At 40.9% G+C, this 106,803-nt stretch overlaps 3 protein-coding genes across 9 annotated transcripts in view; 2 read left to right on the top strand and 1 right to left on the bottom strand.

The window, feature by feature from the left end:
* LOC109911073 (ubiquitin carboxyl-terminal hydrolase 47-like) overlaps nucleotides 1-9,420 on the top strand; it is a 33,936-nt gene extending 24,516 nt beyond the window's left edge. For 2 of the 5 annotated variants that reach the window (XM_048604580.1, XM_048604578.1), the window contains 3 exons: nucleotides 1,034-1,059; nucleotides 2,259-2,299; nucleotides 8,626-9,420. In XM_048604580.1, coding sequence (XP_048460537.1) covers nucleotides 1,034-1,059; nucleotides 2,259-2,299; nucleotides 8,626-8,636 — 78 coding nt within the window. In that variant the 3' untranslated portion in view covers nucleotides 8,637-9,420. Of the gene's footprint in view, nucleotides 1-1,033; nucleotides 1,060-2,258; nucleotides 2,305-8,625 lie in introns of all 5 variants that reach the window. The other 3 variants (XM_020510326.2, XM_048604577.1, XM_048604579.1) reach the window with 2 other exon arrangements.
* Nucleotides 9,421-15,029: 5,609 nt separating this feature from the next.
* On the top strand, nucleotides 15,030-23,785 carry LOC109911076 (uncharacterized protein DDB_G0292642-like). Of its 3 annotated transcripts, none has more exons than XM_048604804.1 (4): nucleotides 15,030-15,310; nucleotides 17,716-17,813; nucleotides 18,644-18,793; nucleotides 22,605-23,766. In XM_048604804.1, exons 1-4 carry the CDS (start codon nucleotides 15,235-15,237, stop codon nucleotides 23,115-23,117), a joined length of 837 nt encoding a protein of 278 aa, XP_048460761.1. In that variant the 5' UTR covers nucleotides 15,030-15,234; the 3' UTR covers nucleotides 23,118-23,766. The 3 variants fall into 3 exon arrangements, with proteins under 3 accessions (XP_048460761.1, XP_020365918.2, XP_048460762.1); XM_020510329.2 differs by having other exon boundaries at nucleotides 15,031-15,310; nucleotides 18,644-18,817; nucleotides 22,605-23,781; XM_048604805.1 differs by having other exon boundaries at nucleotides 15,034-15,310; nucleotides 18,644-18,803; nucleotides 22,605-23,785.
* A 4,983-nt stretch (nucleotides 23,786-28,768) lies between these two features.
* On the bottom strand, nucleotides 28,769-84,458 carry LOC109911080 (golgin subfamily A member 6-like protein 22). The gene is made up of 17 exons (XM_048604123.1): nucleotides 84,295-84,458; nucleotides 84,089-84,162; nucleotides 78,834-78,930; nucleotides 78,510-78,646; nucleotides 73,419-73,507; nucleotides 72,349-72,486; nucleotides 68,566-68,661; nucleotides 65,485-65,619; nucleotides 61,355-61,396; nucleotides 48,394-48,510; nucleotides 46,437-46,694; nucleotides 43,203-43,334; nucleotides 41,405-41,472; nucleotides 41,203-41,258; nucleotides 33,320-33,571; nucleotides 31,421-31,669; nucleotides 28,769-30,166 (listed from the first exon to the last, which is right to left on the bottom strand). The coding sequence occupies exons 1-17, from the start codon at nucleotides 84,456-84,458 to the stop codon at nucleotides 29,856-29,858; spliced, it is 2,415 nt and encodes an 804-aa protein (XP_048460080.1). The 3' UTR covers nucleotides 28,769-29,855.
* Between the last annotated feature and the right edge of the window lie 22,345 nt (nucleotides 84,459-106,803).

The following is a 106,803-nucleotide window of genomic DNA, read 5'->3' as shown; positions in this document are numbered from 1 at the left end:
TTGTGAGTGGAAAAAGCAGGTTTTTTTAGAAATGGAAATGACCACAAGAATCTAAAGCCTTTCTGGAGAATTTCTGCCATAGATATGGCACAAGTCTTTTTGCTCACAGGACATGAGCATCACTAGCAAGGCCATCATGTATTGTCCATCTCTAACTGTCCTTGAGAAGGTGCTATTGAACCAACTACTTGAACTGTTGCATTCTGTGTGATGTAAGGGAGTGCTGTTTGGAAGGGAGTCACAGGAATTCAACATGACAATGAAGGAATGATGAAAATATTTGAAGTTAGAACAGTTGAAGGAATTTGTAAATAGCAATGTTCCTATGTGTCGAATACGATTACAAAATGACTTGATGGTACTTAACTGGCATAAATAACAAATATTTTGTTCATTCAGCTGTGGAATGCAATATTTATTTGAAGTTGTCGTCTAATGTTTTATGAGGTTTGTTTCAGATTCCTGTATGTAAGGTTCCTGTTGTGTTGCTCGATGAAAACATATTGTGACCCAGTCTGTCTCCAGATCTACCAACAAGCCCCAATTACACCCCACACTTAAATATCATTCTACTTTTATGCAGCTTTGTTAGTAGCATTAACAACTCAACTCTGTGAACATCCCTGTTTTAACAGAAGTCCTAGTGAAAATTAAAGATGTAAAATATATGCACATATTTGCCAATTTTGTTATTCTTAATTTGGGGATAATGGATGTTTATAAACAATGGAAATGTTAATGTTTAGAAACTTGAATGAAAGATATCTAATATGCATTGAAATAGACAAATAAATACCTTATTAACTCATAAGTTAACTCTTAACTTATTTTTGCTAGTTTTATTATAATGTTGTGTTTATCAAAATGGAAGTGTTTATGTACCCAGTGTACTCTATACAGTCTAAATCTACTATTGATTAACTTTCAGTTTTAGGTATTATAATAATAGTTTTGATGCTTCCAATTCTTGAACTCCTGTATTTTAATTTTGTTTTTGTCTCCCTTTGTGTGGCTCCTGTGAATGTCTTTTTAGAAACAGAAGAAGGAAAATCCTTTGAGGTAGATATCAAATTGATTGATATTCAATCCAAACTGCGAGCATATGTTTGACTTGACAAAAGTAAGGTTACAAGTGACTTCAATAAGCTACTTAAAAATCTTTTAGATGCGAAATAGGATAGCCCCAAATTAGTGTTCAGGATCATTATGGCCGATTAAACTCTGCCCCATAGCAAACAAATTTTCCGCCCCTTGATAATTATATAGATTTGGGAATGCAGCCGAGTGCTCAACACATTGCTGAATGGCTGCATGCCACGGTGGAGGTGTTAGATTTGAGTGAAGCTAGTGCCGCTTAAAGCTAATTTATAGTACTTAAAATTGGCCTGCCCCAGTTAAAGGGGAGATGCCTTCTGGGTAAAATGTTTTAAATAAGGGTGAAAAACCGTGGTTCTGTTTTTCTGAGGGCAGCAGTCACTACTGTCGCTTTGCTGTCTTTGCACCTACTTGTTTTCTCCTGCAAAACCGAGGACTCCGAAATGTGCAGTATATCTTTAACCCAGCTGAATCCTTATAGTAAAGGGCAGCTAGGGGAAGCCATGCAATGCCTCCGTTTTACAGCACTTTTGCCTACCAACTGCACTATCATCATATCCTTCCACTCACTTCTCATGTGCAACACAAAATCCCGTAAACATTTATCAAAAGATCCTCCAAACACCAAATAATTCCAAAAACTCAGCATAAAACTTGTATAAAGTAATAACCAACCTTTAAATAGAGCCAGTGGGGACTTACTAGTGCTACTGAATGTCCGTGTTTAAAAGAGGCTGTAAACTATTATGAGAGGCCAAAAATAGCAGGCCACTTGTCAAATCAATATTAGCTGTTGACTGGCATCACAATCTGCCATGTCTGCCACTTCTTGTCCATTCACATTGACCCGTGCTAATGTTCTCACCAAGCTGTTGGATGAAAGTAGCGCAGATACTTTCTTACAACTATACGGTCACCTAAACTGAATTTTGTAGCCACAAAGTTGTGCAGTAGATATATTGAGAAGAAATTGTTCATGATGTGAACAGATATTCCACTTGGGGAAATTATAAACTACTTAAATTAGCTTTGAAAAATTATGTTGATAGGCTAAGACATTAGAACTCTCCAGAATTTTGTGAACAATGCAAAGTCATGCGTATTAGTGCAAATCATAAGACATGTTGTTTTCTGTATTGAGTAAATTGTTTAATATTTTGTAGGTCAGAAACCGCCTACCTGATTATGTACAGAAGAAAAAATGGTGAGGTACAGGAGTTTGTACAATTAAAATGAGTAATCTTAATAAATGGTTAAATAATAAAATTCCCCATTGCACTGTATTTAAGAGATAACATTTATATTCTTTGTGTTTTGTAACATCGAAATTTTCTGTACTGACCCACCTCATGTTGGCCTGCTCTTCTAGGTGGTAGAGGTCACAGGTTTTGATGGTTTTGTCACCAGGAGCTTGGGTGATTGTCTGCAGTGCATCTTGAAGATAGATGGTATGCATTGCTGTGGAGGGAGTGAATGTTGAAGGTGATGAATAGATGTCAACTGGGTAGGCTGAATGGTATCAACATTCTTGAGTGTTGTTGAGGCAAGTGGAGAATGTCTTACCACAGTCCTGACTCATGCCTTGTGGATGGTGGACAAGCTGAGGAGTCAGGAGGGGTTATCATAAAATTCCCAGTATCTACCTGTTCTTGTACCAAAAATATTTATAGGACTGGTCTAGTTCAGTTTGCCATTAATGATAATCCCCAAGCTCTTGATAGTGGGGATTTAAACAATTAAAATGCCATTGAATATCAAATGCTGATGGGTAGATTCTGCCTTGTTGGAGATGGCCATTGCTTGACATGAATGCTACTTATCAGTCCGAGCCCGAATGATGTCTACCTCTTCTGCATGTGGACATGGCCTGCTTAAGTATCTGAGGAGTCATGAATAGGGCAGAGGGCAAACATCAGCAGACGTCCCACTTATGACTTTATGGTGGAGAGAATACCATTGAAGCAGCTGAAGACGTTTGGTTCCAGAACATTACCCTGAAGAAGTCTTGCAAGCATATTCTGGGACTGAGATGATTGAACTTCAACAACCAAAATGATCTGCCTTTGTGTTTGTTTGTGTAGTGACTGTAACAAGGTCAGCCAGCTAGACCTCAGAGAATATGAGTTCCCTGATTGGGGCTGTTAATCTGGTCCAATCAGGGAGCCATAGCTGACAGATAAAAAGGGGAGTTTCAGAGATTCTGGCACTCTGATAGCTGACTCTGAAGAGGCAGTACTGAAGTCAAGGCCTGTTGGTGTGTAACTAAAGAATAACTTGGTGATGGGGTACCAGCTTCTGTGGAGTTATTTTAGTTTGATGCAGTGGAAAGGTTTCCTCCTTATTCTAGTTTCCTTAAGTCTTATAGGGGTCATTGTTGCTATGTTCAGTCAAATGCTGCATGATATCAAGGCCTCACCTGGTGAGCTCACCTCTTTCTTTTTTTCTACGTATTGACCATGTAATGAAGTGACAAGCTGAGTGGTTCTGATGGATTCCAAACTGAGTGTCAGTGAGCAGGTTATTGCTGGTACATGCTGCTTGATAGCACTGTTAACATGCCCTGCCATCACTTTAACAATGATTGAGATAAACTGATAGTAACTGATAGGATAGTAATTGTCTGGGTTGGACTTTCCCTTTTTGGGGACATGACAAATCTGGGAAGGTTCCACATGTTTGATAGATATCTGTGTTATGGCTGTACTGGAATAGCTTGTCAAGAGTGTGGCTGGGTCTGGAGCATGAATCTTCAGTACCATTGTCAAAACATTGTCTGAGCTGTACGCTTTACAGTATTCAGTGCCTTCATCGATCTGTTGATTTTCCCTTGGAATGAGTTGAATTGGTTGAAAACTGGCATCAGTGATGCTGAGGAACTCTGAAGGAGGCTGAGATTGGTTTTCCACTTGCCACTTCTTGACAAAGATGTTTGCAAATGCTTCTGCCTTGTCTTTGCACTGATGTATCGGGCTTTAAAAATGGAGATTTTTGTGTATTCCCCTCTCCCTGTTAATTGTTTAAATGTCCACCACCATCCAAGACATCTATCATATGTTACTCCAATGCTTGGCATGTGAGTAGTCCTGTGTTACAGCTTCACTGAGTCAACACCTCATTTTCTGTCTCCTGCACTCTTCTTTGAGCCAGGATTGATCTCACGACTTGATTGAAATGGACATGTTAGGCCATCAGTTTACATAAGGATTGAATACAATTCTATTGCTGCTGAAGGTCCATAGTGTCTCATCAATGCACAATTTTGAGCTGATGAATCAGTTCAAAATCTATTCCAATTAGCATAGTGGTAATGCCACACAACATGGTCATGGGTATCTTCATTATGCAGACAGAACTTAATCTTCACTAGGCCTGTAGGCTACGCACTCCTACCAAGTCTGTGATGGACAGATAGATTGCTGAGATTGAGTGTCAGATGCATTTTTCCCTCCTGTTGGTTCCCTCACCACCTACTGCAGACCCAGTCCTTCAGTTATGACCTTCAGTATATAGCCAGCCCAATCAGTTATGGCCCTACCAGCCACTCTTCATGATGGACACTGAAGTCCACATTCACGGTATAGTCTGTGTCCTTGTATTCATCAGTGCCTCTTCTGATTAGAGTTCAACATGAAGGGCTACTGATACATCAGCAGAGGGAGAGAAGTAGGTGGTAATTAACAAGAGTTGTTCATACAATGTTTACAACTAGATACGTGCAAGATTCCCCAATTTATGACTCCAGATGGAATACATCAAATTACTGGGTGAGGATAGATGAACCATCTCTCCTCCTTTATTCACTTATCCCCTTAGTTGATTTCAACAAGATTAATTTAAAAAAGGATTCCTTCCCTTTTGGATATCTTTCTCCGAGAGCCATATGAACTGATTTTTTAAAAAAGAGACAATTTAACAAGGTTTTCTTCATTAACAATGTGAGTTTATTAATTACTAAACATGAGAAGGATTAGTAACACAACACACACGTATACAGATTACAAGTAGAGTTGGGTTCAAAATGATAAATGTTTTAAAAATACAGATATTCAGATGAGTCTGTGAATTGTTCATGAGGGTGAAGAGTTGCAATGGAGGCTATTGGTAGTGTTGATGTTGGTAGTTGAACAGTTAGTTTCACAATCCTTAGTTTTTCAGATTGATTTAGATTCTGTGGTTCTGATACCTTTTGACCAGGATTGAATTCCAGAATTCAGGATGAGAGAGGTTTCATTTAGTATCCTATTTTCTTTTACTGGTTTGCAGTACTTGGAGTGATAGACAATCTTTCCTTGAAGCATGTGATAACTTCTTTGACTGTGATCATCACAACATGCTAAAGTTTGAATCCAGGCTGGTACACATGAAAGCATTCAGTCACACTACTACCCTCCAGTAGAGTTGAAACTGGCATTTAAACCCCTCTTCTTGCATAATCTTCATTATGTCTGTAGTTTGGGACACAATCCAAAAAGTGCTTTCTGTTGAGTATGGGGCCTTCATTATCTTCGTCATCGCACACCTCCTAATTCAGTATTTTTGAAACTACCTCTTCCCTTTTGTGGTGTTCTCCCTTCCTATCCATTGATGTGAAATTCTGTGTGTCTGTCTCTCTAGAAGGCCAATTAATTTAAACCTGCAACCATTTTTGGCTGATCAGCATCTTTTAAAAAAGTGATAGGCCTGGAGTCAATGTTGAGGTTTATGACTGTGCTGCTGCCTCTGTCCTACTGATGGAACAGGACTGGCTTTTAATTCTAGATTTATATATTAATTGAATTTTATTTCCACCAGTTGTCATGGTGGAATTTGAATGCCACTTAAAGGGCATTAGTCTGGGTCTGTAGAGTATCTGAACAGTAACTTTACCACAATGCCACCAACGTCTCAATGACTCCAAGCTGTGGTACAGAATAGACTGAGTTAACTTCATAAATTGCGGTTGGAATTGGTGTTAATAACCCTTTGTAAGCTGAATTTACTACCTGAAGAATGGTGAAAATTTGTGGAGTATATACACTAAGAAATTCTAAAAATCGATTGGAGGCCTTAGTAGAAGAGATTTGCTAATGCAGTTGGGGAAGGGTTGAATTAGATTGCCAGTGGGATGGATCCCTGAGACGGAGCTCAGATTTAAGGGAAGAAAACCTAAGGGGGTGTGATTTGTACCCATGGAGCATACCCTGAGATGTTGCTGTTTGGTATCCAACATAGAATCATAAAGATGTACAGCACCCAAACTGACCCTTTGGTCCAACTCATCGACCAGATATCCTAAATTAATCTAATCCTATTTGCCAGCATTTGGTCCTGATCCCTCTAAACCCTTCCTATTATTTACCTATCCAGATGCCTTTTAAATGTTGTAATTGTACCACACTCCAGCACTTCCTCTGACAGTTCATTTCATACACGCACCACCCTCTGTGTGAAAAAGTTGCCCCTCAGGTCCTTTTAAATCTTGCCCCCTCTCACCTTAAGCCTATGCCCTTCATTTTGAACTCCCCTACCCTGGGGAAAAAGACCTTGACTATTCACCCTATCCATGCCCCTCATGACTTATTAAACCTTGATAATGTTCCTTCCTCCAGGGAAAACAGCCCCAGCCTATTCAACCTCTCCCTATAGCTCAAACCCTCCGACCCTGGCAATATCTTTGTGAATCTTTTCTGAACCCTTTCAATTTTAACAAGATCTTTCCTATGGCAAGGAGACCAGAATTGAATGCAGTATTACAAAAGTGGCCTAACCAATGTCCTGTACAGCCACAGCATGACCTCCCAACTCCAATGTTCAATAAAGGTTAGCATACCAAATGCCTTGTTTCACTGCCCTGTCCACCTGCAACTCTATGTTCAAGGAACTATGATCCTGCACTCCAAAGTCTCTTTATTCAGCAACACTCCCCAGGACCTTATCATTAAGTATATAAGTTCTGCCCTGATTTGCCCAACCAAAATGTAGTACCTCGCATTTATGCAGATAAAAATCCATCTGCCACTCCTTCAACATGGCGGATCTTCAGATCCGGCGATGAGCTGAAGTCACCAGGTACACAGTCTAAATTCTGAGTTGAATTTTCAGCATCCAGTTTGCTGATCGCAGGTGGTGATGGAATAGGAAGTTGCAAATAATTTTGGCAAGATCTGCAGTTATTAAATTCACTACCAAGCAATGATCTCCCTTAATAGGTCACTCGCTACTGCTGAGACAGAATCCCCTCAATACTGGGGTTTAAAAATACTAAGTTGCATCTGACATTGAGAAAAACCTCATTGGACTTCTAATGTGATTCTGCCACATTTCTTGGCGTAGCCCATGTCATTCAGACCTGGAAAAGATTCTGCACAATCAATTACATTGTGGTCACATCAGTAAATGTACTTAAAAGCAAAATTATTAATTCACCCCTTTCATGACATAATATTACATCCAAAATAGCCTATCCTGCAGCTGGCACCTCAACATGCTGCTGTAGCAAACCTTTGCTCAGGTAATTCAGAAACTTATCGTCCACAGTTAGTGCTTAATCTCTTTAACCAGTTTATATGCAGACTGAAGTCACCATGATTACTGTGTTGCCCAGGCTACATGTTTCTCTCATCTCCTGATTATACCATGCCTCCAAACTACCACTATTATTTGGTGGCCTATAAATAATTCCAACTAATGTCTGCTGCTTCTGGCAAACAGGTTCCACATACTGTTCTTCCAGTCTGTGGATCTTCACCTAATATCCTGATCCCATCTTGTTCTAAGAGTTCTACTCTATCCCTTTTTCCCTCTTGTTTATCCTCCCTAATTGTCAAATATCCTTGGATATTCAGTTCCAGCCTAGTCACCGTGTGGCCATGTTTCTGTAATGGAAATTATATCATAACCATTTACCCCTATTTGTGACTTCAGATCATCTGTCTTGATGGGTGAGAGGAGGTTTGTTTGGGCCATAAATGTGGAGAACCATTTGGAACAATTTCCCATTGGCTGAATGGCCTGTTTCTGCACCATAATTTCTTTGTAATACAATCTCCGCAAAGTATCTATTTTCGTCTGTGACCAAAAACCAAGATGTTATAGTATTAGCTGGTTATACTTCCACTGGTACCTTTCAGATGATTACAGCCTTTACTGTTCCACAAAGCTTTGAGAATCCAAACTCCAGTTTGTTTCAAATGTCTTTGGCAAAAGCAAGGGAATTCTCAAAGTATATTGTTGTTGTTGAGGACTGGTACTTGTTCATATTGCAAAGAAAGATGTTGTGCTCCTGCTGCCCCTGTTCATAACTCCTTCCGTTTGTTCCCAACTAACCTACTATTGCTTGACAGAATTGAAAATTATCTCCAATGACTGTTCTTTCAATAGAATTAAAAATAGTTCCACATTTTAGAATGACGTTTTCCATATAGCTCAAAAGCTGACCTTGCCATGGACTGCAAGTCAACTCTTTTATAGTTCTTATGAAAATTTTGCCTGTAAAATGAATTAGATGAAACATTTACTTAGCAATGATCTATGTTGCTTTTATTTCCTGAGGAGCAAGATAATAGTTCTCAGAACTATTGAAGTATTTTGGGGACAGACACTGCTTATCATCGTCAGAATATAAACCAGTACTGTTTGGAGAGCTAAATCGATACACCCAGCAATCATATCCAAAATGTTGGAAGCAGCCAAGGTTCACAGAAGAAAACATTCACATTTTAGCAATCATAGTCTGAAACCCCTCTGTGATGGCATGCTGAAACTTTGAGTTGTAATGCAATATTGTGTGTGCCTTGTGTATGGCAGCTGTTGTAATTCAGTTTATAAATAGGTGGTTGTACTCACTTGTTATCATGTAATATATCTGCTGTCATCAGCCCAATTTAACCGCTTTAATAATGTCCATTAACTGTTCTGCAGTGTCCCAGCTGTTAATACAAAATGAAGGTATTTCTGTGGGACATTGATAGTAATGTACAGTTTAAGGCTACTTTCAAAGTAACATATTGATTATATGAAAAGGTTTTATTTTACGCAAAACAAGTAACCAGTTCAGTTTTTGTTTATTATTTTCATTATTCCATAATTGTGTAGTACTTATTATATTTTTCACATTTTGATTCAGGTTACTGTTTACATTTCCTGATTCATATTTCGTCTTAAAATGTATGAATAGCTTTTATGCTACACCCACCAACAAAAAGCAACCATGAAATAAATTTGTAACAGTGCCAATTATGTGAAGATTACGACTGTCCTCCAGATTTGTGTATTTTTTTTTCAGTTTGCCTTTTTATAAAAGCTGTAATTGAAACGTCTAATAAAAATATCAAGTGTGAAGACTAATTAGTAGTCAATAACTTCTGAGTTATTTAGAGCTACAGAAGAAATATCACTCTCTGGAAAAGCTTAAATTTGCATACATTTAACAGGGTCTCCATCTTTGACAGTCTGCTTGAAAAACTATTCAATTTACATTGTTATGTTGCAATACTCAAAAGGGGTGATGATAGATCAGTATATGTGTGGATTTATGTTTAGAGATCATGACTTACAGCTCAAAACCTGATACGGTTGATCCAAATGCTGATATGCACCTGATGGGTTCCTCTAGCTCCACACTGTGTTATCTCTAACTGATTATGTTGTTATGGTAAAAGAGATCACATTCAGTAGGTTCATAGGGCAGTTTAAACTAATTACCTCTGTTGAAAGACCAAACACCTTGGTGAGACCAACGAAGGCAATATACAGTGGTTTCCTTCGCTCAGATCATTTCTCTTTTAGATCCTGGACTGAAAAGATCATGCCAAATATACACCTTGTGGTACTGGCGCCACACTGGCAGTCAGGATAGCTGCATTCAGCCAAGCTCTGCAGTCTAACACAGGAAATCCACTTGTTGTAAGTACAACCATAATGCTACCAACAATTTGTGGCGAGATTTCTGAACCATATTCAGGGATTGTGGAGGATGTGGGATAGTTCAACACTCAAGAACGGAGGATTCATCACAATGAAGCCTACACCTTGCTCATGTGTTTCCCCTGAAATCTTCGCCTGCCAGATGAGCTCTCTGTTGACTGGAGTCATGCCTGGCACGAAGGAAGATGGCAGAGGTTGTTGATACTCAGTCGTCTCAGCCAGAGGGCATTATTGCAGGAGTTCCTCAAAGTAGTGTCCTAGGCTGAACCATCTTCAACTGCTTCATAAATGACCATCCCTCTATGATGAGGAAGGTTACTCAAATATGACCTCATTATATTCAGCACCATTTATGAATCTGCAGCTACTGAAACCACTTGTGTTCATTGCAGGAAGAACTGGGCAATCTCCAGGCATTTGCAGATAAGCAGCACATAACGCCCATGCCACAGATGTGCCAGGCAATGAGCATCTCCAACAAGAGAAAATCTAACAATTGCCTCTTGACATTAAGTGGTTTTACCATCACTGAATTCTCCACTATCGATAACTTCTGGTTATCATTGACCAGAAACTGAACCAGACCAGCCACAGAAGGGAGGTGACAACTGAGTAGTATTATCGGTGCACTGTTAATCCAGAGATGCAGCTAATGTTCTGAGGTCCCAGGTTCAAATCCCACCACAGCAGATGGTGCAATTCAGATTCAATTTTTAACAAATAATGACCATGAATCTGTTGTTGATTTTTGGAAAAACCGATCTGTTTCACTAATGACTTCTAGGGAAGGAAACTGCTGTCCTTACTTGATCCGGCCTACATGTGACTCCAGACCCTCTGGGCAATTACGGATAGGCAATAAATGCTAGCCTAGCCAGCAATGTCCTAATGCCTTTAATTAATAACAAAACAAATACTGTAGGTCAGAAACTGGGCATTATGTGAGGAATAAACCATCTCCTGAACTTTCAAGGCAATCAAAATGTTTTACTTTTTGTGGATAGGAGTGCTGTTCTCAACAAAGTATGGTCTACTTAATTAGACTACTTATTGTGATCTTCTATTGTAGACTATAATAAAGTATAGTCTACTTAAAATTAGATGTGTTGACATGTTAGAATGGGTAAAGGATGACAGGTGGAAATGGGCCTTACGTTAGCATATGAAGTACGATGGGTCATGGGGGATTGGTAGATGGGGCATAGAGTGATGTGGAAGGAATAAGTTGCCATACTGAATGTGTGAGCAGTGAGGGCTGGATGGGGTGTTTTTGATTTCATGTTTTTTTTATTGATTTTCAAAACATTGCCAGAAGTAGGCACGTGCCCAATTCACAGCCCTCAGCCTCCACTGTTACTCTGCAGTTGTCTGCTCCATCCTCCATGGATCCCCACCACTCCAGAAAGAAAATCCAGCAATCCAGGGCACTTTTAGCTGGTTCAGTTTGTGGAGCCAGGAAAAGTCCCATTTCCACACTTCTAACCTGGGGACAAAAATCTAGGCCATAATGTTTTCCTTTTGCTGATCTATTCTCTTTAACGACATAATACAGCAAGGCTTCCAAAAATGGAATTGAGCTGAAATGTTGAGGTTACAAGGGAACAATAGTCAATTTGAAATTCCAAGTGAATTCAGACAGATATACTCGCATTCTAACACTTGCCATTTTCCAAACCTCCCTCCCCATCCCTGCTTTTACAAATCTCTCTCCTGCCTCCATTTTCTCAAACGTTTTGCCCTCCACAAATGGCCCCCAAATCACCACCACCTTACAGTTCTCATTGAGTTTTCAAAGACTTGAAATAAGGTTGCTATGTTAAAAAAATGGGAGGCAGCGCACTTGAAGCAACACATGGACCTGTCGGTCTCACATAAAGCATTTGAACTTTGTTTAGCTATATCTCTACTGTTCCATGTCTAACATATTTGCTCTTCTAATGATCTCCATCCTTGGGCCAACATCAAATTTTCAATATATTTGAGGCAATCATGGACTGCAATGATTCAAGAAGGCAGCTCATCACCATCTTCTCAAGGGCAACTAGGGACAGACAATAAATGCTGGCCCAGCCAATGAGAAACATGTCATACCAGTGAATTTAAAGAAAAACTGGATGGAGATAATTTTTTTTAAAACCTTTGACTGCAAACACTGTATCTAAAGCATATATACAGTAAGAAAAGAAAGACTTGCATTTATACAGTACCTATTTTTACCTTGGTCTGGTTACTCTGGGGAGCAGGATCCAAGGGCTGAATGGCCTACATCTGCTCATATTTTCGATACATTTTTTTTACCCCAGGCCCAGAGCAATCTCTTTTAGCTGACTGGATAACTGCACACATTTAAAATTATAACATGAAACAAATATCTTGCAAACCCTTAGTTTTGATGTGTCTGGAAAAGTTTACTTGCTTTGTAGTTGGTCCCAGAAATATCAATAGTAATCATCAATGGAGAGTAATGAAGGTGGTGGTGAAGGTTCGTATTTGGGACATCATAAATACAATTCCCATCCACATAGGCAATCTGAGATACGAGTTTAATGGAACGACTAAAAATTTGTTAGAAAACTTTTAGCGAATCTGCCAGGGACTTAGAGCATCGTATCAGCATTCAGATCAAAAAGCAAATTGTTTCAGTACTTATATGCCTTTTCTTAAATGAGATGAATATGTTGCCTTTTCAACATGCCAGAGAAGAAAAGATGCCAATGTTGTTGCTGACCACTACCTGGAGGATCCAGATAAACCAGTTGATAAACAGATTAAAAATGAATGGACCATCTTGGTCGATGGAGGAGAAAAACTACTGACAGTGGAAATAGCGGACACTACAGGTCCCAGAACAGCAACCAGTGACAATGACATTTTTAATACGAAATATGGACTACACACTGTTGACATCTGAAATATTACTAACATGGAGAGAGAGAGTTTGGGAACTATTTGTACAATCGGTGCAAAAAAAATTAACTGGGATTAACTTTTTTGTAATTTTTGTATATTTTAAACAAGTATATATAAATGATAGATATTGTTCTTCTAATTTTTTATTCCTCCATATATATGTGTGATTACCTTGTCAACTGTACAAGAGGTCTCCAGACTGGGTCTCGTAAAATTCTATCTGCAATGTGTTTTGCATATACTTGTGGAACAAACTGCTAATGTTATTCAATGAACAAATATTTCATGTAGGAACCACAGAGTGAACATGGAACCACAGATCCACTGATAGTAGTTGTGAAGCCTCATGTTTGTTAGCACACACTCAGCTGAGACCTGGTCAAAGTTCGTAGGGTCTTTGGAAGTCCCTTGATTTGCAGGGAAATATTTATCGCCTGTTACTTCAAGATAATGCACTATGACAAGATTTTTCCTCAAAAGGTAGAAGTTCCTTTCATCACCCTCTGGAATACAGGGTGTTGGACAGCAAATATGTTTTTAAAAACATGCTAAAATCTTTGAGGGTCCACAAACCTGAACCCCTAACACATTTCACCTCCCAACTGGCAACCTGGTATTTGATTTGATTGATTTTAATCTGCCGGTACAGGCAGATCACAGCAAGCAAAGGATATACAGATCAAAAAGACTTAGAGGCGTACAGGTTACATTGCAGGTTACATTATTTGAGGCGAGAGTCCATTCAACAGTTTGATAACAGCCTGAAAGATGCTGTTCCTGGACCTGCTTGTGCATGTGTTCAGGCTTTTGCCTCTTTTGCCTGATGGATGAGGTTGTAGGAAAGCATTATCAGGGTGTGATGGGTCTTTGATGATATTGGCAGCCTTTCTGTGGCAGCAAGCCTTGTAAATAAAGTCCATGGACAGAAGGTTGACTTCCTTGATGATCTGAGCTGTGCACACCACCTTCTGTAGTTTCTTACAGTCCTGGGCAGAGCAGTTGCCATTCCAGGCCGTTATGTACCCAGACAGTATGCTTTCAATGGTGCATCTGTAGAAGTTGGTGAGGGACCTTATGGCGATGGCAAATTTCCTGAGCCACCTGAGGAAGAAGAGGCGTTGTTGTGCCTTCTTGACTGTCGCATTTACGTGTGAAGTCCAGGACAATCATTTCAACTCCCCCTCCACTCCTTGGATGACACGTCCATCCTGGGCCTCCTCCAGTGCCACAACGATGCCACCCGAATGTTGCAGGAACAGCACCTCATATTTCGCTTGGGAACCCTGCAGCCCTATGATATCAATGTGGACTTCACAAGCTTCAAAATCTCCCCTCCCTCGACCACATCCCAAAACCAGCCCAGCTCGTCCCCACCTCCCTAACCTGTCCGTCCACTCCTTCCACCTCAAGCCCCACCCCCACCTCCTACCTACCAGCCTCATCGCGCCTCCTTGACCTGTCTGTCCTCCCTGGACTGACCTATCCCCTCCCTAACTCCCCACCTACACTCAACTTTACTGGCTCCATCCCCACCTCTTTGACCTGTCTGTCTCCTCTCCACGTATCTGCTCCTTTATCCATCTTCCATCCGCCTCCCCCTCTCTCCCTATTTATTTCAGAATCCTCTTCCCCTCCCCCATTTCTGATGAAGGGTCCAGACCCGAAACGTCAGCCTTTCTGCTCCTCTGATGCTGCTTGGCCTGCTGTGTTCATCCAGCTCTACACCTTGTTATCTCGAGATGTTCTAGTTGTTTTGGAACTGATAGAATCATAACTACGCTAATCCACAAAGAAACTGGGAGAGGTGGGCACAGAGTTGGCCAACTACGCGTAAAGATGAGTGTCGAGTTCGAAAACGATGGTAAAACGTGGGCAGAGAGTTGGACTCAAGAGTCACAAAGCCACTGGGGACACCTGTTGAGAAACAGCAAAACTTTCCGTGTCAAAAGATGTGCTTCGAAGGATATTTAAGACAGGAACGACAGCAAAGGTTAGGAATTGCACAGTAAAAGCGCCGGGGGGGGCGGGGTTTCCAATAGCCGACACTTCCAGGAAATCATTGAGAGCAGAAGAAACCGAAACACCACAGAACAACAGATGCACCTGACTGATAACTCATTGGTTTGTTTTCTTTTAAACAGCCAATGAAATAGCTGACAAAACAGAGTCTGAAGGGTTGTTGCGTTCGGTCTGTGAGGTAACTAATTTTATTGATTTTGTTCAGTTACATTTGGACATTTCTTTGCAGAGCTCCGGAGTGTTGACCTGAGCTGTCCGCTGAGCTTTTCGCCACGTCATTTGAGACTGAAGCAGTGAAATAGGATTATGGAAGATGTTCCAAAGAGTTATGATCCCAGCGACAGCACTTTGAAATTTGTGAACAGAAAGGACGAGATCACAGGTAAAATACTCATGAACAATTATTAGCGTTACAACTTGAAAAATAAAGACAGAGATTTTATTTGAAGCAATTACAGCATTAATGAACAGCACTTTCGAATCATGTAGCATCTTGAACAAAATGTAACATTTAACCCAAAACAAACTCACGCGGCACTTTAAGGCACCGAGCCAGTCACGTAAGGAGAATTGAGTTAGACTGTCAAAAGCTTTGTCAAAAAGTTTTAACGTGCGCCTTAAGTGGAGGACAAAAAAGCTTTAGAGAGAGGCTCAAGTATTAGGGAGTATAGACCTTCGAGCCTGGCCAATTGAAACAATTAAAACTAGACTGAACAAGAGGCCAGAATGAGAGGACAGGTATTTCGGGGTAATACTGAAGGAGACTAAATAAAAACCGAAAGAACTGCGGACACTGTAAATCAGAAACAAAAATAGAAGTTGCTGGAAAAGTTTTGCAGGTCTGGCAGCATCTGTGCAGAGAAATCGTTTCGGGTCCGGTGACTCTGCCTCAGACCTGCTGAACTTTTTCAGTAGTTTCTGTTTTTGTTTTTGTTTAATGCTGGAGGAGGTTAGCGAAGCCACAGAGGTGTTTTGTAAATGAGGATATGAATTTTAAAATCAAATTCAAGCGCTCTGTTTCTCCAGTCAACGTTTGGATTGCAAATGTTAATAGTTACTCAAATTTAGCAAAATAATCTGAAATAAAAACAGGAAGTCAAGCCGAAATTCTGGTGAAGAAGTCATTATCAGAGTTGAAACGTTAACTCTTGTTTCTCTTTCTACAGATGCTGCGGACCTGCTAAGTTTCTCCAGTTTTTGTGTTTTCTCCTGTAATAGTTATGCATCTGCTATGCTGATGCACTGGTTTTCTTTTCAATAGCAAAATAACATATTTGTAAATGACAAAAAGATTATGGGTTACAATTATATTTTAGGTGATGATATTTTAAAGTGGTATTGCTTTCATGTAAAATATTTGGCAGTTTTTGGTAGGATATGATAGAGTGCGTTCATCATGATGATAACAGTTGCAGACGCACCTAGACAGACTCGAGTTACATTATGTGTTTGTAAGTAATAAGAGAAAAGGAATGGTCAGGCATGCTGTAATTGAAAATAATGTTCCTTTAATCACCATAATTTATGACGATAAGGGAAGACACGGTAGCTCAGTGGTTAGCACTGCTGCCTCACAGCGCTAGCGACGCAGGTTCGACTCCAGGGACTTTGCACTTCTGTGTGAGGTTTCCTACCACTGTCCAAAGATATGCAGGTTAGGTGGATTGGTTCTGCTAAATTGCCCATGGTGGGTAGGCTAGGTGGATTAGTCATGAGATGGGGGAACGGGGTTTGGCGTGGGTGGGATGCTCTTTCGAGAGTTGGTGAGGGCTGAATTGATTGCTTCCCCATTGCAGGCATTCTACGACTATTTTCTGCCTCATTTAGATCAAGTTTGCAGCATTCCAGGCTTTAGTTTGGTTTTTTTAAAGTAGACTTTTAAAGAAATTCTGGGCAGTATTTACTTTGGTCCGTATTTTTCAGTGGGAAATCGCAGGAAGTCTAAAATAAAAAGAGGAAGTGCTGGAAACACGCCGCCGAAAGAGTCATATCAGAGTTGAAACATTAACTCTTCTTTCTTACTTAAGTCATCATTCCTCCAGTCAAAGCAGCATTAATTTATAGAATCCACAGATGCTTACAATTCATGAAGCAATTCAGAAGATGCTATCAGTGACTGTATGCTTCTCCGGAGGTTATCTGCAGTTACACTCCACTAGCAGTAGACTAACAATATTTGGAAATTACTTAAATTAACAAGAACTTTTACATTGTTGGTCTTTCTATGTCACAAGCTTTGAAAAAGGTCACTCCTTCTTAAAAGAGGGATAATGAGTTTTCAGCTATGCAGTAAGTTAATTATTACTTCTAAACCATTTTACTAACCCTGAGAGACTAATTTTATATTTATAAAATGTGAAATTTCCCATCATGACAAGGAAATCCACATTTAAAATCTTTTTCAGGATGTCTGCTTACTTAATTTTAGCTTCTATTGTAATCCAAGTATGATCATTGGTTAGATTATCTGAAGATATGAATTAAAAGTGAACAATAGTAAGTGCTTTTTATTTTCTGCTCTGAATAAATATTTTAACATGATTGTACACTTACCTGCTTGCTGACAACACTGCTGCTGCATTCCAAGGCATTAACTCTATCTGGCTCAAGATTAAACTTGCTCTCTGCAAAGAGGAAAATCAAGTGACAGATAATACTAGGTCTTTGTGGAAAGCTTTCTTTATGGTTAACAGTAAATGTCCGTGTTTGGCAATTGACAGCAGAACTGGTCTTCTTTCAACTTTAGTCTTTATTGGTCAGAATTCTAATCAAAGTTTTCCATTTCAGGAGATGACACCCCAGATGTTCTGAGAGTAGAAATGTCCTGTGGACATGCTGTGGACCCTAATTCACTTACTGGATGGTGCCGGAGCCTGATGGACCAGGTCAGCACCTCAGACACTTCATTTGTACATATTTACATGGACTATTTTCTAAATGGGGAGTAAGTTCATAAATCTGAAGTGCAAAGGGACTTGGGAGCCCTAGACCAGGTTTCTGTTAAGGTAAATTTGCAGCTTAAGTCGGTTGTTAAGGGGGCAAATACAATCTTGGCATTTATCTCAAGAGGACTAGAATATAAAAGCAGGGATGTACTTCAGAGGCTTTATAAAGTTCTGGTCAGACCACATTTAGAATATTGTGGGCAATTTTGGTCCCCAAACCTCAGGAAGGATGTACTGCCCCTGGAGCGGGTCCAGGGGACGTTCACAAGAATAATCCCAGGAATGAGAAGCTTAAGATATGAGGAACGTTTGAGGACTCTGGGTCTATAGTCAATGGAATTTAGAAGGATGAGGGGGATCTAATTGAAACTTACAGAATACTGAATGGCCTGGACAGAGTGGACATTGGGAAGATGTTTCCATTGGTAGAAGAGACTAGGACTCTATGGCACAGCCTTAGAGTAAAGGGAAGACCCTTTAGAACAGAGAGTGGTGAATCATGGAATTCACTGCCACAGAAGGCTGTGGGGGCCAGGTTGTCGTGTATATTTAAGACAGAGATAGATAGGTTTCTTGATTGTCAAGACGATCAAGGGTTATGGGGAGAAAGCGAGAGAATGGGGTTGAGAAACATATCAGCCATGATTGAATGGCAGAGCAGACTCGATGGGGCAAATGGCCTAACTTCTGCTCCTATATCTTATGGTCTTATTTTCTGTTTTATTTCACTTCTTGTTTGCTTTATTTAACATTTTCAATCCCTCCTGTAGGGTCATTTCATATTTTACTGTCCTGCTGTAAACGAAGGCACTGAAGAGAAATGTGACAAGCAATGGTCTTATGTGGAGGTTCGCAGACATGCACTGCTGACTGATGAAGAACAGCAATATTTTGAAAAGAAAATTGCCACACTTGCTGCCGTACAGTATTGTGAATACAAATCAGTAATTAAAATTCATACTTAGTATTTAATATGGAATATTACAGGAATGGAGAATATTCTAAAGAAGGGACCAACTTTTTTTTCTTGAACGCCTGTCATATGGGCAAACTAGATTTGAAAGAATTAATGGTCACTCCTCCATTAACTCTTAACTTCTTAGACACTCACATTATGTAAATTGACACAAGACAACAGGGATAAGTTAACAATAAACTTTTTTCAAAATACCCAACACACACTTTTACACACAAAAAAAACCCCTAAACACACCTTCCATGGACTAGTGATGTTCCAGCTGATGGGATTGCATCATATACGAACAAAGCAGGAAGACTTATGCAAGATAGTTGACACCATTTTTACTCAATGTTAATCGCAGATTTAAATTAAACAATTTATCTTACATTGATTTTGATCAACATCAATTGCTTTTTGAAGAACAGTGTTTCAACCTTCTACCACTCTTTGTGTAGAAGATTTTCCTAATTTCTCACTTGAAAGATTGGATTCTAATTTTTAGATTATGCTCTGTTGTCTTAGACTCCCTTCACTTAATTGATCATTTACTTCATTACATTCATTTAATGTCATTGCAATATCACTACACTTCCAAAGTATTCCGTTGATTGTAACGTACTTTGGGAAGTCTTGAGGTTATAGAAAGCGGTAGAAAAATGCAAACTGTTAGTAAGTTGGAGGCTGAGTTAGTGAAATTATAGAGGTTTATAAAATTATGAGGGGCATGGATTGGGTAAATAGGCAAGGTCTTTTCCCAGGGTAGCGGAGTTCAAAACTAGAGGGCATAGATTTGAGGTGAGAGGAGAAAGATTTAAAAGGGACCTAAGGGGCAACTTTCTTATGCAGCAGGTGGTGCGTGTATGGAATGAGCTGACAGAGGAAGTGGTGGAAGCTGGTACAATTACAACATTTAAAAGGCATCTGGATGGATATGTGAATAGGAAGGGTTTAGAGGGATATGGTCCAAATGCTGGCAAATGGGACTAGATTTATTTAGGATAGCTGGTTGGCAGGATGAGTTGGACCGAAGCATCTGTTTCAATGCTGTATATCTCTATGACTTTATGACTAAACTGTTCATTACTGTTTGGGATCTTATTAAAATAGTTATGTTTGCCTCAAACACAGTCACTACACCACATAATTCAAAGTGCATGAAATGCTTTGATACCACAAATGCAAATCTTTCTCGTGAAATGAAACTGCTCAGTATTAAGTTATCCAATTAGCACAGTATTCATTACAATAGCATCTCAATACATTGTCCTCCATTTAGCAGCCCCTGAATTTATACAGCCTTAAGATAGAGATTCCAAATTAATTTCTAAGCAATTTGTTATTTTAAAGACATAAAGGTTTCTTGGCTCCCAGTTACCTACGTATTCCTCTGGTGACAGGTTAAAAAACTGTTCTCTCCCTTTTGCAGCCTCCCTCTCCCATTTTCAGTTTCTCACTTACCACCCAACATATACTGATTCCCCCATCCCAAGATAAATGTGCACTCACTTCCTCTCCTGGCTTGGCAGAGACTTGATTCACCCTGGCCTTTCCAGCCTTCCTCATTGCCATCACTCACCTTCCACAGTCTATTGTTCCACATGGGAGAGAAACAGCCAGTGATTGCTGGAGCAGATTCGGTCAGTCCCCATACAGGCAGTGAGGTTGGCGGGGCGGGGGGGGGATTTAGGCGGCAACCTTTTTCTGATTGGTAGCTCTCATGATTTCATTTTCCAGTTGGTTTGAGGTGTTTGAAAGCAAAATCACCTGCCGCCTCTGTGTATTTTGAATACTGTTCCGAAGTCAGAATGGGGTGTGAAAATGGAACAGTAAGACAATCAGAATTAAAAACAAAACAGAGAACTGTGAATGCTGAAGAACATAAATAAAAACAAATTGTTGGAGAAACTCAGTAGGTATGGCAGCATGCCCTGTGGGGAGAAAGCAGAATTAATATTTTGAGTTCATAATTGTACCGAAGAAGGGTCGCTGGATTCCAAATGGTTTCTCTCCACAGATGCTGCCAGACCTCTGAGTTTCTGCAGCAATTTCTGTTCTTATTTAAGGCAATTAGCAATATTGATTCAATCATGATAGCAGCATTGTCTGTTTTTAAGGATAGTTAATTTTTTAAAGGCAAAGGTCTTAGCTTTATGCCCTTAAACCTTCATGTCAAAAAATTTGATGCTTAGCTCTTCTAACATGGCCTTCACCTCTATGCTCATTTACTTGGCAAGGAATCCTCTTCTTGATCAGCAGACTCTTTCAGCTGATCCCCAATATTCTCCTTCCGCCTAGATCTTTTTTATTCACTTGTGGGATTTGGGCACTGCTGCTGGCCTGTATTTATTGCCCATCCTGAGTTGCCCTTGCCAAAATGGTGAGCTGCCTTCTTGAGCCAGTGCAGTCAATATGCTGTAGGTAGAACCACATTAGCATTATGGAAGGAATTCAGGATTTGATGCAGCAACAATGAAGGAATGGCAATATATTTCCAAGTCAGGGTGGTGAATGGCTTGGAGGGGAACTTGTAGGTGGTGATGATCCCATGTGTCTGTTGCCCTTGTCCTTCTCGATAGAATCAGTCGTGGGTTTGGAAGGTGTTGTCTAAGGATCTTTAGTAAATTCCTGCAGTGCACCTTGTAGATGGAATACACTGCTGCCACTGAGCATTGGTGGTGAAGGGAATGGACACTTGGGAATATAGTGTTGGGGAATATAGGGCTGCATTGTCCTGGATGGTGTCAAGCTTGTTGAGTGGTGTTGAAACTACACCCATCCAAACAAGGGGGAAGTATTCCACCACACTTTTGACTTATGATTTGTAGATGGTGCACAGGTTTTGGGGAGTCAGCAGGTGAGTTAATCACTGCAGTATTCCTAGTCCTTGATCTATTGTTAGCCTATTGTGTTGATGTGATGAGTCCAGTTGAGTTTCTGGTCAATGGTAACCACAAGGATGTGATGATGGGGATTCAGTGATGGTTACACTATTTAATATCAAAGATGGTAGATGGACTGTCATTTATTGGAGACAGTCATTGCCTGGCACTTGTGCGGCACAAATGTTATTTGCCACTTGTCAGCCCAAGCCTAGATATTGTCCAGACCTGATTGCATTTGAACGTGGACTGCTTGAGTATCTCGTGCTGAACATTGTGCAATCATTGGCAAACATCCCCACTTCTAATCTTATGATGTAGTGAAGGCTATTGATTTCTGATGTACCCGAATGTCAGAGCAACAGTTTTCTGAACAATCTACAGCTTGTCTTTCTTTTTCCATGTAGTATTAAAACTATTGGACAACGTGTTCCTTTGCCAAAGTGAATATGTGTGCGTGTTTGTTTGTATGGGTAATCAGTTATATTTTCAAACTTTCAAAACCAGTATTGCAATTCCATCGAACAAATTTTTTAAATAAAAAAATCAATAATTTTGAGTTTATTAAAGAAGTCTAGTCAATGTATCTTTTCATTTTAAGCCTTAGAGAAAGTGTATAATTAGCCACGTCAGGAACTGGACAAAACATTTAACTTTATGTTGTGTCTCATGGAGTAGTGAAACAGAGAAAGACAATGCACACCTCCTATCTCAACCATAATATGAATACAAAGATGTTTGTGATATCAAAGAATATTTACAGCAGTATACTTGTTTAAGTGTTCCTTTCATTATTTGTCTTTCTTTAGTGTTCTAGATGTAAAAGTTACATATTTTCAACACTTTCTGTCTCAAAATTCATGTAATTATTTTTGTATTTTGTTTCTAAAGTGCCCTGGATGTGGAAGTTGCGTCGAAAGAAACAATCTAACAAACCTGTGTGTTTTTTGTCCAATCTGTATGAGAGAGAATGGAAAATCTTATCAATTCTGCTGGCAATGTATGAAAGAGTGGAAGGGATGCGCACCACGCTCTGATCGATGTGACAATGTAGGTTGCACCAACGTCCAGCTGGATACCCTGCAAAACTGTGGCACCAAGACTTTACCCTACAGCAATATTCCAAATTGTCCCGAAATTCGTGCCTGTCCTACATGTGGGCTTCTCATAGAGCATAAAGAACGGTGCAAATATGTCATTTGTACCAGATGTCATATAGAATTTTGTTTTGCTTGCCTGCAGGCTAAAAAAATTTGCAGCAAGTCATCTGGATATTCTCAGGCTTGTGCTGTTTGTCCAAGACAAACAAGGATTCCCGTGTGGAAACGTAGCTCAGATTCAGAACAATCAGACTCATCAAATTCTTCAAGTACTGATGCATCTTCCCAGTGCATAATCATTTAAATAAATAATCAGAGTCTAAGATTGCGTGAAATATGAAAATGATAGTAAGTACATCAGTCACTGTCACAGTGCTTGCCACTTACTTTTGCTGATCAATGTAATTATATTCTACAAATTACCATGGTTAGGGGTATGATTAGGATGTCTAAGTGTGTGACCGACATCAACCCCAGGCTTTTTGTGCTGTTCTTCATTTATAAATATAAATAGATGTGGTTATAGCTTTATAGTTGTTTGACACCATTACATATGCAATTGAGGTATGTTTTTCAATTATTGCCTAGTTCTTATATGAAAGCTTAATGTGTTTTTGTTACATCACTGTAAGTGATTCTTAATGTTTATTTAAAATAAACAATTCATTTTACAAACAATAAGATGTACATTAAGCAACTGAAGACCAGTTACTGTACAACTATGTCTGAATAGGTTGCTGATGTGCTTATCTATAAAAGGGATCACAACATATATCAGTGGCTATCAATGTATTTGAAGACTAAAAAAAATCACTGTTTTGTATTAACTTCTACACATTGTTTTAGTATTCATGAAATATCTAAGCTGTTAAACATTTATCATTATATTGTTCTGACTTTTGTTCAATAATTTTTTGAAGTTTGATTTCTTGAAATAAAATATATTAGAGGAAGACATTTGATTCAAATATGCTAAATATTTTATATCAGCATTTCCTATACTATAGATGGAGAGCTTCCTTCCTTCTGGGAAAAATTGTGAATGTTAAGAGGAGACAGCCCGGTCTGTTGGCAGCAGAGACTTGGGATCAGTGTAGACAAACAGTAACTACTGGACAGTGATCCTAAAGTGCTGTTTAACCTCACCTCAGAATACACGTGTTTGGTAGCAAGTGCTGAGTGAGCCCAGAACTGTTATATGCCAACTTCGTGCAGGCATAACCTGGCAAACACAACCTTGATTGAGAGTAAAACCGAGCTATGATAGAAAGGTGAGTGGCAGTTTCAAAATTTACAGTGGGCAAAGTTTTCCAAAAATGTGGCTAAGTATCAATTTCAGGAAGTTTCATGAACACAAACAGACCTTCTCACTCAATTTTATGCTGCTCATGTCTCTATTATTACACCTCATCGGGGTAGCTCACTGGAAATCAAGCCTTACTTTTCCCAAAGTCATCACGAAAGTTAAAGACTTTATCAACATCAGCAAAATTCCCCAATTCATCTGGCATTTCTGAACCAGGTTGAAAGAGCATATAGCAGGTTTCTGTAATTAACAAGCACTACAATTTGTTAGAAATAAATAGATTCTAGCTCCAGGCCAACTATTGGCAGGTAATTCTATTTTTTAAATTTCTAACTACTTTATAAAACTCCCCTTACATACACACACAGAGTGACACAGACAAATAAGAAAAAAAATTGGTGTTGCAGATGGAGGGAAATACTGTGCACAGTGCTCACTGAGATGATCCTCATTGCTTGCCAGGATTTGCTATTCTGCGATCTCTCACTTCCTCGAGTTCTTAAACTGCAAGAAGCACACAGTAACTGGTTCACAAGTTATAAAGTCTCTGACTTGTTGGTTAAAAACAATAGCTTACAGCAACTGGTGAGGGAAAATAAACTTACTTTCTTCAGACTTTAGGTTTTTTTTAATTCAGAGACAAAGACAGCACGTTCCACTCTGGAGATGCAGAAGACTTTTGCCATCTTGTTCACACTCACAAGCTATTCAGCTACCTCAGAGCCAATCATATAATTGTTGGCAGGCAGCAGGCCTTTGTCATCATCCCACAAAGCAGAGAAGATGAGCAAACATGATAGAGGGAGGAGAAAAAAGAAATGTAGTTGTGATCAGGGATAGTATACTTAGGGGAAAGACGCTGTTCTCTGTGATTAAAGAGGTAATGTGTGGCTCAAAGATTGGTGTGGGAGAAACAGGTTCAAATTCATGGGGTATTGGCACATCTACTAGAGAAGGAGTGTGCTATTCCAATGTAATTCAGGTGGAGCCCATCACAAAGGGACCACGGTCCTGGCAAGTCGACCAAATGGGGCTGTGCATAGTGCTTTGAACTAAATTTTTGAGGGGCTGGGGTGAGATTGGGTATGCCTAGAGCTGCTCCTGGTATGCCTTCCTGCATTCTCTAGTGAACTACAGTTGAACCCCTGGTTTGATGGTAATGGTCAAGTGGGGGATGTGCCAGGCCATGAGGTTGCAGATTATACTGGAGTAAAATCCTGCTGCTGTTGATGGCCCACTGCACCTCATGGATGTCCAGTGTTGAGTTGCTAGATCTGTTTGAAGTCTGTCCCATTTAGCACAGCGATAGTACCACCCAACCCAAATGAAGTTATTCTCAATGTGAGGGCAGGACCACTTCTCCACAAGGACACTGCGGTGGTCCCACTGACATTGTCATGGACAGCTGGCAGATTGGTAAGGAGGAGGTCAAGTATGTTTTTTCCTCTTGTTGGTTCCCTCACAATCAGCTGATAGACTGGGTCTACAGCAATGTCCTTTAGGACTCGACGAGCTCAATCAGTAGTGCTGCTGCTGAGTCACTCTTGGTGGAGGAATTTGAACTCTCCTACCCAGAGTACATTTTGTGCCATTACCATTCTCAGCGCTTCCTCTAAGTGTTGTTCAAGATGGAGGAGTACCGATTCATCAGTAGGGACGATAGTATGTGGTAATCAGCAAGAGGTTTCCTTACTCATGTTTAACCTGAAGCCAAAAGATTTCATGGGGTCCAGAGTCAACATTGAGGACTGCCAGGGCAACACCCTCCAGACTGTACACCACCTCTGCTGGGTCTGTCCTGCCGATGGGACAGGACATATCCAGGGATGGTGATGGTGGTGTCTGGGCCATTATTGGTAAGGTATGATTCCGTGGGAATGACTATACAAGGTTGTTGTTTGAGTAGCCTGACAGACAGCTCTCCAAATTTGGCACTAGCTCTCAGATATTAGTAACATGGACTTTGCAGAGTCAACAGGGCTGTTACTGCTATTATCTTTTCCAGTGACTGCGCTAATGCCAGGTGATCTGTCTGGTTTAATTTCTTTATTGAGACTTTTTAGCAATTGAATACAACTGAGTGGCTTGCTAGGACATTTCAGACGGCAGTTGAGAGCCTTGGATGTGGAGTCAGATGTGAGGATGGCAGATTTCCTACCCTTAAGGGTATTAGTGAGCCTAATGAGTTGGTACCACATCCACAAGCATTCACTCCAGCTACCACCAATGTTCAGTAGCAACATGTGCCATCTACAGATATAGATGCAGAATTTCACCAAAGATCCTTAGACAGCATCTTCCAAACATGCAACCACCACCATTTAAAAGGACAAGGGCAGCAGATACATGAGAACACCACCACCTCCAAGTCTCCTCCAATCCATTCACCATTCTCACTTAGAAATATTTTGTCATTTGTTCACTGTGACTGGGTCACACTATCCTGGAATTTCTTCCCTAATGGCATTGTCAGTCTACCTACAACAAATGGACTGTAATGCTTCAAAGGTCACCAGCACCAGTTCACCACCACCTTCTCAAGGCCAACTAAAACAGGCCAGAAATGCTGGCCCAGCCACCAATGACCAGTTCCCATGAGTGAATAAAGTGACACTTCTTACACATATCATCGGTATACTCACATGATACTGTATGGGAGACCCTACTGCTCCAAGAAGTACCATCAATTTACAACACTCTGATTATTGGTTTGGCTTTGCATCCTATGCACTTTGTCAGGCTGTGAAAGGTCAATGAAGTACTTCCTTCAATGGACCCAAGTACAGTTCACCACAACAACAAAAACAAAGTTGCTGGAAAAGCTCAGCAGGTCTGGCAGCATCTGTGAAGGAGAAAACAGAGTTAACCTTTCGGGTCCGGTGACCCTTCCTCAGACCCTTCCAGTTCACCACTCTAGGGCTGCAGGCACCTTCAATGACCTCCAACGATGCTTTCATTGTTTGCCTGGTAGGCCTTACCATTCTCATTTCCAGAAAGAAAAATATTCATCTTGGCTTGGATTGCATTAATATGGCTTAATATGGGAGGCATAGCCGAATTTAGGAGTTGCACTACCCACAACCAATTGCCATGTTAAAACTGAAAATCTGCTCTCTGAGAATCACACTGTCTGATCGTATCTGCTTTGAAAGCTTTTTAAACAGAGCTGTTCAGTTCTTTCCCTCATTGGTGGACAGAATCCGCTAATTGGTTTCCTCCTACAAATGTTGACATGGTTCACACTCCAACCTCCAGCATGATGAGGTGCTGGAAGTGGTCCCAAAAACACATTGCCAACAATCTCAGGAAAGTCCAGCCTCTTCATAGATCTGGAATTAAAACTCTTCTCTACTCTGCTGATAAATTTGATTGCTATATGATTGCATGCCAAGTGAGAAAAGATGTTTTTATATTTGATTTTCTTCCAGGAAATTTGTGATCCCTTCCAAGGCAATCCAATTTTGTATCGGGACAGCTGACACACAAAGTTCAGTTCCATGCCCACGTGCCGATTTCTAAATAACAGTGCGACAATTCCATAGAGCTAAAACTTTTGTGGTTCAGTATCTAAATTTGTTTGGTAATGCTCCTGCAACGTGCCTTACAACATTTTATTATTCTTATGACTGGGTGAGGAAGAATGAATCAATGTTCCTCTTTTCAAACACCGCAAATTTAACTTATTTTTGTCATGTGAATATACCTTTCTCCAAATAAAAAGGGGTTAATTGCTTCCACTGTAAGAAATAAGGAGCTTATGATAACATTTTCTTCTGCAAAAGAAAGATCAATTTTGTCATTTGTTAACACTGAGAAAAGTTATTAAAATGCGACACCAAGCATAGAGCCACCAAGCACAGACAAAGGACATACACAATTTCAAAACAGAATTAGAGCCCACTATAATGAAAGATAAATTTAAAAAATCAGTTTGGGTTATCTTTCATCTAATTCACATTGGCCAAATTTCATAAAAACAGTCTGTGAGAGTCAGGTGATCACTATATAGAACCATAGAATCCCTACATTTTGGAAGCAGGCCATTTGGCCTATTGAGTCCGCACTGACCCTCTGAAGAGCATCCTATCCAGACCAGTTAACAGTGGAGCGGATACAGTGAGCTGAATGGCCTCCTCTGCTCCTACGTCTTTTAATTCTCTGGTATTTCTTAAGTAATATAGCAATGATAGACAAAGTACTTTACTGAAAGTGAGAGAAACAAGGAATCACATCTGACTTCGTAAATATATTCAGCTATGATTTTAGAAATTGTTTAAAATGTATACTTTTATCTTCTAAATGATTTACTCAGCTCCTTAAATCATACTTTCAAAAACATTCTACCAGCTTACTCCAAACAACATCGTTAATTCAATTTTTATCCAATTTATGTAATGGAATCAATAAATCTTCCTCTTCTCTCCCCATTGACTGGATGTCCTGCCTGCTAGCACTTCAGATTGAAATTCCAGAGCCGTAGGCTGACAACATATAACCATGATGAGTCTCTCTCTCTCTCTCAAACACACAACAAAGATGAACACAATTTATGGGCTTGACATTGACACTGGTAATAAAACTATGTGAGATAATTCGTTTTATTAAAAGGAAAATTACAATAACTTAGCTCACAGTCATTTTACTGTTGAAGAAAAGTGTGATCACATTATTGCATCATTCTAGTTATAGATGACATTGGTGACTTAGATTATGAAATAATTGCTTTCAAATTACATTGGCAATCCTCTACGCAATTTGTATATTCTGCTCGACAATCCAATTTTGTACAAAAGATTATCAGCAGAATGGACAAAGCTAAGCAATTCAAGGCAATTATTGATGATTTAGACATTTAAACTAAAAGATGATACACTCAAATCTGTTGCTAATGATTCATTTCTGAATTATTGTGTAAATCTACAAAGAAATAAACAGTGATTGACATAATTAATCTTAAGTCAACTAAAACACTACTTTTATATTTTTAATGTTGCGATTGTTCAGGCTGGTTCTCCCTTTTTGTCCACTGCTCCCACAAAACAAAAATACTAAATTTCACTTGCTTATTATTTTTTAGATCTTTCATTCTGAACTCATACAACACAAACAAGAAAAGCAGCCAGCAATCCTTTTTTTTAACCAACCCACCTAACATCTTCTGTCTTAGTTGCTCTGAATCACCCTTCCACTTTAGCATTACTTTCATAAATGTTTGCTCTAGATATTTTGTCTTCCTTTAAGCCCATTAAAAAATTGTTTAAATGATGCACTTGGTTTTTGTTTTCACATATAATTTAATTCATTTCACTCTCTGAAAGGTATTCATTTCTTTCCTTATTTTGTTGGCTCCTCACAATGTTGGCATTGGTTGACATGTTGGCAACTTGTAGGCCATTGCTTTGATTTGTAAAATTCATTGACTTTTCTTGTGTGTTATTTTACCTCTTCTGTTCTTGTTCCTGCACTGTCCTTTCATCCTTTTTTACTTTCACCCATGTTTCTGTTCCATTCCATGTATCCCTTTAATATGTTTTGCATCTGCATGATGTCGATTAACTCATCTGTTAATTTTTAATTATTTAACACAGATTCACCCAGGTTTGATTTATTTTTTTCTCGACTACTATTTGAGTAAAATGCCAGTTTCACTTTCATCTTAACTATTATTTTATTCCATTGTTTCCACCTCACTGTTCCTTAGTTATTCAAAATTCTCTTATCTACTTTCCTTTCTGTCTAGTACTGGAGTCTTTGTGTTTTCTTAGTTGCCAACATTTCAACAGTTCCAGCATCCTTTTCTTTTACAACTTGCACTCCATCTTTTCCAGTTGTTTCTTGTGTGTCCTTCTTTTCCATTGTGCCACCAGCCCATTGTCCATCATCCTCTTTCATTACTGTTGCAAAATTTTTTGGTGGATCTTCTATATTTTGGTTCGAAGGTGGATTGCTTTGTCCGAGATCTTGATTGTTCACTCCATTTCCAGCTTCACTGAAATCTCTTCTTCTAATTGGTTCACTTGATTGGTTTTCTTGATCTGTGGTCTCTCCTTTGATAATTTTTTAGAAAAAGATTACGATTATATACAACATAGATAATCTGATGTATCACAGAAGCAGTTAAAAGTCTAAGTATGATGCAGTTTTAAGGTTGTCAAACAGAGAACACTGTTGACTTTGAACAATTTGGCTTACAAAATAAAGGACATCAGTCGTAACCCCAGCGCTAACTGGGCAGATGGGTAGGTAAATCTCAGCAGGTTAATTACTCACTCGGGATTCCTGGCTTTCTTTCTGCCTTCGCCATTAACTTGAAAATCTCTGCAGGCTTAATATACCTGTCTAAGGCAATTTGGAGCAAGAATTTTAATTTAAATTGGTTCTATTGTTTCAATTTGTAATGATTTCCCTCCATCCAAGTTAGCAAGAGGAATTCATAACAGCTGAAAACAGATTTGAATGTTGTCTGATAGAGTGAAGAGAGCCTCGAAGGTAATGCAAATACTTGTCTAGGTCCAGCCTAAAGGAGCAGAGAATCCTCTACTGAGGACCTCTCATACTCATTTCCCTATGTCATAACAGCTTTCTAATTAGCTTTCCTTGCCAACTGATCATGTGAAGGCTCTCTCTAACCTGCAGGTCAGTAGTCACTTTGTACCATTTGAGGACAAGTAGCTAATGGGTGTGTAGTGAGACCATATAACTGTCACACATGGCCAATGAATTTGGGCTAATAATTACATTTTTCTTGCACAACATTGTGGTTTGAAGTTAACCTCTGTCATGAGATTAATAGCAGAAAAATGGAGTGAGATCTAAATCTCCCTGTACAATTGTACATGTTATCATAATTTATAGGTTGTTTAACAAATCATGACGCTGCTGTCTGTAAATGTTTCCCTCATAAAAACTACCTCGACTTGTTCTGCTGCTGATAATGTTAAGTGGAATGCTGAGGAATTGAAACAAACAATTATAGATACCTCTGTTTACTCACTCCTTTCAAATCAAAGTATTATTTTCTGATGATAAATGCCTATTGGTGTTCATTAACTCACCCTTTAAAACGTCAATGATTTCTTCTGTAGATTAGTCCATTTTTGATCAGTTCTTCTCCATCCTATTGTATCTTTGAATGAAATGCCAGTTTGCCTTTCTAATGCCTATTATTTTGTTTATAGTTTTCCTCTTTGTTCCACTTGGTCCTTTCCCATATTTTCCTTCTTACCAGTGGTGTCTTTACATTTTTTTCATCGTTAAGCATTTCAACTATATCAGTTTTTCCTCATTTATAACCTACATACCTTCTTTGCAATCTGTTTCTCCTGTCTCTTTTTCCTTTTCTTTCAGGTCATATGTGTTTTCAATGTTTTCCGTTGTCGCATTTGCCTCTTTCCTTTCTGCATCAATCCTTTCTGAAGAATATTCTGCATTTTGGTCAGAAGGTGGATTGTCTTGTCCAATGTCATGATTATTCGCTCCATTTCCAATTCCACTGGATTTTCTCATTCTCGTTTGTTCATTCCATTGCTCATCTGCATCTGCCTTCCCACCTTTATAAAAATGACAAAAGTAAAATTGTAAATTATCTGATTGTTAACAGCTACAATGTAAATCAAAGCACACCGTGTTATGCTGAAAGCAAAATACTGCAGATGCTGGAAACAGGAAATAAACACAGAACATGCTCAAGAAATTCAGCAGATCTGGCAGCATCTGTGGACAGAGAAACAGAACTAACAGAATAAAAACATTAACTCTGAGTTTCTCCTGCATTTTCTGTTTCTGTTATGGTGTTAATTTAAGTTGGTCAACAAAATAGGGAATACTGTTAATTGTGAACTAACTCAGCTAGCATAATGAAGGGCATCATTGTCATCCACAAAATTGACTGGGCAGACGTGCCCAAAATTACTGATGAGCAGGTCCTTTCTAAACATTGTCCTTTTATCTTTCATCCTTGCTAATTTTCACACAGGTTTTCTCTTCTGTACCATTTGCCCCCTTAATGTTCTCTCAATCTGTTTTGCTGTCAATGATTTCCTCCTAAAACTGTTCATTATTTTCTATCACAGTGTCAAGTTCAATTGATCTTGTCCCAGTTTCTGTTTATTTAGGTCAAATGTCAGTGCTTTTGCGATACATCTTATCTTGCCAATAGTCATTCTATATCCTCACTGTTCCTTAGGTATTTCATATTGTCCTTTATCCTATTTACCAATGGTGTCTTTGTGTTTTCTTGGTTGTTAGCATTAAAACTGCGTCAGTGCCTTCATCATTTATGACCTACATATCTTCTTTCTCATCTGTTTCTTCTGTCTGTCTTTCTTTTTCTTTCACTTCATACCATTTAATCATGTTTTCCAGTCAATGATTTCTCCCTTTCATTACTGCGTCAATCCTTTCTGGAGAATCTTCTGTATTTTGGTCAGAAGGTGGACTGCTTTGTCCAACGTCATGATTGCTTGCTTTATTTCCAAATGCACTGGATCCTCTCATTCTCATTTGTTCATTCAGTTGTTTTTCTTGATTTGCAATCATTCATTGATTTGTTCATTTTGAACAATCTCAGTTTGCAAATTAAGGGACACCAGTCACAAATTTCAAAACAAACTGCGCAGGCTCAGAATTCATTGCTTTCTGTCTGCCCTTGACCTTAACTTGAAATTCTCTGCCAGCTTAAAGTATCTGCCTAAGGTAATTTAGACTGAATTTTACTTGATATTGGTCCTGTTGTTTCAATTTATAATGGTTGTCTTTCATCCAAGTCAGGAAGAGCTAACGGCTCTTATAGTAGTTTAAACCAGCTTTGATTGTTGTGAGGAAGACTAAAGATATCTTCCAAGGCAATGGAAATGCTTGCTTAGTCAGAGTAGTAGGTAGCTCCCCAGTGAGGACCCATCAAAACCATTTCCCTGTGTCATAATTGCTTTCTAATTAGCCTTCCTTGGCTACTGGCCATGTGAAGGTTTTCTCTAACCCACAAGTCAACAGTCATTTTATACCATTTGAGACTGGGTAGCTGATGGGTGCAGTGTATTTGGACTACTTTTTTTTCCCTATAGTTTTTCTCTGTGTTCCTTAGCTGTCCATCTTGGTCCACTCCCATCTTTTCATTCTAACCTTTCTACCAATGGTGTCTTTGTTTTCTCGGCTGTAAGTATTTCAACCATCAGTGTTTTCCTCATTTGTAACCCACTTACCTTCTTTCTCATCTGTACTGTGCATCAGTCTTCCATTTTCCACCAATTCCCGCCTCATATTTTCCTTTGTTTCCTCTGTCCCATTTTCCTCTTTCATTTCTATGTCAATATTTCCTGGTGAATCATCTGTATTTTGGTTAGAAGGTGGATTGCTTTGTTCAAAGTCATGGTTATCTTCTCCATTTCCAATTTCACTGAATTTTCTCTTACTCATTTGTTCATTACATTGCTCATCTTCATCTGCATTCCCTCCTTTGAAACATTTTGGAAAAATGACAAGGATAAAACAAACCTGATTGTACAGTTTAAATCAAAGCACAGTATTATTTTAAGAGCAAAATAAGGCAGATGCTAGAAAAATGGAATAAAAGCAAAAGATGTTGGAAAAACTCAGCAGATCTGGCTTCAACTGTGGACAGAGAAACAGGGTTAACAGAACTCCAACCTTAACTCTTAAATTGCTGCAGGCTTAATGTATCTGCCTGTGAGAATTTGGAGTACAAGAATTTTACATGATATTGATCCTATTGTATTAATTTATGTTGACAGCTATTAGTCCAAGTTAGGAAGAGCAAGTGGCTCTCTCCGCAGTTGAAAGCAAGTTTGATTGTTGTCAGGAAGAGTGAAGACATCTTCCAGGGCAAGAAAAATACTCACTTGCGTGCAGCCTAACGTTGCAAGGTTTCCTCATTTGATGTCCTGTCTTACCCACTACCCTCTGTCATTCATTCTTTTTGATGAACCTCCCTTGGCTATTGGCCCCCTGAAGGTCCTCTCCGAAACACAGCAATCACTTTACACCACTTGAGGTAGCTGTCAACTGGTGTGTAGATGAATCTACACAAATATCATACAAGGGTATTAAACCTGGGCCAACAATTACAATTTACATTTGCCTGTTGTCCAGCCATGTAAAATACACCGTGGATTCAATTTAACCTCAATCAAAGGGCAGTGAACAGAATATCTGGTTACAAACCAATCTTATTATACAGAGTTCAATTAAAAAGAGACTTGGTAAAAAGAAGTTGTTGGACTGGAAGTGGTGAAACAAATTCCTATAGAAGGGTTTGATTTTATTTTATGAAATGACCTGGCAGGTTCAAAAATATTAACCTCATCAAGGGTATTAGAACAATCCACAGAGGTAAAAGAAACTGAAATATTACAAGAGTAACATCCTGGATTCTTTCCTGACTGTGTTGTGACAAGATCTCAGGCCCATAACAGGAAGAAGAGGAGGTTATTGGATACATTTTTTAAAAGTTTAATGAAAATGGATGAGTCCTTTCACAACATAAGGAGAAGCTTGCTACATTTTCTAACTCAGTTCCAAACTTGGAGATGAGAGTCTTGCTCGGCAGCAGCAAGTTTTCTATTAATGAGGATTATTGCTTGTTATTGGCTTCATTAACAATACACCTCGCATTATTTATATACGGCTTCCTACCATACCATGCACTGAAAGGAAACGAGACACCAAATATTCTCAACAATATTTCAGGGCATGCTCCAGTGCATTGGCCACACTAACACCTCATCCACAATGCTAGCATCTGACAGTGTTACAGGGATGGGGTGGGATGTTCTTCGGAGGGTCGAGGTGCACTTGATGGGCCAAATGGCCTGCTTCCACACTGTAGGGACTCTATGATTCTATGACACTTGCCAGCTTGTTAGGACCCCATGTTACCTTTCCGATCCATTTACTTCTGCAATTTAAAACTGCACTTCAAAGCAATGGCTTCAAGCATTGAAACACTACTGCAAGGAGACTTGGTGCACGGACATGGACAAAGAACCAGCTCATGGTCTGGATCAGGCTGCATCTCATGAATGCAAATATACACTTTTGGAGCTCACTTGCCTTGAGCTTACCTCAATGTTTATAGCATCCCTGCCTTGTCTTGCCTTTTTGCATCCACCAACGTGGCTCCCCACAAAACGGTGCATCAATTTCCACTTTTCTATCGTGAATATGACCTGCTACAAACCATGCAGGCTACTCCAGATAGACAGTGCTTTCCCGGATGTACAACAACCAGTTAAAGATGTCAGGCAATGCTAGGATGTCCAGGCAGCGGCAAATGCATAGCATCCCTTCAATACGGAAACAGGCCATTCAACCCTACAAGTCCACACCAAATCTCAGAAGAGCATCCCACCCAGACTCTACCCCCTACCCTATTCCTGTAACCCTGCATTTCCTATGGCTAATCCACATAACCTACACATCCTGGGACACTATGGGCAATTTAGCATGGCCAATCCACCTAACCTGCGTATCTTTGGATTGTGGGAGGAAACTGGAGCACCCAGAGGGAATGCACACAGAGACAGGGAGAATGTGCAAACTCCACACAGACAGTTGCCCAAGGCTGGAATTGAACCCAGGTCCCTGACACTGTGAGGCAGCAGTGCCAACCACCGAGTCACCATGTCACCCCTTCTTCTGGTCACAGTGAGTGGTAGAATAGGGCTAGAATTGGACCTACTGGGTGGCGTAGGTAGTGAATGAGGTGAGTTTGAGACGATAATATGAGAAATCTCACTGAGCCTCTTGGAGATAAAACACCCTTGAAACTTATTATCATTGACACATAGCCAAAAAAGTAAGTTTCAGCCACAATCCTTTAACAATAATGAATGTTTCATGCGATTTCCTGAAGCAGTACTTCTAGTGAAAATTACTGTGAAAATGGTAATTGAAAAGTTAGTTCAATTTTTTTTACAATATATGGATTATCCTCAGATTGAAATAATTACACTTCTAATCTATGTCTTGAATTTCAGACTGAAGCTGAACAAAAGTTGTAAATTGACTAAAAAGCATTTGAAGGCAGTCCAGCAAACAAAAATTAAAACAGATAAAAAGGCCCAAAGTTCAAAGTTCTGTTGTGCATGACAATGTGTTTCTGCGATTATCTGGCTCAGGGAACCACAAAAAGCATGGTTCACGGGACCTTATCAAATCAAAAAGAAACTCAATAATGTGAATCATGTAGTCAGTGCTCCAGACAGGAGAAAGAATCAGTGAGTGTGCCATGGTAACATGTTAAAGATATCATGACAGTGTTAACAATCAGGAAGAAAACATACTTACAGCAGTGGAAGTAGCAAAATAGAAATATCAGAATAATTGGAGAATAAGTCAGAAATTGAAATTGTGATCCTCCTGCAATCTGATTTGAAAATATGGAGGTGCTCAAAGGTTAGATAGTATCGATGTTTTATCTTCCAGAAAATTACTGAAGTGACTTGTATTAAGTTAGGTTATTAAAGAGTTCTAAATCAACATGTGTGAATAAGCCAGGACAACAGTTTGGCTGTTGATGATGTTAATATTGAGTAATATATTATCTCTCAAACGCCTTTACAGACTCAATCCAGAGAGATTAGTTCAAGTGAGTGAAGGAATTAAATTTATGATGGACATTGTTGAACTGAATCATAATAGATGGAGCTCACTATCATAATGGGGGTGAAACCAGATGGACCATAACGATTTTGCAATAATCAATACAGAGTCACTGTGGTTACAACAGTTGACTCATATTCTGTTCCAAGTTTGGAAAACTACATTGAACAATTTGGGCATTGTCACAAAAAAAAACTATATAAAGTTATTAGCAAGTTCTATTGATTGATAGAGCTACAGAAATATTGTCTTTCATAACATTTGATGGACTTTATAAATGCAAAATTAAACCATTTGGGACAACAAAAATGCACCAGCAACACTCCAATGATTCACCAATCAAGTTATTGAACTATTATGTAAGTGTGTCATTTATATTGATGATTTGGTTGCTTTAGCCAATCCTGGGAAGAGCATTTGTGCCAGTTTATTAAACTGTTTGATCAGCTATAAGCCAACTTGGTTATAAATCTGATTGAGTGAATTTGCTGAAGCAAATGTGACTTATTTAGGCCACACTGTGGGACAAAGACAAGTAGCACCAAAAGAAGTGAAAGTAAAGATTATTTTAGATTTTGTCATGTCCAGTACAAAATACACAAATAGATAGCAAAACCCTCTGCAGTATATAAAAGGGAAGACTGTAGCTAAAGTAAATATTGGTCCCTTGCCGGATGAGACTGGGCAGTTAGTAGTGGGGAATACAGAAATGGCAGAGACATTAAATCAACGTTTTGCTTTGGCTTTCATGATGGAGCACACTAGTACCATCCTAATAGTAAGAGGTAATGCAAAGGTTAAAGAAAGGGAGGAACTTAGAACAATTACCTTTGTCAATAGGGAGAAAGTACTGAACAGTTGAAGGCAATGAACATATACAAGACCCCGGTGCCTGATGGCCTACATGCTAGGATCTTAAAAGTGGCAAGAAAGACAGTGGATCCATTGGTTACAATGTTCCAAAATCCCTGGATGTGGAATGGGTTCCAGTGGATCGGAACTGCTAATATAATACCCTTACTTAAGAAGACAGGGCAACAGAAAGCAGGAAACTATAGACCAGTTAGTTTAACATCCGTTGTTCGAAAATTGTCAGAATCTATTATGAAGGAATTAATAACAGGACATTTGCAAAGTCAAAATGCAATCCAACAGCGGTCAGCATAGTTTTATGAAGGGTAAATCATGTTTAACAATTTGCTGGAATTCTTCAAATATGTGTATTTGGACTTTCAGAAGGCATTTGATAAGGTGTCACACAAAAACTTAATACACAAGTTAACATCACATGTGTTTGGTGGGGGGTAATTTGTTAGCTTTAAAAGAGGATTGGCTAACCAACGGAAAGCAGAGTGTCGGGACAAATGGGTCTTTTTCTGGTTGGCAAGATGTAACCAGTGGGGTGCCATAAGCTTCAGTCCTTGGGCTGCTCCTGCACACATTCTATATTAATGACTTGGATGCAGGGATTGAAGATATTATTGCCAATTTTCCAGAGGGCACTAAAGTAGATGCGAAAATAAGTTGCAATAAATAAGAAATTTAACAAATTGATTCGGATAGGTGGAGTTTAACCTGGATAAATGTAAGGTTATCCATTTTGGTGTGAAGATTTGAAAAACAATTTATTATTATCTGAATGAAGAGAAACTTCAGAGTGCTTCAATGCAGAGGAATCTGGGTGTACTCAAGCATGAATCTCATAAAACTAGTTTGCAGGTACAGCAGGTAATAAGGAAGGCAAATGGAAATTTGACATTTATTGCTAATGTATTAGCGTATAAAAGTAGGGAAGTGTTGCTGCAATTGTACCATGCACTAGTAAGAAAGCACATGGAGTATTACATTTAATTTTGGTTCCCTTGTTTGAGGTGGGATGCAATTGCACTTGAAACATTTCAGAGGATGTTCTCTAGATTAATTCCAGAGGTAAGGGGTTTGTTTTATAAAGAGAGACTGTTTGGCTTAGGCCTATGTTTCCTTGGGTTGAGAAGAATGAGAGGAGATCCAATTGAGGTATACAAGATGCTAAATGGGATTGACAAAGTAAAGAGGATGTTTTCTTTTGTGGAGCAATCTAAAATAAGTTTAGGATGTGGGGTAGCAAATTTGAAGTAGAAATGAAGAGAAATTACTTCTTTCAAATGATTGTGAAGCTGTGGAATTCACTACCCCAGAGTGCATTGGATATTGGAGCATTGAGTAAATTCAATGAGGAGATTGATTTTCTAATTCATAATGGTTGAAGGATTATGTGGGCAGGAAAGTGCAGTTGAGGACAAACTGAGATCAGCCATGATCATTTTAACACATGGAACAGGCTCGAGGGGCTGAATTGTTTATTTCTGTTCCTAGTACTTATGTTCTTATGTTTAAAATATCAGCCTTAAGTTTAACAACTGCACTTTGCCTGCTGCCCACCTGCGTAAAACATGCTGTGGATTTAATTGATCCTCAGTGACTGGATCATGGCTGTTTTGTGTTATTTAAGGGCTTTAGGACCCTGTAGTAACAGTGCAATGATCCGTTTCTCACAAGGCATCAATAGCACAGTGGGCAGAGTTATGGGAGAGAGGAGAAAACTACATGGAGATCTAGCCAGGACCTTGATGTCTAGCCATGTTAAAGTTAAAAATATATATGCAAAGAAGCATTTCTACAGCTAACATTTGGCAGTGGAGTTTATGGATTAGTTTTTCAACAATGTAACAATAAAATTACAGCCTGGTATATCCCTGAATACCATGTATTTTATTATTTAGTCTTAATAGGTAATAAAGAGTATGATAAAGAAGACCAAGCCTAAAGATAAGTCTTGGCATTTCCTCTTCTTAGATCAGTTTGTCTTGAATCTAAACTGATGGGAGTGGGCACAAAACTACACAATTAAAGAATGAGCAGAATATCTGAGCAAGCACTAAATCTGCATTTACAATAAAACATCCTGTCACAATTAAATAATTCAAAGTCTGTTTAACCAACCCTGATATAAACATGTGCAAAGGTTTTCCACACACAAGGTACCTGGAACTTTTCTGCTGCTGATAATTCAAAGTGAAATGCTGAGCAACTGACATGACCAGTTAAAGATACTTCTGTCTTTATTCATTCCTTTCAATCCCAAAGTGACAATTAAAGACAAAATTATTCAAGTAACTCGGAAAATCTCCTTTTGAAGTTTAATTCTTGCTGGCCAGTGTTGAATAATTTTACAAATTGCTAAAGACACAATTCATTTAGCTCACTCTATGGAAGATGTGTTATCAAAATCTTTAAAAATCAATATTTTGAGGAAAGAAATTTTAAATGCAAAGCATGTAAATGGAACTAACTTACATTGTAGTTTGGAAATTTAGCTTCTGTAAATATATTCCATGCATACAATTAAATACTAATAAATGGCTGCAACCTGAGGGATGTAAGCTGTCAACTGCATAACTAACAAAATACATTGGAGTAACACTTAACAGTACCTAGAATGCAAAGTGTAAATTATGTTTGTGCATAAATTATCCTCACTTTTAATCTATTATTTGAGCAACACAAGCCCAGAACTGTAATAGTGCATGCATTTGAATGAAACACATCTTTATGTTTGAAAATTTCTGAGAGAGGTATGGATGTACATATTTGCTTGCTGAATATAAACTGATAGAAACAGAAAACAAGAACAGGAATAGTCCATTCAGTCCTTTGAGCCTGCTGTGTCATTCAACATGATCATAGTTGATCATCCTATTCAGTATCCTGTTCGTTTTCGCTAAAAATCCTATGATCCCTTTAGCCCTAAGAACTATATCTACCTCTTTCTCGGAAACATTCAATATCTTGTCTTCAATCACTTTCTGTGCCGGAGAATTCCACAGGTTCACCACTGTCTGAGTGAAGAAGTTTCTTCTCATCTCAGTTGTAAATGTCTTTCCCCATAATGTTAGACTGTTCTGGAGACCCTGTCATCAGGGACATCCTTCCTGTTAATATTTTATAGGTTTCTGTGAGATCCTCCTTCTTATTCCTCTGAACTCCGGTAAATATAATCCTAATCAACTTGAACTCTTGTATGTCAGTCCTGCCATCCCAAGAGTCAGTCTGGAAAATCTTCACTCCACTCCCTCCATAGCCAGAACATTTTTCCTCAGATAAGGAGACCAAAACTGCACACGATACCCCAGGTGAGTCTCATCAAGACACTGTACAATTGCAGCCCTACTCCTGTACTCAAACCCTCTTGCTGTGAAGACCAATTTACCACTTGCTTTCTTCACTGCCTGCTGCTCCTCCACACTCACTTTCAGCGACTGATGTACAAGGGCACCCAGTTCTTGTTGAACCTCCTGCTTTCCCAAACTATCAGCATTCAGATAATAATCCGCCTTCCTGCTTTTGCTACCAAAGTGGATAAACTCACATTCACCCACATTGTATCAATTATTAATATCATATTAGAATGGAGGGCTTGATTTACCTTGATTGCTGTTTACTTCCTCCTTCCTGTACACTAGCATGTATGCTGTGGATGATCTATGGTTAAAAAATGGATATGATATCAAAAATTAGCTCTCTTCTTAAATTTGATGTTCTGAAAGTCTTTTAGAATTAATTTAGCATGCAAACTAGGGAATAATCAAGAAGATTTAATTAGAAAGTCAGTTACATAACACAATTACCTTATAGATTGTACGTCTGAAGTGCTGCTGCTACCACCACAGGATTCTTCGGAAATGATGTCTTTCTGCTGTGAAATAAATAATTTGATGAAAGTCTGACTGAATTGAAGATAAAAGATATTGCATTTTGCTGAAAAAGAGATTTACAAAAAAGTGAAGCTTTGCTGTCTTATGTTATTAGCACAAACTGAAGAATGCCAAATTTCAAAAGGAACAGCAATCTTAGTGCATAAGGAAAGAACTCTGGCAAGTTGACTCTCATTGATTAAGGTGTTGCCATGAAACTATTGCTCCCCATGCCGGCACAAGGTCCTTTTGCCTGCAGATGATAGGTGCCTGCAATCATAGATTTGCCACTTTGTGACCCTAACAAACAATTTTAAATTGATTGTTTGGTGTAAGTCTTAGCACACCATGAAGAACTCTCTTTCTCAATCTCTCTCCCTGCCTAAGACCTGGTTACCCTCAGGTTAAACGACCACCAGTCATCACTTTCTTCTATAAGGGCAGTCCTATGGCCTGTCAAAACTGCAGTGACTTTACCTTTAATTCTTAGCATTATCGGAATGGAAATTATGTTCTCAGCTTTGTAAGCACAGTTAGTATTCTGCCTGCAGCAACTGGCAGAATGGGCATGCTCTATAACATAGTCAGCAAGTCGTTGGTTATATTGCCATCATACCTTTCATCATATCAGCTGCACCACAATTAAAAATTGTCCATAGGAAGGCTGTCTAACAAACAATGATGCAAATATTTACCTAACAAAAGGTACCTGGAACTATTCTGCTGCTCAAAATTCAAAACAAGGTGCTGAACAAATGATACTTGTGTTTATTCATTCCTTTCAAACCCCATGTGACATTGTAAGCCAAAGTTATTCAAGTAACTCAGAAAAGCTTTTTGATGTCTAATTTTTATAGACCAGTAATTAATAAGTTTACAAATTGCTAAAGATATATTTAATTTAACTTGTTCTGAAGCTGTAAAATCAAAACTTATATAATCAAGACTTCAAGCAAAGAGAAGAAGCAGGCATCACACAAGCAAATCAGACAAAGCAGGGAAGGTACGTGGAAATTATGGCAGAATCTGAGACCTCAGTGCTTCTCCACCTTCCATGATGCCTTGACAAATTCTGAGCCAGAGTCTCTGGCACTTTTTCTGTCTGAAGTTATATCTTTTGGCAGCAATCTTGGAAAGCACCTAATGGCACACTCCTCGGAAATTTGCCAAATATGCATCTGAATTGTATAACAATCGCCAGAAGTAGATGTAGGCTCCCTACTCAGCTGAATGAGGCCCACAGAGTTGTGTCTCCACTCAATAATTGAAGCCAGAGTGGTTAATTCTAATTGGAACAGTGACCCAACATCATAGGCAAAACATTTCAGTGATCATTTTAACCCAGGTTCTAATTGGCCTGTTACTCCCTTTTTGTAATGGCAGGGTGGCATTCCAAGATTATGCTATCTCTGTTGGATATGAATGGCTGCTGCCCTCTGACAAAACCTTATTAGTGGGATTTGGAATAGGGAGCAGTGCCAAATTAAAACAACAATGTGTATTTTCTCCCTTGAAATTAACAGCAATGCTTTCTGGAAATCATTTCTAAATGAAGCTTTTCTTTATATAGAAATTATGATTAAAATTACAATTTTACCTACAGCAAAATATTAAGTAATTTATACAAGTGCATTTCTAAAATATATTTGGATTATGTAAAATATTTGACAAATTATCCTGGAAAATCTAAAACACATGCTCTGAAAGTGTCAGTAATGAGAATAATGTTTACCTCATGGACAAGTGCATCATTAAAACAATACCATTTATGGGAAGAAATTGGTTTAATATATGCAACATAATGGCCACTGTCCTTTACTCCAGTATGATCACAGATTGCAAACAGATCATACGTAGCATAGTCCTAGAAAGAAATTGAAACACAATACGAAAACATAATTACATCACACTTTAAAATTAAGACAAAATACTTTATATAATCCTCATAAGGACTTTGAAATTTTCTACTAATGTAATGCTGTAGTGTTGTCAAACCTGTTCGTAATGCTGAACATATTAAAAACTTTGAGAAATGAATGAAAATGTTATTTGACTCCGTCTTTGTAAATCCAAGCGGAAACAGCTCTATAATATGTGAAATTTTGTGCATCTGGTAAATTGGAAAAAGGAAATTAGCCACTTCTCCCTCCCCAATTCACAGAGCAATTTCCTAATGAAAAGCTGAGCGATACACACATCAATCCATATATTTCCATTTGAACAAGAGAGGAAATAGTTTTTTTCTTATTTGTTCTTGGAATGGAGTAATTCAGCCTACAACTTTCCTTTAGAGGTCTCCAGCGTTACAGATGCTAGTCGTCAGCTAATTCGATTTGCACTTCGTGATAGCTGGATCTTGCAAAGGTAATAAGCCCTGGTGTCTACCCAGAAATGTGGAAAAATGCCAAGGTATGGCCTATATACAGAAATCAGGACAAATCCAGTCTAGCCATCAGTCTGCTGTCAATGATCAGTAAGGTGATGGAACGTGGTGTCAGCAGTGCAATCAGTGCACTTCTTAGCAATAGTCTGTCGCTGACGCCCAATTTAGGTTCCTCTATCATAAGGTCAGAAATGTGGACTTTCGCTGATGATTGCACATTGTTCAGACCATTTGTGACAACTCAGATGAAAAAACAATCCACCTCCAAATGCAGCAGGACCTGGGTATCATTTAGGTTTGGGCTGACAAGTGGCAAGTAACAATCAAACTAATGTCTAACAATAACCATCACCAACAAGAGAGAACCAAACCACCACCCCACGGCATTACTTTCATTAAATCCCCCACTATCAATATCCTGGGGGTTATTCTGTGCTAAGGGAGGCACTAAAACTTGGGGCAGCTGCCGCCAAGGCACAGTGGGGAAAGACCACAGTCTGAGGTCTTTCTGCCAAAGTACAACCGGGTCTGTTGAGTTATCAAACCCTCCCGATGCCTCAGATACATGTAAATAGGTCCTAGTACCTAGCATAATTAAGAAATGTGTTTAGATTAATTGTAACAATTGAGAAAGCCAAACGCCAATGTTTGTTTTCTTCTCTGTACGCAACAAACGATATAGATCTGAACTGCTTTAGTAATTGTGTATGTACATAAAGATTTTCACTTTTATGAATAAAGTATATTCTTTGCAGAATAAAATTAGTCAGAAACTGAACTGGACTAGCCATATAAATACAGCAGCTACAAGAGCAGGTCCGAGCCTAGGAGTCCTGCAGTGAGTAACTTAACTCCTGACTACTGAAAACCTGTTCCGCAAGTCAGGAGTGTCATGGAGTACTCCCCACTTGCTTGGATGAGTGCAATGAGATCACAGAAACACTAAACAGATATTTCTCATGTGTCTGTCTTTAAAGTAAAAAAAAAACAAAATGACACGCCAACAATATAGGGCTAGATATAGGGCTGAGATGTGACGGGATAGGTGGCAGGATGGCAAAATCAGCAGGCAGGTTGGTACCAGAGATTAAAGACATTTAACAGACTATAAACTGGCAAATCCACAGGAGCGGATGGTACATATATGAAGATTCAAAAAGAACTAGTCACACAGATACTGGAAAAACAGACTATAATTTTTCAAAACACCTCGACTGTAGACTTAGAATTCAATAAGTCTAAAGCTGCTATTTGAAAAGGAAGAGAAAGAGCAAACAGTGAACGAGAGGCCAGTTAACCTGGCAGTAATCATTAGAAGATGTTGAAATCTATTATTAAGGAAGTGTTGCTTAAAAAAAGCCATATTTTCTCCAAGCTTTTCATGTTGCACTCATCAGGACATTTTACAAGAATACAAATTCAAGGGGAAAACTACCATTTGTACTATGTTCTATCCTTGGGCAATGGGATGTTAAGGGGCATTTGATAGGGGTGTTCAAAATCCTGAGAGATCTATACAGAGTCAGTGGTTCTGAAGAAGGGTCACTGGATGCAAAACATTAACTCTGCTTTGTCTCCACAGATGCTATCAGGCCTGCTGAGTTTCTCCAGCAACCTCTGCTTTAGTTAGTACAAATGTTTCCTGTTTATGGAAGGGTCAAATGAAAGCAGATATACAGTGAAATGTCAATATCCAACCAAAACAACTATTTTAGGAAGCAACAAGTTAGGATCTCAAGCATGGAGTCAGATTCAGTTGAAGCTTTCAATAAGTACTTGGATAATCACCTGAAGGAAACTAATCTTCAGAGCTATGGGGAAACAATGTGGCAGAGTGAATTTTACAGAGATTGAACTGAATGGCTTCCTTTTGCATCCTAACTATTCTATGACTTACTACTAAAAAATAGCAAATGTTGTAATGGTCAGTGCTAGGGCGTCCGATATTCATAATCTATATGAATGACTTGGACTAAGAATGACAATTATAAAAGAGGTGAAAATTTAAGCTGGATGAACAACACAAGTGGCTGCAAAGAGAGATTGGCAGATAAGTAAGTGAGCAACAAGCCAATCAAGTGGCAAAACATGAGCTTATTCACTTTGGTAGTAAAAACACAAATGCAGAAGTTGTTTCAAAGGTATAATACTTCTAAACGTTAACAGTCAGATAACATGTGAGTACTCATGCAAGAAACACTGAAAGTTTATATTATATTGGGAAGGTCATAGAGTTATACTGCATGGAAGCAGACTCTTCATTCCAACTTGTCCACACTGACCTGATATCCAAGTCTGACCTAGTCCCATTTGCCATTAATTTTGCCCTTATCACTCTAAACTCTCCCTATTCATATATCCATCCAGATGCCTTTTAAATGTTGTAATTGTGCCTGCTTCCACTAATTACTCTGGCAGCTTGTTCGGTACATGCACCACTCTCTGTGTTAAGAAATTACTCACTAGGTCTTCTATAAACCTCAAGTGATCACTAATTCAAATGTTGTGTTTTACATTTATGAAACTTTTATTATCCTTGTTCCCAGAAAACCCAAGTATAAAATACATCATTTTAATATCTACCTTCATTTGTGCCAGCTTTTGTTGTTGCTGCTGTTGCTGTAAACGTCTCAATGCTTCTTGTTGCTGTTGTCGTATGGACTCTTGTTTCTGTAGTTCTTTATCTCGTTCTACATCTTCGCATTTCTGTTGCTCTTCTTCTCGATGATTCTTTTCCTGCATTCTCAGGAGATTATCTTCTTCCATTCGTCGCCGAGTTTCTTCCACCTCCATCGCCAATTTTGCTGCCTTTTCATCTTTAGGCCATTGCTTCTCTTCTTCCTGTTTTTAAAGGATCTTAAATGGCATGTTGACATTTATCAAAAGGTATTTGGAACTTAATGCTAATGGCATACAATTTTCAAGGATGTTGGGGAGTCCAAACATGAAGTATTGTGCTTTCCATATCAAAGGAATGATTAACTAACTTTAGAAATAGTACAGCACATGTTTACTAAATTGGTTTTTGCACAGTGAGAGTTATCCTTTGTTAAAAGATTTGAGTAATTGTGTTTATGTTCTCTGGAGCTTCGAAGAAAGAGGCAATCCCATTGAAACAAGTAAGATACTGAAGAGACTTGACAGGATATTCATTGAGTTGTTATTTCTCTCTACTGGGGCATCACTGGTGTGATCTTCAATTCAGGGGGCCACCATTTAAGACTTAGATAAGGAAAATGCTCATAATTGAGAGAGAAAAACTATAAAAGAATCCAAAAGATTAAGTCATCTTAAAAGTTTTGATCCCTAAATTAAAGTTGAACTGATGAGGTTCCATAATTTTTAAGTATTCATTTTTAGTGCCGCAGAGTATATTTTGTACCAATTAAGATTTATAATGTTGGTAAAAGAATACTTAAAGTGCATGGGTGTGCCCATTTTTTTAAATGGTGAATTTGACCCATTGCTAGGATGTCAGTACAGCAACTTCATACTATTCAATACATTTGACTGGGAAGCTAGAGACCAAGATGTAACTCATGGTCAACAAATTACAAGCTTTCACATTAAATTGCTCATCTGCACTCACCTGAATCTATTATCAATTATGCACATTACTGATAATTAGCCATTAAACCAACTGTAATTTATGTGATAAATTTGGCCCATTACAAATTGAAATCAACACAGCAACATTCAATTTATCTACGGTCTGACTTTTCCTGATTAACTATTTCACTTAAATTTCATTGGTATCATCCAAAGTCTCTGATTTAAATGTGTGGAGGCACTGTCCAAAAGAAAATTCAATTTCATGGGCAAATCTTTCAGATTGTACTATGATGGGAAATGTGCAGGGGTCCAATGCACAACTCCATTCGACACTGGAACAACAACTGTCAAAATGGATAACATTTGAACAAAGCAAAGAAACGTTTCTCTCTTCTCGAATACCAGCTCATTATGAGCCAGATCTTCCCGACTTTGTGACAGAAGATGCTTTGCCCATTGGCCAATGGAAAATGCTGTTCCAGGCCGACAGAGATGGTACTCACTGACCCAACTGCATTGATTTCTGACACTGACAGAGATACAGGAATATGTGGTGTATTCCACAGACACCTGCATAGTTCAAGGACAGAAAAAGAGAAAACAGATGCAGAGTGTCAACAGGGGTAGGTGATGTCCTGGTGGTATTATCACTGGGCTGTTAATCTAGAAATCCAGATAACATTCTGGGGACCTGGATTCAAATCCCACCAGGGCAGATCTTGAGAGGGAATCAGAAGAGATTCTGGCTGGATTTCTAAATTTTTGGAACACAGTTCATGACAGTGTGCCAGAATCTCCACACCATCGAGAAAAGTACTTCCAATGATGAAATGTCAAGATGCACGATGACAAAGAACAATGACAACAAAGTGCCAGTACACAGCGTTTTTCATGTGTGAAAATATTCAACAAATCAAACTCCTAAATACTAATGTGCCTCAGACAGACCTTGAGCCTTGTTTGATCTACCATGTTGAGCACTACATACCTCCTGGCCCTTATCTTTTAGTAGCTTCTGTCTTTCATCAGTTTCATCATTTCTGCCTGCTTGTGATGACTGTGGTTCCTGCTCTGTTACACTTGTCATTGTTGCATCCATGGTTTCCTATGGAAGAAGTTCAATTTAAATCTGTGCAGTGGACAGTAATGGTGCTTAACTTTCTTGGCAAGAACTTACACCTGAAATATTCATAATCCATGTTAAAAATAAATCTGTGATTTGATTTATTGCCACCTGCATTTTGTTACTAAAACAATGAAAAGTGTTGCTTAGTATCACCACAATCTGGTGCCATCTTAAAACACAGAAAAACAAAACAAAACACAGACTACAAAGGCAGGATAACAAAGAAATAAAGTTAAACTTTACAGTCAGAGATAGCAAGAACTAAAGATGTTGGAGTCAGAGGTAACAAAGTGTGGAGCTGGAGGATCACAGCAGGCCAGGCAGCATCAGAGCAGCAAGAAAGTTGACGTTTCAAGTCAGGACCCTTCTTCAGAAATGGAGAAGTGGGAAGAGAGCTCAGAAATAAATAGCGAGAGGAGAGGTGGGGCTGGGAAAAGTAGGTGAGATGGTGATAGGTGAGTGCAGGTAGGGAGTGGTGGGGATTGGTCAGTGAGGTGAGAGGGATGGATAGGTGGAAGAGAAGATGGACAGGTTGTGTCAGGTAAGGAGGCGGCGATGAGAGTGCGCATGGGAAGGTTTTGAAGCTGGGATTTCCATGTTTAGGCCATCGGTCTGGAGGTTTCCAAGGTGGAATATAAGGTGCTGCTCCTCCAGTTTGCAGGTGGCATCACTGTGACACTGGAGGAGGCCCAGGATGGACATGTCACCCAGGGAGTGGGAGGGGGAGTTAAAATGGTTCGCGACTGGAAGATGTTGTCGTTTGTCACGTACAGAGCGCAAGTGCTCTACACTACAGTCTCTGAGTCTCCAGTTGGTTTTACCGACGTAGAGGAGGCCACTTCGGGAGCAGAAGATGCAGTAGACTCAAGTTGGTGGATGTGCAGGTCAACCCTTGTCTGATATGAAAGGTTTGTATTGTGCCTTGAATGGAGGTGAGGGGGAGGTGTAGGAGCAGGTGTAGCACTTCCTGCAGTTGCAGGGAAAGGTGCCAGGTGTGGTGGGGCTGGGGGACATGTGGAGCGGACGAGGGAATCACAAAGAGCGCGGTTGCTACAAAAGGCAGATAGGGGTGGGGAGGGAAATATCTCTTTGGTTGTGGGTTCGGATTGGAGGTGGCGGAAGTGGTGGAGAATGATACGCTGGATGCAGATGTTGGTGGTGTGATATGTGAGGACAAAGGGGATTCCGTCTTTAATTTTGTTGGGGGGAGGGGATGTGAGGGCAAAGGTGCGGGAAATGCAAGAGATACATTTGAGTGCATTTTCAATGACCAGAGGGGAATGTTACGGTCCTTGAAATAAGACGACATCTGGGATGTATGGGAGTGGATTGCCCCATCTTGGGAGCAGACGTGGTGGAGTCGGAGGAATTGGGAGTCCGAGGAATACTGGCTCCAACCCCGCCTCATTGACCTGTCTGTATCCTCTCCACCTACCTTCTCCTTTATCCATCTTCTAACCGCCTCCCCCTCTCTCCCTATTTATTTCAGAATCCCCTTCCCCTCCCCCATTTCTGAAGAAGGGTCTGGGCCCAAAACGTCAGTTTTCCTGCTCCTCTGATGCTGCTTGGCCTGCTGTGTTCATCCAGCTCTACACCTTGTTATCTCAGATTCTCCAGCATCTGCAGTTCCTACTGTCTTTGATTGATTATATATTGTTTTGTTTTGGCTTTAACAAGGTAGTCTCTCAGTGAAACATAAGCAAACGATGTTACAGAATTTGTTTTTACAATAAAGGTTTATAAGCCTTATTAATGAAAAGAAGATAAAACGGAATAAACCAAAATAATAATTTACAATAAAACTCAGTTTTAAACACACAGTAAAAGTATAATGTGGTATTGTGGCTCAGTGGTTTACACTGCTGCCTCACGGTTGCAGGGACTGTGATTTGAATGCACCCTCAGGCAATACTCTGTGTGGAGTTTGTACATTCTCCCCGTGTCTGCGTGGGTTTCCTCCAGTGCTCTGGTTTCCTCCCACAGTCCAAAGATGTGCAGATTAGGTGGATTTGCCATGTTAAATTGCCCGTAGTGTCCAGAAATGTGCAGATTTGGTAGATTAGCCATGAGAATTGCAGGGTTACAGCGATAGGGCAGGGGAATGGATTAGGTTGGGATGATCTTCGGAGTGTGGGTGTGGTCTCGATGGGCCGAATGGCCTACTACCACAACGTAGGGATGCTATTTTAATATACAACTCTCCTTAACAAGTTCCAATGCATCCCTTCAACAATACCCAAAGATATTCTTTTACAGAAATCACACCAGAGGAAAATATCTTTTTCTGATACCCCACAGATGGACAGAAAGTATGACTTTATCTCCTAAACTGGAAATGCTGATAGTTTCTTCCCAGCACTACGATACACTTCACCTTAAACACACGCAGCTACAAGTCATGCGTTCATGGTTTTATCCCATTATTTCTGGTTTGGGACTAACAAAAGCTTTTTACTCTAAAGAAAATCTAGTTTGCACATTGAAGATAATCTGACTCTGCTCTGTATAACATTCCCCAAGTAAAGACTTGATACAACGGCCCAAAATAAAGTAATCGTGAAGAAACGTTTCTCTCCATTAAAGCTATTGGTATTTCCCCTGAGCTTAACAAAAATCTAAGTCCAGAGATTTCTAAAAGATCCTGTAGCATTTTGATTTAACTTCCGGTGTTTAAATCATCCTCAGGCAACAAAATACAACAACAGTTGCCAACGTCACTCTCACCAACTGCTTTAAAAGAAATCACAACAGCGACAGAATAGCTAGAAGTTAATTTCTAACTTCAGACACACAAAAAGTCCATGTCTCACTAACTGAGAAACCAGAACAAAACTTAAAATAATTGATATTAAAAATGTGTATAAATCAGAACATTTACTTCACTGTACTGCAAGATAAACATGACATGGAAGTTCTGGGGAGATAACTGGTGACCAGGTGGGACCCAGTGTCCACAGTGTGCACTGTGAGCAGTGGACTTTTCCATCACTCACTATTCAGTAGATGCTTAGTGCATTTGGAAAATGTCTGGGACAGCACTCTGGTGGGTAGAGTCAGTACCGTTTAATGGATGAAAGAGTGGGATCAATGTCTGCTGGATGCTAGGACATTGAAGGGGTTAATACATGCAGCATGCGTTTGCAAAATGCACTTATATTTAATTTGTAATCATTTAACTATCCATCTGCGATGCATGCAGTGTGAGCATGTGGTCAAAGACAATTTGCACCTTGCCATTGGTCCTTGTAAATTGAACATTGGCATCTCAATGATGCAGCAGCAACTGATTTAAAAAAAAACTAGCAAATGTTGGCAAAAACCATGGATAACTTGTGACACTAGCAAGTATGCTGTGGAAAAAGGCGATGATCACTTCATCATCTACCATGCAGAAATTACGATGGGTCTACTGAATGTCATGAAAAATTTTGTAGTTGATGTGGGTTTGGGATGGGAAAGGATTGAAGCGCGGCAGGCAGTCCCTTGTAGATGTAATATGTTGGTCACTTTATTGGCGCAGAACCTTCATGAGATTGGTACACAATCTGAAGCTGAATGTGAATGAATGATGAAGACATTGACCTTGTTACTGGGATGCTGTATGTTTCACTGTCTGGAGGAGGAATATGTGTAGTCCTCAACTGTAGGGTGTGCCACCATTGACTGTTCTCAGAGCTAAGAATCTGCTTTTCTCCTTAAGTTCCCAACTTTGGTCATTACCAGCAAGAGTCATGTGCCATGTCACTGGTGGGATGTTGGTCACTGTGGCTGCCTACCTAAGAAGGTGAACAGGATGCAGGATGACCAGGGCTGAAGGCAGACCCAGGAGCAGCAGCAAGCTGGCACGGAGGATGAGAAGCAAAATAGCTGTCACAGGATCTCTCAGGGACTGAAGGAGGACCAGATTTTTTCACCTTTGCTTCTATTGGTTGGGGATGAGCAAAGCACAGTATTGATACAGACTCCAGATGTCTCAGGATACAGTGACGGAACAGTGCCAGGTGCTGAGGTGGGACATGCAGGTCTGAATGACCATTCCTATCCCAGTGACTGAGAACATCACAGCTCCATTGAATATATCTACAACTAGTTCCTCCCAGGGAGCGGTGAGTGATCTGTGTCAAATCTTTCAATCATGCAGCCACAACTGAAATCAGAACATGGATCGATTTTATCTGCGCAAGGTCACACCAGTTCATTTTGTTTCCCCAATGATGAAGTCAGTGTTGCATTCTGGACAATGGGATTTGGAAACATGGCTGACTTCTGCCGAGGTACAGGGTGCCATCACCTGCACTAAGGTGGCACTGAGAAGGCTGTATTATAACCCTGAGGTTTGGGTAACGCAAGATGGAGGACAGGAAAAAAATTGTGGCTGTAAGATCTGCTCCGTTCCGAGGTATTTTTCATGTTGGAGCTGAATTGCTCAAATAGTCAGAGCAGTAATTACAGCTTTATAAGCTGTTGCATTGTTCTGGAACTTTGGGAAAAAATGGTCAAACCAATGGCCCTTTAAAAAGGAGGAAGAGAGACAAAGGTAGTGACCTCATGGGAAGTGATTCAAACAAGAAAGAAACCTACACTGCTGTCTGACCCAGTAGTAACCTGTGCAAGTATCTCTGGACATTGGAGTTTATTCTGAGAAAAACAAACCAACAGTGAAATTCACAGCTGACCTTGGAAAAACCTGTGTGTGGGAGCTCACAGCACCGGAGCATCTAAGTGGCTTTTTAAAGTGTAACCTTATTGTAAATATATTGCAAATCTACAATAGTGAATAGAGTGAGGTTTTTTTAAATTGTATGTTGTTATTGAGATCTGTCTCTTGATAAAGAATAAAAATATAAAAACATAGGTACTAAGGTAGCCTGGAGCACTATTCATACAGCAGTGAGACTGTGCTACTTTCTGGGTCTGTAGATTGTTAAGGTGCAAAGATGGCCTTTAGTCGAGTGATGTGCTCTTGCTGTTGGATATGGGAATCTCCTGTGGCTATCCCCAGCTCAAACAAGTATGCTGTTTTTTGGAAAATGTAAGGGGAGATGGACTCTTGGAGGAACATAGCACTGACAGCTGTTTCTAGAACTGATACGGTCTCCAATGTAATGAGGGGTACACTGGGTTCCATGCAATCGATAGGGGACTCTCTAGTCAGAGGCACAGACAGACAATTCTGCGGCCAACAGTGACACATCAGAATTGTGTGTTGTCTCCGGGGAGACAGAATCAAAAATATCTTGGAGAGGGTGCAGAATATTCTCAAAGGGGAGAGGGGCCAGCAGTAGGATTTTTTACACTTTGGAACTAACGACATAGGAAGAGAAAAGGACCAATTTCTGAGCAGGGATTATAGGAAGTTAGGCAGGGATTTAAAAAGTAGGTCCTCAAGAGTAGTAATATCTAGATTACTCCCAGTGCCACAATGAATGCATGGCTGAGGAGCTGGTGCAGGGGAGAAGGATTCACATTTTTTGATCATTGGAATCTCTTCTGGGGAGAAGTGATCTGTATAAGGAGTTCGGATTGCACCTGAATTGGAAGGGGCCTAATGTACTGATGGGGAGACAGTGAGGACAAGGATCAATCCGAGACTGGTACAGTTAGGAAAAGCTATAAGTCGAACAGACAAGGCAAGCAGAAACAAAGTAGAGAACGAGCTAGGGCTGATAAATTAAACTGCACTTATTTCAATGCAACAGGCCGAGCAGTTAAGGTAGATGAACTCAGGGCATGGTTAGGAACATGGGACTGGGATATCATTGCAATTACAGAGATGTGGTTCAGGGATGCACAGGATTGGCAACTTAAGGTTCCAGAGTATAGATGCTATAGGAAGGATCGAAAGGGGGCAGGAAGGATGGGAAGTGGCGTTTCTGATTAGGTTTAACATTATGGCTGTACTTAGGGAAGATATTCCTGGGAATATTTCCAGGGAAGTTTTTTGGGTGGAACTGAGAAATAAGAAAGGGATGATCACCTTATTGGGATTGTACTTTGGACCCCCCAATAGTGGGAAATTGCGAAACAAATTTATAAGCAGATCTCAGTTATCTGTAAGAATGATAGGGTGGTTCTGGTCGGGGATTTTAACTTTCCAAACATAGACTGGGCCTGCCACAGTTCTAAGGGCTTGGGTGGAGAGGAATTTGTTAAGTGTGTACAAGAAAACTTTCTGATTCAATATGTCGATGTATCTACTAGAAAGGGTGCAAAACTTGACCTACTGTTGGGAAATAAGGCAGGGCAGGTGACTGAGGTGTCAGTGGGCAGGCACTTTTGGACCAGGGACCATATTTCTGTTAGCTTTAAAATAATTATGGAAAAGGATAGATTGGATCTAAAAGTTAAAGTTCTAAATTTGAGGAAGGCCAATTTTGACGGTATTAGGCAAGAACTTTCAAAAGTTGATTGGGGGTGGGTGTTCGCAGGTAAAGGGATGGCCGGAAAATGGGAAGCCTTCAAAATGAGATAATGAGAGTCTAGAGACAGTATGTTCCTGTTAGGATGACAGGCAAGGCTGGTAGGTGCAGGGAATGCTGGATGCCTAGAGAAATTGCAGTTTTGGTCAAGAATAAGAAGGAAGCATTTATCAGGTATAGACAGCAGACAGCAAGTGATTTCTTAGAAGAATATAAAGGCAGTAGGAGTATACCTAAGAGGGAAATCAGGTGGGCAAAAAGGGGACATGAGATAGCTTTGGCAAACAGGGTTAAGCAGAATCCAAAATGATTCTACAAATACATTAAGGACAAAAGGGTAACTAGGGAGAGAATAAGGCCCCTTAAAGATCAGCAAGGCCACCTATGTGTGGAACCACAGGAGATGGGGGCGATACTAAATGGGTATTTTGCATCAGTGTGTACTATGGAGAAGGATATGCAAGATAGAGAACATCGGAAATAAATAGCTACATCTTGAAAAATATCCATATTCCAGAGGTGTGGTGCTGGACGTCTTAAAACGCATAAAGGTGGATAAAACTCCGGAACCTGATCAGGTGTACCCTAGAAATCTGTGGGAAGCTAGGTTAGGGATTGTTAGGCCTCTTGCTGAGATATGTGTATCATTGATAGCCACAAGCTAGGTGCCAGAAGACAAGAGATTGGCCAACGTGGTGTCACTTCTGAAGAAAAGTGGTAAGGGAAAGCCAGGGAACAGTAGTCCGGTGAGCCTGACATCAGTGGTGGGTACATTGTTGGAAGGATACTGAGGGAGAGGTTTTACTTGTATTTGGAAAGGCAAGGACTGATTAGGGATAGTCAACATGGCTTTATGTGTGGGAAATCATGTATCACGCACTTGGTTGAGTTTTTGAAGAAGTAACAAAGAGGATTGATGAGGCCAGAGCAGTGAACATGATCTATACAGACTTCAGTAAGGCATTCAATAAGGTTCATCATGGTAGACTGGTTAGCAAGGTTAGATCACACAGAATAGAGGGAGACCTAGCTATTTGGATACAGACCTGGATCAAAAGGTAGAAGACACAGGGTGGTGGTGGAGGGTTGCTTTTCAGATTGGCACCCCGTCACCAGCGGTATGCCACAAGGATCGATATTGTGTTCTCAGCTTTTCATCATTTATATTAATGATTTGGATGGGAACATTGGAGATATGATTAGTAAGTTTGCAGATGACATCAAAATTGGAGGTGCAGTGGACAGCAAAGAAGGTTACCTCATACTACAATGGGATCTTGATCAGATGGGCCAGTGGGATGAAGAGACACTTTACTTTAATTTTAGATAAATGTGAAGTGCTGCATTTTGGAAAGGCAAATCAGGGCAGGACTTATACACTTAATGGTAAGGTCCTGGGGTGTGTTGCTGAACAAAGAGACTTTGGAGTGCAGTTTCATTGTTCCTGGAAAGTGGAGTCGCAGTAGATAGGATAGTGAAGGAGGTGTTTAGTTTGCTTACCTTTATTGGTCAGTGCATTGAGTAAAGGAGTTGGGAGGTCATGTAGCAGCTGTACAGGACATTGGTTAGGCCACTATTGGAACACTGCATGCAATTCTGGTCTCCCTGCTATAGTGAAACTTGAAAGGGTTCAGAAAATATTTACAAGGATGTTGTCAGAGTTGGAGGGTTTGAGCTAAAGGGAGAGGCTGAATAGGCTGGTACTATTTTCCCTGGAGTGTTGGTGGCTGAGGGGTGATCATATAGAGGTTTATAAAATCATGAGGGGCATGGATAGGGTAAATAGACATGGTGGGGCAGTCCAAAACTCAAGGGTTTAAGGTGAGAAGGGAACCATTTTAAAGGGACATAAGGGGCAACATTTTCACACAGAGGGTGGGGCATTTATGGAATGAGCTGCCACAGAAAGTGGCAGAGGCTGGTACAATGACAACATTGAAAAGGCATATGGATGGGTATGTGAATAGGCAAAGTTTAGAGAGATATGGGCCAAATGACGGCAAAAGGGACTAGATTGGTCTAGGATATCTGGTTGGCATGGATGAGTTATACTGAAGGGTCTGGTTCCATGCTGTATATCTCTATGACTCTGTGACTTTATAGTAAATTCTCTCTCGCTTACAAGTAGAGACCAGCCATTATCAAATGAAGTGAGATCACAGAAACACTGAACAGATATTTCTCATGTATCTGCCTTGAAAGTAAAATAGAAAATTACACACCAATAATATAGGGCTAGATTTTGCCAACCTTAGAAGTGATGGGGTAGGTGGAAGGATGGCAAATTCAGTAGGCAGGTTGGTACCAGAGATTAAAGACATTTAACAGACTATAAGCTGGCAAATCCACAGGAGCTGATGGTACATATATGAAGATTCAAAAAGAATTAGTTGTACACATACTGGAAACACAGATTATAATTTTTCAAAACTCCTCAATAGTACAATGGTCCCAGCAGATTAAAATTCAATAAGTCTAAGGCTGCTATTTGAGAAGGAAGAGGAAGAGCAAAGAATGAACGAGAGGCCAGTTAACCTGGCAGTAATCATCAGAAGATGCTGAAATCTATTATTGATGAAGTGTCGCTTAAAAAAGAACATATTCTCTCTAAGTTTTTCAATGTTACACTCATCAGGACATTTTACAAGAATACAAATGCAAGGGGCAAAACCACCATTTGTACAATGTGCTGTCCTTGAGCAATGGGATATTCTGATCATTTGACAGGGGTGTTCAAAATCCTGATAGATCTCTACACAGTTGGTGGTTCTGATGAAGGGTCACAGGACCCAAAGCTTTAACTCTGCTTTGTCTCCATTCATGCAACCAGGCCTGCTGAGGTACTCCAGCAATATCTGTTTTTGTTAGTACAAATGCTTCCTGTTTACAGAAGCATTAAATGAAAACCAACACCAATATCTGATGAATTGTCAATATCCAAAGTAATCAAAGGATCTTAAATGGCATGTTAACATTTATTGCAAGGGTATTGGAAGCTAGTGATAATGGCATACAATTTTAAGGGGCTTTGGTGAGATCAAACATGAGGAACTGTGCTTTCCAAATCAAAGGAATGATAAACTAGCCTTAGAAATAATACAGCGAATGTTTACTAGATTGGTTCCTGCACTAAGAGGGTTATCCTTTGTTAAAAGATTTGAGCAAATGTTTATATTCTCTAAAGTTTAGAAGAATGAGGCAATCCCATTGAAACATGTAAGCTTCTGAAGAGGCTTGACAGGGTATTCATTGAGACGTTATTTCTGTGCACTGGGAGTTGACAACACAGGTACAATCTTCAATTAAGGGGCCAACCATATAAGACTTAGATAAGCAAAGTGTTCATAACAGAGAGAAAAATTATCTAAGAATCAGAAAGATTAAGTTGTCTTAAAATATTTTGATTCCTAATTAATCCCTAACAGGGTGGCACAGTGGCTCAGTGGTTAGTACCACTGCCTTACAGCACCAGGGACCCAGGTTCAGTTCCACCCTCAGGTGACTGTCTGTGTGGAGTTTGCACATTCTCCCCGTGTCTGCGCGGGTTTCCTCCGGATGCCCCAGTTTTGTTCCACAGTCCAAAGATATGCAGGTTAGATGGACTGGCCATGCTAAATTGCCCATGGTATCCAGGGATGTGTAGCGTAGGTGGATTTGCCATGGTAAATATAGAGTTACAGGGAGAGGGTGGAAGGGTATGGTGAATCTGGCTAGGATGTTCTTCAGAGGGCTAGAGTTGACTTGATGTGCTGAATGGCCTGTTTTCACACTGTTGGATTCTATGATTCTAGTTGAAAGTTGAAGTAATGAGATTCCATAATTTTTTAAGTATTCATTTTCAGTGCCACAGAGTTAGGTTTGTAGCAGTTAAGACTTGTAATGTTTCTAAAAAGGATACTTAAATTGCATGAGTATGTCCATTTTTCTGTGGTGAGTTTGATCCATAGCTAGGATCTCAGTACAGCAACTTCATACTATTCAATACATTTGACTGGGGAACTAGAGAGCATGATGTAACTCATGGTCAACAAATTACAAGCTTTCACATTAAATTGCTCATCTGCACTCACCTGATTCTGCTATGTATTATGCACATTGATGATAATTAGTGCCACTAAATACACACTATTATTTTTGCAGTAAATTTAGCCCATCACAAATTGAAAACATCACAGCACCATTCAATTTATTTACTGTCTGAGACAGGTCAGTGGGGTCAATAGCAATTGCATGAAAATAATTCAACAAACTTCTTCTCTCATACAGACATATGAACAGGGAGCAGAAATAGGCTTTTTTGGCCTTTCAAATCTGCACCACCATTCAATAAGATCATGGCTGATCTTTCTGTGTTCCAAATTCCACCTTTCCATCAATCCCCTATAACCTCTGATTCCCCTGCCTAACAAGAATCCACCTCATTCTGCCTCAAAGTTATTAAATGCCCCTTCTTCACCACCTTCTGAGGCAGAGAGTTCCAAGGTTCCACAACCCTCAGAAAAGGAATCACCACTCATCTCTGTCCTCAAAAGGGTGATGCTGATTTTAAAACAATTCCCTAACTCTAGACTCACCCACATGAGTAAATACATTTACCATGCCCCTTGTCGAGACCATTCAGGATCTCATCAACTTTAACTAAATCACCTTGCACACTTATCTTACACCCACTTTAAAACTGGATATAAAACTCAATCATATTACAGGCAAACCTTTACTTTGAGGTTCTTCATTAATTGTGCCATGTTAGACAATACAAACTCTAGCACTAACTGCTTTCTGGTTGGTTCCTGAATGTACTGCTCTAGGAAAGCATTCTACTGATCATTGCAGGGTACAATCTGTTTTCCTCCTGTTTATACGTGGAATAAAATCACTCTGACCACTGCTGTCCCTTTATCACAAGCATTCAATATTTCTTGCAAATTTCTTCCTAGTCTATGATTACTATTCAATGGCCTGTAGATCACTTCCACTAGTGACTCTTATTTCTTCTACTAATCCCTACCTCCACCTTAAACTGATTCAACATGCTATTTACCTGAACTAAGGCCATCTTTAACTACTGCATCAATACCACCTTTGATTAGCACTGCTTCCTCTCCACCTTTACAAAGCTTCCTATTGTTGTTGACTGTCATATATCCCTCAATATTCAGTACCCAGCATTTGTCATCTTGCAGCCCTGTTTCCATAATGGCTATCAGGTCATATTTATTCAGTTCAATGTGAGTGATCAATTCATTTACTTTGTTCTGAATTCAGATACAGAACCTTTAGTCTTTTTTGTTACCAATGTGACATATAGACTTCATGGTTGACATATTCTTAGATTGTTATGTCTCTGTCCCTTCCTGTTACATTTACCAAACTTAATCCTTCAAACTTCGTTTAGTTTAAAGCCCTCCCAATTTCCCACAGACTGTGAGAAAACAGACCAAGCATGGCTCAAGTGAAACCATTCTAATGGGTACAGATCCCATTTCCCACTGCAGTGTGTCCTGTGCTCCATAAACTGAAACCCTCCTCTTCCCTACAACAATCTTTGACTCACTCCTTTAATCTTATTTTTATCTTTCTCCAAATTGCATGTGGCTCAGGTAATAATCCTAGGGGGCTTTGAGGTCTGGCATTTTGATTTAGTATCTAACATTGTGTATTCTCTCAGCAGAACCTATTTTGTAGTTCTACCTATGGTACCAGTGCAGACTACAACCACGGATTCTCCTCTTCCCACTCCAAGTTCTTCTCTACCCTACAGCACATATCTTAAACCATGCACTGAACAGTGTACACAGCTGTCAGGAATCATGGTACTTGCTGAAGCAAACAATGTCAATCCCCCTCACTGTACTGTGACCTGCTACCACCACATTGTAGTTCATCCATTCTGAATGTCTTCTTTTAACACAGTACCATGGCTAGTTAGCTCATCCACCCTGTTCTCCTCACTCTCATACAAACATCAGAATAAATGGAACTAGACACTAAGGAACTAGTAGGAATCCAGTGAATTGTTCAGAGAGGATCAATTTTGTTGAATTTTTCAACCTATGGCCTACACTTAATTGTTTTTTATAGCAATATCCACAATTACTATTGATTACTTCCATAGATATGTGATGAACTTATGGCAATGTCCATGACTTAGCACTGATTCAATAAATGTTCAGTCACACTGTGAGGTTAAGGATGCAGTAATACAGGGAGAATCCAGGCTGCATTCCTCCATCAAATAGCACCATATATCCATGCTCTGGTGTGCCGTACAATCATATAGCTGTTCTTAATGTTAGTGCAAGCACACAAGAATTGAGAGATCTCCCTGTAAATGCTAAAACAAATCGCACATTTCAAGCTAGATATAGTGCAACAAATATAACTTAAAAAGTGAAAATCCTTACGTTAGAGAGGAAACGCCACTCTGTTTTATCATGATCTTTAACCTATGGGGAAAAAAACATACTAAGTTAAAACTTGCTTATAAATCTAATTCATCTTCCAAGTTTTTAATTGTACAATGCCCAAAGAAAGCTATGTTATATTGTAAAATGTTTTAACTTAATAAATCAACAATATATTTGCATGTAGTCAATGATCCAAATTGCCTCCTGGTTACCCATTAGCCCCTCAGAGAAGCCCATTTCACTCCTGTGTCCCCTCAATGGCCTGCATGATCCCAGGCCTGAGACATAATGGACATCAACTTCACCTCATAGATTAAAGACATTATTCCTATAAATGAAGGTGGTTCACCCACTACCTGCAGCTAAGACTCAATCATCCCAGAGAACATAGGAGTGATGAATACTTTCTCCTCTTGATCCTCCAGTAACACCACATGACCCCAAAATGAGGCTGAGGCCTGTGAGATGCCGACTCCACCTCACAGAATCAATAAATTCTTTTCAGGAACTATTCCCAAGAACAAAAAGAAATTAATCACCATAGCCACTGAAAACATATTGTCTTTAGTGTTGTCATTTCTCCTCTTGCCATCTTGATACTAGATGACACAAAACCTGAGTTCTGTGAGATACCAATTTCACTTCATGACCTTTGCTTTTACAGGAATTATCCATATTCAAATCCAATGGGAACGTCCAGTTTAAAAAAAGTGATACTTGACCAGCTACACCAGATTTTGATTTTTGAGTCAGACTAGTAGGCAACATTCACAAATTTTGATCGTAGAAACTCTACAGTGTGGAAACAGGCCCTTCGACCCAACAAGTTACACCGAACCTGAGAGCATCCCACCCAGACCCATCCCTCTATAACCCACCTAATCTACACATCCCTGAACACTATGGGCAATTTAGCACAGCCAATCCACCTAGCCTGCACATCTTTGGACTGTGGGAGGAAACCAGAGCACCCGGAGGAAACCCATACAGACATGGGGAGAATGTGCAAACTCCATACAGACAGTCGCCTGAGGGTGGAATTCAACCTGAGTCCCTCAAGCTGTGAGGCAACAATGATAACCACTGTGCCGCCCCTTAAATTCCATTTGCCACTGTTCAATCCATCTGGCTAATCCTCTATATCTTCCTGTAATCTGGAGCTATCCTCCTCACTATTTACCACCCCATCAATTTTTGTACCGTCTATGATCTTACAGATCATACCTGCCACCTTCACGTCTAGATCATTATCATAGAATCTCTACAGTGTGGAAACAGGCCATTTGGCCCAATGGGTCCACACCAACCCGCCGAAGAACATCCCACCCAGACCCATCCCCATCCCCCTACCCTATTCCTGTAACCCTTAATTTTCCATGGCTAACCCATCCAGCCTGCACATTCCTAAATACTATGGATAATTTAGCATGGCCAATCCATCTAACCTGCAAATCTTTGGACTGTGGGAGGAAACTGGAGCACCCAGAGGAAACCCAAGCAGACAAGGTGGGAACGTGCAAACTCCACGCAGATAGTTGCCTGAGGGTGGAAGCGAACCCGAGTCCATGGTGCTGTGAGGCAGCAGTGCTAACCACTGTCCTCTTTCTCTTCTGGCAATTCAGTTGCTCTCAAGTGTTTTTTGTTTTGAAAAAGTCCTTTAAGGAAGGAAATCTGCTATCTTTAGCTGGTCTGGCTTTACTGTAACTCCAGACCCACAGCAATGTGGTCAACTCTCAGCAATTAGGGATAGGCAGTAAATACTGGCCTAGCCAATGATGCCCACATCCAGTGAATGCAGGCACCTAATCACAATTGGAGAAGGTGTTCCTCAATAGCAGGCAGCTGGTCAGAGATATGAACTCAACCTGTAATGTCCACAGTCATGAAGCCTCTACTAAGAGGTATGCACTCTGCAGGCAGCCATCTTTGAGGCATTTAAATAAATATTTTATTCTGACCACACTGCTGCCTTGTGGACACACCTTGACTGAAAAGTGTGAATTTGAAAGAACTGACATTAAATTTTTGGGACATATAAAGCAAAAGGGATTATGATAGGCCTTTGAGAAATTAAAGCCATGTAGCGACTTTCCCAAACGTGTTAATGATATCAGTGGCTCCTTTGAATGTTAAGGATATTCACACCAAACCTAGTTACAATCACTGCAACTCAGAAACCTATTGCAAAATGACCAATAGTAGTTTTGGAGTATTGACCGAACCACAGCATTTTAGAAGAAAAAGTAAAAGCTCAGCCCTTCAGACATATTGATTCAATGTAAATCCAGGTTTGTTCATGATGGTGGCTGCAGATGCATCCGTAACAGATTTGGGAGCTATCCTGGCCATGCAGGTACAACAGGAAGGTAGCAGAAAACCAGTCTACTTTGCTTCTAGCACAATCAAAATAATGTTATGTGATCACAGAGAGACATATTGGCAAAGTTCAGGCACTTGACTGAATCTGGTTTGTTTGATGAGATTGAAATTTCAAGTTGAGACAGAACTCAAACTGCTAATTACCCATTCAGATTCCAAGTTTTCTAGTTTTCCAGTATTTTTCTAGTCTTTTTTTCCCAGAAACCAGAAAAAGAGATTATCTTTCTCGGACGCACTTATTGCATGCGGACTTTCCTTGTGGCAGGGGACGGAGATTTTCTGACCAAAAGCAGAGTGGAAGGCCGGATGTTGGTTATGAGACATATGGAATGTGTGAAGTTAATTTATTTAGTTATGATATGGCTGCAGAACTAATAATGGTGGGCATGATCCCAAACTTCAGTTCTGAAGTAGTACTGGGCTCACAACACAAACTCTTCCTCTCGCCACAGACGCAGCCAAACCTGTAAAATTTCCTCAGAATTTTCTGTGTTTGTTTTAACCCTCGCCCCCTCCTCCATGTCTGGGGCCTACTCCCCCATATCCCCAACTCTTGGACCTGATGCCTTTTGTCCCCACTCTGGACCCAACGTGCCCCTCCACTGCTCCAGAACCAATCCCCACCTCAGGCACAAACACCCTCTTGCCCAGATTCAAAACACCTTCCCCCACTGCCAGGACAAACAGCCCCTTCCCCTGCCATTGGAGCTGCCTCACTGGAGCCAACAGCCCAGGAACTGACGTCATTCCTTCCACCCTGCTGCCTGCTATTCACCCCAACCTACCATAAATGTGTCATCATCTACCTGGTCCTTTGCTACCTTACTCCCTTACACCCTACATACCTGGCAGCATAATCCCTAGCACCTCCAATACCTTTCCTACCAGGTACTTTACACCCCCTATTCACATGGCACTCTACTCCCCCAGCACCCTAATCTCACACCTACACTGCATACTTACCTTTTCACAACAGCTGCTGTCAAAGTGGTTATCTATGATTCTGGATCTTAAAATTCCATAACATGGCAACAGGCTGTTGTGAAAAGGGGCCATGTTTTCTCTATTCTTAAAAAGCTGGCATTATGAGGGACCTATCAGAATGGAAGTACAGCTCCTCATTTCTGAAGGGGCACCGAGTGGAGCCTCTCGCCTGAAATACAAATTTTTCTCATGGATTGAAAAAGGAGTGAATTGGCAATCTGCGTGAGATTCCACTGCTTAGGAAATTCTGCCCAATATTTCTGAGAAGTTACTTCAAATTGCCAATTTGTTCTTCCAGCTATGAATTGATAGCCCTTCACAATTTCAAAGCAAGAAATTTAAAAGACAACGGTGACCCATGGAGTGAAATGCCAATTCTTAGTGAACTAACTGGATAACTTAGATTAAGAAAGTCATAGAAAAGAGGCTAAGAAAAAATAAAAAAAGAATCTGACGTTTTTGTACCCTTTAACAACAATTCACTACCTGAAATATTGATACTCCATTTTTTTCTGTGCCAGAGGTTCATTGTTTTAACAATTTAAATTAAGCACAGACATAACTTTCTGTGGTATCTTTAATAGATAACTAATATGCAAATCCAATAATTACTCAGAATCATAGACGTTCAAATTGCCCCTTAATTTTAACACTGAAATGAAGTCTGTGATGTTTTATCATTACTCCCACCCCAAGAAGCTAATATTTATTTTTTAAAAAAAGAGGTAAAATATGAAAATAACTAGAATAAAACAGATGCGTACCTTCTTCTGAAACTTTAACTTCTGTGGAATCTTTATAGAGGTATGCAGCTTTTTGAAACGCATCTCAAAATAGTCAAACTCAAATCTTTTTAGCTGCAGAGCCAAAACCTGTGGGAGACTTTCAAAGTAGTATCTCTGAAAATGGGAAAGGAACAAACAAACATTTGTATATGTTGATTTATACTGGGACAGGATCATGTGGAACTGATTTCTGTGTATTTAATACCCTAAGTGCAGATACTTTTACAGGGGGTCCCTGATTTACGAGCATCTAATTTATGAATGCTTGGACCTACAAATGTGGTCCCATATGAGGGTGCAATTTTTAAGACCTGATATTCAAACAGTTCCTGTACTTAGAAACAGCTGTCCTGCATCATGTTCTGACTTGCATAAAATTAACTTGCAAACTGAGTCTAAGGGACCGCTCGGTTAACAGTGGTAGAGGATAAAAGGTGTCTTAACAAGATGTAGTTTATTGATGATAACAATAGGTACAATTACAACGACTACTTGGACATAATTTCAAGATTCTCAGGAGCCAGAGGTGACATTTCTGACAGTCGGCATTTATAACTGAAAACAGCAAAAACTGGAGAACACAGCAGGTCAGGCAGAATCCATGGAGAAACAACAAGCTAACGTTTCAAGTCTTGATGACTCTTGATCAGAGCTGACGTGAAGTGTTGCTGGGGGGAGGGCAGCATTTGTGCTATAGTTGGGGGGGGGGGGTGGGAGTGGGGAGTGCTGGGGGAGAAAGGATGTTTATAGTTTAGATTAAGTGATTGGAATGTGAGAATGCTAGAACGATGGTGTGTCTAACTGCCAGATTAGAAAAACAGACAGTCTCATTGGAGTGGGGGGAGGGGAGAGAGGACAGGGTGACAGAGAATGCAACAAGTAAAGCAAAAGGAAAGGAATGGGAGATAGTAGGAACTGCAGATGCTGGAGAATCCGAGACAGCAAGGTGCAGGGCTGGATGAACACAGCAGGCCAAGCAGCATCATAGGAGCAGAGAGGCTGACGGCTCCTAGGAAAGGAATGGGAGTGGGTTCACAATTTGAAAGTGTTGAACTCAACATTAAGTCCATAAGTTTGTAAAGTGCCTAGTCTGAAGTTGTGGAGGTGCTGGTGTTGAACTGGGGTGGACAGCATCAGAAGTCACACAACACCAGGTTATAGTCCAACAGGTTTATTTAAAATCACAAGCTTTCGAAATGCTGCCCTTCGTCAGGTGAAATGCAGAGAGGCACACAGGCACAAAATTTATAGCAGAGATCAAAAGATTATACAAATGATGTGAGTGGAGTGTTGACAAGTTGAATAATAAGTCTCTGCAGGTGATCAAAAGTGTCAGATGGTGTGAGTAAAGTGTCAATAGCTGAATAGCAAGTGAAGGGATGACACATAATCCACTTAATTGAGACAGTGAGTCAAAAATAAGGTGGTGCTGGGGACAAACCAGATGGCTGGAATATCATGATAGGTATAACAGTCACATGCCGAGGGTCTAACTAAAGTAACAAATCTGAAGATGAGATGTTTTTTCTCCAGTTTTCACTGTCATTCACTGGAGCATTGCAGCATGCCAAGGACAGACAAGTGGGAATGCGAGCAGTTAAAATGACCAGCTATGGGAAGGTCGAAGTCATGTTTGCACACAGACCGGAGGTGTTCTGCAAAGCAGTCACCCAGTCTGCGTTTAGTTTCTCCAATGTACATTAGGCCACATTGGGTGCAGCGAATACAATACGCAAGATTGGAGGAGGTACAGGTGAAATGCTGCTTCACCTAAAAAGACTGTTTAGACCCTTGGATGGTGAGCAGGTAGGTGGTGAATGGGCAGGTGTTGTAACCTCAGAGGTTACATGGGAAGGTGCCATGGGAAGTGGGGGTGGTGTTAGTGGTAGATGAATGGACTAGAGTATCCAGGAAAGGAAGTGTCAGAAATGGATGATGTGAAAGTTACATAGAGGTGGAAATTGGAGACAAAATGAACAAATTTTTCAAGGTCTAGGAGGGAGCATGAAGAGGCACCGAAGCAGTCATTAATGTACAGAAGACAGAACGGGGGTGTGATCCAGTGTAGGACGGGAACAAGGATTATTCCACATACCTCATAAAGAGGCAGGCATAACTGAGACCCATGCGGATGCCCATAGCCACTCCTTTGGCTTGGCAGAAGTGAGATGAATTAAAGGAGAAATTGTTCAGTGAGACAATAAGTTCAGCCAAGCAGAGGAGAGTAGTGGTGAATGGGGAGTGTTCAGGCCTCTAGTCAAGGAAGAAACTGAGAGCTGGCTGACCATCCTGGTGGAGAATAGAAGCACAGAGTGATTGGACACCCAGGATGAACAGGAGGCAGTTAGGGCCAAGCAACTGGAAATTGTCAATATGGTGGAGGGCATCAGAGGAATCATGGATGTAGGTGGGCAAGGTCTGGACAAGTGGAGAGAGGATGGATTCAAGGTAGGAGGAAATGAGCTCGGTGGGGCAAGAACAGGCTGATATGATGGGCTTACTGGGGCAGTCTGCTTTGTGGATTTATAGCTGTACTCTTCAACTCTCCACTCAGAAATCCCATTTGCTAGCATTTGGCCCATATCCCTCTAAACTCTTCCTAATCATGTACCCATCCAGATGCCTTGTAATTGTACCAGCCTCCATCACTTCCTCTGGCAGCTCATTCCATACACCCACCATCCTCTGTGCACAAACGTTGCTCCTTAGCTCCCTTTTAAATCTTTCCCCTCTCACCTTAAACATCTGCCCTCAGGTTTTGGACTCCCCTACCGAGGAAACGACCCTTGGCTATTCACCCTATCCATGCCCCTCATGATTTTATAAACCTGTACAAGGTCACCCCTCAGCCTCCGATGCTCCAGGGAAAATAATTTGTTGAAGTCAATCTTTATTCTCAGTCTGCTGATTCACCTGAAGTATGTAAAGTTGCTGAGACTGCACGGTGAATCAGGCATGTGGAGGGCTTCTTTCAACATCCAGTAGCACAGTACTTACTGTATGGAACACGTGACCTGTCCTAATTAGTGCATACATTAGACGAGGAGAAAATTAACTCACTGTCTCAGTCTCTGTCTTCTTCTCACATGTTTTGCAATAACATAAATTGTCTCCGCTCAGAGTTACAACCTTCAAAAATTCTTCAAGTGATTCATTCTAAAAAACAATTAGAAAGTATACTTTACATTAGTTTCCAGGAGATTATTTTGTTGCAAAAATTGATAATAACCAAAAGTAGATTTTTTTTGTCTGTCGCATTTTTACCAGTTTAATCCCTTTCCAAATGATAATTTGTAGCACTGTAACTATGTTTGCATTTTCATTTCAGCTACAAATAAAATAATTGTTTCATTCCATGGAAATATCAGTGGCTGAGTTCAAATATAAATGGGTGTGAATGAAGTTCTCTAATCTAGTTTAGGACTACAGCAAATGGTGTGGATTGATATTGGGGGAGCACACTGACTTCAAGCACCCACTCGTCACTCTTCACTCTTCCTTCTGACTCAAGGAAGAGGCTTGACCAATTAAAACACACTCAACAGGTCTGCCAGCCAATCGATGATGTGTCCCACCCTCTCTCCACACCAGCCACCAGGTCAGATAATTTCAAATCAGTGAGAGACTGCATAATTGAAGATTGAGAGTCTCAGGTTGAGTATATTGGGTGACACGGTGGCTCAGTGGTTAGTACTGCTACCTTGCAACATCAGGGACCTGGATTCAATTCCAGCCTTGGGTGACTGTCGGTGGGAAGTTTGCACATTCTCACCCATCTGCGTGGGTTTCCATCAGGTGCTCTGCCTTCCTCTCACAGTCCAAAGATGTGCTGGTTTGGTGGATTGGCCATGCTAAATTATCCTTTAGGATTTAGAGATGTGCAAGCTAGGTGGATTAGTCATGAGAAAATGTTGTGTATCGGGAATGGGGTAGGGGGCTGTGTCTGGATGCGATGCTTATCGGAGGGTCATTGCAGACTTGATGGATGAAATGGCCTCTTTCCGCACTGTCGGGATTCTATGATTCTCGCACCATACAATTGCTAGAACAGAAGCTAGAGACTATAACACTGTGATACTTAGAAAGGTGAGTGAGCACTGTCGATGATGACTGTCACACTGATCAAAAGTCACCAGAGCCAACAATAAAGGAACTGCTGAATGTACAGCAGGAGGTGCATGAAGATACGGGGTGCAACTGATGCTGTGAAAAGGATAGTGAAGGAGTCCATCCAACCCATGAGTGCTGTAGTCACCCTCTTGTGCACAGTCATGGCTTCCTTTGTTGAGAACATAATCAGTCACATTCAGCAGACCTATCAATGCCTGTAGGAGATAATACTGACATACATAACATTGTTTTGTTGCTGGGCTCAAGCAGCACCACTATGAGAGGGAAATGAAGTAACTGAACTCTCTACCTGTGAACAGAGAGGTACAAGTGGAACTAATGATGGAGGATGGCCAGCAGTGTCAGCATTTGGGATCTGCTCTCAGGGCATTTCTGATGTTGTCATCTTGTGGTGTATCCCTATATATCAGTGTTTCAGTGAGTTGCAGCATTAAAGGAGATAACTGTCATTTTGCAAGACTCTCACTGAAAATGATACAAGTAACATTCTAGAAATAGTTATAAATCAAAAAGGAGAAGCAAAGGAGGAACACAAGAAAATTATAATTGTCAGGGAAGTGATACTGAGCAAACTGTTGTGTCTGCAGGCTGACCAGTATCTGGGGCCAGATGGACTTCAGCCTAGGGGTTTTTTTTAAATAAAATCACCTCATACTTGATGTATTGATTTTAATTTTCCAAAATTTCCTGGATTTTGGGATGGTTCGTTACTTTAGAAAATGGTGAATGTGACACTTTTATTCAAAAGAAATCGAGCCAGAAAGCTAGAAACAGGACAGTTAACACCTGTCATGGGGGTTTAGAAGCTATTGTTGAATATGTTATAGTGGGGCAATTAGAGAAAAAAAATCAAGGTAAGCAGGCAAAGTCAATGCTGTTTTATGAAAGGGAAATCATGTCTGACCAATTTATCTCCATTCTCTAAGGAACTAATGTATCAAAGATAAAGGGGAACTGTTGATGTATTGTACTTAGATTTCCAGAAAGTATTTGATAAGTGGTACGTTAAAGGCTACTGCAGAAAATTAAGGCACATGTTGTTGGGGGCACCATATTAGCATGAATAGAAGATTGGCTAGCTAACATAAAACAGAGAGTAGGCATCAATGATTCATTTTGTAGTTGGCAAGGTGAAATGGATACAAGCCTCAGTGCCAGGACCTCAACTTTGCGCTGTTTATGTAAATGAATTAGATGAGATCACCAAAAGGATAGATGCTAAGTTTGCTGATGAAAAACATAGGTAGAAAAGCAAGTTGCAAACAGAATATAAGGAAGCCACAAAAAGACATTGATAAGTTGAGTGAGCAAAGATCTGGCGAATAGAGTATAATGCAGGAAAATGTGAAATTGTCCATTTTGCAAGAAGAATATATGAAAAAAAACTATATGGTGAGAGATCTCAGAGCTCTGAGATGAAAGGGTGATCAGAGTGCCCTAGTGCATGAATAACAAAAGGATTAGTATGCAGACACAGCAAGTAATTAGGAAAACTGATAGAATATTATCACTTATTATGAAGGAAATTGAATACAAGAGTAGAGAGGTAATGCTTCAGTTATTCAATTATACTAGCAAGACCACATCTGGAGTTATGTGCACAGTATTGGTCTACTTATTTAAGGATGGATGTTAATGCATTGGAAACAATTCAGAGAAGGTTTACTAGACTTATGGCAAATTATGGACAGGTTGTCTTATGAGGACCAGTTGGGCAGGAGTCCAATGGTTGGACATCTGCTGGAATTTAGAAGAGTAAAAAAAATTACTTGAGTGAGATATCCAAGTTCCTGAACTGACGAGACAGGATGGATATATAAAGGGTGTTCCCTCCTGTGGGAGAATACAGAACCAGAGGGTCACTATTTCAAAATAATAGTCATCCTTTAAGACAGAGATCAGGAGAATATTTCTTGTCTGTGGAACTAACTTCATTAAAAGACGGTAGAGCAGAGACTTAGAATATTTCTAAGACAGAGATAGATTCTTGATGAACATGGAATTGCAAGATGATCAGGGGAAAGGTAGGAATGGGGAGACATGAGATTAGCTCATTTGGCTCCTGGGGTGAAGTGATCTGAGCCTGACCCCAATTTGTTTTTTTGTATTTGTATGTTCATGTGCATTACTGAAAAAATGTCACATCCATGTGACTAGAATTGATGCCAAGGTCATTCCAGGCTAAAGGGCAAGTAGAAAGCAGAACACCTTGATAATGAAGCAGACCTTTGCAATTATTAGATTTATCTGGTGCTCCAAGTTTTAACTCAAACTTAAACAATAAATATGGCCTGAAATTGCTTGGTGAAATCCGAATGAAAAGGCTGAATCTAGGCTGGTGAGACAGATTTGGCAAATGCCTGATTATTCCAATTTTTTCTCCCTTTTCTTTCCAGTAAAATTCCCCTGGAACAGGTACTGCCGGTCTGGATAATTGTCTTTAAAATGAACATAGTAAAACAATGGAATGGATGCCTGTCCTACAAGTTTAAGTGCCAGGATGAGCTAGGGTCAAGAACAAGGCTAAAAGCAGAAAACAGATCTGATTTTGACTAATATCTATCATCAAGATGTCAGCACAGCAATTTCTAGCCTACTACAGCACTCTTTACAATTTAATGCTGCTCCCCCCCCCCCCCCCCCCCCCCCACTATGGTCCTATTAATAAGTAGTTGCTAGAATTGTAATTAAAAACCTGGATATATAACTTACCACGCTGTTGAAATACCTCCCTGTTAAATGATCAGGAGAAGAAAGGGACAAGGGAATATCCAAAAAAATACATTCTTCTCGGGATTGAGTCTTGCATTCCAAACACTTCAGAGAATTAATCATTTTACTCTGGTAGATCTAGAAAAAGATATTAAATCAAAATTTTCTCCATTTTCATGCTTTTCTCTCCCCTCCACCCTTCAAACTTTTGTGGCTTTTCCCATTTTCTCAATTACTAAAAAGGCAAACAAACTTCTACTTTATTATTTCAATTTTCATCCTTTTCTCTTAGATCCTTTAGAGAATGTATACCATGGTATGGTTCCATAGCCAGCAACATCCTTTTGGTCTTGAGCTACTCTTCATCTGTCTGTGCAGGTAGCTATTTTGATCATTAAGGCAGCATCAGAATCATATCTGGTTCTGTTTTCATCCAAATTCAATACATATACAATTTCCAGTCATTGGAACTGGGCCTCTTGACTAGTTTCATTTTATTCACACTTCATCCAGAGATCCTAAGCCTAGCTGCATTCCCCATCACTGTATTCATGTTGGGTATTATCTGGTAGTACTAACTAAAGAATTGGTACAACTCTGTCTTAGTGCCAGTTGGGAGCTGTACTCTAAACAAATGAGTTGGAACTGTGGCTAAAAGACAGCAGCACCAAATTTCCAATCTGTCTTGGTATCAAATACAGCAATCCATAGACATTTGTAAGAGTCCTGAATCTGTCCTAGGGTGCACTGAGTTCTTAGCAAGTTATTATGGCAGGAATTCACGTCTTTACTGCATTCTGTTGTTGTCAAGGGGTGGAACCAACATTGAATTGACAGCATCCTAACATCTTTCTTAAAACTTAGATTAATAAACAATACCATGCCGATAGCTGCAATATTGCATTCAACGGCAGCAACTATATCCAAACAATAGATTGTGATAACAGTAAGAAAGATAAGATGTACTTGCTTGAAAGATATAGAAACTGAAGGATGATCAAACTTGCATATAGATCAACTTTACTGATGTAAGAATTGAGTTTGAAATTTCTCCTCCATTATAAGCTCACCTGCAATACTTTACAAGATCCATTACTTTCTCCATCAATTTTATTCAACAGCAGTCGGAAATATTCTTCTACATCCTGTTGTTCGAATACTTAAAAATAATGCAGAAGTAATATTTATATTTTATTCTTCAATTAGTTGGAATTTGGAATAAAAGGTATTACTTATTGTTAAATATTCTTGAAACAACAGTAATGTTAAAAATATAGTTGCAACATAGATAATAACATCAGAATATTACCATTACAAAACTGGATGCTTCTCAGAGATCAACAGTTATATTCTTGATTAAGTTATTTATCCAGGTATAAAAGAATTCATAAAAATCATACTATATCAAAAACACCCTTTCAATTCTCTCTGAGGACTTGATTATTACAATTTCTGGCAAGCAGAATTTCATTATTGACAAATTAAGGAACACTACACCTTAGGGTACCAAGCTCAGTGCTTCAATTCTCCCATATATACTACAGAAAAAAATATTTTTCTGTACATGATCTGAGAAATGTTTGTTGATTAGTTATGCAATATGTTTTCTATTATAGTTTTAATGTCCTTCAAATCATGCTATCATATACCTGAATGCAATTGCTTCATGCATTGCATCCCCTTGTTGAATCAACTTTAAATACTGCAGAGTGGTAGTTTGATATAACTGAGTGGTTTGCTACACCAGAGGACAGTTATGATTCAACCACATTTCTGTGGATCTGAGCCACATATAGACCAGACCAGGCAACAATGGTGGATTTATCTCTCTAGATATTATTGATCAAATGTTCAGATGTGTTACTAAATACCTCTGGAGTAGATGGGGTTTGTACCCAGGTCTCCTGGTTCAGAGGTAGGGATATTATCACAGCACCACAAGAACCCCAAATTCCTTCCCAGAAGAGTCTTTAATGATAAGCAGCAATGGTTGCATGATCATTATAAGGGTGGATTTTAATTCCCGATGTTTTTAAATTGAAGTCAGATTTCAACATTTGCTGTACTCCCCCAGTACTGCAACAATTCAACATTGCTCCTCTGACAGTACATTTCAAGCCCATAACCAACATCTCAAAGAAAAAGGGCAGCAGATGCAGGGAACACCACCATCTGCAAATTCCCCTCCAAGCCACACATCACCCTCACTTGGAAATACATCACCCTTTCTTCACAGTTGCTGGATCAAAATTCTGGAATGCCCTTCCTAACACCCCAGTAGGTAAAAACCTACAGTCCAAGGACTATAGCAATTCAAGAGGTCAGCACACCATTGCCTCCTCCAGCATAATTAGGGATGGGCAATAAATTCTGACATTGCCAGTGATGACCTCAAATTTTTAGAAAAACTAGACCAACATAAAAAAACTCAATTTTCTTCTACACCATCACGTTCAGCCTAATTTTCAATGTGTAAGAAATGTTCTGTTGATATTAGGAGTCAACCTCAATTTTTCAGCTCAGCAATGCATGCTTTACTCACCTTCTACATCAGCACAAAGAATCACGCACGTAACGCAAGCCTTGAAGAGTTTAAGACATGTTCAGACATTGCAGACTGCACTTGGTGATCAATGAACAGAAATGGGTCCTCCAGAAAAAAGGAATGCAACATAAAGCGCAGTTCAAGCAAAATGTTCAAGCAAAAATGAAACACTGATGCAAAAAAAGTGGAAGAATGAGAAATCTGTGCCGAAGAATGTGTCCAAGACCAAATGTGTCATGAGCCCTGGGATCAGCCACTGACTGGCCTGATCTTGAGAATTATGCATTGGAATGGGTCCTCAAAAATCCTCTGGATGGTTATATCAACACCAGACTCACTAAACTCACTTCAGTGGGTGAATGAAAGCCTCAGTCTTACAACGATGTCAGAACAAAGCCTGTTGTGTAGTTGCTTTAAGGAATTAAGAGGCAGAATCTTCACAGCCTTGAATGACTGTGGGCCGTAGAAGGTGATTCGAGAAAATCATGTGAGACTGTCAGTGAGAGTTTTTCAATATTGAGACCAAAAAGTTCAATTTTCCAACCAAGTGTTGAACTACAAGTTGAGATTCTCGCTTATTAGTGGTGAGATACGTATCGCATGTGTTAGCATGCACTAATGTGTCATGGATACTTAATTTCATCTCATCTTGTTAATATGCAGTTTCCTATTTTCCTCTCTGCCACTCAGAAACTGGATGGTGACAATTCCTGACACACAAGTCAGAGTGGGTAACTGGTGACTCCAGCTTGCCACTTTCTTCTCCAGACTCCATCTTGGAGTCACAGCACCAAAATCTCAGGGTATGCTCCATGGGCAGTCACAGCACACATCCTACATCCATGGACATTAACATTACATATGTGCCAGCCCCGCTGTATTATTGTGGCATTTCTTCAATCCACCCACACTTCCACGCTGCATTTTGGAGACCACTATCAGCTTATGCTGCTGAAAGGACATTTTGCAGGGACAGGCAGCCATTTCATAGATTGGACCAAATATCACTTCACGGATCGTTGCTCACTACCTTGTGGCAACTTGGATGCTCACCACAACCCTGCCTTGTTTTGCCTCTTACACTTTGCCTCCTCGGCTATAGCTTAGAAGCTCATAGAACTCTTATCTTGACTTGTCTTCTAGTGTTGAGTCAAAGCCAGGGAGCTTGTCATGTTTAGCAGCAGTGCTCAGTGAATGGAGTGGACATGTTGCTGTACAGCATTCTGCCATGTCAATCTCATACCAGCACCAAATGCCAGCCACATAAGGGCCAACAGCATTGCATATATTTCAAGCAAATAGTCTAGTATCAAAGTCTAAGTGGAGGCTAGTCCTCAGGCAAGTCAAAGGAAACAACCTTTAGTCAGAAAACTGAAGGATACAGAGATCATGTTCTGAAGTTGTTGAATTCAATATTGAATCTTTGGCTCTGAACATGCTTACAATCTGCTCCATGTCTTCATTCTTCTCCTCTCTCTACAGCATTAAAAAAAACACAATTTTCCAGCTCCTTTCTGTTCTGAAGAACAGGTATATCATGGTTGAAACATTAACTTTGCTTCTATCTCCACAGATGCTGGCAGGCCTGCTGATTTCCTCCAGACATTTCTGTTTTATTTCAGATAATACCAGGAGACAGTGGAGCAGAAGTAGGCCATTCAGTCCATCGCCATTCAATAAGATCATGGTGATCTGATGATCGTTAATTCCACTTTCCCTTGGTAACCCTTAGTAATGCTGTTTAAATATCTGTCTATCTCAGTCTTAAATATACTTAACAACCAAGTTTCGATAGCCCTCTGCAGTAAAATCCAAACAGGTTCAACACTGCACGAGAAAAATAATTCCTCATCTGTTTTGAATGGGTGAACCCTTATTCTGAGATTACACCCTCTGGTCCTAGACTCTACCACAAGGGAGAAACAACCTCTCCCTGGTTACCCTGTCAAGTGCTCTAAGAATCTTGTACGTTTCAATAAGATCTTAAACCTCAATGAACAGGCCCAATCTACATATACAAAAACAGAAATTGCTGGAGAAATTCAGCAGGTCTGGTAGCATCTGTGGAGAGAAAGAAGAGTTAACATTTCAAATCCAGCAACTCTTGTTCGGAACTGTTCTCAACAGTGGTGAAGATGAGCCCATGATGTGCTCCAAACTGTAGTTAGTTCAAATGCTCATCAAGGTGTCAGCATCTGAGCTGCTGGCAGATGCAGCAGGTAGCTTTTCCGGTGTTTCCTCTGAGGCTTCTTCCTCAGATGGAGTCAAGGAGATGTTTTGTGGGGCTTTCCTCTTGGCTATGGAGACTGTACTAATAACACTCATGCCTGCAAGAGCATCACAAACAAGGTGTCTAGTTTCTGGCACATTAAGACGCTATTCCCATTGTGAATAATGCGAGAGTAGCAATGAACAATACTTCTTACTTGGATGCCAATGATTCATCATCAGTGGCAAAAACATGAGTAGCAACATGAATAAATGTCCAACTGCAGAACTATGGAGTGGAAGCATTCAAAACTAGTTCTCATAAACACCACAGACATGAGAGGAGAAAACTTACATTGCACTGAGCGTGCATGGCCAACTGAATGAAAGACTAGGGTAATTTTCAAATGTAAACCCATAATGAAAATCAAGTTCTCTGCAGGAGTTCCTTTGTGCATGTCCATGACAACAGTTGGATTGTGTGAAATTCTGGATCAAAGCAGTGAAGTTATAAAATAAATATCCTGATGATGTAGACAAAGAACAGTGTGGGAGATTGTCAAATCTCACAGAACTAATGTGAAGAAATAATGCCTACACTGCAGTTATAACTGTGTACAAATTGGGAAGTCTGCTCCAACAAACTATTCAAGTGAAAACCATCACGTTCTTTCCAAATGGAATATGTGAATGGTTGACAGAGGAGAAAATCTTCACACACCACGAAAATCATATATGTTGTTAATGCACAAACACCAAATGGAATATGTGAATGGTTGACAGAGGAGAAAATCTTCACACACCACGAAAATCATATATGTTGTTAATGCACAAATTGTTATCAGATCATTAAAAAAAAGTGCAGAATTTCTAATTCAATGGAGGGACAGAAAGATGAATTGTTGTCTGAAACTGAAAATGTAGAATCTGATCCTGAGTAGAATTCTTATAGTGATGTATAGTTTGGCATAAAGATGCTGAAGACAATGGACGTGGTCCATTTATAATTTTAAAATGTTTACGTTATGATTAAAGGCACATTTCTAGACTAATTCATTGATTAAAACATGTCACATTGATGTCCCCTGAATAGCCCAGTATTAAGTTTTATTTCATGCTTCAAAATGGTGACCAAAACACGAACGCCAGCAGTTCATTTTATGTTCAGCATGTAAATTGCACCCCTCTGCACACTCCACTCCGCCCCCTTTTTGGGAAGAATTTTTCAAGCTTTTACAGGTCATTTTATGTGCCATGATCTAACAGTATAGACTTTCTGGAAAAAAGGCAGTAAAAGAAATTTCACATCAAGATTTAAAAACTTTCTTACAACACTCATTTATGTCGCTGATCGTAAGTATATGCCATTTTACATGATATTCCAATTTTCATATTATATGCCATTCACCTTTCTTGCTTAAGCCCAGGTTCCTTGTAATTCCGTGTGTACGTGCGCTACCATTTTCTAAGTTTGCAAATAGTTCTTTAAGTTGGTAGCAAATGTTGGCATCCTTATTGATGGGTTCAGCTGTCTCTTCCACAAATCTGACAGGAGGATTAATTGTTTCACAATATTAGGCATTTTCAGTGTGTAATATGACATGCACATAATGCATTATTTGCTTTTTATATGTAAATATTTAAACCTAAAACATATTGCACTTCCAAGTAATTAGATAACATGTTACTAACATATATTCAGAGCTCATTATTATTTATATTATTTACAAACCTAATAATAGCGTTCTTCACTTCAGGAGTCATGTAGAGAGTCTGAAGTAATGTGTTCAAGTAGCAAGTGGCTCCTTGGTTATATAATCCAAAATACCCTAATCATAAATAAAAGCATTGTTTTGATCAAAATATAAATTGTAGTAAATTAACAGACAATAAACAAGTGAGTTCCAATTTCTACATTCATGTGCACAACACAAGATTTTCTGTAGCTATAAAGTTCAGTTGCAATTTTTATACTAATTTTCAAAAATGTTGAATACTTATTACACAGATAAAACATTTGGTTGTGATAATTTTAAACAAATATTGACAAGCAAACTTACATTCATAATTATCATAAGGCTGAGTATTTTGAAATCAAAATGAAAATATCACCAAATATTTTCCCCTTTTCTATAGTCAATTCCAAGATCAACACTAAACAGAAATAGTGCTGTAAATAGTGCATTTTAATAGTCTGAACACATCTGGTTGCAATGCTGTATATGCCTTTCTTGAATATCAGAGGAAACTGTGACTGTGAATTTTTGAGCAGAGACAATGTTGCATCAACCTGAATGAGATTAAGAACTAGTTACCAAGTTATCACAGAATACAAAGTTGTGCTCTAAAACCAACTGCGCAGTCATTCAGCTGCTGTATTTGTAATACACATTGCACTAGTGTAGCATTAGCTGCCTTGGACAAGAGTGCAGGGAAGGCCCTGCACAAAGACCTGCAATTAGATACATTCAATGTGCAGGTTGTTCAGCAAGTAATTAAACAAAATATCAGATTTACCTAGCCATGTGGTAATGGGAAAGTGATGATTCTGATAACAGCCTGCTCTCTCTGCAACTGGCAGTTTACCGTTCCTGGCTAGTTAACCACTCTCGGTGGTGAAAATGTAAAGAACCATATTACCAGCCATCATATGGAGCCCAGATCATGAAATATCAAAATATTTCTAAACAACAATACATGTCCATTATACAGAACAGCCCTCAGAGTGAAAATGCTTGACAGGTACTACATTGACCTAGTCAAGTCTCGATTTGAGGAGGCTGAAGCACACTATATACATTCTACTGGAAAAGCACAAGGACAGCCTCAACAGTCAGGCATAGGCTTTACCATTCGATCTGAACTGGGATGTGAGAGTGACTGATGGCTCCTTGTTTAAATCTTCCAAGTAAAAAGCATGTACTATTCCATAGTGTTGCTATGCTCTAACAACGACGCATAGAGATAAGATAAAAATGCAAGACAACTAGTGGCATGTCCCACCTTGACAGACTCATTATTGTTGGTTAAATGAGTTAGCATGGACTGCAACATGTGGAGAGGACCACCAGGATATCACAGTGCTGACAGACAAAACTCCAGTGGCCAGCTACTTCTCTCTAAATGCAGCGAGTCACAAAAAGAGTCCTTGTTCTAAGTAGTATGTAGGAAAGTGATGGCCTTGTGGTAGATTGTTAATCCAGAGACCCAGGTACTGTTCTGGGGACCTGAGTTTAAATCCTGCCATGGCAGATGGTGAAATTTGAATTCAATAATAATCTGGAATATGAGTCTAATGATGACCGTGTATCCACAGTCGATTGTAGTAAAAAGACTGGGCATTCATGAGGCATTGTGGGCCATCAGCAGCAGCAACAGATAAGGGAATATAGTTCAACACAATAGCCACATCATGGCCCAGCATATCTTCCACTCTGCCATTGCTATCAAGCCAGGGGATCAACCATGTAGGGCATGCCAGGAGCAGCACCAGACATACCTGAAAATGAGTTGTCAATCTTCTGAAGGTAACAAACAGGACTATTTTTGTGACAAACAGCTTAAGCAAAAAAATGATAGACAGAGCTAAGTGATTCCATTACTAATGGAGCAGTTTTAAACTTTGCAGTCCTGCCACATCCAGTTGTGAATGGTGGTGGAAAAATAAACATCTCAATGGAGGCGGAGGCTCCATAAATATCCCCATCCTTAATAATCGGGAAGTTCAGCACATTAGTGCAAAAGATAAAGTTGAAGGATTTGCAAGAAACTTCAGCCATAAGTGTCAGGTAGATGATCCATCTCAGCCTCCTCCAGTGGTCCTCAGCATCACAGATGCCAGTCTTCAGCCAATGTGATTTGCTCCATATGGTGTCAAGAAATGGTTGCAAGCACTGAATACTGCAAAGGCTGTGGGCCATGATAACATTCCAGCAATAAACTTATATTTCAGAACTTGCCACTCCTCTAATAAGCTGATCTGGTACAGCGCCAATACTCATATCTACCCATCAATGTGGATTTTATGCAAAAAGCAGGACAAATCCAACCTGGCCAATTATCACCCTTTCAGTCTACTCTCAATCATCAATAAAGTGATGGAAGTTATCATCAATAGTGCTATAAATAGCATTTGCTCAGCAATAACTTGCTCACTGACATCCAGTTTGGTTTCTGCCAGGGCCACTCTGATCTTGACCTCATTACAGCCTTAGTTCAAACATGGACATAAAAGCTGAACTCCAGAGGTGAGACAAAAGTGACTGCCTTTGATACCATGGCTGCATTTGATCAAGGGTAACATCAAGGAGTTGACGTCAAGCAAAACTGGAGTTAATGGGAATCAAGGGGAAAACTCTCCACTCTTTGGACTCATACGTGGCACATAGGAAGACAGTTGTGGTTGTTGAAGGTGAGTCAGCTCAGCACCAGGATATCTGTGCAGGAGCTCCTCAGGGTCGTGGCCTACGCCCAATCATTTCAGCTGCTTCATCAATGACCTTCCCTTCATCATAAGGTTAGAAGTGGGGATGTTCACTGATGATTGCACAATGTTCAGCACCATTCATGACTCCTCAGTCCCTGTCCAAATGCAGCAAGATCTGGACAACATCCAGGCTTCAGCTGATTAGTGGCAAGCAACATTCCTGCTACATAAATACCAGGCAATGAACCGCTCCAACAAGAGATAATCTAAGCACCAACCCACTGACATTTAATGGCTTTGCCATCACTGAGTCTCCCATTATCAACATCCTGGGCATTACCCACTGATCAGAAACTGAACTGTTTTCTAGCCATATAATTACACTGGCTACAAAAGCAGGACAGAGGTTAGGAATACTGCGGCGAATAACTCACCTCCTGACTCCACAAAGCCTGTCTACCACCTACGAGGCACAAGTCAGGAGTGTAATGGACTACTCCCCACTTGCCTGGATGACTGCATTTCCAACAAGACTCAAAAAGCTTGACACCATAAAGGACAAAGTGGCCTGCTTGATTGGCACCACATCTACATTCAGTTCCTCGACCACCCATCTTCAGTAGCAGCAATGTGCACTTATCTATAAGATGCATTGCTGAAATTCACCAAAGCTTTTTAGAAAACACCTCCCAAATCCACAACCATCACCATCTAAAAGGAAAGGGCAGCAGTTATATTGGAACTTCACCATCTGCAAGTTGCCCTCGAAGCGACTCACCATCCTGACTTGTAAATATATCTCCATTCCTTCAGACATAGCATGAACTGCAGTTGCTAGAATCAGAGTCAATATAGTGTGGAACTGGAGGAACACAGCAGGTCAGGCAGCATCAGAGGAGCAGGAGAATTGACACTTCAGGTTTTTGCCTTTCATCAGGAACCTTCATCCATTCCTTCAGTGTCTCTGGGCACATAATCCCAGAATCCTCTCCCTAATAGCATTGAGAAAGCACCTACACTACATGAAATGCAGCAACTCACGAAGGCAGCTCACCACAAATGAATGCTGATGCAACCAGTGATGCTAACATCTCATGAGTGATTTTTTTGTAAAAAAAGGTGCCCCATCAGATAGAAGATGACATAGATGGGCAATGCATTTATGAGTGCGAGGTTCTATTTCCAAGTAAGTGTTGCCCTTGCCTCCTATGTGCCATTGAAGCTTTTAGCTTCGATTCCCTCCCACTACGTATACAATGAAGAATTATCCCTGGCACGAATAAGGTCCCACAGCAGCAAGTACCTCTGGCACTAGTGAGTGAATGATGGTGCAAATGTGATAGCATAAATGGCATGAAATAACTCATGGAGAGAAACTTCCCAATTTTTTTTATTCATTTTGTGGGATGAGGGCATCGCTGGCTGGCCAGCATTTATTGCCCATCCCTGGTTGCCGTTGAGAAGGTGGTAGTGATCTGCCTTCTTGAACTGCTGCAGTTCACCTGCTGTGGGTTGACCCACAATGTCATTGATGTAGCCAATTTTTGATAAAATTCAGCCTTAAGCTCTAATATCCCCTCTTCCAAGTTTTTCCCCAGCTATCTCTCCCCTGTTTATTGAGATATTCCCTGAATCTTTCACTGGCTATAAAATGTTACACACTTGTCTAACTATGTCCAATATCTAGTTTTGGGTCAGCAGGCAGTTCTTCCCAAGGAAGGCTGAAATTATTATCCTTCCTCCCCACAAATTCCGTTCCGTAGCCACCAAATCCACCCTCTCCTTGAGGCAGCCTATTACAATGTTAGTGACACGTTTGACTCTGAGCTGTGTATCAATCCAATCCTGTCGCTACCACCACCTATTTCTACATTCGTAGCGTTACCTGAATCCACACAACTTTAATTCATCTACTGAGACCCCCTTTCATACTTATATTATCTTTAGTGCTAATAATTGCAACTGCCTTTGGGCTACTTCCAAAACAAAAATGGATTTCATTCAGAACTCAACTAGTTTGCTAAATCCCGCTGTCCTAAACCCTCATCAACTCTGTTGCCCTCTTTAGTTCTCAATTAAACAATGTCATAACTTTCACTCCATAGTCTCATCCCGTCCTGTCTCTTTACCTTACTCCAATCCTACAGCCCTCAGAGAGATCTGGTTGATCTCCTGATACCTAGATCACAAGATTTCAATCTCTTCGCCATCGGTGTCCTTGCTTTCGATTACTTTTATTTCAAGCTCTGGGATTCCTTCGCCTCGCCGCCTCTCTCTCCCTTAAAGGTTTTTATATCTGTAACCACATGTTTTTTTGTAATCCCAGTTTGTAATGGATTATGGTCTTCCTTAGATCGCTTTACTACATTAATTGAGTCACATAACTACAAGATGATGATTTGCAAAAGTGCTTGTCAATTATTAAAATGCTTAGCTATCTTATGACAGTAAGTACGTGCAGTTAGATACATTAAAATTAGATCATTTTTGCTACAGATTCCGCCCCCTCCAGGTTATTGAGATTAATTATTAAACCATTTTCGAACAATTTTATTACTTGCCTTTATGAGGGTCGTCTGTTTGTTGTCGCGACATTTGCTCAGTGCTTCCCGTTTCTACTGGTTTTTTTTTCCTTCTGAAATTAATCAAATGCGGCAAGTTTTTGAAGAAATTTAACATTCCCTACCGTCTTTGAATTTAAATTACTACTTTTCCACGTTGGAAAAGTGTCTCCCTAATCAGATCTCTCTCTCACACACACACACACTTAAGAAACGATAAACCGGGAGCCGCGATCAGTGTTTGAGTCTCTGGATAACGCCCAGCTCTCTGCTTTAAGATTCGAGGCGGTCTTTTATCGTTCACTCGATAGTCCATTTCACTTTCGACAGAAGCCGCAACTTTCAGTTTCATTTTACAATAATCAGCCATTCGCAGCAACACTGAAACCTCTTTCGTTATTTAATGTGCAGTGGCAAGCCTGAAAGTTAGGATCACTTGGTTTAAGTTTTGAACTCCGTGGTGAGCGAACAGCACCCGGTAGTTATCACACTTGGTTGATAAATTGGTTTGTGTACAATAGTGAGAAACCATTTGCTAAGTGCCACACTCTAAAAGGTATCTGGGTCACATTTGAACAAGACAGACATTAAAGGAGAGGCTAGTGACCTTGCTAATTCAAACAGTTGGATACATTCTTCCATGGGTGTCTCTTATCTCCATTTTAAAATTGTACTGTTTGCTTCCTATCAAGATTAGTCAGTTCACACTCTGCTTTTCTCTAATACCCGTAACCATGGGTTATTAGCACCCTGCACTACCTATTTTTACTAATCAACCTGTTCAGCGATGTTCTTACACACCTCTGAAGCAGGTGGAAATTGAACCTGGGCCTCCTGGTCTAGGGGTAGGGAGACTACCAATGTGCCACAAGAGGCTCCAGCTTTTCTGCTTATCTGTCCAATTCTAGCAATTTCCATTTAGCAGTCAGTTACTGTTTCCCTCACTTATTACTCACTTATGTCTGAGTTTTGTTTCATCTTCAATCTTTGAAAGTATGCCTTACGTTCCCAAGTGCAGATTATTAAAGTATCTGGGGTTGTTGACTTGCTCGCCAAGCTGGCTTATTCTTCTTCAGCCGTTTCATCACCATGCTAGGTGACTTCATCAGTGGAGCCTCCAATGAAGCAATGTTATTCTACTCTGCTTGGAATTTATACTGTCCAGTCTGTTATAGTGAGTAGGATTAAAGACCCCATTCCCACAACATGCATAATAAACGTGGTTTACAAGATACCATGCAACGACTGCCACAAACGTTACATCGGACAGGCAGGAGGGAAACTAGCCATCAGAATACATGAACATCAATTAGCAGCAAAACGGCACAACAAACTTTCCTTAATATCAGGACACTCAGACAATGGAGGCCATCAGTTTAACTGGGTCAAGGTAACCATAGAAGCCCAAGCCAAATATAGACACACACGGGAATTCCTAGAAGCATGGTTCTCCACCCGTAATGCAATGAACAAACATATAGAATTGGACCCCATATACAAACCCATGCAGATCAAAACCGGAAATGACACCACTCACCGTAACGGGCCAGACAGTATAAGTTCCAAGCAGAGTAGAATAACATCACTTCATCGGAGGGTCCACTGATGATGTCACCTCGTATGGTGACGAAACGTCTGAACAAGAACAAACCAGCTCTGCAAGCAAGTCAACAACCTCACCCACAACCCGAGCTACAGATCTTTCCCAAAACTTTAATAAAGTATCTATATCAAAGTTAACAATTTCCCTAACCCTGAAATTAGGGCTGTACTCTTTCCTACCATCTAAACATCAGCCACTACTCTCTGTTTCTGTCCCTTAGATATCTTTATATTTGCGCTGCCAATACTCTTTTAGAGCCATGAGCTCTGGTTTTTTGTCCGTGTGTACTTTGTCAACCAGCATTCCAAAGTCCCCTTTTACCAAACAATGCATTGTTATCACCAACCATTCTCACTTCTTTGTCAAAAAATCCAATCCTGGTAGCAAATACAATTTGACTTTCACAAATGCATGCTGGGTTTCATTTACTAATAATATTTTTTCCAAGTGCTAATAAATTTTATCCCAGAATTGTTGTTAGTTGAAGTTTCCCCATTAGATTGTCCATTCTGTAGTTGCTGAATTTTTCCTGCTCCCCTTTAACAAGCAACAATATCCAGGGTGACTCTATTAGGAACACTCTTACCTCTGAGTAAGAAGGGTGCAGATTCAAGTTCCAGTACTTGAGTACAAAACTCTAGGCTGACACTCTAGTGCACAACTGAGGGGACACTATCATTTGGATGAGAGATTAAGCCAATGTTTTGCTTGCTCTTTCAGGTGAATCCCATGATGCCGCTCTAAAGAGGAGCAGGGGTATGTGTCTTAGTCAACACTTATCCCTCAACTGACATTGCAAACAATGATTATTTGGGCATTATCGCATTGCTGTTAGGGAGCCTTCTGTGCACAACTTGGCTGCCACATGTCTGACATTTAAGATGGTAACTGTGTCTAAAGTGGTACCTCCTTATTGGATAGTGAGTCTACTCCAGGCCACTAATTGTCCAGGACAGCCAAAATCAAAGTCCGGTAGCCGTCCCAACAGTACACAGAGTTAGAATCTGGACTTGATGTTATTGGAGGACCAATCCGGATTAGAAAATTCTACCAACAATTTCCTCAATCTTGTAGGATAAAGCATGAGTTTGTCGGCCCCTTGTGACTTGAGGCAATCTCACAATTCAGCAATGAAGTAAGAAAAACCAAATACTGATAATGTTCGATTTCAAAACTAAGTTCGTACTTCTGGATTTAGGTTTCAAATCACATCGGAAGGATTGGTTCATAAAAACTGAAAGAACTGTGGATGCTGTAAATCAGAAACTAAAACAGAAATTGCTGGAAAATCTCAGCAGGACTGGCAGCATCTGTGGTGAGAAATCAGAGTGGATGTTTCATGTCCAGTGATCTTCCGTAGAACTGATGGTAGCTAGGAAAGTGTCAGTTTATATGGAGAACGTAGGGTGGGGGGAGGGGTTAAGGAGTAATTGATAGGTGAGGATAGGGCCCAAAGAGAGAGAAGAACAGTTGAACAGACATAGGAGTGGATAATGATCTGGCTAGGAGGGTGAATAGCTACTAATGGGGACTGTTAGTGGCTAACAATGGGTAGTGTGTAATGGCAGACTGTGATAACAAGATGTGGTGTATGGGGGTAGGGGCCAGGACAAGCCCTAAAGTTATTGAATGTGATGTTGAGTCCAGAAGGCTGTAAGGTCCCCAAGCAGAAAATGAGGTGTTGTTCTTCCAGCTTGCGCTGAGCTTCACTGGAACATTGCAGTAAGCCTCAGACAGAGATATTGGCTAGGGAACAGGGTGGTATGTTGAAGTGGCAGGTGACTGGAAACTCAGGGTCTTTTTTGCAGGCAGAACATAGATGTTCTGTGAAGCAGTCACCCAGTCTATCCTTCATCTCTCCAATATAATAGAGACCACATTGTGAGCAGCGAATGCAGTAGACTAGATTGTTTGAAGTTCAAGTAAAGTGCTGCTTCACCTGGAAGATAAGTTTGGGCCCTTGGCTACTGGGGAGGGAGGAGATAAGTGGGCAGATGTTACACCTTCAGCAGTTGCGGGGGCTGTTGGGGAGGTTGCTGGGAGTGAAGGAAGAGTGGACTAGGGTGTCCTGGAGAGAGCAGTCCCTGTGAAAGGCAGACAATGGAGGGGAGGGGACTATGTGTCTGGTGGTGACATCTTGAAGGAGGTGGAGGAAATGGTAGCTAATGATCCTCTGGATGTGGATGCTGGTGGGTTAGTAGGTAAGGACATGGGGACCCTATCGCTGTTGCGGGAGGGAAGAGAGGTGGTGAAGGCCAAAGTGCAGGAGATTGGTCGGACCCAGTTCAGGGCCCTGTCAACAAAGGTGCTGGGGAACTCTCAGTTGAGGAAGAAGGTAGACATTTTGGAGGATCCCTTGCTGAAGCTGGCCTCATTGGAACAGATGCAACAGAGACAGAGGAACTCTGAGAATGGATTAGAGTCTTTACAGGAAGTGGGGTGTGAGGATGTATAGTCCAGGTATCTGTGGGAGTCAGTTGGTTTGAATTAAATATTAGTGGCCAGTCTATCCCTAGAAATGGAAACAGATGGTGAGGAAGGAAAGGGAGGAGTTAGAGATGGACCAAGTGAAAGTGAGGACAGGGTGGAAATTGGAAGCAAAATCGATAAACGTTTCTAATTCCAGACAAAGAGGGATGTAGCACCAATAATATCATCTATATACCAGAGAAAGAGTTGTGAGTGGGGGCTGGAACAGGACTGGAACAAGGAATGTTCGATGTAACCCATAAAGAGACAGGCATAACTGGGGCCCTGCGGTTATCCATGGCCACCTCTCTGACTTGAAGTCAATGAGAGGAGTTAAAAAAGAAATTGTTCAGGGTGGGGATAAGCTCAGCCAGGCAGAGGAAGTTGGCAGTGGATGGGGTTGATTCAGGCATTTGTTCCAGAAGAAGCAGAAAGTCCTGAGACCATCCTGGTTGGGGGTAGATGTGTAAAAGGATTGCATGTCCATGGTAAAGAGGAGACGGTTGGAGCCCACAAACTGGAAATTCTGAAACTAGTGTAAAGCATCAGAGGAATCACAGATGTAAGTGGACAGGGATTGGACCAGGGATTAAAAATCTGAGTCAAGGCAGGAAGAGATGAGTTCTGTGGGCAGGAGAAACAATGGGTCTACCCAAGCAGTCCTGTTTGTGGATTCTGGGAAGGAGGTAGAAGTGAGCTGTGCGGGTTTGGGATATTATCAGCTTGGAAGCAGTGGGGGAAAGATCACCCAATGAAATGAGGCTGGTGACCGTAGTGATTGCTTCATACTGGGAAATGTTTTAATAATAGATGACTTTAGGTAGAAATAGAGAAAACGCCTATTTTATCACTACAGTGGAAGAGGCCTGAGGGACCCATCTAAGTGGCTTCAGCTAAGAAAGTCACAATTAATTTGTGTCTAGAGAGAACTTAATGGTAACCATGTCTTAGGCTATTACAGCTAAGTGTATGTATTGTCCTTCTCATGCAGACTCCTGCCTCCTGATTGTCCCTTCATGGATTCTATACTCCTTTGGTTCTCTAGGACATTAGATATTTGCACTCACCCTCTTTATAAACTGCACTATCTTACTAGTTCTACTGATTTGCATTCCTTGCTTCCCTAGTTTATCCTTAACTTAGAGTGAATTACTGTAAGCTAAGGACAGTAATCCAGTAAATGCTTTATTTGCACTATGCTATACTTATATGTTTCACTTCTGCTCCTCTTCATGTCGTGGTCACATTTCTGTCTGCTGTACCAATGTGACAGTTTCATCACATTTGATATCATGAACATATTCACTTCCCATTATACTACAATTTGGTTAATATGTGTTTTTATCGCAGTATGAAGTATTGCAGTGTCATAGAGTACTCTGGTTTGTTTTCAGACATTGTACAGACTATAATGACTAAATATTCGAAATCTACCTGTACTGTGTAATAAAATCGCCCTGTTATCTTATTCAGGAAGTTTGTATTTGCTTGCATGTTAACTTTAAGTTCGCAGTAGCTCACGGACTTGTTTTATGGACCAGTTTAGCTGCATTTTTGAATGAATTAAGGAAGCTGGTATTCCCCTCTAGTATCACACAAAACATGCAGAAGTCGAGCAATCCACAGCCTGAAACTTGATGAGGTATTACAGCTCATCTTTGTAATTAGTTAGGGAAGTTAATGCAAAATCTTTAAAATGTAGTCACTAACTTCAATGTGAACAGACATCATTGCAATAAATGAAGTTCCACGACAGTAGCTGATGCCGACTGCTCAATTCAAATTATCTGTTGTATTGATGATGGCATTAAACACTTTTTAAATTATGGTAGCTGCTATAAGGATTACAGATTTTATTTGGAAATATAACCTGGAAAATGGCTGTTTGGTTTATTGCTTTTTTTTAACAACAAGAACTTGGTGATGCTCACCTATTGGTTACGTAAGGGTATGTAACCTTTTTCAAAATGTTAGATTTGATATTTTTTAGGAACCTACAGGTTTTTTTAAAAATAAACTTCCCAGCAACAATATTTGGATTTGTTTAAAATTGCAGTTTTGTGAAGTGAGCGGAGAGGACGGCAGTGGAATTCTGACCTCCCAAAGCCTGCAAACTAATCTCTCTCACTCACTCCCTCTGGGAATGGAAAGAAACCAGCATTAAAACATCCTGAAAAATAAATGTCTAACTCAAGCAAAATCCTCTAACTGACTGACTGACTCCTGAATTGAAAGCAAGTGCAGTTGACAACACGCTATTGTTGCCAGTAAAAGGGGCTGTGAGCAAATCACCTCACTCCAGCCTTATGGTTTGGACTCTTGATCTTCTAAGCAGCTGCACAGTTGCTGGGAAGCTCGGGAAATGTCAACTGGCGTGGAACTGCATGGCTTCTGCTTTCAGAAGCCACTGTCACGTATATACCTCAGAGGTTCATGCAACAGCAAGAAAACTTATACGGAACGTTAATCTCGATCCATCAAATTACTGACTTACCTGGCTACTTACTTGGTAATGTTACGCCAGTTATTTCTTGGTCAGAGATTAGCCAATATGACCAAATTGAGTACTACAATCAATACACCCCCAAGTCTCACCCAACTTGATTCCATCTCAACTCTGTTTACCTCACCAAACCCTCAGCCAGGCCACCTCTGACCTGACTGACCCAACCCAACTTTCTATACCACAATCATCCCCAATCGAAATACTTACCCTGACTCGGTTTGACTCAGTTCCACCACCTTCCCTCGGCCCAACTACCAACCCATCTGATCTGATACAATCAAACTTTATCTTCTACCACCACCCCCTTACTGGACTCAGCTAAAATAATAAATTTTGATTGGGTGCAGGAAGCTTCAAAGGCAGTGGCAATGTACACATCATTGTTGGCTGGAAGATCTGCAGAATAATGTCAAATAAAATGTTACCACAAAGGCCTAGAGGAACAGCGAGTCTCCCTGCTTAAATAGTGATGCTGTTGAGCTGTCGTTTCAGGACTTGCTAGAAAAGTAATTCTCTATCTCTCTTGTTTGGAAGATCAATGAGGGAAGAATACGTTTGCCTGGGAAATGAGTGGAACTGTGCACTGGAGGCATTTAGTTTAAAGGAATGTGGTTTCAATGCCAGAATCAATTCTTCAACATCAACAAGAGATCCAAAATAGTTACTGTTGTATAATATTCACTCTTATTTTTCTAGTGGTACCAATGCCATATGTACATCTACCACTGAAACATTCATTCCTGTCTTTCTGCACCTTCTTGTCCAGAGTGTTTTCTAGACCTCATTTGCCAAATCTCAGATCTTTCTGCATAAGGATGTCCATGCCAGAACAATCCACTACTGACTCCTTGTCTGCATTTATGTACTCCAAGTTTCTGTCCTCACAAACCCTACAGTTACATCTTACCACATGGGTCAGGAAGGAGTCTTTGGGAGGAATCTTATCGGGGCCTGAAAGACATTGAGAGATGAGAAATGTGACGGAATCATGGACGTCAATGTCCGGAGAAACACACTGCATGCTTCTGGCTGTCATGGCAAGATTCTTGCTAGGAAATGGTGAGTTACCGATTAAAAGGATTATTTCTTGTTAAGAACAGTATTAAGTGCACATCTTGCCTCATTAATATGCAACTTCATACTCCACCTCCTGCCATAAGTGACCTTGACACCAAGAATTCTTGACATGTAAGTCAGAGCCAGTACCTGGTGACTCTTGTCACTGACACTGTGGTCACCAGGCAACAGCATCTCAGGGCACGATACATTGATTCAGAGGCATTGATATCCAATATCTGTCAGCCCCTAAAGATCTTCATGACACTTTTTTAATCAAATTGCAGAATGCATAGAAAATGTAGGGCTGCCTTGCTGGGTGCACCAGCAACCGACATCGAAAGCCTGCTGCGAGGACACTATGCACGTAGGGGCAAGCACCCAGCTCATGGATTGGATCAGGCCGCACCCTAGCTCTCTTAGCACTTTCATTCACTTAGTGCCAACCTGCATGCTCACAGCAGGCCTCCCTTGCCATGCCTAGTAGTACATTGGCACTTCAGCCAATGCCTAAAGACTATCAGTATGCTGTCTGGACCTCTGTTTTGTGAGACCCGCAGACAGGCTGTTTGACATTATGGATCTGCCCAGGGTGGCGGGGAGGTTCATTTTGCTGTGTGGCACACTGAGATGTCAATGTGACACCTGCAGTACATGCCAGCTGCCTGTGCAGAAAACACCTTATTTATTTAACCAAATTGGCATATTGGAAAGTGGGTGGCAGCTAGTTCTCAGTCTAGTCAAGGGAGGGCAACTGTCAGTCAGGGCATCCCTGTATCATCAGTTACGAGTGAATTTAATACACAGTCCAGGGTCTTGACCACAGTGAGGGGTCTACTCAGGCCAGTCAGAGTTAGGGCATCTGTTCAATTACAGTCCAGGGGAGTGGGGAATGGTCAGTTTTGTAGGGGATCACAAACATTCAGGAAGCTTACTTACTGTCAGTCAGGGAATTGCAAATACAGCAGCCAAGGGTCTAGACACTCACGTCTAGGGGCTGCTCATCAAAGACAGTCAGAGGTCTGGTAAATACAGTCCTGGGCATCATGCATTGATCATCGAGGAGGGTGCTAGAGATGGTTTTAGGGCAATTGGGGGATCACTGCCATAAGTTAGTGGACAATTAAGGCTATGCAGGAGAAGCAGAGGCATGTGTTGAGGTAGGAATAAGCTCAGTGATGGTGGGAGGTGGGAGCAAGTCAAAGTATAAGGAGGGTTTGTGGCACAGTGGAAATGGATAGAAATGAGCTGTTGCAGTCATGCAAGGTGAAACGGAGGCAATGAGGTTTTGGTTAGGGGTGTACCTAGTCAATAGGCAAAGCCTGGAACTGACAGTTTCCACTGAGATTGCCATCACTTGTTGTTCACTAAACAGTAACTGCAATGGCTGGGACAAAACCCAGGATGGGTAGACTCAATGTCAGTTCAATGAACTAAAGCTTGGGATCCATATCTACGGGACACTATGACATTGCAGGGGCAAATACATGCAGCAGCCATTTGCAAATTATCACTCCATTTAATTTGCACTCGAAATGATTTCATCACCCGTAAGCAATGCGTGTAGAATGACTGTGCTCAGGGTTCAAATGCTGGTCAAAGGCAATTTTCACCATCAACAACAAAAGCTAATAAAATAAGGAATTGCAGATGCTGGAGATCAGAAACAGAATTTGCTGGAAAAACACAACAGGTCTGGCAACATCTGTGGTGAGAGAAGAGAATTTTCACCATGCCATTGATGCTTACAGATTGAACACTGTCATTTCAATGACGCACATATTAGTGGCAATGACTTTAAAAGGTGACTGCTGACCAAAAGCGACTTAATTTAGGTAAATGTAAGGTGTTGCATTTTGGTAAGGCAAACCAAGGCAGGACTTATACACTAAATGGTAGGGCCCCAGAGAGTGTTGCTGAACAAAGAGACCTCGGGGAGCACATGCATGGTTCCTTAAAGTGGACTCACAGGTAGACAGGATGGTGAAGGTGTTTGGCACGCTGCCTTCATTGATCAGAATATTGAGTACAGGAGGTAAGAGGTCATTTGCTGGCTGTACGGGACATTGTTGAGGCCACTTTTGGAATACTGCATAAAATTCTGGTCACCCTTCTATAGGAAGGATGTGGTTAAACCTGAGAGGGTGCAGAAAAGATTTACAAGGGCGTTGCCAGGACTGGAGGGTTTGAGTTATAGGGAGAGGCTGAATAACCTGGGGCTTTTTACCCTGGAACATCGAAGACTAAGGGCTGACCTTACTGAGGTTTATAAAATCATGAGGGTTATGGATAGGTTGAACAGTCAAGGTCTTTTTCCTAGGGTGGGGAGTCCAAAACTAGAAGCCATAGGTGGGGGAAGATTTAAGAGGATCTGAGGGTTAATGTGTTCATGCAGAAGGTGCTGTGTGTATGGAATGATCTGCCTGAGGAACTGGTGGAAATACAATTACAACATTTAAAAGTCATCTGGATGAGTATATGAATAGGAAGTGTTTAGAGGGATATAGGCCAAATGCTGGCAAATGGGAGTAGGTCAGATTGGGATGTCTGGTTGGTGTGGACGAGTTGGATTGAAGGGTCTGGTTCCATGCTATATGGCTCTATAACACTATATTGACTCTTGCTGGAGTACAATTCCAAATGCAGTGATCACCTTCCACAACTTTAGTGCCATAATGGTAATGTCATTGGGCTAGTGAGTCAGGCTTACCACTAGGCTAATGTCCTGTGGGCATGGGTTTGAGTTCCATCATGGCAGATTGTTAAGATAGTGATTAATATCAAATATCTGGAATAAAATGCTAGCCTAATGGTAACCATTACTGATTGTCATGAAAGCCCATCTGGTTCACTAATATCTTCCAGGGAGGAAATCTGTCATCCTTAACAGCCTGAAATGGCATGTGACTCCAGACCCACAGCAATGTGGTTGACTCTTAACTGCCTTCTGGGCAATTTGGGGTAGGCCATAAGTGCGTGCCTAGCCGGTGATGCCCTCATCCCATGAATGAAAAATAAATTGCCAAAAGCATTATTCTTCTATGAACCTCGTTGGTGGACGTCAGCAAGTAATTTCCTGGTGGTGAAAGCCATGTAAGATGATGGGGAATCGTGTGATTAGTGTGACTGAAATTATCTGAATTTCATTTAGCTGATTATTTTACATTCTTAAATTCTTAAGAACACTATAAAATTGGCTTAGTTTCATAGCTAGTTGCAAGAACAGTTGAACTCCTGTCTTAAAAAAGGACAACTTGAGAAAGTGTTTCAGACAATTTTTCACACAATTGAGGGCAATCCAAAATTTACATTGTTCAGCAAATTATCCTGTTACTATAATCAGGAAGTCACATGCTTCAGTTTTAAAGAATTTTCTCTCTTGCTTACCTTGAAAAAATACCACAAACATTGCCTTAATGCTTAAATTCTCATTCAATTACCCCATGTCGCAATGTTATCTTCTTCACAGCTATTCTACGGAGAGCCACTTTATATCAAATTAAGCATTAACCAGTACAACCTACTAATAATAGTGGTATTTAATCATTGCTGAACCACTTATCTGCGTTCAAAATGATAAAAGATTTTATTCATCAGTGAGTCAGTTGCCAGAAGGAACAAAGTGGGAATAAATTCATCAAGTCTCTCAGGTTACAGAGGTTCAGCGACAGCAGGTGGCAAACTGGGAGATGTGGTGAACATTGCCTGCTCTATTAGAGAAAAAAAAACAGATGCATTAAAATATATTACCACAACCACTTTCAGAGCCACTGGTATCACTAACTGAGGCCAACTTCCTGCAGTTGCAGCATGTGGCACATTCTAATAGGACGCTTACTTGTAAATTGAAAACGTCTGGTGATTCATGACCCAATACTGCATTGTGATATCTCATCCTTTTGACATTTTTGCCCACATATTTTTGGGGAGTAAGCGTGGCAACCCCAGGGACAGCAGCAATTCCCATAGCAAACCTGGAGTCCCAAAAAAAGTAGGATCAGGGTGTCTTGGATCACAGCATGTATTCAAGCGGTTCTTTTGAATTTGGTTAAATATAATTAAGAGAAGACATGACAACAGCAATTTGCTTAAATATGAATGTTTATTAAGTAATGATAATGATTATACTGATAATCAGAAATGGAAAAGAGAAAAAACAAGTCTCACGCCCTTCTGTCCATTGGGGAGCCTTTGATCGATGGCTGATCTGGAGGCTTAGGTTCATTCCTGGCACCGTTCATGTTTCCGAGCAGAGGGGATGTCCAGCAACTTGGAAAGAAACTCTCTCTCTCTCTCTCTTATACAGTATAACAAACAGCCAGCACAGAGACAGAAGATAAAACTACTAGCTAGTACAGAAAACACAGCTTCAGAAAAACAAGTTGCTGGTGCCATCTTTGGCCCATAGAGGAATGTTCACAGGACTCATTCAGGGTCATGCAGCTTGTCAAGTATCATCATTAACCTTCCCAGGCTATTTTCCCAACCTACGCAATCTATTTTCTCATGCAGCTGTCAAATATCATCATTACCTTTTAGCTCTTTGGCCCATCCTATACAATCCACCCCGATGATATTTAACAGCACATGTTACAATTGTAAATGCAGACATAATCAGCGACAGACACATGAGAATGTATAACAAAAGTATGTAACCTACACCAAAAAATTAAAACTACCATGAAAATAACCGTCACCATTATGAATAACATAACAACAGACTGTATCATCAAATTAAGGACTGCAGCGGTCTCTTTCGTGAGATTACGTATGGCAGCTGCCAACTGATGAATCATCTGCAGCTACATCCCTCCATAATAAATTTGCATGGTGATGTGAAGAACTCATATCTTATCAGTCTGCAATCTGACAACTCACTCTGTTTTTGTTAATTTCCCTCTGTCTATACATTCTGGTGCTTCCTGCCTCACTATCAATACCCAATAGGTATCACCTTGTCCATGGGCAAGTATCTCACCTGGCTTAGGCGGGTGTTGTGGGTGGAGTAGCCACACTTTTCTCCCTGTGCAAAGGTCGTCAGACATTGTAAGTTCATTGGGAGGATGTAACTGGCCACGCCCTTGAAACATTCTTCTCATGGGTATCACTCCTTTCAGAGGCCAATTAGTTAGATTATACAATGCCTGTGGAAGCACTTTGAGCCACCCCCACCTCCCCCTGCTTAATGTATGAGAAGGGTTAATAATTTAACTTGCTGCTTTAAAAACCCATTCATTCATTCTACAAGGCCAGCTGCTTGAGGGTAATAGGGAATGTGAAACATACAATGTATCCCATTATCTGCAACCCAAAGCTGCACCTGTTGGCCTGTAAAGTGTGAGCCATTATCTCATTGTATTTCTGATGGTTCACCATAGTAGAATATCAACTGTTCTAGGCCCTTGATAGTGTTACTCTGATTCACTTTGGTTGTCAGGAAAGCTAGCATTAGCCCAGCGTAGGTGTTCACCATGGTTAACAGATATTGATATCGTTGTTGTAACAGTAATGGGCTAACATAGTCAATCTGCCAGGTTTGAGCTGGCGGATCTCCTCGCTTGATTTGTACCATTAGTTTTTTTTTCAGCAGTAAGACATGTTTTACCTTTTGATAAATCTCACACTTGCCAATGACTTCTTTCACCAGATCGGTGGATAAATGCAAACGTCGATTACTTGGCCATTGCACAGTGCCGTGATACCCTAAGTGTCCTGATTTTTCATGAGCCCATTTTCCAGTGTGGTACTCTTCTGATGCATCTTCAACTGTTCTGGCTTTTACCATTTCCATCCATGGTATTGTTGTGATCAGCAGATTCTGAACCATCCTTCATGTGTGCATCAACATGGTACACAGTGATTTTCATGTGCTGTGCCTTTGCCCATATTTGATTCCATAGTTCTGTTCCCCACTGGGGTTTACCAGCAATTTTCCAGTCATGTGACTGCCAGTTGGCATCCATACAGCCATTCCATTGGCCACTGCCCATGAGTCAGTATAAATGTGCAGACACTGACTCTCTTCTTCCAGGGCTAGGAGCACAGCTGCCAATTCAGCATACTGACTCGATCCCCCATCTCTTTCACTATGGATAATCGTCTATGTGGAGGGATTAAATGCAGCTGTTCACCACCATCTTTGGACATTCTTCCAGGTAGCTGATTCATCAGTGAACCAAGCACAGTGACGACTATCTTCAGGTAGTTCGAATGAGAGATGCAGGTATGGTGCGATAGGGACTCGGAGTTTGTCCATCTGGTGGGTATTCAGCTATTTGTTCAAGAAGTTTGCAAAAACCTTCCTTCCCCTTCTTGGCTCAATCAGCTATGTACCATTTTATTTTACAATGGAGCTTTGTTGGGCTCTCCTGGCCTTGTGGCTCATAACATCAGGTAACATCCGCGTCAAAATTGGTAACTTAGGTTTGAGGAGAACTTTACCTTGCCTGTTCCACCCATCAGTAAATGGCACTAATTACATTTACTAATAATTATGTAAACATTAAATAGAATCAGTTACATCTTTTTCTCTTCAGAGACAGTTAAATCATATTAATTATTCTGATCTTATCAATACGTAATCATAAAATACCCCATTTGCACAAAACAATTAAATTATGCAGAATAGTCAAATATAGCTATATACTTGTTTCTGTCACTTCTTTGGTATTCTTGAAAGTATTCTGAATGACATTTTAAGGCCACTGTGTGATTAGTTCCAACATTTCTCATTAAGAAATGTAAGGGCTTGAGCATCTTAATTTTTGTACAGAACATGGCCTTCCACTGATTTGCACTGTGTTTCTCAGAATGGAGACCTTTCTTAAGTGAGCTGCACTGGTGCCAGATTGAATCACTTCTAATAATGCAATTCGTGCCTCTTCTATATTCGCAGCAGAATCAGTAGTGAACTTCTCAGTTTTTGGAAAATCTGGAGAAGGAGCAGGAGGAGGAGCACAAGATGCAGTGGCTGGTTATCTTGTTTGAGAACATTCCTTTACGTCCTGTAGCTCTTTTGATTACTGTAGAAGTTGTCTTTTTAAGTTTTGTAATTCCACTGTGTGCTCTAATTGATGTCAAAAGTGCAAAGTGTTCATTCATTGCAATAAATGAATCTTTTTTAAGGTTACCATTTATCACCATATCAGATATCTTTCTAAACCATTCTTTGTTTTGCCCTGATTGGATAGCTTCCATTAGGGAACTGTGTAAGCACTCATCCCTCTGTACTGGCTTCTGAATGATGGGTTTGAATTTCTTGACGGGTCCAAACATGTTGGTATTGGGTTTGATATCAAAGCAATCTGAGTGGTAGGAAGGTGAAAGCTCTGACTGCGTCACAAATACTGTTTCAGTAGCTGGGCAGGATACAATAGATATTGTAGGCAGATTAGAGACACACAAATTATGTGAGATGCAATCATCTTGTTTCATAGCAGTAACATGACTTTTAACAGAATCTGATAATAAAGTTGAAATTAGATTGATTGCAAAGGTCACAGATGCGTTAACTGACTGATCACATGGAGCACTGGAAATCAGAACATCTTTTATAAAAGATGAATGCATTTTACTTTGTGGAATCTGCCTATTTGCAGTGGGGCACTGCTTGTCAGTAGAAAAGGCATAGTTTACGAGTAATTGGGAAGGCTGTGATTGGGATTTAACTTTATTGAGTGAGTTTGTTTGATTTGACACATCTTTAATGAGTGAGAGATAGTAATAACTGCTGATGCTGGAGTCTGAGATAACAAGGTATAGAGCTGGATGAACACAGCAGGCCAAGCAGCATCAGAGGAGCAGGAAAGCTGACGTTTCGGATCTGGACCCTTATTCAGAAATGGGGGAAGGGAAGGAGGCTCCGAAATAAATAGAGAGAGAGGGAGGCAACGATAGAAGGTGGATAGAGGAGCAGATAGGTGGAGAAAAGACGGACAGGTCAAGGAGGTGGGGATGAAGCCAGTAAAGGTGAGTGTAGGTAAGGAGTTGGGATGGGAGTTGGTCAGTGAGGAGGGAGGGGGGGGTAGGTGGGATGGAAGACGGACAGTTCAAGGAGGTGGGGATGAGGCTAGTAAGTCGGATGTGGGGTGGGGGTTGGTCAGTGAGGAGGGAGGAGCGGATAGGTGGGAGAAAAGACAGACAGGTCAAGGAGGCGGGGACAAGATGGGCTGGTCTTGGGATGAGGTCAGGGGTGGGGAGATTTTAAAGCTTGTGAAGTCCACATTGAGACCCTTGGGCTGCAGGGTTCCCAAGCAGAATATGAGGTGCTGTTCCTCCAGCCTGCGGGTGGCATCGTTGTGGCACTGGAGGAGGCCCAGGATGGACATGTCATCCAAGGAGTTGAAGTGGTTCACTACTGGAAGGTGTTGTCGTTTGTCGTGAACTGAGGGTAGGTGTTCCACAAAGCGGTCTCCAAGCCTCCGCTTGGTTTCTCTGAGGTAGAGGAGGCCACGTTGGGAACAGCAGAGACAATATACCACATTAGCAGATGTGCAGGTGAACATCCGTTTAATGTGGAAGGTTTTCTTGGGGCCTGGGATGGAGGTGAGGGGGGAGGTGTAGGGGCAGGTGTAGCACCTCCTGCGGTTGCAGGGAAAAGTGGCAGGGGTGGTGGGACTAGTGGAGAGTGTGGAGCGGATGAGGGAGTCACGGAGAGAGTGGTCCCTCTGGAAGGCAGATAAGGATGGGGAGGGAAATATATCCTTGGTAGTGGGGTCAAATTGCAGGTGGCAGAAGTGGCAGAGAATGATGTGTTGAATCCGGAGTTTGATGGGGTGATACGTGAGGACGAGGAGAATTCTGTCTTTGTTGTTATTGCGGGGAGTGGGTGTGAGGACTGAGGTGCGGGAAACGCAAGAGATGCAGTCGAGGGCATTTTCGACCACTATGGAGGGGAAATTGCGGTCCTTGAAGAACAAGGACATCTGGGATGTCCGGGAGTGGAATGCCTCATCCTGGGAGCAGATGCAGTGGAGGCAAAGGAATTGGGAGTAGGGGATGGCATTCTTGCAGGAAGGTGGGTGAAAGGAGGTGTATTCTAGGTAGCTGTGGGAGTTGGTGGGCTTGAAATAGATATCAGTTTCCAGGTGGCTACCAGGGATAGAGACAGAGAGGTCCAGGAAGGAGAGAGAGGTATCAGAGATGGTCCAAGTGAACTTAAGGTTGGGGTGGAAGGTGTTAGTAAAGTGGATGAACTGTTTGAGTTCCTCGTGGGAGCACAAGACTGCGCCGATACAGTCATCGATATAATGGAGGAAGAGGTGGGGTTTGGGGCCAGTGTAGCTACGGAAGAGGGATTGTTCCACGTATCCTACAAAGAGGCAGGCATAGCTTGGGCCCATGCAGGTACCCATGGCCACCCTTTTTGTCTGTAGGAAGTGAGAGGAGTTGAAGGATAAGTTGTTAAGTGTAAGGACGAGTTTGGTTAAGCGGATAAGGATGTCGATGGAGGGGGACTGGTTGGGCCTGCGGGAGAGGAAGAAGCAGAGGGCTTTTAGGCAATCTGTATGGGGAATGCACGTATATAGGGACTGGATGTCCACGGTGAAGATGAGGTGTTGAGGACCAGGGAATCGGAAGTTTTGGAGGAGGTGGAGGGCATGGGTGGTGTCAGGGACGTAGGTGGGGAGTTCCTGGACCAGTGGAGAGAAAATGGAGTTGAGGTAAGTGGAGATAATGTTGGTGGGGCAGGAGCAGGCAAAGACAATGGGTCGACCAGGGCAGTCAGGTTTATGGATTTTGGGAAGGAGATAGAAACAGGCGGTGCGGGGTTGGGGAACGATGAGGTTGGAGGCTGTGAGTGGGAGGTCACCTGAGGTGATGAGGTTATGGATGGTCTGGGAGATGATGTTTTGGTTGTTAGGGGTGGGGTCATGATCAAGGGGGCGGTACGAGGAGGTGTCAGAGAGTTGGCGCCTGGCCTTGGCGATGTAGAGGTCAGTGCGCCATACCACAACTGCGCCTCCCTTGTCCGTGGGTTTTGTAGTGAGGTTAGGGTTGGAGCGGAGGGCTGCACATTCTGTGGGGGAGAGGTTGGAGTGGGTGAGAGAGGTGGAGTGGGTGAATTCTGTTTTGGAACAGCTTTAGCTTCCTAATGTATTATCATTTTTTTCAACATTTTCTGTGTTGGAGTGGACTACAAACCCTGTCTTCTGTTGGTTTTCCTATCCTCCCTCCACATCTGATTTGATCTCTCTTATTTCTTTACGCTTTGGAGAGCAGTGCGTTCTCCACATATTGTACATGGCATCTGTAGATATTCTGTCTATCTTACTCCTCTCTATTCCTGCTTTTAATAATGCCACAAACATTTCGCTTCTGGTTATCTTTTGTTTCACCTTTGAACCCACCCCATCTACAACTTGTTGTCCCTGTTTGTCACTTGCTCAGGTGGGCCTCACTCTTCACTTACTAGTGCACTTTGACTGGGTCAACTTTCCAATTGCGCAGTTTGCTCTTTTCTTCTGTTATACTGCCATCAGATGGCATGCTATCTGGTTCTGTTTCTCCTCCACCTTCTCGGCTCTCTCCTGCACTGTCTGAACTGCTTCTGTTAGGATAATATTACGCTGTTCTATCACTGTCAATGCAGCCTCAAGCTGCCTGTTTTTAGCCTAGCACTCTTCTAATTCCCTATACGTAGAATGCAAAGCTGTTGACAACTTCCATCAAATTTGCAATATGCTTTCCTTGCTTCTGGGGAAGCCTGCTTCTTGCAAGCACTTGTATACAGCAGCCTGTATGAATAATCCTCCTTTCTCTCTTTTTCCAGTTGTAACCATCTGCCATTCTTGCAGGGGTCCTAACAAATTAGCTACGGACCCGAATCCAGAGTCTGCCACATTTCATCCTGGAATATGGAAGGTCTCCAGAGCATCAGGTTGCCTCTCCCTTCTCTTAAACATTTTCCCGAATCCCATCCTCAAAAATGTTTTGGATCGCAACATGTATCCAAGCGGTTCTTTTGGATTCAATTAAATATAATTAAGAGAAAACTTTACAACAGCAATTTGCTTAAATATGAATGCTAATTAAGTAATGATAATGATTATAGTGGTAATGATAAATGGAAAAGCAAAAAGAAAAAGCAACAAGTCTCACGCCCTTTTGCCCGTCGGGGACCCCTCGATTGATGGCTGGTTGAGTGGCCTTGGTTCGTTCCTGGCACCGTTCACAATTCCGGTCCACGGTGAAGTCCAATGACTTGGAAAAAACTCTCTCTTTTATACAGTGTAACAAACAACCAGCACAGAGACAGAAGACAAAACTGCTGGCTAGTACAGAAAACACAGCTACAGAAAAACAAGCTGCTGGTGCCATCTTCGGCCCATAAAGGAATGTTCACAGGACTCATTCAAGGTCATGTAGCTTGTCGAGTATCATCATTAACTTTCCCAGTCTATTTTCCCATCCCACACAATCTTTTTTCTCATACAGCTGTCAAATATCATCATTACCTTTTAGCTCTTTGGCCCATCCCATACACAGGGATCATTAGGTCCAATTAGGCAGGCCCTAGCAAATGGGCTGGGGCTTTACAACAGAGGTAGAGCTTGCAACAGGAAGCCCTTAGTGGGCACCCAAAGAGGTGGAACTGATCCCCTGGAATCTCAGGAGGCTGCTAGTTTTACAGGGCACCAAGGGCAAGGAGCAGGGTGGTGAGCAGGAGGCTCAGGAAGGGAAGAGGTCAGTGAGTAGGCAAAAGTCAGAGTGTGTGGAAGAGTTGGTAAGTGGAAGAGAGTCAGTGAGTGAGAGAGAGTCAGGGGAACCATACAGATTTACTGAGAAGAGTGGGAAAGAACTGGTATACGAATAGAGAGACAAGGTGTGGGAGAGGATCAAGGATCGGAAGAGAGAGAATTGGAGAGCAGGGGAAGGTTGGCAAGTGGAAGAGTGAGAGACAGCAGGAGAGAGTTGATGAGCAGGAGAATTGGAGAGCAGGAGAGAGTTAACGGTGTCCGGATGTAGTTAGAGAACTGGAGAGAATTGGTAAGTTAGAGGGAATAGGGAATCGATGAACAGGAGAGGCAGTGAATGGGGGAAAGTCAGGGGGAGAGTTGATTCAGTGAGAGAGAGGTAGCGAGTGGGAAAGAGTAATTGAGCGGGAGTGAGTTGACAGTAACAGAAATCCGTGAGCAACAAAGGGCCAGTGAGCAGTGTGACAGTCACCAAGTAGGAGAATGTTGGCAAGCAGGAGAGTCATGGCAACAGAAGAGAAACAGAAAATGGAAGACAGTCGTTGAGCCAAGAGTGTCAGAGAGAAGCACAGAGTTAGTGTGTGGGGGGATTCAGAGAACAGGAGAGTGGGACAGAGTCTGAGAGGGGTTAAAAAATAGGGAAGAGTTGGAGGGGGGAAGAGAAAGAGAGTTGGGGGAACAGGAAAGGTTACAGAGTAAATGTCAGAAAGTGGGAAAGCAGACAGATGTTGTGAATGTGAAAAGGTCAGAGAGTGAGTGAGCAGGACAGAGTTTGTGAGCAGGAGGAATTTGGGAGTGAGAGACAGAATCACTTAGTGCAAGTGAGTTGGAGAGCAGGAAGAGTTGATAGAGCAGGAGAGAGTTGGTGAACAGATTATAGCCAGAGAGAAGGAAAAGGTCAGTGAGTGCAAGGATGTCAGCAGTGGGAGAGTATTGACACACAGAGAGAACTGGGGAATAGAGAGGAAAAATGAGCAGGACAGAGTTGGGGAATGGAGAGGGGTTTAGTGTGGGACTGAGTGGGACAGCAGAAGAGAGTCAGAGTGGAGGAAGGGAGCAGGCGAATTTGGGATGTGGGAGAATCCAAAGTCAGGTGACAGTCTATAGTATCCATGGGAAGCAACATTTAATGGAAACCCTGACGCCAAGAACACTGTATTATGATATTCCCAATACTATAGTAGAACATCGACAACTTAAAAACAGACTGAAAACAAAAATGCTAAAAATCACAGCAGGTCAGGCAGCATCCATGGTGAAAGAGCAACCTAATGTTTTGAGTCTAGATGACTCCTCATCAGAGCTGACGTGAAGTGCAGACGGAAGCAGTATTTGTGCAACCGTCGGGGGGTGGTGGTGGTGGTGGTGGTGGTTAGGGTGGTGGGAGAGAAAGGATATTGATAGTTCAGATTAAGTGATCAGAATGTGAGAATGGCAGAACAATTGTGTGTCTAACTGCCAGACGGGAAAAAGCAGACAGTTTCACTGGGGTGAGGGGAGGGGAGAGCAGACATGGTAACAGACAATGCAACAAGTAAAGCTAAAAGAAAGGGAAGGAATGGGAGTGAGTTCACAATTTGAAGGTGTTGAACTCAATATTAAGTCCAGCAGGTTGTAAAGTGCCTAGTCCTAAAATGAGATGTTGTTCCTCCAGTTTTCTCTGTGATTCACTGGAGCACTGCAGCATGCGGGAGGACAGACAAGTGGACGAATGAGCAGGACACTGTTTTAAAATGACTGGCTACAGAAAGGTCGGGATTATGCTTGCACGTGGACCGGAGGTGTTCCGCAAAGCAGTCATCCAGTCTGCGTTTGGTTTCTCCAATGTAGAGTAGGTCACCTTGGGTGCAGCGAATACAATATTCAAGGTTGGAGGAAGTACAGGTGAAATGCTGCTTCACCTGGAAAGACTGTTTAGGCCCTAGGATGGTGAGCAGGGCAGAGATGGTGAAGGGACAGGTGCTACAACTTCAGTAGTTACATGGGAAGGTGCCATGAGAAGAGGGGATGGTGTTAGCGGTCATCAAAGAATAGACTAAGGTGTCCCGGAGGGAACGATCCCTGTGAAACGCAGAGAGGGGGAGTGAGGGGAAGAGTGAGCGGGCGGTGCGGGGTTGGGGAACGATGAGGTTGGAGGCTGTGGGTGGGAGGTCACCTGAGGTGATGAGGTTGTGGATGGTTTGGGAGAGCATCAGAGGAATCGTGGATGTAAGTGGGCAGGGTCTGGACAAGTGGAAAGAGAATGGAGTCAAGGTAGGAGGAAATAAGCTCAGTGGGGCAGGAACAGGCTGATAGAATGGGCCTACCGGGCCAGTCTGGTTTGTGGATTTTGGGAAGGAGGTAGAAGCGGGCTGTCCAGGGTTGGGAGACTATGAGGTTGGAGGCAATGGGAGAAAGATCTCCAGAGGTATTGAGGTTGGTGACAGTCCTAGCAACAATGCCTTGATGTTCAGATGTGGGTTCATGGTCCAGGGGGCAGTAGGAAGAAGTGTCCAAGAGCTGGCATTGAGGCTCCGAAAGGTAAAGATCAGTGCGCCAGACTACAACAGCAGCACCTTTGTTGGTGGGTTTGATAACAAAGTTAGAGTTGGACCCGAGAAAGCAAAGTGCGGCAATTTCAGAAGGGGACAGGTTAGGGTGGGTGAGAGGAGCAGAGAAATTGAGACAGCTGATGTCACGCTGAGAGTTTTCAATGAAAAGTTTGAGGACAGGCAAGAGGCCAGGGGAAGGGGTCCAAGTGGAGGGTGAATACCAAGGCGGGTGAAGGGATCAGTGGGTCGGGGAGGGAGGGGGTGGGATCCTGCCTGAAGAAGTGAGCACCAAGACTGAGGCAGCAAAAAAACAGTTCAACATCTTGACCAGAGATAGTAGGAACTGCAGATGCTGGAGAGTCTGAGATAACAAGGTGTAGAGCTGGATGAACACAGCAGGCCAAGCAGCATCATAGGAGCAGGAAGGCTGACCTTTCAGGCCTAGACCCTTCTTCAGAAATGCTTTTTTTTTGGTGGGGCAGGAGCAGGCGGAGACAATGGGTCGACCAGGGCAGTCAGGTTTGTGGATTTTGGGAAGGAGATAGAAGCGGGCGGTGTGGGGTTGGGGAACGATGAGGTTGGAGGCTGTGGGTGGGAGGTCACCTGAGGTGATGAGGTTGTGGATGGTTTGGGAGATGATGGTTTGGTGGTCGGGGGTGGGGTCATGATCAAGAGAGCGGTAGGAGGAGGTGTCGGAGAGTTGGCGGCTGGCCTTGGTGATGTAGAGGTCAGTGCGCCATACTACAACTGCGCCTCCCTTGTCCACGGGTTTTATGGTGAGGTTGGGATTGGAGTGGAGGGAGTGGGGGGCTGCACGTTCTGCGGGGGAGAGGTTGGAGTGGGTGAGAGGGGTG

Source organism: Rhincodon typus, chromosome 13, assembly GCF_021869965.1.
Source record: "Rhincodon typus isolate 14 chromosome 13, sRhiTyp1.1, whole genome shotgun sequence".
In the NCBI taxonomy this organism is placed as follows: Eukaryota; Metazoa; Chordata; class Chondrichthyes; order Orectolobiformes; family Rhincodontidae; genus Rhincodon; species Rhincodon typus.
The sequence above is the reverse complement of the archived record's forward strand: the minus strand, read 5'-3'. Positions and strand labels throughout refer to the sequence as shown.

Excerpts from the sequence above, each read along its gene's own strand:
- LOC109911080 (XM_048604123.1), bottom strand. The coding sequence starts at position 84,458 with ATGGCTGATTATTGTAAAATGAAACTGAAAGTTGCGGCTTCTGTCGAA. Across the intron at positions 78,931-84,088 it reads AACAGACGACCCTCATAAAG|GGTATTTTGGATTATATAAC; the intron begins GCAAGTAATAAA and ends ATTTATGATTAG. Across the intron at positions 78,647-78,833 it reads GTGAAGAACGCTATTATTAG|ATTTGTGGAAGAGACAGCTG; the intron begins GTTTGTAAATAA and ends TCCTCCTGTCAG.
- LOC109911076 (XM_020510329.2), top strand. The coding sequence starts at position 15,235 with ATGGAAGATGTTCCAAAGAGTTATGATCCCAGCGACAGCACTTTGAAA. Across the intron at positions 15,311-17,715 it reads CAGAAAGGACGAGATCACAG|GAGATGACACCCCAGATGTT; the intron begins GTAAAATACTCA and ends TTTCCATTTCAG. Across the intron at positions 17,814-18,643 it reads GCCGGAGCCTGATGGACCAG|GGTCATTTCATATTTTACTG; the intron begins GTCAGCACCTCA and ends TCCCTCCTGTAG.